Source organism: Hyperoodon ampullatus, assembly GCF_949752795.1.
Source record: "Hyperoodon ampullatus genome assembly, chromosome: 15".
Taxonomy (NCBI): domain Eukaryota; kingdom Metazoa; phylum Chordata; class Mammalia; order Artiodactyla; family Ziphiidae; genus Hyperoodon; species Hyperoodon ampullatus.
Window position 1 is genome coordinate 68,409,482 of NC_136928.1, and position 117,883 is coordinate 68,527,364.

General features: G+C 42.6%; 3 protein-coding genes across 3 annotated transcripts; 1 reads left to right on the plus strand and 2 right to left on the minus strand.

Moving 5' to 3' along the window:
• Positions 1 to 15,111: 15,111 nt before the first annotated feature.
• Positions 15,112 to 52,199, minus strand: HADHB (hydroxyacyl-CoA dehydrogenase trifunctional multienzyme complex subunit beta; the record flags this gene model as incomplete). The annotated part of the gene is made up of 18 exons (XM_079720792.1): positions 52,017 to 52,199; positions 51,449 to 51,516; positions 48,894 to 48,991; positions 46,088 to 46,162; positions 45,936 to 45,980; positions 37,282 to 37,381; positions 32,936 to 32,980; positions 28,777 to 28,876; positions 25,590 to 25,677; positions 24,288 to 24,475; positions 23,767 to 23,947; positions 22,451 to 22,572; positions 20,292 to 20,371; positions 20,165 to 20,212; positions 19,373 to 19,460; positions 18,976 to 19,050; positions 17,736 to 17,900; positions 15,112 to 15,147 (listed from the first exon to the last, which is right to left on the minus strand). Exons 4-18 carry the CDS (start codon positions 46,152 to 46,154, stop codon positions 15,112 to 15,114), a joined length of 1,428 nt encoding a protein of 475 aa, XP_079576918.1. The 5' UTR covers positions 46,155 to 46,162; positions 48,894 to 48,991; positions 51,449 to 51,516; positions 52,017 to 52,199.
• A 226-nt stretch (positions 52,200 to 52,425) lies between these two features.
• On the plus strand, positions 52,426 to 93,450 carry HADHA (hydroxyacyl-CoA dehydrogenase trifunctional multienzyme complex subunit alpha; the record flags this gene model as incomplete). The annotated part of the gene is made up of 20 exons (XM_079721134.1): positions 52,426 to 52,492; positions 57,533 to 57,574; positions 57,668 to 57,738; positions 59,463 to 59,596; positions 61,518 to 61,656; positions 62,646 to 62,765; positions 64,897 to 64,999; positions 72,670 to 72,792; positions 73,248 to 73,366; positions 75,328 to 75,384; positions 77,059 to 77,168; positions 81,032 to 81,166; positions 83,236 to 83,407; positions 86,610 to 86,696; positions 89,411 to 89,551; positions 89,966 to 90,034; positions 90,826 to 91,021; positions 91,727 to 91,841; positions 92,396 to 92,541; positions 92,626 to 93,450. 20 exons carry the CDS (start codon positions 52,426 to 52,428, stop codon positions 92,769 to 92,771), a joined length of 2,292 nt encoding a protein of 763 aa, XP_079577260.1. The 3' UTR covers positions 92,772 to 93,450.
• Positions 93,451 to 95,850: 2,400 nt separating this feature from the next.
• GAREM2 (GRB2 associated regulator of MAPK1 subtype 2) lies at positions 95,851 to 108,980 on the minus strand (the record flags this gene model as incomplete). The annotated part of the gene is made up of 6 exons (XM_079721286.1): positions 95,851 to 96,886; positions 97,402 to 97,571; positions 98,549 to 99,601; positions 100,323 to 100,453; positions 105,738 to 105,878; positions 108,869 to 108,980. The coding sequence occupies 6 exons, from the start codon at positions 108,978 to 108,980 to the stop codon at positions 95,851 to 95,853; spliced, it is 2,643 nt and encodes an 880-aa protein (XP_079577412.1).
• Positions 108,981 to 117,883: the final 8,903 nt, after the last annotated feature.

Genomic DNA, 117,883 nt, shown 5'->3' on the forward strand with positions numbered 1-117,883 from the left:
TACTTTCATATATATTTTTAAAATTTATTTATTATTTATTTTTGGCTGCGTTGGGTCTTTGTTGCTGTGCGCAGTCTTTCTCTAGTTGGGGCGAGCAGGGGCTACTCTTCGTTGTGGTGCGTGGGCTTCTCATTGCGGTGTCTCGTCTTTGTTGCAGAGCACGGGCTCTAGGCCCATGGGCTTCAGTAGTTTTGGCATGCAGGCTCAGTAGTTGTGGCTCATGGGCTCTAGAGCGCAGGCTCAGTAGTTGTGGTGCACAGTCTTAGTTGCTCCGCGGCATGTGGGATCTTCCTGGACCAGGGCTCGACCCCGTGTCTCCTGCATTGGCAGGTGGATTCTTAACCACTACGCCACCAGGGAAGCCCTACTTTCATATTTTTAATGTAGATATTCTGTTGTTGCCCAAACACAGTAGGCTCTTAATTGAATACAAAATCCTATTTGGTAGGATTTTTCTTGAGCTCTGAGATAAAGGTCCAAACTAATTCTACCCCAGATACAAGGAGAGAGAGTGGTACCCAACCTCACTTTTATTTGACTTGGGTATTGTGTGGTTAATTTACTTCCCACTGGCAACTGTGACCCATGAAGTGGCCTCCACCTATCTCATTAAACCAATTAGACTTGAGGAGGCTGGATTTTATCCTGTAAAGAATATTTTAAAAGGGAATAACTTGAGTGTTCTAAGAATACTTGAGAATATTCTTAAACTGCTCTGTGATGCATTTAGAGAAGTGCTTTTTAAAACTGTAATAATAATGGTTAATGAGTGCTACCCACATGCTACAAAGAGAACAGTGTTTTGTTTTTGGTTTTGTTTTTTGTTTTTGTTTTATTTTAACATCTTTATTGGAGTATTAGTGTGTTAGTTTCTGCTTTATAACAAAGTGATCAGTTATACATATACATATGTTCCCATATCTCTTCCCTCTTGCGCCTCCCTCCCTCCCACCCTCCCTATCCCACCCCTCTAGGTGGTCACAGACCACCGAGCTGATGTCCCTGTGCTATGCGGCTGCTTCCCACTAGCTATCTATTTTACGTTTGGTAGTGTGTATATGTCCATGTCACTCTCTCACTTTGCCACAGCTTACCCTTCCCCCTCCCCATATCCTCAAGTCCATTCTCTAGTAGGTCTGCGTCTTTATTCCCGTCTAACCCCTAGGTTCGAGAACAGTGTTTTGAAGGAATGGATGTGGTTGCCATTCTCTAATTCATTTAAAGAAATGTTTAAAAACACATGTAATAAAGATGGATATAAGTGTGTTATGTGCATGCTACTTTGACAAGAGTATTATTTCAAGGGAACTCGAGTAACTTGAGAGAGAAGGAATTCAGGAAGATGACTCATAGAGTTTTATGAAGTCCTGAGAGCTCTCCCAGTTGTACGTGCACAGATTTGACCTTAAACAGCATACCATAAACTTTGAGAACTGCACTAAGACGTAGACCATCACCCAGGTCCCAGACTGGCCACTGGGTGGCACATATATGCAGTAGATCTGAATAGCATCACAAGGCTTTGAAAAAAGAACTGGTATTGAAAATACAGTCCACAGTAGATTGGTCAGAACTTGTGACCTGAACAAAACTAGGTCAATTACTTGCTGCGTCCTCCCTCTTTTGGAGTGGCCAGTCCTCCAGACTCATTCTCAGCTCCCCCATCCCCACAAGGGAGACCTGCAGATGCCCGGCTATGTCAGTGACTGGGTAAGTAAATTCCGTTCAAGGAGGAGGTATTGGGAAGTGCATCTGGCTCACATCCAAACTACCATCTCCTACTCAGCTTTTCCAGTAATGAAGCTAATTTTGATCTCTAGTTGTCTGACTCCTATGTCTGCTTTTCCATTAGTTATCTCTTTGCAAACCTTAACATGTAGTTGTTCACTCAGAGAAAATTGTTCTTCTTTCATGGAGTAATATTACCATCTTGGAGCCTTTTGTGATTTATATAAGACACCTCATATTTTTCACATTCAAATTGGTCATCTTGTCCTATATGGTTTTAGGATTTCATTTCATGCTTAGGAAGGCCATCTATACCTCCAAGTTATAAAATGATGCTCATAGATGGGTCTAAATAGATAGGGCATGTGCTTAATAGATAGTTAAATTTATTAACATTTTGATATCCTGAATTATACATTAAAATCAGCAGGCTCCTGACTTAGAGGATTTGAAATTTTTTTATCTTTAGAAGAAAAATTCTGTTCCACTCCAATGTCATAGTCCTCCCCATAGGTTTCTTCACACACGCACACACACACACACACACACACACACACACACACGTCAGCATAAAACTTCTCAGAAGCCTTGTAGGGCTCAAAGGTAGCATCGGAAATGCCACGAGTTTCTTCAGCTTCTTTAAGTTGTGCCCTTGAGCAAATACTTTAACACAAATGCTGAAGCAGGGTTTTCTGAACTATCCCAGACAGCAAGTATGGGATCTCATTCTAGGATCTAAAGTTAGATGCTTAAATCATAGGAGATCTGAAGTTCTCACTACTCTTTCTGAATCACTTTATACCAACCACTTCTTAAAATTTTTTGACATCAGAAATATCCTTAGTTTTTATGAAGACATATATAGCACCTGGCTTTTTTGTTAAAATACTTCTTATTGTCATATATTTCACAGGTCATACATTTTATGGCATCAAACAATTTTAAACATACACTTTCTGTATTAGAGCTTTCTGCCTCAGCCAAGAATTAGCTGATTAGCTCTTACTGAAACTGTACTGCATCAAGATTTCCAATTGGGTAAATAGCTGTACATTTTCCCCTCTGCACACTGTCCCATGACATGCCCTGACACTGACCAAGGCTTGGTGGCAACCAGAAAAAATACTATATTCCATAATAACTGTCATAGTCTTTGTGCCCAAATCTTATTTTGGCAAATGCACCAAGACACATGTAGTCCACAACACCACTGAATCTCTAGGAACTCGCATAGCATCTGACATCAGTGCTTAGTAAGTATTCATTTAATGGACATATGAGCGAATGGATTCACAACAGAATTTCTTTAAATTTTCTGTACTCCTATGACATTGAAAATATAGTTTGATTTATTAAATGGGAGTTATACTATTTGTAAGGAACACATCCACAGACCCATAATCATGGCAGTTTCCCAAACTTAATTTCTGGACTACAAATTTGCCTCCAGACTAAGGTTTCAAATTCTTAATTGTGGTCTTCATGGCCCTTCACAATCTGACCCGTTCCTACCTTTCCAGCCTCATTGATCATTATATTCCTTCAAGAAACCTTCCCAGAAAAGCCAAGTTTAAATGTCCCTCTTGGTGCTTTGTATCACCATGTTGCATATCCCTTATATTAATAATGTAAAATTTGACTTTTTTGTGTATAGTTTGAGACGGGGCCAAACAGGTTTTTTTGCATGTGGATATCCGGTTGTGCTATTCTCCCATTAAATTGTCTTGGCACCATTGTCAAAAATCAATTGACCATAAATGTTAGAGTTTATGTCTGGACTCTCAGTTCTATTATATTGATCTACATTTCTATCCTTATACAAACACCATCTTCATTATTATAGCTTTGTAGTAAGTTTTGAAATTGGAAAGTCTAATTCCTCCAACTTCTTCATTTTCAATATTATTTTGGCTATTCTGAGTTCTTTGCATTTCCATATAAATTTTAGAATCAGCTTGTCAATTTCTGTGAAAAAAGCCAGCTGGGATTTTGATATGGAGATTGTGTTGAATTCATAGTTAATTGCGGGAGTATTGCCATCTTAACAGTATTAAGTCTTCTGTTCCACCAACATGCAATGTCTTTTCACATATTTAAATTTTCTTTAATGTCTTTCAACAATATTTTCTTTTTTAGTTTTCAGTGTACAAATCTTGCACTTTTGTGTAATTTATTCCTAAATATTTTATTCTTTTCGATGCTACTGTGAATTGTTTTCTTAATTTCATTTTCAGATTGTTCACTGCTCCTGTATAGAAATACAATTGATTTGTGTGTGTGTGTGTGTGGTACGCGGGCCTCTCACTGCTGTGGCCTCTCCCGTTGCGGAGCACAGGCTCCGGACGCGCAGGCTCAGCGGCCATGGCTCACGGGCCCAGCTGCTCCGCGGCATGTGGGATCCTCCCGGAACGGGGCACGAACCCGCGTGCCCTGCATCGGCAGGCGGACCCTCAACCACTGCGCCACCAGGGAAGCCCTACAATTGATTTTTGTATGTTGACCTTGTATCCTGCGACTTTGCCAAACTTGTTTAATTAGCTCTAATAGTTTTTTAGTGGATTCCTTAGGATTTTCTAGATATAGGATCATGCTCTCTGTGAATAAAGATAATTTTACTTTTCCTTTCCAATCTAGATGTCTTTTAGTTCTTCTCTTGCTAATGGCCCCAGCTAGAACCACCAGTACAATATCTCTATGATCTCTTTTGGCTGCTCATAGGCCTTCTTTAGTTCCTTGTAAATCTCAGCTGTGTTCCAAATGGTCACATTTGCTGAATTAAGGACCTCTAGATAAGTAAGGTAGTCATGAGCTGGCTTTCCAAAGGACTGCTTGATTCTTATGCACGTACTTTCCACAAACACCTATTTTCACGTTATATGCATTTCCTCTCCTCCTCAGGAAAAGAAACATCCTTGAAGAACTGTCTTCCTTGTGGAATCAAATTCTATCTTATATTATTTTTAATTTATTTTTTTAGGCAGAAGTTCCTATTATTCTATATTTAAATTGACCTATCTTTTCCTCTCTACCTAGATTCCCTAGATTCAGGGTCAGAAGACCTGGCTTTAAGCTTCAGCTCTGCCATCAACTACCTGTGTGATCTTTGGCAAATGATTTTCCCCTTTGGCTCCTTTTCCTCTTCTGTAAAGTGAGAGTTGAAGTGGATGATATATAAATTCAGGTCCCTTCCCATTCTAATAACCTACCATTTAATAGTTCTAATAATTTAGTGCCATGTCAGGTGGAAAGAGAACAAGAAATGAGGATTCAATTACTCAGCCATGAAAAGAAACTAAATTGAGCTATTTATAGTGAGGTGGATGGACCTAGGGTCTGTCATACAGAGTGAAGTAAGTCAGAAAGAGAAAAACATATACCGCATGCTAACATATATATATGGAATCTAAAAAAAAAAAAAGGTTCTGATGAACCTAGGGGCAGGACAGGAATAAAGACACATGTAGAGAATGGACTTGAGGACACGGGGAGGGGGAAGGGTAAGCTGGGATGAAGTGAGAGAGTGGCATGGACATATATACACTACCAAATGTAAAAAAGATAGCTAGTGGGAAGCAGCTGCATCACACAGCAGATCAGCTCGGTGATTTGTGATCACCTAGAGGGGTGGGATAGGGAGGGGGGAGGGAGGGAGACTCGAGGGAGGGGATATGGGGATATATGTATATATATAGCTGATTCACTTTGTCATACAGCAGAAACTAACACAACATTGTAAAGCAATTATACTCCAATAAAGATTTTAAAAAGGGCTTCCCTAAGACCTAAATAGACATTTCTCCAAAGAAGAGATACAGATGGCCAAGAAGCACATGAAAAGCTGCTCAACATCACTAATTATTAGAGAAATGCAAATCAAAACTACAATGAGGTATCACCTCACACTAGTTAGAATGGGCATCATCGGAAAATCTACAAACAACAGATGCTGGAGAGGGTGTGGAGAAAACGGAACCCTCTTGCACTGTTGGTGGGAATGTAAATTGATAGAGCCACTATGGAGAACAGTATGGAGGTTCCTTAAAAAACTAAAAATAGAATTACCATATGACCCAGCAATCCCAATATTGGGCATAAACCCAGAGAAAACCATAATTCAAAAAGACACATGCACCCCAATGTTCATTGCAGCACTATTTACAATAACCAGGTCATGGAAGCAACCTAAATGCCCACTGACAGACGAATGGATAAAGAAGATGTGATACATATATACAATGGAATATTACTCAGCCATGAAAAGGAATGAAATCGGGTCATTTGTAGAGACATGGGTGGATCTAGAGACTGTAATACAGAGTGAAGTAAGTCAGAAAGAGAAAAACAAATATCGTATATTAATGCATGTATGTGGAACCTAGAAAAATGGTACAGATGAACCAGTTTGCAGGGCAGAAATAGAGACACAGATGTAGAGAACAAACGTATGAACACCAAGGGGGGAAAGTGGCAGAGGTGGTGGTGGTGGTGTGATGAATTGGGAGATTGGGATTGACACGTATACACTAATATGTATAAAATGGATAACTAATAAGAACCTGCTGTATAAAATAAATAAAATTCCAAAAATTTTTTCAAAAATTCAGAAAAAAAAAAAGGGCTTCCCTGGTGGTGCAGCAGTTAAGAATCCACCTGCCGGGCTTCCCTGGTGGCGCAGTGATTGAGGGTCTGCCTGCCGATGCAGGGGACACGGGTTCGTGCCCCGGTCCGGGAAGATCCCACATGCCGCGCAGAGGCTGGGCCCGTGAGCCATGGCCGCTAAGCCTGCGCATCCGGAGCCTGTGCTCCACAACGGGAGAGGCCACAACAGTGAGAGGCCTGCGTACCGCAAAAAAAAAAAAAAAAAAAAAAAAAAGACAGGATCAAGCTAAGAGTAGATATAGAGAAGAAATATTTAAGAAAAGCCTTTAGAGGACACCAAGATATCTAGCTGAATTATCTTACGGAATCCACAAGAGGATGCTGACAGGACTCTGAAAAAATTTTAAACTAAATAAATGAAAAAAATCTGACGAATGTTTGTTAATTTAAAAATTCATGGATATTTTTATAAAGTGGAATGAGGATGTTTTCTTTTGAAATAAAAAAGTGATATGCTAACCACATGCCATTGAAAATATTTTTCTTACATACACTATATCTCCACTTAAGGATTTGTGTGAATATTTTAATTGTGTATAAACCAGCTCAAGTATTTCTCTAAATGGATTCAATCATTCTTTCAAATAGAACATACCAACTCACCAGGACAACTGCAATGTCTCTGTGCCTCATACTTGTTCCAGCCCTCACAGGAAGCAGCAGCTACTGGAATCCCGTGGGGGCTTTGCCTTACTAGTTTCCCTGGCAACAGAGTCAGGTCTCAATGCCACTTTCACTTTTTAAAATATTTATTTATTTTTAAATTAAATTAATTTTTTATACAGCAGGTTCTTATTATCTATTTTATACATATTAGTGTATATATACACTTTCACTTTATTAACAATTTACAGTCTTGTTTTAATTATAAAATTTTTTTTTGAAAAATTCAAGTAATATAGAATAGAAACAGCAGATTCCTTTCCTGAGTATGCTTCTGTAGATATATGTGTTCTCATTTTCCTTCTCAAATGATTGCACATACTCAGTGCATGCTCTGCTTAAAGAAGGCTTAAAGAAATAAGTAAATAAGAAATAAGTAAACAAGTGAACAGATAAATGTTCAAAGGGTGTGCACTCTAGCATGTTTACATCCTCAAAAAAGAGGCACTTGGTAAAACAAATTAGGATATATCCATACAAAGGAATGCTATGTGGTCATTAAAAATGATGACATATAGCTACACCCACTAATATGAAAAAATGCTACATAGCTAAGTAAAACAAAGGGGTTCCAGAACACCATTATACCAGGCAATTATGTTCTATATGTCCACATAAATATGTACACATTAAAAAGGAGAGATATCAAAATATAAACAGTGGGTATCTCTACTTGATTTTTCATTTTCTTCTTCTACTCTATATTGTTTGAATTTTTTACGATGAGCATGTATTTTTATATTGGAAAAAAATAGTTTTCAAAAAGTTTTCCTAGGGGCTTCCCTGGTGGCACAGTGGTTAAGAATCTGCCTGCCAACACAGGGGACACAGGTTCGAGCCCTGATCTAGGACGATTCCACATGCCACGGAGCAACTAAGCCCATGTGCCACAACTACTGAGCCTGCGAGCCACAACTACTGAGCCTGAGTGCCACAACTACTGAAGCCAGTGCACCTAGAGCCCGTGCTCCACAAGAGAAACTACCGCAATGAGAAGCCCATGCACCACAATGAAGAGTAGCCCCCGCTCGACGCAACTAGAGAAAGCCCATGCACAGCAATGAAGACCCAATGCAGCCAAAAATAAATTTACTAAAAAAAATGTTTTTTCCTAAACATTTTGCATATTTAAAAATAGAATCTTGACAAGCAAAATACGCCCTGGAATTTAAGTTTGTACAGAAGGATAGACTATATTAGGGGTTCCTGGGGAAGCTGTGAACTCCCTATTTGGAGTTCTGCTTTGGGAATCAGTTGATCACTGACGGTTCTTTAAGTGTGGAAGGGAAAAGGGCTCCAATTTGAGTATGACATTGAGTACAAACACTGCCAACATGTCTAAATGCTTCTTCTCTTTCACAATAATCTATTTATTTTCAGAATAATATGTCTACTCACTATTTTTGTCCTCCAATCCCCACATTCTCCCATTTCCTCTCCATCAATGATCCCTCTTCATTGAGGAAGCACAACAAACCAGTTCAGAGTCCCCCAAAACCACAGCAGATATAGGCAGAGGGACTCTGAGTCATCCAATAAAATCTGAGAAAGCCCGGGAGACCCTGCTACCGCCTTTTACTCCTCAAGAAAGACCGGAACTTCAGAGGCCTGGAGAAATAAGCAAAACTGAGAAAGGATGGAGGAGAAGACAGGCGGAGAAGCAAACAGCTAGGGGCAGGGAAGAGGTGGTGAGAGGGTGGGGAGAAGCTGGGGAGCTGACCTTCTGAAATTTGAATGAAAGAAGAGGGCAAATAAAGGCTCCACTCTCAATTGGTTATTTGGTGGAACAGAGGGTCTAATTAAAGTTTTACATGAAAAGAGAGACACTTTTAAGTTGGGATCTTTAAAAACATAATCAGTTTAAGATATTTAAGAACAAACATCAAGAAGGTGGCTATAATCACCACAGCCAAGGATGATCTTTTGTAGCAGTCACGGTAATGAAAATAACGTGGCTCTCTCTATACATATAAAATGTTTTGAAATAGTACATAACTTTAACCTGTGTGCTCCTCTCCAATCCAATTCCACTGCCCCCTACCTAGAGATAACTTCTGTTCTGAATGTTTTCCCTTACCTTAAAAAAATTTTTTTAATTGTGGTAAAATACACATAAAATGTTATCATTTTAATGATTTTTAAGTATACAGTTCAGTAGTGTTAAGTATATTCACATTGTAGTGCAACCAATCTTCAGAATTATTTTCATCTTCCAAAACAGAAATCCTATACCCATTAAACAACCCCTCATCCCCCCTCCCCCAAGCCCTGGCAACCACCATTCTACTGTCTTTATTAATTTGACTGTTTTAAATACCTGGGACAAGTAGAATCAGACAGTATTTGTCTTTTTGTGACTGGCTTGTTTTACTTAACGTAATATCCTCAAGCTTCATCCATGTTGTAGCATGTGACAGGATTGCCTTCCTTTTTAAGGCCACATAGTATTCTATTGCATGTATATACACATTTTGTTTATCCATTGGTCCATCAGTGAACACATGAGTTGTTTCCTAGTTATTGTGAATAATGCTGTTATGATCATTGGTGTATAAATATTTCTGAGACCCTGATTTCAATGCTTTTGTATATATACTAGACCTGGAATTGCTGGATCATATGGTAATTCTATTGGGTTGGCCAAAATGTGCCTTTGGTTTTTAAGTAAAAATAAAAGACACATTTTTCCTTTTCACCAAGAACTTTATTGAGCAATGTATTCACCCTTTTATTCCATTACCTTCTGCCATTTTTCAGGCAACTTCATAATTCCATCTCCCCAAAACTTTTTATGTTTTTGAGCAAAGAACTGTTCCAGGTGCCTTTTACAGTCTTCCAGGGAATTGAAATTTTTTCCATTAAGAGAATTTTGTAAAGACTGAAATAAACGGAAATCCGAAGGTTCAATGTCTGGTGAATACAGCGGATGAATCAGAACTTCCCAGCCAAGCTGTTAACAGTTTTCGCCTGGTCATCAAAGAAACATACGGTCTTGCATTACCCTGACGGATGATTATGCGTTTTCTGTTGACTAATTCTGGACGCTTTTTGTCAAGTGCTGTTTTCAGTTGGTCTAAATGGGAGAAGTACTTGTTGGAATTAATCGTTTGGTTTTCCGGAAGGAGCTCATAATAGAGGACTCTCTTCCAATCCCACCGTAAAAACAACATCTCATTCTTTGGATGAAGACTGGCCTTTGGTGTGGTTGGTGGTGGTTCATTTCGGTTACTCGACAATCTCTTCCGTTCCTTCTGTTCCATATTTTTGTACAGTATCCACTTTTCATAACTCGCCACAATTTGTTTTATTGATGAAAACAGAACGTTTTCATTACGTTAAGTAGAAAATCCCATGCGGAAATATGGTCAAGAAGGTCTTTCTCGCTTAACCTATGTGACACCCAAACATCAAAGTGATTAACATAATCGAGCTTGTGCAAATGATTTTCAACGCTTGATTTGGATATTTTGAGTATGTCGGCTATCTCCCGCGTGGTATTATGTTGATTGTTCTCAATTAATTTCTCGATTTAATTAATGTCTCAATTTGATCGCTATCAACTTCAACTGGTCTACCGACCATGGAGCATCATCCAGCAAGAAATCTCCCGCACGAAATTTCTCAAACCACTTTTGACATGTTTGATCAGTCACTGCACCTTCTCCATACACTGCACAAATCTTTTTTTTTTTTTTTTTTTTTTTTTTTTTTGCATTTCGGTTGTGTTTTTACCTTTCCTGAAATAAGCATAATATGCCGAAAATGTTGTTTTCTTCCATCTTCAATACTAAAATGGCTACACAAAAATTCACCAATTTTGATTTTTTTAAAAATGCATGCTGGGGGCCTCCCTGGTGGCGCAGTGGTTGGGAGTCCGCCTGCCGATGCAGGGGATGCGGGTTCGTGCCCCGGTCTGGGGGGATCCCATGTGCCGCGGAGCGGCTGGGCCCGTGAGCCGTGGCTGCTGGGCCTGCGCGTCCGGAGCCTGTGCTCCGCAGCGGGAGAGGCCACAACAGTGAGAGGCCCGCATACCACAAAAAAAAAAAAAAAAAAAAAAAAAAAAAAAAAAAAAAAAAAAAAAAAAAAAAAATGCATGCTGATGTGACAGCTGTCACGTACAATCTAATAAAATTGTTTTGAATGAAGTTAAAGACAACTAAGTGCTACTAGAGCCATCTTACAGAAAAAACCCAAACGAACCTTTTGGCCAACCCAATACCTTTAATTTTTTGAGGACCTGCTATACTATTTCCCATAGCATCTGCACAATTTTACATTCCCATCAACAGTGCACAAAGGTTTCAATTTCTCCATATCCTCACTGACACTTGTCATTTTCAGGTTTTGTAATAGCAGCCATCCTATTGGGTGTGAAGTAGCAGCTCATTGTAGTTTTGATTTACATTTCCTCAACAATCAGTGACGCTGAACATCTCTTCATGTACTCATTGTACATCTTCTTTAGAGAAATATCTATTCAAATTATTTGCTCATTTTTTAAATAAATTTATTTTATTGTTTCAGGCTGCGTTGGGTCTTAGGTTGCTGCGCGCAGGTGTTTCTCTGGTTGCGGCGAGTGGGGGCCACTCTTCGTTGTGGTTCACGGGCTTCTCATTGTGGCAGCTCCTCTCGTTGTGGAGCACGGGGTCTAGGCGTGTGGGCCTCAGCAGCTGTGGCACGCAAACTCAGTAGTTGTGGCTCGTGGGCCCTAGAGCACAGGCTCAGCAGTTGCAGCGCATGGGCCTAGCTGCTCTGCAGCACGCGGGATCCTCCCGGACCAGGGATTGAACCCGTGTCCCCTGCACTGGCAGGCGGACTCTCAACCACTGCGCCACCAGAGAAGCCCTTTTGCTCATTTTAAAATTGGGTTTTCTAGCTCTTGAGTTGTAGTTTTTTATATATTCTGGATATTAACCCCTTATCAGATATGATTTATATTTTCCCCCATTCCATAGGTTGCTTTTTCACTGTCCTTTGATGTACAGAAGTTTTTAATTTTTATGAACTCCAATTTTTTTCTCTTTCCTGTTCTTTTGGTGTCATATCCAAGAAATCATTGCCAAATCCAGTATCATGAAGCTTTCCGTTTCCTTCTAAGAGTTTTATAATTTTAGCTTTTATGTTTAGGTCTTTGATCTGTTTTGAGTTAGTTTCTGTATATGGTGTAATGCAGGGGTCCAACTTCATTATTTTGCAGGTGGATATACAATTTTCCCAACACCATTTGTTGAAAAGACTGTCCTTACCCCACTAAATAGTCTTGGCACTCTCCTAGAAAATAATTTCACTATATGTGAATTTATATCTGGGCTCCTTTTTAAACTATTAACTAAACCCCAGACTTCACCAGTTTTTTTTTTTTTTTTATTAGTGTCCTTATTGTTTTAGAATCCAACCCAGGATACTTTAGTTCTCATGTCTCTTTCGCCTCCTCTGGTCTGTGACAGTTTCTCAGTATTCTTTTATTTTTCATGACTTTGATAGTTTTGAGTACTGGTGAAAAATTTTGTAGAATGTGCCTCAATTAAGTTTTGTCTGACGTTTTCTCATGAATCGACTAGGTTATGAGTACTTGGAAAGAATACCACTAAGGTGAAGGGCCCTTTTGATTACCTCATACCAGGAGGTCTGTGATATCCACATGACAGCACCGATAACAACCTTGGTCATTTGGTTAAACTAGTGTTTGCCAGGTTTCTCCACTGTTAAGGTTGCCTTGTTTTCTGCCTTCACACTCTATTTACTGGAATTGAGTCACTAAGTCCAGCCCACACTCAAGAGGGGAAGGGCATGATCCACCTCCTGGAGCCTGGGTTCTACATATATTATTTGGCATTCTTCTGTAAGATTTCTCTTTTTTCTTAACTGTTTTGGAAAATATTTTCACCTTGTACATAGGCATCCTAGAAATGTACTTAGTTTTGCTTATTTTTAAAACTTTGCTGTGGATGAACATTCGTTATTTACAATATTTTGCTATTAAAGAGAGATGCTGCTATCAACACTCTTGTACATGTCTCCTGGTATTCATGTACAAGTTTCTCCAGGAAATATACCCAAGAGTGGGAAAGCTGGATTATAAACCACGTGTCATATTCAAATGTACAAGATAATGCCAGGCTGTTTCCCAAAGTGGTTGTATCAATCTACATTCTCACCAGCAGTGTATAAAAAGTTCCTACTGTTCTACATCCTCACTAACGCTTGGTATTCTCAGTCCTGTTCATTTTTGTCAGTCTAGTAGGTATAAAATAATACCTCATCATGATCTTGGTTTGGTTTTTCTTGATTACTAATGAGCATCTTTTCATGTTTATTCTGCATTTGTACATTATTTTCTAAAGAAATACCTGTTAATATCTTTTGCCATATTTTACCATGTTATCTTTCTTCTTTTTTTTTTTTTTTTGGCCTCACCGCATGGCATGTGGGAGGGATCCTAGTTCCCCGACCAGGAACTGAACCCGAGCCCCCTGCAGTGGAAGCCCAGAGTCTTAACCACTGGATCACCAGGGAAGTCCCTCTCTTTCTTCTTTTTGATTGACAGGAATTCTGTATACACCCTGGATCCTTTGTAAAATATATCTATATCATATATATCTTGTAAGGTATCTATCATATGTATGATATGATAGAGATATAAAAGATATATTTTTGATAAGATATATATATGTACATATATATAAAAGATATATATATATATATATATATATATATATATATGCACATCCTTTGTAAGTTATATCTGTATCTTCACCCCATTTGTGGCTTGTCTTTCCACTCTATCATATAAAGAACAAAGGTTCTTATTTCAACATAGGCCAATTTATAGATCTTTTCGTTTATGATAACACTTTAAATGTCTTATTTAAGAAATTCTCCCCGCCCCAACCTAGGGTATTAGTGGTATTTTTTTTCTAAATTTTAAAAAGTTTTTTATCTTTTATATTTAACTTATCTAGAGTTAATACTTGTGATATGTAAATATAATGGTCTGCAGTATTAAAAACTCACATTAGGTGGAATTCACCAATGAAATCATGGGGAAATAAAGCCGGGACTCTCAAATAACCTTTTAAGAGGTTAGCACTTGCTCCCTTGCCCAATCTGTCCCTAGAACTAGAGTATGGTTCTGATTGCCAGTAACTTTCATAGACCTAAATGAAATTCACATGAACAGTTGCAACTGAGACTTTTGCTTCTGCAATGCACTAGCATGTATGTTATTTAATGCAGTTTGGTTGTCAAAAAACTGAGAGAATTTTTAGTATGTTGACCAAATTTTTGAAATTTCTTTACATTTCATTAAACCCAGCAAACAGAAACATCTCCAAATGATAAAATAAATTTATTTCAATTGTGCACTGGGGAAAAAATGGTGTTATTCTAAAGCAGGACCTTCTTTATGTTCCTAGTGGCTTCATGGTTGACTAAAATGGTTAGAAGTTACAAATGAGTAATCCAAGGCAAAATCTGTCCCTAAGCCAAGAGAACCACCTTTTACCTCTAATAAAACAATGCAAATGGTTCTCTGATACTTCTCTACTTTATTAAGGTTAACCAACATGGTATTTATATATCTAAACATTTACTGTAAATTTTCAGTGATGTTTAGATTCTGAATTACCTTTCCATAATTAAGTTAAATTCAGGCACATTGGTTTGTATTTTATAGAAAACATTTATCTTTAGGTCACAAATAGGAATGAGCTATAATTTGCGAATGTTACAAAGGTGATTCCAAATCTCAGCTAAATTCTTTGCAAAACTGCAACCACTCATTCAGTCTTTCATAAAAATAGAGACCAAACACAATTGCTTAAACTTATCACTGTTGAGAGATTCTGGTAACTAAGAAATTCCTGAAAGAGTAATAAGCCATGATTATTGGAAAGCTCAGAACACTGGCAAGGCTTAACTGCAAAGTACTTAACAGAAGGCCACAAATTTTGTTTTCCTAAGAGGAGCTAGGAACTATAGATGTCACTGAGTAGTGCATTGAAATGGCATTGCCTAGGGTGAGTGTTGCACAGAAACTCCAGGTCACCTCTTCTTGATCTATTATTTTGGATAAGCTTCCACTATCATAGCATGGCCCTGTAAAGGAAAAAAAAGTTCAATTAGAGCAATCAAATGCAATGAATCCAGCCAGTACAGAGGCAGCATAGAACAATGGGAAAAATATAGGCTTTGGAACTTAATCCTGGCTCTGCCATTCAAACACTGTGCGATCTTGGGAAAGTTCTTAGCCATTCTGAACCTCAACTTCCTCTCTAAAATGGGGTTCATGGTGCCCACTTCAAAGTGTTTTTGTGAGCATTAAATTAGATAACATATAATGTATGTATACACACACACACATATACATGTATACACATGTGTATCAGAGTCTATCTAGAAGAGTCTGACTCCTAGTAGATGCTCCGTAAGTGGTTACTATTAAAATAAGCCAGAGGGGCTTTTTTAACTGTATAAAAATAAACACAATACAGTGAATCCAACAACAGGCTTCTCTCTCTCCTAGATAAGAAAACCGAGGCTTTGAGAGGTTAAGTTACTCATCCAAATCCACAAAGCTATTAAGTAACAGGGCCAGGACTTGAAACCAGATGATTCCAAAACCTGGTCTCTTCTTTACTACTCTATGCGGGTGAAGATGATGATTTGAGGTCCCACAAAGGTAAAAAGGTAGAAAATCCCTTTCCTAGTACTAGGCATAGTGCTATATCCAAGTTATCTCCCTAGTTTAAACCTAGTATAGAAACTAATGATTTCATGAGTCTAAATCCTATCTGATAATCATAGTCATTCTCTCTTTTGGACTGCTATCAAACTAGTTAATAGCCTAACTAATCTCCCTGCTTCTAGATTCAATTCAATCCCCACAAATATTTATTAAGCAACTATTATTTATAAGGCACCAAGCTGAACACTGCGTGGGTACAAAGTTTTGCTACATGGTCTGTATCCTCAATCTAATATACACTGTAGTTCAAAACAAACTGCTAAATACCTTGATACAGGCACAAGCAAACAAAAGAACATGGATGGGAAGGTTTGACTGACTTGGGGTTGTCCTAGAAGGGCCCATAATAAGGTAGAATATTCCTTCTCCTGTTTTATTTCAACTGTGTTGTTTTCATGTTCCAAATCTTTTATATTGCACTAGATGAGTGGTTCTCAACGGCAGTGATCTTGCTCCTTCCCCTCCCCAGAGGACATTTAGCAATGTCTGGAGATATTTCTGGTTGTCCCAACTGTGTGTGTATGGCGGTGGGGGGGGCGGTGGGGAGTGAGGGGGTGGTTTGCTACTGGTATCTAGTGGGTAGAGACCATGTTAAGCACCCTACAACACACAGCACAGTCCCCTCACCAGCAACAAAGAATTATCTGGCCCGAAATGTTACTAGTGCCAAAGCTGAGAAATCCTCATCCACAATGATGGATTCCTCCTTTGATCTAATCATGTTTGTAGCACTCATTTGGCTCTTGATGAAACAATGCCAAGTTTAATATAGTTTCTAAGATACATCATCTCCTTCTTCACTATACTGTAAACTTCTAGAGGTAAGTAATAATACTGGATATTATTCTTTGTTCATCCACAAAAGCATCTAGTATTGTGTTATTAATCCTCTATGTGCTAGATTAAAAAATTAGGGAACAAACACTCAAAACCAAAGGACATTCACCTATGTGGACTATGCACTATGTACAATGCTATGCACTAGTTACCTCCCTCATTTAAACTTGGCATAGAAAGATAAGAGGGAGGGCTCCAGTCCTGATTTACCATGGTTTTCTGTAAATGAAGTTACAACAGATTAGAAAATACTTCTGATTGTGAAGTCTAAAATATTCCAACCTAAAAATAACTGATCCCTTGCTTCTTCAAAGTCTCTGAGAAAAAGCCATAAATAAAGGCTTTTAAATGTAAGATGTTTATACTTTTACATATCTTATTCATCTTGGTCGGCAACAGATAGTTTCTGTTACCTGGAGAAAAATCAAATCTGTTTCCATCAGGGTTGGGAAAAAAAAAAGATTACAACCAGCCTTCCTTTTGGACTTTATTCCCCAGTTAAATGCTATAGCAGGTAGGAAGTTTCGTCAGTAACACAAGTAAAGCAGATAGAAAAAAATCTGTAGAAAAACATAATTTTCCTCAGCTAAATAGCAATAGGTTATCCAGAGGCAAATTAATTCTGCATTAAGGTATAGTTCAGTTCTCAAGAAAGACTTGGAGAGATTTTATGGATAAGGTCTCATGGTGACTAAATGAATAAAATTTTATTATTAAAGAAGAAAATAAATCAAAGTGTGAATAATGATAGTGTCTGATGAGGGGGTTATTAGTGATTATAATTTTATTTTCTAAATACTTTTGTATTTTCATAATTTCCAAAAGGAGCATATATAACTTTTATAAACAAAAAACATAAACATTATTTTAGGGAAAAAAAATAACTTGGATTTAAATAGATTTTTCCTTTCAAAGTACTATCAGAATTAAAGTTGTACTACCTCCCCACAAAAATGGGCTGCTTTTTTCCCGGTGGTCTGTCATCAGAAAAATCGCTCTAAGACTGTTTCAAATTAAGCTAAATCAAACATTCTTGGATGAATTTGTTTTGTTTCCAAGAAAATGACTTTCTGGAAGCTCCTATGAAGCTTCTGTGACATACCTGCCCTCCAGCTGCACAGGCGGCAACTAACCCATACTGGCCTCCTTCCTTCTGCAATCTGTTGGCAGTTGCCATGACCAACCGACAGCCAGTGGCTCCAAACGGGTGCCCCAGGGAGAGTGATCCACCCCAGATGTTAAACTTCTCCAAAGGAGGCGATCCAACCTGGCTCCCACAAAAACAGACACAAATATAAAGATGAGTTTACTTAAGAATCAGGCCAGGCTCGTAGTTAACAGGTAGTAATGGCAATAAAGGGAAGTAACTAACTTAAGACAAATCACAAGTTATTTTACTGCAAAAGAAATTCTAAATCAATTCTGAAAGCCAAGGGCCCATTTATTTTTCATCTAACATGAGAATGGATGAACAAAGACAACCTAAAATTTTGCTTTTATTTTTTAACATCTTTATTGGAGTATAATTGCTTTACAATGGTGTGTTAGTTTCTGCTGTATAACAAAGTGAGTCAGCTCTGTGTATACATGTATCCCCACATCTCCTCCCTCTTGCATCTCCCTCCTGTCCTCCCTATCCTACCCCTCTAGATGGTCACAAAGCACCGAGCTGATCTCCCTGTGCTATGCAGCTGTTTCCCACTAGCTATTTTACATTTGGTAGTGTATATATGTCAATGCCACTTTCTCACTTCGTCCCAGCTTACCCTTTCCCCTCCCTGTGTCCTCAAGTCCATTCTCTACGCCGGCATCTTTATTCCTGTCCTGCCCCTAGGTTCTTCAGAACCATTTTTTTTTTTAGATTCCATATGTATGTGTTAGCATATGATATTTGTTTTTCTCTTTCTGACTTACTTCACTCTGTATGGCAGACTCTAGGTCCATCCACCTCACTACAAATAACTCAATTTTGTTTCTTTTTATGGCTGAGTAATATTCCATTGTTATGTATGTGCCACATCTTCTTTATCCTTGCTTTTATTTTTTTCTAAAGAATTTCCAAGAGGTATTTTTCAACTAAGAAATAAATATATGTAATGAAACACAAAATTCTTCATAAGAAGCATCAGCTTTCCTCTTCATACTTTTATTAGCAGGTATTAAAGCTCCAAATATTAAAGTGCTTTGGAAATTCAAGCTTTTTTTGGCTATGCTGCATGGCATGCAGGATCTTAATTCCCCAATCAGGGATCGAACCTGTGCCCCCTGCAGTGCAAGCGCAGAGTCTTAACCACTGGACCGCCAGGGAAGTTCCTCGAGCATATTTTTAACCAGAAACTTACCTTGGCTTTTCTACCCATGTAGTTTTGTGCAAACCAGTCAGAATCCATGGCTTTCAAATTAGCCAAAATCTGACCCTAGAAAGGAAAATAACTCAGTAAGGACCTTGTTAGTAATGTCCCTCAAGGCGTTCTTTGAGTTGTCTAACTTTAAAGCTAAGCAAATCTTTAAATCAGTTTTCAGTGAATATTTCCTAAAGAAACAATCTGGTACTTTTGAGGGGCCTCAAAGTGATAGCTTCAAAAGGTATGTTTTTCAGCACTGTGTGTGTAGCCCTGGATTCCTCCCATCATGCCCTTCCCAGCAGTGTAAGTCAGTACTTCAAATATAAAGCTCCACTCTTGTTTTACTCATATTAAATGATTATAGTCCTTTGATATGTGCTTTAAAGTGACTTACTGAGAAAGCTTCATGAAATTCAAAAGCATCAATATCATTCATTGTTAATCCTGCCTTTTCTAAAACTTTTGGAGTAGCATATGTTGGTCTGAAAAGAAAAAAATAAGTGATACAATATTAAAACTTTAATTTTTAACCTAAGAGCTCCTTCATACTCCCCAAACTGAGTCCTACATAATTATCAGAGTGTCTTCCACTCACTCACTGATTCTACTATACAAATATTAAGTGTTGGTGATACAATATTAAACTGAACAGACATGGCCTCTGCCCTTTGCAGTTGATATTCTGGACTCAGAGAAATAGATAATAAGTAAACAACTAACGAGAAGGACAAATTAATAATGTGAAGAGCTAGAAGAACACAGAGTTCAAAGGGCAGAGCATCAGAAGGGGCGTGGCTAGTTAAAGGACATAATGGAGGCTAGTGAGGGTAGAGCCTCGTGAGGGAGGGAGAGGAGTCTAAACATTAGGAGGCTTTTATAAAAAGCTATTCTGAAGACTGTCACAGAGTGTGTGGCAATATGAAAAAAATGCTTCTGGCATCTTAATGTAAAACAAGAATACAAAATTGTATATATACTGTAATTATAAGTAGAAAAGTACAGGAAAAAGTGGAAAAGACTCCAAACTATAAAATGATAAAGCAACATAAAAGATTATTATTATTTAAAAAACCCAACTCACAAGCCAATTATGAACTCAGGGCTTAATGTACTTTAAAATCTATGTAAGAAACATTGGTAACCAAATATTTTTCATTATAATCCTAGGATATACACTGCTACCTACCCAAGTAAAAGCTGATCTTTTGGATCCTGAGACACGTACATGAAATCCCTAGGTAAAAAAATAGAGGAGTTAGCTCTAGTACTAAAATAAAGAAACCAGAGGCAATTTATTTGAACACTTACTTTACCTCAAATATGCCTTTGGCTTATAACCCATGGCCAGAGCCTTTTCCTCTGCCAAAATCAGCACTGCAGATGCACCATCGGTCTGAAATGTTGACCGGAACAAAAATGTTAAATTCTGCAGCCTCTCTGGTGGTCTTTCTTCAGCCACCTTCTATGCCCTGTTCCTAAATCTACCAACCAGTGACACTTATACAGTACCTCTATATAATAAAACCTTTTCATTTTATCCATCGTTAAGTCAATTCAAACATACACACCGACCCACTTTTGGAAGACGAGGGTACAAGAGCCTATTCAGAAAGTACCGTAATTATCAAAATGGATGAGGAGAATAGGTAACTCTAGAAATATGTGTTCACGATAAACTAAAAGTTTTTTGCTTTTAGTGCAGAATATGAGGAATTTTATGAATTAAAACAACCTCCAAAAAAATCTCTTATTTACTGATTTATTTTTACATTTTCTGGACTGTTTCCCAGCTGCTTCCTGCCTGTGGCTTCGAGGTGATTTTCTTCTATTTATAGACTATAACAATGGGAGAAGAAGAAATAGCTGAGAACATAAGAACCATGGCCTTCCCTCTCTGGACCTACCCCACATGCTTTTTTCCAACTGACAACTGAGAAGTTGGGGGACAAAGAAGTACCACTCACAAAAGCCCTTTACCATTGCTTCAAAAGAAAGAGCTCAAAAAAAAAAAAAAAAAAAGAAAAATCCAAAATTCCAAAGGAAAGGAAACTACTCTCTAGAATTTGCCAAATCAAAACAATTTCTACCACATCAGACCATATTTTTATAACTCAGTAACTGTGAAGAGGCTATGTAGCCACTACTGATAGGCAGGCATAAAGTCTGGAAACACAGGTGACTATACATAATGATATCACATCAATAATATATTCAATGTGCAGTTGTGCAAAATTGCAGTGAATGTGGTGCGTTAACAAACTCTCTGAAAATCCATGTATTTGTGATGCATTACCTCTGATGATTCGTGTTTCTGATTTTTGATGAATAAACCTGAACCTTTTGCACACCCCACAAGTAATCAAGGGGGTTCAGATCTGCCAAGAGTGTAACCCATACCATACGGCCCTATCATCCAACTTGGTTTTGGAAATAATCACCTAACCAGCCCTTCACCACTCAGGCTTTACAGAGTGGTACACCATCCTGTTGGAACCACTTCAGGCACCCTTGCCCGAGCTCAAGAGCAGGCATTAAATCATCACTTACCAAAGTCAAATATGTCAAACATTTGCCTATGTTTCTAGACTGTATATCTGGGTAGAGGAGTTACACTGTAAAAGAAACATTGACCAGATGAACTATATCCAGAAGACTACACCCACGGTAGTAGGAAAAGGGAAACCACATCTCCCAAGCAGAAGCAGAATCAGCAGGGACATTCAATTGAGAAGAAAAAAAACCCAAGCAAGGACATGAAGCTACCTGCATATAAGTAAAATAACAACAACAGAAAACGAGGGTAGATTTATTCCATGATGCTTATAGGAAAGTAATTTGGAGGCTGGCATAAAACATAATTTTCTAACAATCAGAGCTAGGAGAAGTACCTTGTCACTCTCTCTGCCTACTTTCCAAGTCTTATACGACTCCCTGAATTCATATCCTATGTTCCAACCAAGCTTTTCCCTAAAGAGGTCCTTGCTCTCTTAACTCCTGATTTTGCATTTGCTGTTCCTTTTGCCTAGAATGCCATTTATACACTACCTGAATTGGCTTGTACTCTTCCTTCAAGATTCTCTGAGCAAGGGTCACCTCCTCTAAGAAGCCTCTTTGACTCACCCATCTATGTATCTTCCCCAAGAGCCTATGCTTATAGTGTTCACAGCACTTTCTCACTACATTACAATAAACTGTTCTTTTTAGCTCCAGTGCCTAGCACAGGCAGTCAAAGTTTTTTGACTGCTGAAGTGCCTGAAGAGAACAGCTTTTTTGTATCAGAATGGTGACTGGGTCAGGAGACTTCTATGGCTTTAAAAACTATAATTCTATTTTAATATTATCTTTGTAATGAAGAAGTATACTTTTAAGTCTCTATTCATAATACACACAAATAACTCTATTTCAGGCTTTTCTATTGAGAGTACACAAATATAAAAGATCACTAGTAAACACATATAGCACACATAGTTACCAGAAAAGAAGAATTTGCAGCTGTCACTGTGCCATAGGGCTTGATGAATGCAGGTTTTAGTTTGGCCATTTGCTCCAGGGAGGAAGGACGAATGCCATTATCTTGAGTAACTGTATCTTTTCCTATAAAAATATGAAGTTTTTAACTCTAAGGCACAGCAAGCATTATATATCTTCTCCAGAGAAATACACTTTAAAAATTATAAGAACAGGGGCTTCCCTGGTGGCGCAGTGGTTGAGAGTCCGCCTGCTGATGCAGGGGACACGGGTTCGTGCCCTGGTCCAGGAAGATCCCACATGCCGCGGAACGGCTGGGCCCGTGAGCCATGGCTACTGAGCCTGCGCGTCCGGAGCCTGTGCTCCACGGCAGGAGAGGCCACAACAGTGAGAGGCCCGCGTACCACAAAAAAAAAAAAAAAAAAAAATTACAAGAACAAATAAAATGTAAACCACAGATATTCACTAAAAGGAAGCCTTTTATAGTTATCAAGATATTACCAAATTTGAAAATAAATTCTTAAGACTTTTGGGAAATAATCTAAATGATTTAACGTTAGAAAGGATACCCTATTTTCTTAAGATATTCATTCACATTTGGCTCTTCTATACAGAAGAGATATGAATGAAGAATTTTAAAAACAGACATGCACATAAGAACTAAAACATATCTGCAAGATCTAAAGGAGACATAAAATTTTCTCTTTTTAAAAGTTTTACCAGGGACTTCCCTGGTGGTCAAGTGGTAAAGAATCCACCTTCTAATGCAGGGGACGCGCGTTCCAGCCCTGGTCAGGGAACTAAGATCCCACGTGCCTTGGGGCAACTAAGCCTGCGCACCACTACTGAGCTCGCACGCCTCAACAAGAGAGCATGTGTGCCACAAACTACGGGGCCCACGCGCTCTGGAACCCGCGCACCACAACTACAGAGCCCACACACCCTGGAGCCCGTGCACTACAAATAGAGAGAAAAAACCCGCACGCCACAACTAGAGATAAGCCTGCGCACTGCAACAAGGAGCCCGCATGCCTCAACAAAGATCTCGCATGCTGCAACTAAGACCTGACAGAGCCAAAAATAAATACATAAATAATAAAATAAAATCTTTAAAAAAAAAGTTTACCTACTGTTACAACAAGGATTGAAACTTGAGGCCATGTTTAAGAATAAAGGCTGAGTGTTTTGGAAAGAGAACCATCATATTTACTGGAAAGTCACTCGGGGTCTTTGGAGTTTTAGAAGAAATTCAGAACTCCCTAACAAATATCAAGAGCATTAAGAGCATTCTCCTCTACAAAGTTAAGCAAACTGTTTTACCTGGTACTTTGAAGGGCACGACATCAGAAAGGAGTCCTTCATCCTGTGCCTTTTTGGCCAGGCTGTGTGAGCGCAGTGCATACTCATCCTGTTCCAGCCGAGAAATAGCAAAGGCGGCAGCCAGTCGGTCTGCAGAGTGGCCCATGGTCTCACTGGTGGAGAACTCGGCCACTGCTGGAAGCTGGGAAAGGAGATATTCAGGACCAGGCACACTGTTAAACAGGTACTATACCACACCTAGGGTTATTTGGGAAAGTTAAAGTCTACTATCAATCAAGACCAAGACAAGGGAAGTTCTTTCTGAACAGGGCATCTCTAAAAAGGGCTTACAAATTCAAATCTTCAAACCACTATTTTTTCTTTCTTTCCAACTTGACCAAATAATTAACCTTTCCCTGTAACTAACAGAATCTGCAACTGCTAGAGCATAACTGAACCCACGCTGTCTCCCCTAAGTCTAAATCTCTGCAATGGGATGCTTCGGCAACACAAGTCTTTCTGTAAGCGTTCACAAGTCTCACCTCGGGTGACAGGAAATTCAGTCTGAATTTAGAGATTAAAGACAGTCGCTGACCCAGAGTCTTGGCCCTACTGAGATCCAGCATCATCTTCCTCATTTTCCTTGAGTGGCGAATAGGGACGTCAGACATTAACTCTACACCGCCTGCCACAACCACGTCACACTGGCCAGAAGCAATCAAGCTGACAGCTGCAGGGCACAGGGCACAGGTACATGAGCATCTCTTGTATAGATAAACAGGCCATTGGTAATTTAAGCTGCTTTTCCTTTTTTTAAATTTAGGCTTCTTGATTTAAAAATGATAGTTACTAGCATTGTACAACATGTGTAATTAAGGTTTTTACCTCTTCAGAGGGATTAGGGTAAGTTTTTTAAATGACTAAAAATACATTCAACGCACTGGAGAAAAACAAGTTTCATTCAGGCTGTATGGACATCAACTTCCGGAAGTATCCACTGGACCAACCTCAAACAAATCGTATTCTAAACCAGAACTTCTGGCATATTTTATATGCTCCCACTTTAGTTTCCATAATGACTTTTTTCCTATAAAGAGAATTTCAGTTTCTACTAGAAGCTAGAGAAATTCTGGCTTTTAGATAGAAGGCAGCCCCTTTCCCTCTGTATGGCCACTGGCAAGTATTGTGTCGCTCTACCCAGAAGCGGTCCCATGCTGCGTGGAGTGGAGAACGCCCCCATCCCTGCCTCTGGCTTCACCCCCTGCACCCCTTAGGTGGCAACCTGGCCTTGATGTCACTAAGAGAGCACGATGACCATATCTTTCACGTTTCCTGTCTTTTCACAATAAGGGTTGATGCTACAAAATGTCCCACAGATTTGCTAAGTTTTTTAGGAGAATTTCTAACTAATTATAAAAATGCCTAGATGTGGGGAAAAAGTAGAGGAAAAGAGTTGTATCATCTAAAGCAGTGACTTATCACTGTGACAGTGGTAGAGGGAGGAAGGCCACAATCTTCGTGGGGGAGTATCATATTAGAATCATCTAACTAAAATCTAGCAGGTTATAAACTTCTCATGCCTTAAATCTAGAAGTATCCCTCCAATAAATAATCCCTGAGATAGCCAGCCACACTACTGATGGAGAAACTACAAGAATGGTTGTGGTCCTCAGGTACGGAGGGCAGGAAAAAGGGTTGAGAACTACTGTCAAAAATCAAAAAATTTAAACATTACCTTATTTTTTGAAACACACAGAGATCATTTATTTCTGTTAAGAGTAGTTTTTGTCTTATAAAAGACAAAGGAGAAACAACATGTACCTTCTGCAGTCAAAAAACCATACCTGTGGTCATGGCTTGGTTGGAAGAGATGCAAGCCATGGTGACAGTGTGAGCAGGAGTCCTGTCAGAGAAGCCAGCTCCAAGGGCAGCCTTCAGGAAACAGAGTGAATGAAAGGATCACTTATGAAGGCAGTGCTACATGTAAATGGTGCTTTAAGCAATACTTCACTGTATGGTAAATCAGGAAAGGATTTGAGTTCAATAATCCAGAGTAATATTTAAAATAAAACTAAGCACATCACAGAAATGGTTTACTAATTTTTTGTCTCGTCATTAACTGACAAGCACTCTGCCAAGTTCCTTGTAGCCATCTTCTAGTGTGGTATACAAGCCTACAACAGTCTTGCAGTTCACCTAATTTCTTAGCAATGCTTTTCTCAGAGCTTTAAGGACATTAATATGTAATTTGATTTTAACTTGTTTAAATTTGCAAGTAAACCTAAAGTAAACCTGCTACATATAGTTGAGGGAATGATGACCTATATCATGGTGTGGGGTTCTCATGATCTATGTTCCTGCAGTTATAAGGCTTAGTAGTAACGAAAGTCATCAAACATGAAAGTCATTTCTGAAGAACTGACTCCTCATGAACAGATTCCCACACAGGTCCCTGCCTGCTTACACGCGTCTCTACTTTCACTGACTGCCTGATATTTCAGACAGCACGCCGTGATCCAACGCAAAGAGGAATTGGAAAACACGCCAAACATGCAAGAGTTCAAGTTGATGAAAGAAATTTTGGAAAACTGCCTGAGCCTCAAATGAGCCTCTGACAAATAAGGGTTAGACCAGTTAACAACTGGAAATGAGAAAACTGGTCAGGATGATGACACAAGAGGTGCTTCAAAAGAGAGTAACTTGAGGGGCCTTGAGAAAAACTGAGGCCCTCTTTTAATCTAAAAATGGACATGAGGACATCTATTATTTTATTATACTATTTATTGAGTAAATTATGCTGCCAAAAAAACAATGAATGCCTGATTCCATTTTTGTTTATGTAAAAAACTAATGCATAGGTGCAAAAATAAAATACTTACTTTTATAATATTAAATTTTCACTTTAAAAACAAAGCTCTCAACAGCTCATCTCCCCCACCACCATCATTTACTATGAAATTCTGGTTCCTATTAAGGGAATTAATTTTTAGTGGCCTTTTTCTCAAACTATTTATCCTCAGAATACAAGAGTTTCTATAATTTGGTAAGGTTAACATGTTTCCAAAGCTGAGATTAAAGGGTTCTGTTTCTTAACTGATTTTTATCTTCATACTTATACTACCTATACTAGTTACCGCATTTACCACCATTCACCATAATCCACAGGGACAGACATGTGCTACAGTAGTGTACATGCAACAGGACCTTACTCTGGTCTTCCCAGTGAGGCCTGATACTAAGTGCCCAACACTCTGTTGAAAACTACCCGCTGGCAACTGCACCTCAGCCTCTCAGTGTAAACCAACCCAAAAGGAAGAGAGAGGCAAGTCTCCAAGGGGAAGGGGAGGAGAGCTTCCCAGTGGGGCAAGTGTAAAGGGCAGTGAGGTTGTAATGGCCTGATCCTCACGTGGTCCTTTCTAGCCTGTGTCACACCCTTGGCCCCAGATGACTCTCAAGACTGAAGGAACTTTAAATAGAAGTGGCTGCTGGTGAACCTTGTCTACATGTTTCTATTTAAAGTCTGAATAGCTCTCAAGGCAAGCTTAGGCTCTAGACAGTACAATGAGGGGAAAGGAGGAAAATGCCTCTTAGTTAAGCTGGAGAGCAGGGAAGTATGCTGAGGCCTTTCAGTGAAGTCAGGTTCATGGGAACTCAGCAGCAGAAGCCTTTCAGGATTTCATTATTACACTATTAATACAGACAACAGGTGCTTAAAGTTTTCTAGCTGGAAGTCACAGTAGCCTTTAGGTTACAAAACAACTATAGAGAGACATACTTATAAAATATCCCCTCAATTTAGCCTTTAGTATTAGTACAGGGCTGGGAGAGGGAATCTACCACATGTCAATCAATAGCTGAGATTTGCATATGGATATAAAATTTCCAGAAAAAAATTTAGAAAAGAAAGCATTATGGCTTTAATGTTGGGATAGAATAGAAATATAGAGAAAACTGAAACAGATTTAATATTTACTTTTTAAATGCTCTTATAAGAGTCACTTTGATTTTTTCAGAATATAGAAGTTGAAAATGTTGATATACTCATGAGGTTATCATATTTGATACATTTAGAAGTGTGAAGATCCAGGGAACAACAAAAAAATAAGGATGGGAAAAAAAAACCCTCTTCCTGTTCTTAATTCTTTCCTGCCTCCCTTACAATATACAGTAGCTGATTACGGCAGACTTCGGTAACACCAGGCCTTCAGCGGTCTTAACATATACTGATGAGTAAAAAGGGGGGACAAAACAAATACTTTCAGTCCTGCTCATTTCCCCTTCTCTTGGCTGACAGTGGTGAAAGTTACTGACCTTCCAACTATACTGAACACAATAATATGGCAAGCACAAACCAGAAATAAAGAAAATGCTTAGCACACTGAAATGTGCTTTGGAGCCAACTTTACCCAAATAGCCACTTTTGAATTGAAACAAAGCCCAGAAAATGTTTTTGGACTATTCATTATGAAATGCCTGTAGAACATGCTGCAGAAGTTCCAAGGCCTGTCATATCTCAGCTGCCCAATAAACACTACATGGAGCTGTGCCAACTAGGGTAAAAGTAAACACCTGTGAAATAGTTAAAAAAGAAACTGACCTATGTGTCATCTAGTCAAAGGCAACAAATGAATAAGCAAGGCTACCTCCAACAAAAACCGTGTTATGAAATAAGTTCTTTGTAAAATGTTGAAATTTTAAGTTAGAGGCCACAATATCTAGTATTACTAAAAGTCACATCAGCCATACTTTGCCATAATCTCTATTTTCCTAAGAGAAAACAAACTAAAATATCCCAAACCAGCTCAAATAATTGATTTGATGTATAGTATAAATATATTTTAGTATAGTGTATGTCATTTGATTTATACAATAATTCTTTTAAATATAAAATAATTCAAGTAGTAAAATCACATTTAAGTCAAATATAACTTTAATGAATTTTAAAAACTTTTAAAGAGTAAATTCTATTAATTAAAACTCAAATTGATTCTCCTATCAATCTTTAAACAATATAAAGTTTGTTTTACTCACCTCTCTAGCCACATTGCTTGTTTTCACTTCCTGTATAACTGTGCCGAAGATGATATAATCAACAACATCCTTTGGGACACTGGTCCGATGCAACAAACCCCTGCCAGCAGAAGTCCAAAGCAAAGAAACATTTCATACATTCAAGATAGTGCCATAGATCATCACATAAAGCACTACAGTTAACTTTGGTTAAAAGGGTAACTTTGGATTTAAGAGTAGAGACTGTATCTTTTCCTTAATTTGACAAGCATGTGGCACCTTATCAAAGAAATTAAAGTCTAATTTAAAAAGTCAACCTCTGGGGCTTCCCTGGTGGCGCAGTGGTTGAGAGTCCGCCTGCCGATGCAGGGGACACGGGTTCGTGCCCCGATCCGGGAAGATCCCACATGCCGCGGAGCGGCTGGGCCCGTGAGCCATGGCCGCTGAGCCTGCGCGTCCGGAGCCTGTGCTCCGCAACGGGAGAGGCCACAGCAGTGAGAGCCCCGCGTACCGCAAAAAAAAAAAAAAAAAAAAAAAAGTCAACCTCTGATGCTCAATTGGCAATGAGAAGTTAAATGGGAAGAATCATAAATAATTCGGAATATAATCTATAAAAATTTTAAATCACTATGTTGTATGCCTGAAACTAATAAAAGATTATAAATCAACTATACCCTAATAAAAAAATTTTAAAGAAATAATTTGAAATAGGATAAAACAGATACATAAACCAAAGTTTTCAGTCAAAAATCAACGAGGGGGCTTCCCTGGTGGTGCAGTGATTAGGACTCCGAGCTCCCAATGCAGTGGGCCCAGGGTTCGATCCTTGGTCAGGGAACTAGATCCCACATGTGTGCTGCAACCAAGAGTTCGCATGCAACAACTAAGGAGCCCACCTGCTGCAACTAAGACCTGGTGCAACCAAATAAATAAATAAATATTTTTTTTTAAAAAAGAAGAAAAGAGAAACAAATAGAAAATTAAAGAGTAAAATCCCAGTTATGTTAAATTTGAAGTATCAATATAAACACAATTTAAATAGCATATATTTTTCTAGTTCTGATCACTGATAGAGACTAGAAGCAATAACACTCCAGTAGGAATGAGCACATCTTGAACTCAGACTTGGTTTCTAAATGCCATTTACTAGCAAAGGTATTAACTTTTCTTTTTTAAATTAATTAATTAATTAATTAATTTTGGTTGCATTGGGTCTCCGTTGCTGTGTGCGGGCTTTCTCCAGTTGCGGCGAGCGGGGGCTACTCTTCGTTGCGGTGCGCAGGCTTCTCACTGCGGTGGCTTCTCTTGTTGCAGAGCACGGGCTCTAGGTGCGCGGGCTTCAGTAGTTGTGGCTCGCAGGCTCTAGAGTGCAGACTCAGTAGTTGTGGCCCACGAGCCTTGTTGCTCCACAGCATGTGGGATCTTCCCGGACCAGGGCTCGAACCCGTGTCCCCTGCATTGGCAGGCGGGTTCTTAACCACTGTGCCACCATGGAAGCCTTAAAGGTATTAACTTTTTAAAAAATGACTGAGGCCAGGTCTAAGGCAAGAAAAGTACAAAGTGAACCTCTCTGATCTTTTTTGTGCCAAAAATAAGAAAGCACTCAAAGATTAATGGGACCATAGCAAAAACAGGAACAAGGGTGTACACATTTGACAAAATTCATAAAACTATATACTTAAAAATATGTGCATTTTATTGTATGCAAATTACACTCAAAAAACAATATTATACTAAAAAACAAAAGGGCCATAGGAGCCAACCTGAAGGAACTCCCACAGATAAACTATGGGATAATCTGAGCTTCAAAAAGAACAGTGACCAAGCTTGGCTTTAACACAATTAATAAATAAAAATTTATAAGTCCACATCACTTAAAAAAAAAAAAAGAAAAGCTGTTCTTTACAGAAAAATACCAACCAATAAATATAGGAGGAATAAAAGAATGATCAAAGTCATAATTTTGTAATCTCTAATCTAATAACTAATCTAGGCAAAAATTATCAATGAATGCTAAGACCATTTGGTCAAAGGTTGGGGAACAAGATGTTTACATGGTGTTAAGATATCACTTTACAGGTGACTTACTAATTGCAAAGGAAAAAAATACACCTTTATAATCAAGAGATCTAGTGGTCTGATCACCATGACCGTGTGGTTAGATTTAACATTACACATCATGCGCCTCCTAACATGATGCAATACCCATGCACTTTACCTATGAAGCATTCTTACCAAAAAATGTTTAACCTGAATCTAATCAAGCTTAGAGATCTAACTTTCAGTTTATAGGAAATTCAGAGGAAAGTTAAATATTACTACGAAGAAACATCCAGAATGTGGGACATTCTACAGGCCAGCTGGCCTGGCCTTTTCAAAAAGTCACTCTCATGGGGGGTGGAGTGGAGGGATATCCTAAATTAAAAGAGACCAAAGAGACATGTTCATTTGTAATATGAACTTTGACCAGGTCCTGGTTTGGAAAAAAAAAAAATTAAAAGAAAGGACATTCTTGGAACAAGTGAGGGGGATTTGACTATGAACTGGATATTAGAAGTTATCATACAATCATTATCATCTTAGCTATGGTAATGGTATTGTGGATAACAGAGAAGGTCCTCATTCTTAGGAGTACTAGCTGAAGAATTTAAGGCTGAAGTTATCAAGATGCCTGAAACAATGTCAAATGCTTCAAACCATACAGCTGTAGAAAACATGGCAAAATAATAACACTTATTAATGCTAAGTGAGGGGTATTTAGGTGTTCACTTTCAATTTTATTGTATAGTTGACATTTTTTAAGACAGAAAGTTGAGGAAAACCCTGTAAATCTCCAGCCTGGGACCATAATCAGAAATAGCACCATTATCAGGAATGGGAAAGTAAGCTGGCTTCAGGGAAAAGATAATTTTTATTTTTTACATGCTGAGCTTGAGATACCTAAGAAAAGAGGTCAAGTTTAGAGATCTGGAAGTCCTCTACATAAAAAAATAAAGATTAAGTAGATGAAATTTTTAGGGAAAAGCATGCATACAGAGAAATGCAAAGTTCTAAGGACTAAAACTTACAAAATACCTTTAAAAAAGAGACAGAAGAAGGGATCCAGTTTTTTAAGAAGTAGAAAAGAATCAGTCAGAAAATGGAAGGAAAACCGTAATGGCGTAACATGAAGTCAAAGGAAGACAGTTTCAAGTACAGATGACAGTCAAATGCTATAGAAGACAAAGTCATTGAGGTCTGAGAAAAAATTGGTGCGCTTAGTGATTACACAGTCATTATTAAGAGACGCTTCCAAAGTATATTACTGTAGAGCAATGGGAATGGAAGCAGTTATGGGATTAAGCAGAATAAATGGATAGTAAGAAAAGAAAAGCAACTGCTGCTTTCATTTATGCTTAAAGGCTGGCAGGAAAAGAAAAAACAGAACAAGATGGGCAGAAAGGTGCAAAGAAGGGTTTTTTCAGACTATGAAAGACCTGTAGCTGCTTAAAGACACAAAGGCAGAGCATCAATGAATGATAATGCCTTACATGTTGACTCTCATCAAATTATTCTTCCATCTCAATCTCATGCAACCACATCTAATTTTACATTTTTATTTGGTTTGCACAGGAACCTTCAGGTCTCATTCTAGGCTTTTTTCTAGATAAATAACCACATCCCCATCCCACCAGGGATACCAAAATCTGAGGATGCTCATGTCCGTTAAATAAAATGGCATAGTACAGTTGGTCCTCTGTATACACAGGTTCTGCATCTGTATTTGCATTATTTGTTCAGCTATCCTCGTACAGTATGAAGTTTCTAAGATAATCATCAAATATATGTATTGTATTTAGCCTGATCAATGTAGGACTAGCCTGATCAATCTAGCCCTACATTGTTTACAACCGGCAGCTAGCTACAGTACTCATTAAGGAATATTATCATGCCAAGAAATAGTCACGCCTACAAAATAAAGGTCGCTGACATTCACCAGCTGCTTGAATTTGTGTAGCACATATGGCTAAAATGAAGAATAAATGAATCTTGTAAAATCTACTCAGTGTTTTTTCTCACCACATAAAAGTTAACGTATCTTAGATATGGAAATTCCATTAAACATGCTATTTCAAGTGTAAAAACTGGAGAAAAGTACTTTTAATGAAGTAAGAACTAAAATGAAACTGCATTTACTTACGAAAGCGCTGCTCTAGCCAAATCATGTGGCATCAGGTCTTTATATCTAGGGAAAGAAAATAATTTAAACCAAAAGCCTAGAGCTTTAATAAAAAATGTTTTTCACTCTGTCTGAAATACCTAAAGAAATAATCTAACATATGATGCTATAAATGCACTTAACATCATTCCAGATGAAGAAATACTGTGACTTATGTATTTGTCATCCTTAAAAATCTGGCAAGCCTCGACTCCTTTTGAGCTGGCTAAGAATCGAACAAGAATCTTGCCCGCTGTCTTACTGTTCAGCATGACACATGTTAAATATTTAACATTTAATATTTTATTTAATACAATATTTTTATTTAAACCCCACCTTTTAAGTTCTCCTTTATTTTATTTTTAAAAAATTCATTAGTTTGTGATGTCTCAAGGGACATGAGCAATATATTAGGACTTTTAAGAAAATTTTGTTTTGAAGTAATTTGAGGTTTACAAGGAATTGGAAAGATAGAACAGAGTTCCCGTATACCCTTTACCCTGCTTCCTCTAAAGCTAATCTTACATAACCACGATGTACTTGTCAAAACTAAGAAATTAATACTGGCACAATACAATTCACTAAGCTAACTTTATCTGGACCTCACCAGTTTTTCCACTAATGCCTTTTTACTGCTCTGTGCCAGTAAAAGGGCATTATGCATTTTGTTGTCATGCTTCCTTAATCTATGCATTTTGTTGTCATGCTTCCTTAATCTCCTCCCATCAGTGACAGTTTCTCAGTCTTTCCTTATCTTTCTGACCTTGACACTTGGAAGACTGGGGTTATGGATATGAGGGAAGTGTATCACAGAGGTAAAGTGCCCTTCCCACTGCTTCTTATCAGAGTGTACGTGATTGCAACATGACTTATTACTGGTAATGTTAACTTGATCACTTGGTTAAAGTATGGTTTTCTTTACTATTTTTCCCTTTCTGAATTCAATTTGTTAGAAATGAGTCACTACTCTGGCCCTTACTCAAGGGGAGAAGAACTAAGCTCTACTTCCTAGTGGAAAAAGTAACAAAGAAATTATGGACACATGTTAAAATCATCACAGTAGTTAATAAATACTTGAGGGGAGAGAGTTGAGGCTATGCAAATATCTTGTTTCTTCTTAACATTTCTCACCCACTAATTTTAGCATTCATTCGTAGATCCTGGTTGCAGCAATTATTCCTGTGGTGTTCTAATGTTGATTTATTTATTTTCCTCATTCCTTCTGTATTTATTAATTGAAATTCTTCTTTAAGAAAGACTTGTCCTTTCTCTTTTATTTTTTATTCAATCATTTATTTATATCAGATTGAACTCATAGATATCTGATGTATTCTTTGGGTTATGGTATAATACCATCATAACTTATTAATTAAATTGTTCCAGGTTTTGTCATTGAAAGGTATTTTAGGATGGTCCTGTCTCTTTTTTTTTTTTTTTTGGCAGAGCCGCATGGCTTGCAGGATCTTAGTTGCCTGACCAGGGATTGAACCTGGGCCCCTGGCAACGGAAGCACCAAGTCCTAACCACTGGACTGCCAGGGAATTCCCGGTCCTGTGTCCTATTGACATGCTCCATTTTTAAAAATTTATTTATTTATTTATATTTTTGGCTGTGTTGGGTCTTCGTTTCTGTGCGAGGGCTTTCTCTAGTTGTGGCAAGCGGGGGGCCACTCTTCATCGCGGTGCGCGGGCCTCTCACTATCGCGGCCTCTCTTGTTGCGGAGCACAGGCTCCGTAGTTGTGGCTCACGGGCCTAGCTGCTCCACGGCATGTGGGATCCTCCCAGACCAGGGCTCGAACCCGTGTCCCCTGCATTAGCAGGCAGACTCTCAACCACTGCGCCACCAGGGAAGCCCTATTTTTTTTAAGCACTTCTTTACTTTCTGGCACTCCAAACTGCTCCAGGTACATCTTGTATTTTTTTTTTTGGCCCAGACCTAGTCATTCTTCTAGGAAGCCTGGTTCCTTCTATTGAAGAAGGGGTATTTAGAAACCAAGATGTGGATGTGAACTCTGTCTATTTAAATTTAAAAAATAAATTCCCTTTATTTTTAAGCCAAAGATTTAACCATTGGATTAAATAAGAATATTCATTCTTTAAATTCCTAAAAATTAAAACCTAAAAAATCCAAAAATGTTTTTATTTTTACTCTGAATCACAGAAGAATCATCAGTAGTTTTAAAAATCTTTCATAGGTAAAACCAGTTCCCTCAAATTTAGAGCAGAATAACTTGGGAAAAAGTTGTGTGTCAATTTTAAAATATCTGAACCACAATTATTTAGCATTTTACAATCTTTATCCTCATGCTCCTATACCCCTCTCTACCGGGATGCCTGATAAGACTCCCAAATGTCACTGTTGCAGTGTACTCCTAGGGGTGATTCCAAAGTGCTTTCTACCTCTAAGAAAAACCTGGTCTTTCAAATATCACTCAAGTTGAAAGCAAAGCTTCTTCAAATTAAACAGAAAAAGATCTTTTTCTACCTAGAAAATGATCTTCTATTATAGAAGACTCATTTGTCACCTGAATCATAAGATTAATAATATGACTTAACTATTTGTCTTCTTTATAAGTTCTTCCTTCTATATTATTTTTTGGTCACTTTTGTTCTGTACATGAATATTACCTTAAAATTTTTATTCTTTCTTCTCTATTAACTATATTTTCTTACGTTACTCAGGGCTCTTCTCTGTGTCGCTAAATCACTCATGAACTTTATCTTCTTTCTCAATTAGGATCCTGAATTAAACTAAAACACAATAATAAAACACAACAAAAGGAATAAACCCTATGCTAATGTGCTGAATATCTCAAACTTCACACAAATACCAATTATCAAAGCAAATGTTTAAATAATGTAAGTAAATAATATAGTTGAGCGTGTTTGTATTTTTTTTAACAGCTAGTAAAACAGTTGGAATCAAAGTTCTACACAGTATACAAACAGCCCTTACAAAAAAATGGTCTTCCTAGCCAAGAACTTTCTTCTCTTGATGGAACTTTCTTTTCCTACCCTGTTACTGCTGAGTACAAGGAGGATCCCCTCTCATCACTTCCCTGTGGCTAAAGCTTCAGATTCTTACTCTTACTGCTGTTGTGTCAGTACACGAAAGTTATAATACTATATTGAGAGAAGAGGGTGAATGAAGAAACTTCACCAGCATTCACTTACATAAGAAAATACTCTCTAGGTTCTAAACCATCGTTTAAAAATGAACACTTATTGTTTGTGTATGTATGCGCGTGCACACACACACAGGTCTGTATCTTCCACAAATGGTGGCATTATACACACTGCTCTGAACCTTGCTTTTTACACCTAACATATCTTCAAGATCTTCCCACATTAGTACAGAAAGGTCTCGTTATTTTTAGCAGATGCCTGACATTCCCTATTTTTTGACATCTCCCTATTCCAATATTTTTAAGTTAGTAACTGCTAGTTCAAAATACAAACAATGAAACAATCTAAACAGAATAGAACCAATGTTTCATTTAGTTTGCACCTAGTTCCCAAAGTCCATCGTCAACTTTTGGACAGCCTGGGCCTCATTTGGGGACAAAAAAGGAGGAGAAAAGTCTACGGAGAACAGCAGTTTGGTTCTGGGGAACTTGGGGGCTGGTCTAGGATCATTCTTATTCCATATACTTGGGGTTGTGCTGTACCAGGGTTTGGACCAGTCCATCAACTCCAATTCTGATAATTTCCAGGAAACCAAAGCCACAGATTAAAGGCCCTTCAGAATGCCCATGGGCCCACATTCTCCATATTCAAACTTCTGAAGAGGCATAGAAACAACGCACAGTACTTATCTTCAGATGAGGAAAGGATATCTCTGTTAGAAGCAAACTATCTGGTCCCACACTAGGTTTTTAAAATATGACTGGTTCAATCTAACACTACATGAGGCTTACTCAGGAGAATGGATAAAAAACAAATTTTGTCACATTATTTCACCACTGGCTTGACTTATTCTGTATTAGTTTCATGAAAATGTTTTTCATATATTAGCCCACTAGCAATAGTATTACCTACTGGGTTACACTGACAAAGATCCCTTTTGAAAGTGCCTTAAAAAAAGGAATAAATAAAGTACATGGGGTGATGGATGTGTTAATTAACTCGACTGTGGTAATCATTTCACAATGTATATACACATATATATACATATATATAAAATCATCACATTGAATGCCTTAAAAAAATCACTGTGTACAACCTAAATATATACAGTTTTTATTTGTTAACCACACCTCAATACAGCTGGAGAGAAAAAAGAAAAAGACAGAAAGAAAGAACATGTAATAAAATCATTTCATACTTACGAAGTGCCTGACAGCAAAAATGGAGTGCGGACACCATCCACCACCACAACGTTCCTTATGTTGGGTTTGGCTAAGGTTTGCTTCGATTTTGTCTGGACAGCTTTAAGAGAAAGTTCAAAGAACAGTTAACTAAAATATATGAAGTCAGGGATTTCCCTGGCAGTCCAGTGGTTAAGATTTCACCTTCCAATGCAAGGGGTGCGGATTCGATCCCTGTCAGGGAGCTACGATCCCACATGCCTCAGGGACCAAAAACAAAACAAAAACATAAAACAGAAGCAGTATTGTAACAAATTTGCTAAACACTTTAAAAATGGTCCACATCAAAAAAATCTTAAAAAAAAAAATATATGAAGTCAAATGACTTTTTACATTTTTAAAGATAGACATTCAATGCCAAGTTGCATTTGTCATTTACCAAACCACTTCAACTAAAAAAAAAAAAAAAAGGATTAAGAAATTAACTAGCATTTACAAATTTCCAAAAAATATTTAAGGTAAACACAGAGATTATACCTAATGATAAGGTTGTTTATGCCATTAACAAATTGTTTTTTGGGTTTTTTTAAATCAAATGTTTGACAATCTATTCCACTGAAAGCAACCAATTAAGTCTGCCCTTAATATTAGAAGTTACAATGACTGATATCGTTTAGTCTTCATATAGCTTAATATTCTTGCTTTTCTATGTAGAAATAAAGGCATTTGGTTGGTGACTACTGCCATTCTACAAAAACCCAGAATGCTTCCTGAATTCTGGCTCAATTTGTCTAGTTATTTTCTAACATCAAAAGAGCAACCTTGGGGCTTCCCTGGTGGCACAGTGGTTAGGAATCCGCCTGCCAATGCAAGGGACACAGATTCGAGCCCTGGTCCGGGAAGATCCCACATGCCACAAAGCAACTAAGCCCGTGCACCACAACTACTGAGCCCGTGCACCTACAGCCCACGAGCCGCAACTACTGAAGTCCATGCTCTGCAATAAGAAGCCCGTGCACCACAACGAAGAGTAGCCCCCGCTCGTCACAACTAGAGAAAGCCTGTGTGCAGCAACAAAGACCCAACACAGCCAAAAATAAATATATAAAATAAATTAAAAAAAAAAAGAGAGCAACCTTTCTCTTAATGTTTTAATTAAAAAATAAAACATGAACATATCCTGGTGGTTAAAAGAAAAGAAAAATAAACATAACTAAAATATGGAGAGTAAAACTAAAGTTCCCTCTTTATGTCCTCTGCTGCCATGTAATTTCCTTCCCAGAGGTAGATACTGCTAATTTGGTGTATATACTTTACCACTTTTTTTCTTTTTATGCATGTACATGCACACACTTGTGTATTATGTTTACTTTTCTGACTTAACAATATAGCTGGAAGATCTCTGTGTTTGTGTTATCTACATGTGTCTCATTCTTTTCTTATTGCTGTTAATGTTGAAATTCATCTCCTATCACCACTACTTCATTACCAGAGATAGAGAAAAATCCTAAGAATTGGGAATAAAATTTTAACAATCACCTTACCACACCCACTTATGTCATAGAGAGCTGTTTATGATAAATATCTACAACCAACTTTAAGAAAATAGTAGTGAAAGCTAAGAGTCATGATAAAATGGGGTACAAAGATTCTCCTCGCAGCTCTAATTGGTTGGTGAAGGAGATAAAGGCACACGGAGATTATCAAGGAGACTGTAGCAAAAACAAGCATGTGGTGCTAACGGCCAAAATAAAGGCAGTATCATTGTGAATGGAAAGGAAGGGACCAATACAAGAGATTTTATAAAGGAAGACTATGTATTTTGGTGACCAATCAGATATGGAAAGAAAGGAAAACAGGATCATAAAGGAAGCTTAGAGACTAAGAAAACCTAGCTATTCTACACAGAGTAAGAACTGGTTTTGGAAGAAAAGTGACCTCAATTTTAAACATGCTAACTTTGAGGTGATGGAGAGACACCCAGGTGGATATGTACATTTGACAGTGAGCTAGAAATGCAAAACTAAAGCTCCAAAGAGAAGTGAGGTGTAGCTGGGAGAGCCATGATACATATGCATTTTAGAACACAGAAGAGGCAGATGCCCCCTTGGTCTTGCCTGGCACTCCCTTAGGTTGTACTCAATAAATCTCGCTTTCTACCCTCACTTCTGGCTTAGTAAATTCTTTTACCACCCGTGTTGCCAGCCCCATCGCCGCACTCTGTGGGCATTTTGATGGCCAGTACAGGGACCAGACCGCTCTCTCCTCTCTGCCTTTTCTCCATCTTCCAACAGGTAGCGATCGGCCTGCTGACTCGGGGCAAATGGCCATGTCTACTCCTTGGTGGGACCCAAAGGCCTCCAGGACGAGACTCCCAACTTGCTGTCGCCCTAAGGGGTACATTCTGGAAATGGTCTTTTCTCCTCTTCAACACTGCCGATGGTCTGAGGTCCCTGGAGACCGGGGACTGCGTATCCTGGCCAAGGCGACTCTTCAGCGGACCTAAAACCCAGTCCCATACCGACCAACCGTCCCTGCCTAATCGGGTGGCAGTGTCCTTTGGCCCTAGCCTTGGTACTCCTCACTTCCAACACCTGGTGCAGTCGGCAGCAGCGGCTTGGCGAATCCAGGCATGCTGCGAGATTCCCCTTCTCTTTCCATCCTCCCTTGAGGACCGTCCATCCTGATCCACCAACATTTCCAGGTACTTCAAGTGAGTCACTACAAAAATGATTTCATTTCATCAAGCTACAAATGGAGACAAGGATTCCAACCTCTAGAATCAATATAGCTGACTATTCTTGAAAAAGGCCTCCCCAAATTTCTATTCACACTATCCCACAGCCCCATAGCTGATCAGCAAAGCCAACCGGGACCCCACATCGCCCCTTCTCAGTAGAAGTAGCATGAGATGATGTTGTCACCCAGATGTTAGTGATTTGACTTTGCTGATCTGTTGGGGGGAAATGTGGAGCTTAACAATAGAACAGCCATCTTAGGCTGGGGAGGTCCTTTCAAGATAAGACAATCACACCCTCCCCCAATGGAAATTACCAATGGTCGCAAGCAGTTGGTATACCAGGAAGATTGAGCTATGACATACACAGCCCTAACCACCATATGGGTAGAACATTAACCCAAGGGTGATCAAAAGGGACCAAAAAGAAGCCCAGTTTCTCTTCCCCCAGGGAAGACCCCCTCTTGGTCTCGCCCGCTGCTCCCTTGCAGTGTACTCAATAAATCTTGCTTTCTACCCTCAAAAAAAAAAAAAAAAAAAAACCAGAAGAAAAGCAGAGACATATTTTGCAGTGCCTGCTCACCCATAGCCCCCTCTAAATGGAGCTGCCCTGCTTAGAGTCCCTGCAAAGGGGCAATCATAGACGTCATGTCCCTAAGCCCACACCCAAAGCTGGTTAGATTCAGGGTGGGTACTACCTGACTACCTGAAGTCAATCCATAGAGTGGCCAACCAGTAACCCATGTCATCTACCTACAAGTGATAAGCTGCATCTGATTCTCTCTCACAGGAATCTAAGCAAAGCATGGAGAAAAATACCAATTAGCTGAAGCTGAAAAATGCCATGAGGAAGAACCAGGGTGATAATAAACTGAAATTATTTTTAAGTCAGAGTTATGGGGCAGCAAAAACCCTGAGTGAGCAAAGAAGCCAGCAAGAGTGAAGAAGAATATAAAGAGACGCAGGAAGGCCAGGAAAGTGACACACCATGGGGCCAGGACTGAGACAAAGTGGCTGCCCCTAGAGCTGCTTGGCTCCTAATACCTCCCTAGCTGTAGTACTCAAGCCCTCTTATCCTTAACTTGCGTGGGCCCCTTACTCACAATAAAAGACACTTGGTTTTGTGATCTCCCCACATTTAGAGGGCAGAGAGAACATGTGGGACAGAGGGTAAACTTGAGAGGTAGTAGGAGACTGAGGAGAAAACAGTACATGAAAGCAAAGGCAGGAGAGTATCGAGGAGCAGAGGATGGTCAAATATTTCAACACTCAGGAGAATGGGGACTGAAGAAAGGCCACTAAGCTTGAAGATCTGCAGATTACTTGTGACTGACCTTAGAGAGAATAAAGTGATGAGAGGAAAAGTCAGATGACATACCTTCACATCATTCCACTTTTTAAGAACTGACCGCATGTTCCTTTTACACACTTTCAGATAAAATTCAAATTCCTAACTCTTCTAACAAATTCCTTGCTTTACTTGGTTCCAACTGAATGATCCAAAAACGTTCTCCACCACTGCTCAACATGTAGCAAGATGAGCAAGCCCCCAGGCCCTCACAGCCTTGACTTCATTTCACACCCCTTGCCTTCATTCATATACCCTCCCATCTGAGTGGCTCCTTTCTGTCCATCTAATCCTTACCTACCCTTAAGGCCTAGTTCACATTCCATCTCCTAAATAAAGCCTTCCCTGATAACTACAGCTACCTGTAGTTCCTGCCTCTGAACTTCTATGGCAACCTATGGGGCAAAAATTGGCCAAACAATTTAGCATATTATAAAGTAATTAAGGTAATACTAGAAGTCACATTTAAAAATAATATTCAGGGCTTCCCTGGTGGCGCAGTGGTTGAGAATCTGCCTGCCAATGCAGGGGACACGGGTTCGAGCCCTGGTCTGGGAAGATCCCACATGCCGCGGAGCAACTGGGCCCGTGAGCCGCAATTACTGAGCCTGCGCATCTGGAGCCTGTGCTCCGCAACAACAGAGGCGGCGATAGTGAGAGGCCTGTGCACCGCGATGAAGAGTGGCCCCCGCTTGCCACAACTAGAGAAAGCCCATACACAGAAACGAAGACCCAACACAGCCAGAAATAAATAAATAAATACATTTTGTAAAAAAAGAAGAAATATTAAATAATAATAGTAATAATAATAATATTCATTATATATTGAACAGTCAGCCAAGGACTCTAATTCTGTTTCATGTGCACACTGGCTCCTAATCACATCAGAATTTTCTCAAAGGCTTTTTTTAATATATTCCACAGTGCTATGGGCACTCAGTAGCAATGTAGTGTAAGAATCTGAACAGGGGGTTAAAATATCTGGGTTCTAGTCCCTGCTCTGCCAAAAATTTCTTATTTGCAAATATGGGAGCTAGATTAGATGACCTCAAGCACTCCTCCCAACTCCAAACCTAGTATTCTATGGCTGACATATACATTCTCTATTTCACATACACAATTAAAATCAAAGCAGAGGGCTTCCCTGGTGGCGCAGTGGTTAAGAATCTGCCTGCCAATGCAGGGGACACGGGTTTGATTGCTGGCCCAGGAAGATCCCACATGCCACGGAGTAACTAAGCCTGTATGCCACTACTGGGCCTGCGCTTAGAGCCCGTGAGCCACAACTGTTGAGCCCGCATGCCACAACTACTGAAGCCCACGTGCCTAGAGCCTGTGCTCCGCAACGAGAAGCCACCACAATGAGAAGCCTGCGCGCCGCAATGAAGAGTAGCCCCCACTCGCCACAACCAGAGAAAAGCCCGCGCACAGCAACGAAGACCCAACGCAGCTAAAAAAAAAAAATCAGGGCTTCCCTGGTGGCACAGTGGTTAAGAATCCGCCTGCTAATGCAGGGGACACGGGTTCGAGCCCTGGTACAGGAAGATCCCACATGCCGCGGAGCAACTAAGCCCGTGCGCCACAACTACTGAGCCTGCACTCTAGAGCCCATGAACCACAACTACTGAGCCCGTGTGCCACAACTACCAAAGCCCGCGTGCCTAGAGCCCGTGCTCCGCAACGAGAAGCCACTGCAATGAGAAGCCCGCGCACCGCAACGAAGAGCAGCCCCGCTCACCGCAACTAGAGAAAGCCTGCGCACAGTAACAAAGACCCAATGCAGCCAAAAATAAATAAATAAATAAACAAAAAAAACTTTCATTAAAAAAAAAAAATTAATCAAAGCAGAGAGAAAACATGCCATGTATTATACCATTGTTTTATATATATGTATGTCTGTGGATATAGATATATAGATAAACAGATGGTCCTTGACCTTCCATGGTTCAACTTATGAATTTTTAACTTTACGATGGTGCAAAAGCAATACACATCAGTAGAAACCATACTTTGAATTCTGAATTTTCATTTTTCTCCCAGGCTAGCAATAGTGGTATGGTATGATACTCTCTCATGATACTGGGCAGCAGTGAGCCATAGCTCCCAGTCAGTCACACAATCACAGGGGTAAACAACCAATGCATTTACAACCATTCTATACTCATACAACCATTCTGTTTTTCACTTTCAGTACAATATTCAATAAATTACATGACATTCAATACTTTATTATAAAATAGGCCTGTGTTAGATGATTTTGCCCAATGTGTTCTGAGCACATTTAAGGTAGGCTAGGCTAAGCTATGATGTTTGATAGATTAGATGTACTAAATGCATTTTTGACTTACAATATATTCTTTTTTTTTAAACAAACTTATTTATTTATTTATTTATTTATGGCTGCATTGGGTCATCATTGCTGAGCATGGGCGTTTCTCTAGTTGTGACAAGCGGGGGCTACTCTTTGTTGTGGTGCGCAGGCTTCTCATTGCAGTGGCTTCTCTTGTTGCAGAGCACAGGCTCTAGGTGCATGGGCTTCAGTAGTTGTGGCACATGGGCTCAGTAGTTGTGGTTTGCAGGCTCTAGAGTGCAGGCTCAGTAGTTGTGGCGCACAGGCTTAGTTGCTCCACGGCAGGTGGGATCTTCCCGGACCAAGGATCAAACCCGTGTCCCCTGCATTGGCAGGTGGATTCTTAACCACTGCGCCACCAAGGAAGTCCTGACTTACAATATTTTCAACTTATGATGGATTTGTCAGGATGTAACCTTATTGTAAGTCAAGGAAGATGCATAGTATATATAGCCATTGAATAAGTCAAAATTTCCATCAGACACATTTCCAGTCAATCTGATGCCTGGAAACATCAATAAACCTGTATCCCTCTATTCTAATTCCTTCATCCTAATAGCACTGTCAAGCATATTCACATGCAATTCAAGATGAATTAGTTACAAAATTATTGCAACCTAAAACCTGTTCAGCATGGGTACATTCCCACTCCCTCCCCTCAAATCAGCTGGTCACATTCCTTTGTCTTATCATGTGCCCTCTTGCACCACTATCACCATCAATGTTAACATAAATCGCTAGGACAGTGTTAGACACCAGGGACTCTAAAAGGCTTAAGTCTCAGAAGGGCTCACAATATAGTTGGGGAGACAGAAACACAAAACACTTTAAGAGCAATATGAAGAAGAATACTCTATATGCCAGAAAAATGCCTTCCCTCTGTTGGTATTCAATGTGACCTTCTGGTTGGCAAAGAATCAGATCTATCTGTCTGACTGCAAAGTCCTGGGTGAACATCAGAATTAGGGAAAAGGTGAAATGAGATAGAAAGGAATTATTCTTTGTGAGCCTATACAAATCTATATTCTAATTAGAATTTAGAGGCCACAGAAAATTTATTTGTGACATGACAACTTGAAACTTTTCTAGGTGAGATGAGGCAACAGACCCCTGATAATATACTTATGTAAAACAATATAAAAATATCGTCTTGTACACACACATATATATATATATATATATTTTTTTTTTTTTTTGGCCGAGCCACGTGATATGCGGGATCTTAATTCCCCAACCAGAGATCGAACCCACAGAGTCCTAACCACTGGAAGCACAGAGTCCTAACCACTGGACCTCCAGGGAATTCCCATCTTGTACTTATATTGAGTTTACAGTTTTCAAAGTGCTGTGAGATATCTTCATAGCTACTTGAGGTTAACAAGACTAAAATTATTATTCTTTTTTAGATAAAGAAACTAAAGCACAGGGAAGTAAAGTGATCGGTTCAAGGCCAAACTGTCCAGAAAGAAGTAGAACTGTAACAGAGCAGAGGTCTTCTGAATCTTAGTAAGGTGCTTTTTCTATTAAGCTATTATTCAAGTAGAAACACCATAATAAAACCAAAATCAGAAGTCATAGCCAATACAGGACCCAGGCAAGGAGAACCTGTCTGGGTATTTTTAGCACTGGCCAGTGAAGATACATACCTACAGTAGGTTCTGCAAAAGTATGTATTCAACAGTGAAGAAGTCTTTACCAAGGGTCTAAAAGACCATATAAAATCAACAAATTTCCTTCCTTTTTCATTTCATATTGACTAAACAACCTTCTGTTATTAACTGGTTCCACAGTCACACCTATTTCATGTATGCATCCTCCTGCACATGGACTAAGAAGATATTCATTAACAGAGAAGCCTGTCACTGAAAGTTTAAAAAGTTACCTTTTGGCTCCACAGCAGTCTCCAAACTGTTTGTAAGCTAATCATCTCTAGGACTGACAGCCAGTAGCTGATTAAACTGACCAGTAAGATTCATGGAACCTCCGTGACTCCATCAGGCTCCACATCCCAGAACCTCCTGTCAACATCCTTGAGCCCACCCTACACCATGTGCTATCGTTACTGATTGGTCCTATATTGTTTTAATTTAAAGGCAACAGTGATGTTCATGTTGCTCAATAAAAGGGAGAGTTAGCAAACTAGTTTTGGTTTTTATTCAAAATTCACAAATTTAGATTCTAGAATCTAACTCTAAATCAGACTATTTTTTTCTTTTTTTTTTTTTTACAAATTACTGTACCTGCGGCAGCTTGTAACTGGGAGGAACAGCTCAGAGGCCTCACAGCTGGAAGACAAAATAAAGTGTTTACAAAAAGCAGTACAATTCCATGTCTGTGCAAGATGCTTACACAACCAATCTAATCTTAAAAAGAAAGAACAAATGAAACTTACAAAATCTGAGGGCCCATTGTGATGTACTGGGAAGATTTTTTAAAGTGTAAGTCAAGAGGGAAGTCATTCTTAAATCTAAAAAGAGAAGAACAAAAGGACTTTCTGGGTTATTTGAACAATTTGTAGCTTATAGTGTAGTCTATGATCTCTGATATCTCATCCATGACTACTATAAAATACTTTAAAATTTACTCTGTTACCAACTACCCTTCCTCTATTAATATAATAGCTACACTGACATAGTATGCAAACCACTAATCTAAGCATTAACCCATCTAATCCTCACAAGGACCTATGAAGTACGCATGATTATTACACCCTTCTTAAGAGGTGAGAAACGGAGGCATACAGGGATTGAAGGACTAGTAAGAGGCGGAGCTGTGATGTGAAGCCAGATAGTCTAGCTCCAGAGTTTATGCTTTTCTCTAGGGCCAAAGGAGAAGAGCCTGCTGGACATGATCATGAAGCCACCAATGTGAACTTCCTGATTTTGATGGTTGTATTGTGATTATGCAGAATGCCTTATGGAATGTTTGTATTTGAAGGGGATACACACTGAAGTATTCAGAGGTAGTGCAGTATCACATCTTAACTGCTGTAAGAAAAAAAAGTTCGTACACTGCATTTGCTACTTTTTTATAAGCTTGATATTATTTCAAAATAATAAAAATATAAACCCCTCTATATTAAAAAATATATTAAATACTTCCCTAAATTCCCAAAAATGAGTTCCTACAAATCAGTAAGAAAAAAACTGGCAAAGGATATGAACAAACTGGTCACAGAAATAGAAATATCAATACAAATAGTTCTCAGATACATGAAAAGATGTTCAATCTCATTCATAAGGGAAATACAAATTAAAACTGCACAGAGGTATAATATTTGACTTAAAGGTCTGATATTCATTATGTGGTAGTCTGCACACACACAGACTCTCTCATGTACTGCTGCTGAGGGTGTAAACTGATGCACTTCCACAGATGCATCACTATGGAGGGCAATTTAGCAATTACTGTAACTGTCAAAAAACTGCAACTGCACCTAACTTTTGATCAGTAATTCCACTTCCCTGATTTTTATTTATATAGTTGGTCTGTGTAAACAAAAGAATACATCAGAAATGATGAGATGTCACTTTTGAGATTAGGCTGTTAAGGGATCCTGCAGCTCCCGTCTTGGTCTGTCTCTCAGATCACTCGGTCTAGGGGAAGCCAGCTGGCACCTCAGGAGCAGCCCGATGAAGAGGCTCTGGTGATGAGGAACTGACGCCTCCTGCCAACAGCCATGTGACTGAGCTTGGAAGTGAATCCTCTAGCACAGACAAGCTTTCAGATGACTACAGCCCCCTCCAGCATTCTGACTGCAACCTCATGAGAAAGTCAAAGTCAGAACGATCCAGCTAATTTGCCCCCAAATTCCTGACCATCAGAAACTGTATGAGATAATCAATTTTTACTGTTTTAATCTGCTAAATTTTGGAGTAATTTGTTACACAGCAACAGCCAATATAAAAGCCTTGTTTAACTTTTCTTAGGTCCTCATTGACTAAAAAGAGATGCCCTGTGGCTTCCGAAAAGAAAAAAAAATCACATTTACCAAATATATGGATTGGAAAGAGATGGAGGAGTCCAACCTCTAGGCTTACCAGTCTAGGTATACTCAAGGGACTCTGGCCAGGGAGACACAAATTGGCCCATGAGATGGGCACCACTTTACCAGAAGCTACATTTGATGCCACTTGAGTCTGGAATATAAATCCCCATAAGTAAAGTTCCTCTTGAAATAAAATTCATGAAACTAGTCAAGAAAATACTGATTGAAAAAAAGGGGGACCTTGCTCTAACAGATATCAAAATTTTCTATAAAGTACCAGTAATTAAACAGTTCAATTCTGGCACAGGAATAAATGAAACTAATCAACAGAACAGGATGTAGCAAGTTCAGAAGCATACTCATGTGTATGAGAATTTAGTATGTAATAAAGATAACATTTCAAATAAGTGGGAGAAAGATGAATTATTCAATAGATTTGTTGAGAAAATGGCTAACCATCTGAAAAAAATTAGATCCATAGCTCACACTATAAGTACAAATTACAGATGCATTAATCTAAATATATACTTTTCTAGCTTACTACAAGAATATATCAGAGAATATTTTTATAATCTTGGGGAAAGGCTTCCAACATACGGTATAAAACCCAGAGGCCATAATGGAAAAGAATAACAAAAAGAACTGATTAAATAAGCATGTAAAATATCTACATAGCAAAAGACACTAAAATAAAGTTAAAAGGCAAACAATAGATTCAGAGAAAATATGTGTAACATGGAAAATAAAGGGTTAAATCCCATACTCCATAAAGAACTTCTACAAATTACAGGAAAAAGAGAAACAATCTATAATGGAATCTGTGGTTTTCACCCCAATATCCATTTCACCCCATTATGTAGTTGCCACATGTGGTTTACATGGGACTGAATCCAGCTCAACTCCAGGGTTTAAACCAATCAGAATAATCTCATTCTCTTTGGTTCAGGCAACCAAGGCCTAAAATAATCGTGCATGGTATTGCCTTGACCACTGGTATCGATTTGGGGATGGTCTTAGTCAGTCTGACATTCAGGTCTTCTGCCTGGAATTCTGGAACATACATCTTTCCTTCTGAGGCTTGGCATGGCTACAGCAGTTTGCAAACATGATAAAAGCTAGTGTAAAGGTAGAGCTGGTCTCAAAGGAGGACAGAGCTGAAAATTCAGAAAAAAGAAACTAGAGCCTTGATTGAATCATATCTGAAACCCACCTTCCCACTGTGCTTTTCCGTTCTGTGAGTCAACAAATCCCCTTTATTAAGCCAATTTAAGTTTAATTTTCTGTTATTTGCAGCTGAAAGGCTCCTTCCTGAAACATGACCAAAAGGAAAAATGAGCAAATGAGCAATTCACAGAAGAAAAAAATGTCAAATAAATAAAAATTTAAATGTTCAACCTCACTAACAATAAAAATTTTTTTAAATTAAAACAAGGTCATTTTGGGGTTATTAAGTGGCAAAAATTAAAAATATGGTTAGCACACAATTCTAGTGAGAATGGATCTATTTAAGCACTTCCATATACAGTTGATAAAAGTATAACTGGTAAAGCCTTTTTGGAAGGCAATTTTTATCTCTCTCTCAGATTCTGAATTGTGAATTTCTGAGCCTAGTAATTCTTCTTATTGGTCTTTAAGCAACAGAAATATTCAAGTTGTATATGTAGCAATCATAGATCTCTAGCCAATAGAAATACTCAAGATGTAGATGCACATAGCAGGAAATGGTTAAATAAATTATAGTATTACAAACATACCATGGAATACTGTTCAGCAGTTTGTAAAGAAAAATGAAACATAACAACATACATGTATATACTGACATGGAAAGATGTCCACAACATATACTAAATGAAAAAGCAGGCTGCAGAATAATATATACATAGTAAGACTCCATTTTATGACAGAAAGAGATGAAAATCCATAAAGATGAATCTATATATGGAAGAGATAAAGAGGGACTTTCATTTTATATTCTTCTGTCTTCTTAAAATTTTTTTTACAATGAGCATCTTATTTTTAATGCACAGTATAATTCTAGTTTTATAGAAAATCTGCATATACTAATATCTTTATAGGTAGATAAAAACATAAAAATGCATTTAAAAAGTCCAGAAAAATACACAGCAAATTTTAACAGTAGTTATCTTTGGGTGGTGGAGTTATTGGTATATTTATTTTCTTTAGATTTCCTGTAGTTTCTGGGGAAAAAATTAAATAGAATATACATCCCATCAAAAATTAATAAAAAGTAGAGACAGATTTCAAAAGAAAGAAGGACTAAGCAAAATATGACCTAGTTATTGTCATCTGCTTTAAGCTTTAGGAAATACATTTTGACTCAAGGATTTGGGGAGCCTGGGTAGGCTTGAGTAGGGTGTGAAACTATAGAAAGATGCATGAAGTTGCAGGAACCTAGGAGCAAGTAACATGAAGAAGGGGCTAAACAAGTAATGAAAGCAAGATGGAGTGGCTCTAACAGCTCATTATTACAGTATCATTAAGACACAATCCACAATATCCTTAAGAGCACAAACACTAAAGGCAAACCGCCCAATCCAAATCCTGGCTGTACCCTAGTTGTATGACCTTAAGCAAGCTACTTAATTTGCAAAAAGGATTCTTGATGACCTCCAAAGGCCATTTTCTTTCTCTGTTTTAGGAGTAAGATGTAGATAATTCATCTGTAAGATGAACCTGTGAACTGTAGATAATTAAAGTACCTACTTCATAGGTTGTTGTGAGGTATATATATATATATGGCACTTAGAACAGTGCCTGATACATAGTAAGGGTTATACATGTGTTTGCTATTAATTTTAGTGGGTGATGGTATAAATGTATTTAGTTCCCCTTTATGTAAGACACAGTGAGAAGCATAACATTTCTGCCCTTGATGGAGCTTATGATTTTGCTCAGAATACAGGAAACAAAAAAATCAAGAGCCAAAAGGGAGACCTGAATCAGGGGATGGCAAACTTCAACCCATGGGCCTCTAGCTAACAACAGATTTTACATTTTTAAAAGGTTGTAGAGCAAAACAAAACAAAGAATATGTGACAGAGATCAATGTGGGTTGTGAAACCTAAACTATTTACTATCTGGCCCTTTACAGAAAAAGTTTGCCACTCTTGATCTAAACAGTAAGTGCTACACCGAATTAGATGCAGAAAGAGCATTATGTCAGCAGGAGGCAAGCTTTGAACTGTAAAAACCTTATGAGATGAAGGGCCTTTGGAGGTCATCAAGAATCCTTTCTGCAAATTAAGAGATCACTGCTCATGCAGTTTCTGCTTAAGGTGTTCACAGTGATGGGGGATTCACTATTTGACCTGAACTTTAAACAGAAACCTCTCTTCTTTCTTTCCATACTCCTCAATTCGGTCTCAACTTCCCTGCCATTTCCCCTTGCCTCTTCCTTCTCCCTCTCCTGCGGAACAGGCAATCTGGTGAACAGTGAGACTTAAATTTATGGCTGAATCCTGGCTCTGCCACCTACCAGAAAATTTACATAATCTCCGAGCCTCCCAAACTTCACCTACAAAATGTAAATAACAATTTTGGGATCGTGAAGATTAAATGAGATGGCGGTGAAAGGGCCTAGAGGGCCCTCAACATTACTTTTTGTAGTCAATCACTCGATTCCAAGACTCAAGCCTATCTTTCCAGCACAAAAACAGCTTTCAGGCAATGCAGAGCTCTTGACTAGAAGTTAGCAGACCTCTAGGCCTATTTCTACCACCTGTGGCCATGGGTAAACTCACTCACCCTGATTCATGGGCTTCACCCATAAAGTGAAGGAGATGATGAATTACCAGATGATCTCCGGGTCCCCTCTGGATTAGAAAATAATCTTGAGCCCTGGATCTCGGAGCGGGACACAGGCATGTCTCAGCTCCTCCCACATTCGAGTCCCGAAAAAGCCACACGACCGAGACCCACCCTCGGTAACATAAAAGGGGTAAACCCCGGGCCCTGTACCGAATCTCTATTGCCGCCGGCCTGGCTTCAGGCAAAGCAGGTGAAACAACAACACTGGAACACAGGCCAGCGCTTTAAACCGACACAAACACAAACCAACAGTTCGTTAACATACGGTGATAAATTAAAAGACACAGGCGACACCGCTGCTCTGAGCTACAGACAGAAGGCTAGGCCAAATTACTGCCCAAATTGCACTGGTACGGGAGACGCCCATTGAGAAACTTCCTTCCGCTCCCTCCAATTCCACTGCCCCAGGTAGAGGAGGCGGCCGCGGGCGTAGTAGGTGGGAAAGGAAGTGCGGACCTCGCCGGGGAAAGGCCAGGCGGAAAGCCGAGCACCCGCGCCTTCTCACCTTAGCTCTCGTGGGGTCAGACTCCTGCTGCCGGCAAAGTTTGGACCCGAGCAACGGGCCCCGACTGGACCAAGGGGCGGGCCCTGCCTAGAAAAGACCCTTCACCCTTCCCACAGGCTCCACGGGCTTCGCAGGCCTTCCGGGCTGCCCTCCGGCTGCCTGACTGGAAAATCCGGAACTCTGTCCCCCTCTTCCCTGACCTTCCTTCCTCCCCACGGAGAAGGTGTCCTTTCCGCCCGGTTAGCCAGAAGCAAAGGGCGGGGTTAAGGAACCGGCGGCAGTTCTCCATAGCGGTTTTAGTCAGGCAGTACATCGGGCGCCTGGCCAGAGCCAGGCTATGGAAAGAAAAGTCCTCTGCTTGGCTCCCCCGACTTGAAGCGCCTTCCACTTTCGTCCTTTGCTGCTCAAGATGGTGGCCTCCCGGGCAGTTGGCAGCCTCAGCCGCTTCATTGCCTCCAGGATGCTCCGCTGCCCAGGTGAGGCCTGGTTGAGGGCGCCCACCAGCCCCGGGCAGAACTCCTACGGAGACCCGAGCTTCCCCGGAGCCTCGTCTCCCCATCGCTGCCACCTCCCTGCCCCGGCCCAGGGTCCCAGCCCTGGATAAGGGGGAGGGATGCTGCTTTGGGATCTGGTCTCTTGTTCCCTGGCGCAGGGACTGACATTTCCTCTCTCATGAGTCCTGCAGCGATTTCGGGCTCCATAAGCCCTAACGTTTCTGAGCTCTGTCCACCCGGTCTGGCACTTTCCGCTGGTCTCCTCTTATTTCATTTAATGATGGCCTTGAGCCTGTTCTTACGAGATTGGGAGGACTAGGAGGACTAGGACAGTCCAGTCTGTCACATCTTTGTGGCTCCATTGCACCTTGCCTGTAACAAGAGGCGTCTTAAAACCTTGTATGAAATTAACCAGCCTTACAAATTACTGCCATTCCCTGCCCCTTTTCCCCAAAACCTTTTCTGTACCTATTACCACACTTCAGTAGGAAGCTCAACTCTTGCAGTTCCAATAATCCCAGTATGAACGTATAATATATTGATTTTCAAGCGGCAGATTCTGCAATTTGCTAGAAGAAGCATTTTTTTAAAAAAATACGCAGATACCCTCTTTCTTAAGGAGCAAGATGTTAGATAATTTTACAACTATTTCTACCCTTGTTTCTGACGATACCCAGTTAGCTTGCATTAGCTATATTGTCTTTTTGTCTTCAAACTGGCAATGAAAGAGTTAAAGTGGGTGACTGGAAAATCAAGCATTTTCCTTCCATCTCAAATCTTAAGGTGAAATGTGACTTTTTATTGCATGTTGTACTTAATATCGGTTACTTAATTAGAAATATAATTTATAATATGCCTTCCTCCTTCTGAACCCCTGGGGTAATACCGTATGTTGTTTTTGGAGGAGTGCCTGGAATCTCCCTTTACTGTAAGGGACTAATTTCGAATGATTGAATCTCTTCTGCTTTCTTATTTCGACCAGTGTTTTTAGTCTCCACAGGACTGCTTTGTGTGTGTGTGCGCGCGCATCAATCATAAGATTACAGAAAACTGAAATGCTGTGAAGACTGGGGAAAGGGATTAAGAAAAAAAGAATCACCCATTCCCTTACTACTCACATACGTACTGTTAGCATTTGGTCATGTGACCTGACAGTTTGTCTATTTTCCACATTTTTGGTTTAACACTTTTAAAAATATCAAATGTGGGCTCCCCTGGTGGTGCAGTGGTTGAGAGTCCACCTGCCGATGCAGGGGACACGGGTTCGTGCCCCGGTCCGGGAAGATCCCACATGCCGCGGAGCAGCTGGGCCCATGAGCCATGGCCGCTGAGCCTGTGCGTCCGGAGCCTGTGCTCCGCAACGGGAGAAGCCACAGCAGTGAGAGGCCCACATACCGAAAAAAAAAAAAATCAAATGTATATTTTTGAGCTTCCCCTCCATTGATTTTGAGGTAATGCAATTAAAAGCATTAAATTTGGAGTCTGACTTCTAGGTTTGAATCTAGCTCTGCCTTTTACCCTCTGGTGACCTTGGGCAAGTAATTTCTATGTCTGTTTTCTCATTTGTGAAATGGGGAATAATATCACCTTGTGAGCTTTAAAGGAGTTATTTTAGGTGTAAAGCAGTTTTTCGTGGAGTAAGTGCTACTATTAACGTTAATAAACGTTAGCTGTTATAACTCTTTCCTGCCCTGAAGAACTATGATTCTATTGATACAGATATGAGACTTTTTAAAAGTAATTTTTACATTTTACATGTGATAAAAGGTTACAAGCCTAGTTTTTCTATGTTTTTTAATAGAAATATATATACACACGTGTGTATATATTTTGCATTGTGTTTTAACCTATAAGAAAATATGGCTTGGGGAGGGAGGGATAAACTGGGAGATTGGGATTGACACATGCACACTACCATATATAAAATAGATAACTAATAAGGACCTACTGTATAGCACAGGGAAACTCAATACTCTGTAATGACCTATATGGGAATAGAATCTAAAAAAGAGTGGATATATGTATATGTATAGCTGATTCACTTTGCTGTACAGCAGAAACTAACACAACATGGTAAATCAACTATACTCCAATAAAAATTAATTTTAAAAATTAAAAAATATGGCTTATTCTAGCGATTGCTGCTTTAGTAGCAATGTATAAATTTTGAAAAAAAGTCTAGAAAGTGAATTTAAAATTACCTGCACACCTGGATTTCCATTTAGACTCAACAGACTAACCCTAACCCTAACCCTAACTGAAAGTCTGTGCCAAGGCATTGCCAAACATTTAATGAGATTATGACGTTTAATGATGGATGATTAAAATCTCTTGATGCTGCTTTGTATTTCTTGAAGTTTTAACCCATTCCTGCCTGAGTGCTATAATTCTGAGTATGTCTATCAAATGAAAATCACATCTTGACCAAAATATCTTGTTTAATTCCCACTCTTACTCTATCCAAATTCCTGATTACCTAAGTGGTAGAATAATTTCACAGGAAATGAATTGGAGGCAAATACTTCAGTAGACGGTGTATGTTTAAATTTGACTCTCACTTCCTTAATCCTGTCCCTTCCCCCAGTACTGAATAGTGAGAAAAGCTGTTGATTGTTACAACCAAAGTAACACTTTCATATTTGAAATTTGTGTTAGCATAATCCAGCTCTCTGCACTGCTGTAGTCTTCGATCTTGTAGGTGTCTTATCGAGTTAAATTATTTAAATGATTACAAAGTAGGCCAGAGGTTTCTCTCTCTTTTGCTGGCACAGGAAATATAGGCTAAAGTTCACCCAGCTGCTCTACAGCAGGGGTCCCCAACCCCCGGGGCTGCAGGCCGGTGCCACCTGAACCATCCCCCACCCCACTGCCCCACCGGTCCGTAGAAAAATTTTCTTCCATGAAACCTGTCCCTGGTGCCCAAAAGGTTGGGGACCGCTGCTCTAAAGTAAGCTCTCCTAATTAGGAAGTGAGGAAGGCTGGATTCCAAAAGCAAAGTTACCGAGTACTTCAACTTGATTTAGTTGACTGTGGTTTGAAATTGTTTTCCAGCATGTTTGTATATTTGCTGTTTTTCTCTTTGTTTCTTGTCTCTATTGATTTAGAGGAGGTTTTGTATATGTCTATATGGGGGGGGGGAAGGTAGGTTAGTGGATGAGAGTTTATGGTTTATAAGCTAATGAGCTCAAACCTGTTGTCTCAAATATTTGGTCTTCAGAATTACAACCCACGTCCAAGCCCCTTCACCTGCTCTGTTTTCTTTTTTCCTTAGGCACTTATCTTCTAACATATTTATTAACATATTTATGTTTCTTGTCTTTTATCTGTCTTTCCACCCCATCTTCTCCCACCCTGCATTCCTGATCAGTTCCTTCTCACTAGTTCAGTTTACCCTGTTCTAGCTAGAATTGCCTATTATCTGACTCCCCTCCCACAGAATTTCTACTTTATAGGGAAACTCCTTTCTATGCCAGGCCTGTTTTCACCTCCTCCACACAGACATGGATTTTTGTCTTTCTGTTCACTCTAGGCCACACTAGATTTTTGTTGTAGAATAAATGACTATGAGATGATGTTGGAGGAGATTACAGTTTAGTTGGGGGAAACACCTGCTACAGATGCAGTGATTAGAGAACAAAACAGTGAGTAATAAAGATAAAAATTTGGGCAGGGAAGGCAAAGACCGTTGTAGACAGAATCTCAAGATAAGGCTTTGTGGAGCCATGATACGGATATAAAGAAGGAAGAGTCACAAATACAGATGACACAGATCTCAAATGATGGAAAAGCAAAGGGAAGTATATCATTAGTGAAGTAGAGGCACTGGAGATTGAGGAGATGGCTGGCTTCTCTTATCTTAATTTACTTTGGTGTAGGACTTAGACTTATAGGTACTTTTATAATCATTACATCACTTTTACTCTGTCTTTATAAGAACACTGAAATGCTCTGAGAGACTTGTACATGGTCATACAACTAGTAAATAATAAACTTGATGGTCGAACCAAAGGCTTTGGACTCTCGGGTCCTTTGTCTTTGCACCATGAGGGCTCACTTGGATTGCTTAAAGAAAAAAAAATGCAGACAGAACCAGCGATCACCCCACTCTGGTTCTGGTGCCATCTACAGTTTTTTTTTTTAAATAGTATGTTGTTTTGCCTTTGAAAGCAGTATAAAGCAGCTTTTTTCTGTGCCTTCGCTTCCCCTCCCTTAAAGAACTGCAGGATAGAGAGAAACATGGAGCCTCTAAAGCCCCTTGATTTTATTTTTCATGACACTGGAAAGTCTGTCTCCATAGAAATGCAAGAGGACCTGGCTGGAGAACATGCTTGAGATATATTTGGAACAACATTATGGATTGCTTTGTAGATTACTTATTTCTTAGTGTATTTGTTTCCTATTGTGGCCCTAAATTTCCACAAACTTAGTGTCTGAAACAATAGAAATTTATTATCTTACAGTTATGGATGTCAGAAATGAGTCTCACTGGGTTAAAATCAAAGGTGTTGGTAGGGCTGTGTTCATTCAGGATGCTCTAAGGGAAAATCCATTTCATTGCCTTTTCTAGCTTCCAGAGGCTGCCTGCATTCCTTGACTTCTTCAAAGCCAGCAAAATGAGTTCTCATGCTGCCATCCCTGGTTCTTTTGCCTTTTCCCCTCCTCTGTAATTTCATGGGGTGTACCTGAATAATCCAGGCTAATCACCCTGTATTAAGGTCAGCTAATTAGCCACCTTAATTCCATTTGCAGCCTTTATTTCCCTTTGCCATATAAGCTAACATACTCCGTTTCTGGGGACATGGGCATCCTTGAGAGGCCATTCTTCCACCTACCACATTTAGTACCCAGATAATCATTTGACCTGATCATTGAAACAAAAAGATACAGCAGTGCTCACGGTAATGGCTTAGAACACTTTGTTTTGTTGTGGTTGTTATAAAGTCCAGCTTTGTTATGTATAGCAGGTACTATGGAAATTCTGTTTTGTAAAATAACTAATTTTGAAATACTTTTTTCTTACAGGTTATATTTGCCGCAACTTTACAAGGTCCTCTGCTTTGCTGAGTAAGTTTAATTTCTCGTTGACATGCTTACATTGCTTTTTATACTTATTTAGCAATAAACATGTTTACAAATAAATTTTCCTTCTCTTTTTAGCCAGAACCCATATTAACTATGGAGTCAAAGGGGACGTAGCAGTTATTCGAATTAACTCACCCAATTCAAAGGTACCTAATTTAACTTGCTGCAGTTTATTTCTACTCACTACATTCATTAATCCAGTCCTGAATGGCAAAGAAATAAATCCACCAATTTGGCAGTAATCTTATCACATGAACTTACAGTTTTGATAGTTGCCCAAGGAATGCAGTTTTCTGCAGCAGAGATCCTTGTTTAAGAATTCCTCCTGGGCTTCCCTGGTGGCGCAGTGGTTGAGAGTCCGCCTGCAGATGCAGGGGACACGGGTTCGTGCCCCGGTCTGGGAAGATCCCACATGCCGCGGAGCGGCTGGGCCCGTGAGCCATGGCCGCTGAGCCTGCACGTCCGGAGCCTGTGCTCCGCAACGGGAGAGGCCACAGCAGTGAGAGGCCCGCGTACCGCAAAAAAAAAAAAAAGAATTCCTCCTAGTTGACTTTAGGTGTCAGATGAACATCAAGGATTAATAAAACTAGCCTTTTGTTACACTGTAGAATGATAAGGTGGTTTATTAGATAAGCAAAGTATAAACTTTGTTTATAAGAATTAAAACTGACCTACCCATCTTAACTATGAGGTTATTAAATCGGCTTCCTTAACCTGCCTGACATAAGTCATTCATAGTAAGTTGGCTGGGTTAAATGTTGTTAAGTTTCCTACGGGACCTGAATGACTCGGTGCAGTTCATATATTAGAAATCAAGTTCTGTTCAAAGTGGAGCTTCATTTGTTTTTGGCAACTTCAAAAAAGCATGCAGCATTAATCCAGTCTTTTGCCAAGAAGAGCTTTATTGCAGGAGCTCATGCTTTTCCCTCACCTAAAGTTGGTGTAACGATTTCATATTTCAGAAATCTTATTACCAGAGGCCTCAGTGAAGTAGGAGGACCTAGATGTAAGCAATTAACAACTATCACAAATTAAGGAAAGTAAGAGCCAGTCCCCCTCACTAGAGTAAATCTTAGCATTTACTGAGCAGTGATTCAAACTTAAGATATTTTTTGTAAGTTGACCATTTTTCCTGAACACAAGAATAACACATGCCTATAGTAGGACATTTTAAAGCAATAAAGAGGAGAATAACAATCATTCATACTCCAAACCCAAAGATAACCGCTTTTAACATTTAATCCAGTTTCAGCAAATAATATTCTAAAAATTAAGATCACATTATATGTCTAATTTTTTTTTTTTTTTTTTGCGGTACGTGGGCCTCTCATTGTTGTGGCCTCTGCCATTGCAGAGCACGGGCTCCGGACGCGCAAGCTCCATGGCCATGGCTCACAGGCCCAGCCGCTCCGCGGCATGTGGGATCTTCCCGGACCAGGACACGAACCCGTGTCACCTGCATCGGCAGGCGGACTCTCAACCACTGTGCCACCAGGGAAGCCCTATATGTCTAATCTTGATTTCTTTTTTTCCTTAACATTATACAAATTTTTTCCATGCTGATAAATGTTTGTACACTTAATTATAGCCTACATATGATTGAAACTTAGGAATATGACCTCCTCAGGAATACGAGTTCCTCCTTTAAGTAGAACTATTTTTAGAGGGAGGGGTGCTTACAGTTGGCCAAGGCACCTGAATAGACAGCTGCTGGGTTGTTTGTTTGTTTGTTTCCCTGTCTCTTTCTTTTAACAGTATATTTCTCCTGGATAAACGTATTTCCTATAATCAAAATAGCATTTGATGGTGATTTGCACATCTGTTACTTTGAATTTAAACCCTTAGATTTATATGTATTTCCCTTTGGTAGGTGAATACTCTGGGTCAAGAACTGCATTCAGAGTTCATAGAAGTAATGAATGAAGTCTGGTCTAGCAATCAAATCAGAAGCGTTGTCCTTATCTCATCAAAGCCAGGGTGCTTCATTGCAGGTGCCGATCTCAAGTAAGTTTTAGGAAATTTGAAGTAGTCTTTCATCTTGGCTAATGGTATATTTTTTTAGGCCTAATCATTTCTCATTTTAAAAGAAGGTAGAAGTAAATTTTCTCTGCAAGTTTTTTTAAAGTTATTTTCATGAGTATAATAAAGTTAATAAAAAAGAGGGACTTGTTGCTTAAACCTTATAAGACTGAATACAGCCTTTCTTTAAAGAAGTTGAAGTAGTAGTTCAAGGATCAATATTTGAGTAGAATGAAAATAAACCAGCAATGAGATGCCCTTTTTTTTCATCCACCAGACCAGCAAACACTTAAAAGTTTGAAAACATATTAGCAAGGACTTGAGAAAATGAGAAAGTTAAATATTCCTAGTAAGAATGCAAATTGGTATAGCCACTTTGTAGAGTAATTTGATAAAATTTAGTAAAACTGAAAATGCACGTATCATATAATCACGTGATACCTCTTCTAGGTATATATGCTAGAGAAATCCCACTCTGGTTTTAAGGACCCATGCATGCATAGGGATGTTCAGTCCTGTGTAGTTTAAAATAGTGAAGAATTTGACACAAGCTAAACGTCAGTCATGAGGGAAATAGGTAAGTAAATATGGAATATTCACAAGATAAAATACTACAAAAACAGTTCAAAGGAACTAACTAGATCTACAACATAATGTTAGAACTCAAAAACATAATGTTAAAAAAACAGCAAGTTACAGAATGTTTGATACTGTATATAGTTTATATAAACATTTTAAAACCATACATGAAATACTTCTCTGTATTATTTATGGATACAAATATGTAGTTGGTTTGAAGAATACACTACAAACATATGAAAATGGTTGTTTCAGAGTAAATGAATTGGCTGGTAGAACTTCAGGGGTCAAAGGCTACTTTACCAATACAGCTAATATTTTCTTTTTTTTTTTTCAATGATATAACGTATGTATATATAACTTCTTTAGAATTCTTTAAAGCAAAAGTAAGGAGGAGAGATGATACCTTAATATTAGTTTACTGTGTTAAAATGTTAACGGTTGTTAATTCTGTCAAAATATGGGTATTTGTTATATTTGTTGTATTATTCTTTGCAGTTTAGGCAATGATAGCCAGCATTATTAGCTTAATAATTTGTATTTATGGTGTTTGTATATTTTTAAACTTTGTTCAATATTGTATACCCTTCTTTTTTATGTATAGTAATTAGAACTTCATAAATATTCTGTTTGTTTATGTTTAGTTTTTAGAAAAAGCAGAGTTATCTCCATCAAGTGCTTTTTCTTCTAGCTTGGTTATTTAAGCCTAGTAAGACATGATGTACCTGGTAGTAGCTACCTAAATCCATAGAAAAATATTGTAGCTTGTGTGAGGCTAGCTGAACAACTCCCAGCATATAAAATGACAGAAAATTAGTTATCTTTGGTCAAAAGTAAAAAACCCACAGCTTAAATGTGTTCAGAAACAGTAAGTAGCAAATGAAACAAACTGAAATTAAAGGACATTGAGGACAACATTATTGTAATAGAAGCCTTTTTTTCTGTCATTCTGATGGATATTTAATCCGAAAGCTACCTGATAGTGAAAATGTTTAAGTTGCTTGTGAAAATATTTACCAGAAGATGATTTTCTCATGTACAGAGCTTTGTAATCTAATGATTTGTTACCAAAACAAACAAATTATTCAACATGTTTTGTTTCATATTCTCTGAATCCAGAAATTTAACACTCTTTATGAGAGATAATGTCACTGATATTAGTGCTTTCTGAGGCAAAATCATTCTTAAACTTCTGAGTGTTTGAAGATTCACTACCAAATATTGATATATGATAGGATAAGGATATGGTGGATGAAGTATTGAACAAAATAGATTATGGTTTTATCTTTGGTTTTTTTTTGGTTCTCTTCTCTCATGTTTACTGCAGCATGTTAACTGCTTGCACGACCTCTCAAGAGGTAACACAGATATCACAGGAAGCACAGAGAATGTTTGAGAAAGTTGAGAAGTCCACAAAGCCTATTGTGGCTGCCATCAATGGATCCTGCTTAGGAGGAGGACTTGAGGTACATATTTATTCCAAAGTCATTGAGACAACTGTCCAGCTCATTGTTGGGATTCACCAGCTGCAAACCTTTAGGCTACTATTTTGCCTTAAAAAAAGTTGTTGAGGGAGAATCAGCTTTGTTTTTAGTTATCAAATTTCTGGATAGGTTTTTATCCTTATTCTCATGGCACAATGCAAGTGAACCAAAGTGTCATTTTCATTTACAAACTGAGAAGATTTTGAACTAGATCTCTAAGGTCCCTATCAATTCTAAAAAAAACCTTGTTCAAGTTTGCAAGGCAAAGATTCAGAAGTGTGATTCATGCTGTTGAGCTACTGAAGTCTAGTTGAGACACATAACGCATAATGTACGTCAAGTGTTTTGTGAGTAGTAAAGATGGTAAATAACACAAGATTTGAGAGAAGAGATGCTTACCAAACTGGAGCATGTAAGAAAGAAGGAGGGGAAAAAAAATAACATTTATTGAACATTTATCACATGCTGGGTTCTATACTAGACACTTTCACATGTATTAATTAAGGAAACCTGTGTCTGGTCCTAAAAGATAGGCAGAATTTGATTAACCAGAAAGTAGTGGGAAAACATTCCACATGTGGCATGGTGTGAGCAAAGACAAGGATAAACAAAGCCTAATTAGGGCACCATAAGTAGGCCTGCTTGATTGAAGAGTCTTTACATCGTACGGGGCTTCTTAGCCTGGGGTGCATATATAATTGTGTGTGCATTTTTCTGTTGAGAGCTTCCATACCTTTCAGCAGATTTTCAAGGAGATCTGCAACCCAAAAAGAGGTTGATAACTTAGGGGAAAGGTATGAAGTAAGGCCAGAAACGTAAATTATAGAAAGCATCAAATGCCAACCTAAGTAATTTCAGTTTATTCTGGGGGCACATTCCTGCTTTATGAGTAATCTTTAGACCCTCACATATCCTAAGATGTTACAAAGTTGCATTTTTTAACACTCTGATTTTCTTTCATTTGTTTGAAGCTTGCCATTTCATGCCAATACAGAATAGCAACAAAAGATAAGAAAACAGTACTGGGTTCCCCTGAAGTCTTGCTGGGAATCCTACCAGGAGCGGGAGGCACACAAAGGCTACCCAAAATGGTGAGTTTAAGATACCCATGTGAACTTGAGAACCTCGGTCCTATGTGCCCCTTTAGATCTATTTCCTCTGTACAAAAGGTATAATGTGGGTATTCATTGTAAAATTTAGAAACTGAACTTCCCTGGTGGCACAGTGGTTAAGAATCCGCCTGCCAATGCAGGGGACACAGGTTCAAGCCCTGGTGCCGGAAGATCCCACATGCCACGGAGCAACTAATAAGCCCGTGCGCCACAACTACTGAGCCTGCGCTCTAGAGCCTGTGAGTCACAGTCACAACTACTAAGCCTGCATGCCACAACTACTGAGCCTGTGCTCTAGAGCCCGTGAGCCACAACTACTGAGCCCACATGCCACAACTACTGAAACCCGTGCACCTAGAGCCCATGCTCCGCAACAAGAGAAGCCACCGCAGTGAGAAGCCTGCGCTCGCCACAACTAGAGAAAGCCGGTGCTCAGCAACAAAGTACCAACGCAGCCAAAAATAAATAAATAAACAAATAAATTTAAAAAAAAGAAATTTAGGGCTTCCCTCGTGGCGCAGTGGTTGAGAGTCCACCTGCTGATGCAGGGGACATGGGTTCGCGCCCCAGTCCGGGAAGATCCCACATGCCGCGGAGCGGCTAGGCCCGTGAGCCATGGCCGCTGAGCCTGCGCGTCCGGAGCCTGTGCTCCGCAATGGGAGAGGCCACAACAGTGAGAGGCCCGCGTACCACACACACACACACACACACACACACACACACACACACACACACACAAAATTAGAAACCAAATACAATGTGAATATATGAGATCAATAACATTTTATTCCTGATATTTATTTTTTCAATTCTACTTTTTATTTATTTTTTCAATTCCTTGATAAAAATGATTGATCAGGGTCCTTCCCTGAGGAAGAGAAGAGATAAACATGTCTTGCCTTCTGGAACTTACAGTTTAATTTGTTCCTTCTCTGCACAGTATGATCTTACCAGTTTTTCAAATCCCTGGGTCTTATTTCATGATAACTGTTAAGAGGCAGACCTTTCCACTGATTTGGATGATCTCACTGTTGTATCTATAGACCCAAAAGAGGCCCATCAGGCTTTTGAATTCTTAAGAAGAAAGGAAGGACAGTCAGACCTGGAGGCTGCAGAACAATCTTAACATCAAACTTGAGGGCCCCCTGAACCTCATAGCCTCTGGCACTGTGGATTCTTCAGGGAAAACAACACTCCGCAGAAATACTCTTTGCAGAGAAGTTGGTATGAGTTGGACATAGAAAAATGGGAAAGTTTATGGTATTTGTTTTCTGATAATAAATAGTGTGCATTCCTTCATAGGAATTGCCAAGAGGATTTACTGAAAGAATGAATAAGCCTATATGTGTATAGAAAATATTGCTGTTTCTTTTGTTTTGTTATAGTTGGTTCTTGAATGTTGTTAGAAGCTGTTCTTCTGGCACCTACATACAAAGCCCTAGTTGAGTTCTCTTTTTGTTAAGTCTAAGATCCTTTCTAAAGACATTGTCAAAACTATGAGATTTCTCATTCTCTACTAATTCCAGTATAGGAATTTTAAATATTATACAAATAATAGAGAAGAAACTCAGAATGACATAAATGTACAATTGTAGGAAACATGACATTTTTCTCCACTTTATCAATCCATAAGACAGAAATCCTACATATTGAATTAAGAGATATAAATACATTTTTAACTTCAGGCGGAGGTTTCTAAAACTAAACTTTACCTAAATGTGTATCAGTATATAAAATTTCGTTGATGGATATATAACATAAAAATCTGGTTTGAGGGCTTCCCTGGTGGTGCAGTGGTTGAGAGTCCGCCTGTCGATGCAGGGGACACAGGTTCGTGCCCCGGTCCGGGAGGATCCCACGTGCCGTGGAGTGGCTGGGCCCATGAGCCATGGCCGCTGGGCCTGCGCGTCCGGAGCCTGTGCTCCGCGGCGGGAGAGACCACAGCAGTGGGAGGCCCGCGTACCGCAAATAAAAACAAACAAACAAACAAAAAAATCTGGTTTGACTTTTCTCATTTTAATATTTATTTTGCTCAGTTGGATGATTTGTAAATTGTAATTGTCACTCTGATTTTTTTCTACCTTTGCTCTAATCCTTGCTGGCTTGTTAGGTGGGTGTGCCTGCTGCTTTTGACATGATGCTGACTGGTAGAGGCATTCGTGCAGACAGAGCGAAGAAAATGGGACTGGTTGACCAACTGGTGGAACCGCTGGGTAAGTGCTAACATGCTTCAGAATTGAGCCTTATGAAGTTATTTATTTTTTTAAAGAGTTAATATCTTGAATATTGGTTATAGTGAAACCCAAACACTTAAGAAATGAGTCATTATTCTGAAGAGTGAAGTTTTCTAAAAATAACTAATACTAAATCATTTTCAACATCACCCCAATTTCTATTTTACGTTATTTATAATTGGGACATCAGGAGTACAGAATTGAATCGAGTCATTAGTTTTGGTTCTTAAATTACCTGTATCATTATCCATGATAACTATTCTTCAGGTTTTTGTGTCTGTTTTAATAATACAGTAAACATGTATGAAACAACCAACCTAAGGATATTAATAATTGACATCTACTAATGTGCTGCTTCCTCCCATACAATTTCCTTGCCTCTTCTCATCCAAGGAAACCACTATTCCAGATTGTATGTTCATCACCCTCTTACATTTCTTAAAAATCAGCATTATTGAGATGTTATTTACATGATAATAAATTTACCAGTGTTTAATGTACAGTTTGTATTTTGACAAACGTATATAGCTATGTAAACACCACCACAATCATACAATAGAACATTTCTAGTATGTATCTTTTTGTGTCTTTCATTTAGCATACTGCTTTTGAGATTCATCTATGTTGTTATATGTCAGCAATGTATTCCTTCTTATTGCTGAATGTCATTCCATTGTATAGGTAAACCATAATTTGTTTATCCGTTCACCAAATGATAGACATTTGAGGTGTTTCCAATTTGGGGCGATTCTGAATAAAGCTGCTATGAACATTCATTGACAAGTCTTTATGTGGACAAATATTTCATTTCTTTTGGACAAATACTGAAAAGTGGATTGGCTGGACCATATGATAGATGTGCTTAGCTTTCAAGAACCTGTCAAACTGTTTTTCCAAAGTGGTTATACCATTTTACATTCTTACCAGCAGTGTATGAGAGTTCTAGTTACAACCACTTTGCACGCTCAGTCTTTTTAATTTTAAACATTTCAATAGGAATGTAGTAATATGTCATTGGGGTTTACTTTGTATTTCCCTAAAGACCAAAGATACCGAACTTATGTCATGTATTTATTTGCCTTCTGTATATCATCTGATAAAGTGTTCAAATGTTTTGCCCATTTTGTTTGATTTAGCTGTTTTTCTTATTACTGAGTTTTCAGAGTTCTTTATATCAGGATATAAGTCCGTTATGAGACTTGTAATTTGCAAATATTTTCTCCCTGTCTGTGGCTTGTCTTTTCATTATCTAAGAGTAGAAATTCTTAATTTTGATGAAGTCCAATGTATCAAAGTCTTCTTTTATGGATCATGGTATTGGTGTTTTAGAAATCTTTTCCTAACAAGATTACAAAGATTTTCTCCTATGTTTTCTTCTGAAAGTTTTGTAGTTTAGCTCTTACATTTTGGTCTGTGCTACTTCAAGTTAATGTTTATGTATGGTGTGAGGTAAAGATTGAGTTGTTGTTGTTGTTGTTGTTGTTGTTGTGTGACTATGAATATCCAAAATGCCCTGGCACAATTTGTTGAGAAGACTCTTCTTTCCCATTGACACCTTGACACCTTGGTGGAAAATTAGTTGACCTTCTGTGTTTGGATCTATATCTAGGTTTCATATTTCCAATTATTTATATGTCTTTACTTAAGACAGTATCACACTGTCTTGATTATTGTGTTTTGTAGTAAATCTTGATATCTGATAGTGTAACCCCACCCTCCACCTTGCTTCTCTTCTTTCAATATCATTTTGCCTATTCTAGTTTCTTTGCATTTACATATGAATTTTAAATCATCTCATCCATATCTACAAAAACATCTGCTAGCATCTTGATTGGAATTCCATTGAATCAATGTATCAATTTGGGGAGAATTGACATTTTAAAAATACTGAGTGTTTTCATTATGAACATAATAGAACTTTCTGTTTACTTAGGTCATCTTTAATTTCTCTCAGTAGTGTTTTATACTTTTCGTTGAACATATCTTGCACACATTTTGTTAAATTTGTACCTAAGTATTTCATACTTTTGTGCCATTATACTTTTTTAACTTTAATTTCTCATTAATTACTAACATATATAAATACAAATGATTTTCGTATGTGGACCTTGTATTCTGTGATTTTGCTAAATTTATTTATTAGTTCTACTAGCTTTTTCTGTAGATTACTAAGGATTTTCTACATAAATAATCATGTTATCTACAAATAAAGAGAGTTTGGCTTCTTCCTTTCCCATCTGGTTGGTGTTTCTTTTTCTTGACTTACTGCAGTGGCTAAGATCTTTAGTACAATATTGATTTGAAGTGAAAGCAGATATTATTAACTTGTTCCAATCTTAAGAGAGATATTCACCCTGATGCTGTAAGGTGTATAATGTTATGTAGATTTTTCATATATACTCTTTATCAGATTGCAGATGTACCTTATTTATAGTTTGCTGAGAACTATATTGCTTTTTCTGCATCTAATGAGATGATTGTTTGGGTTCGTCCTTTTAGTTTATTAAGTAAAGTCATTTACATTGATTTTTGACTATTGAATTCATTCCTGGAATAAACTTCACTTGGTTGTGATGTATCATCCTTTTTATAAAGTGCCGGCTGAATCAGATAAAATTTTGTGAAGGATTTTTATGTCTGGTCATGAGAGATAATGGTCTCAGGAATAATTTTTTTTTTCTTGTGATATTTTTGCCTGGTGTTGATATCTGGGTAATTCTGACTTCATAAAATGAGTTGGAAATATTTCTTCCTCTTCAGTTTTCTGGAAGATTTTGTGTAGAATTGGTATTATATTTTCCTTAAATCCTTGATAAAATTCACCAGTGAAGTTATATGGACTTGGAGTTTTGCTTCTTGGGAAGGTTATAACCTGTGAATTCAATTTCCTTAGTAGATACGGGGCTATTCAGGTTGACTCTTTCTTTTTTCTCTTTTTTTTGGCCTTGCCACATGGCTTGCAGGATCTTAGTCCCCTCACCAGGGATTGAACCCAGGCCCCTGGCCATGAAAGCACTGAGTCCTAACCACTGGACCGCCAGGGAATTCCCAGGTTCACTATTTCTTTTTTCTTTCTTTCCTTTTTTTTTTTTTTTTTAAATTGGAGTGTAGTTGATTTACAATGTTGTGTTAGCTTTGGGTGCACAGCAAAGCAAATCACCATACATTTACTTACATCCACTCTTTTTTAGATTCTCTTCCCATACAGGTCACCACAGAGCAATGAGTAGAGTTCCCTGTGCTACACAGCAGCAGGTCCTTATTAGCTATCCATTCTATACATAGTAGTGCAGGTTCACCATTTCTTTTCTTTTTTTTTTAATTTAAAAAAAAATTTTATTTATTAATTTTTTTGCTGTGTTGGGTCTTCATTGCTGTGCATGGGCTTTCTCTGTTTGCAGTGAGTGGGGGCTACTCTTCGTTGAGGTGCGCAGGCCTCTCATTGTGGTGGTGTCTCTTGTTGCGGATCACGGGCTCTAGGTGTGCAGGCTTCAGTAGTTGTGGCGTGTGGGTTCAGTAGTTGTGGCTCACAGGCCCAGTAGTTGTGGCACATGGGCTTAGTTGCTCTGCGGCATGTGGGATCTTCCCAGACCAGGGCTTGAACCCGTGTCCCCTGCATTGGCAGGTGGATTCTTAACCACTGCACCACCAGGGAAGCCCCGGGTTCACCATTTCTTGAGTGAGCTGTAGTTGTTTATTTTGCAAAGATTTTGTCCATTTCATTTGACAAATTTATTTCAGTAAAGTTGTTCAGGGACTTCCCTGGTGACGCAGTGGATAAGACTCCACACTCCCAATGCAGGGGGCCTGGGTTCGATCCCTAGTCAGGGAACTAGATCCCACATGCATGCTGCAACTAAGAGTAGGCATGCCACAACTAAGGAGCCTGCCTGCTGCAACTAAGACCCAGCACAACCAAATAAATAAATAAATAATTTTTTAAAAGTTAAAAAAAATAAAGTTGTTCATAATACTTTATTATTATTCTTTTCATATCTTTACACTCTATAATGATACTCCTCTTTCATTCCTGATATTGCTAATTTGTGTCTTCTCTTTTTTCCCTGATGAGCCTGGCTAGAAATTTATCAGTTTTATTGATCTTTTCTAAGAATCAGCTTTTAATTCCATTGATTTTGTTTGCTGTTTTATTGATTTCAGCTGTCTTATTATTTATTTCTTTCTGCTTGCTTTTGGATGTAATTTGCTCTTCTTTTTCTAGTTTCTTACTAGAAACTAGTTTCTGGTTTCTTTCATTGATTTTAGGCCTTTCTTCTTTTCTAACATAAGCATTAAAGCTATACATTGAGCAAGGTTCCCTGTGCTATACAGTAGGTCCTTGTTGGTTATCTATTTTAAATATAGCAGTGTGTACATGTCAATCCCAAACTCCCCATCTATCCCTCCCACCCTCCCATTCCCCCTGGTAACCATAAGTTCATTCTCTACATCTGTGAGTCTGTTTCTGTTTTGTAAATAAGTTCATTTGTATCAATTTTTTTTTAGATTCTGAATACAAGCAATATCATATGATATTTGTCTTTCCCTGATTTACTTCATTTAGTGTGATAATCTCCAGGTCCACCCATGTTGTTGCAAATGACATTATTTCCTTCTTTTTAATGGCTAAGTAATATTCCATTGTATATATGTACCACATCTTCTTTATCCATTCATCTGTCAGTGGACATTTAGGCTGCTTCCATGTCTTGGCTATTATAAACAGTGCTGTGGTGAACATTGGGGGTGCATGTATCTTTTGAACCATGTTTTTCTCTGGATATATGCCTAGGAATGGGATTGCTGGATCATATGGTAACTCTATTTTTAGTTTTTTAAGGAACCTCCATACTGTTCTCCATAGTGGCTGTACCAATTTATGTTCCCACCAACAGTGTAGGAGGGTTCCCTTTTCTCCACACCCTCTCCAGCATTTATTGTTTGTAGATTTTTTGATGATGGCCATTCTGCTTGGTGTGAGATGATATTTCATTGCAGTCATGATTTGCATTTCTCTAATAATTAGCTATGTTGAGCATCTTTTCATGTGCCTCTTGGCCATCTGTATGTCTTCTTTGGGGAATGTCTGTTTAGGTCTTCTGCCCATTTTTTGATTGGGTTGTTTGGTTTTTTGATATTGAGCCGCATGAGCTGTTAGTAAATTTTGGAGATTAATCCCTTGTCGGTCACATCGTTTGCAAATATTTTCTCCCATTCTGTGGGTTTTTTCGTTTTGTTTATGGTTTCTTTTGCTGTGCAAAAGTTTTTGAGTTTAATTAGGTCCCATCTGTTTATTTTTGTTTTTATTTCCATTAGTCTAGGAGGTGCATCGCAAAAGATATTACTGTGATTTATGTAAAAGAGTGTTCTCCCTAAGTTTTACTCTAAGTTTTATAGTATCCAGTCTTACATTTGGGTCTTTTATCCATTTTGAGTTTATTTTTGTGTATGGTGTTAAAGAATGTTCTAATTTCATTTTTTTTACATGTAGCTGTCCAGTTTTCCCAGCACCATTTGTTGAAGAGACTGTCTTTCCACCATTGTATAGTCTTGCATCCTTCGTAGTACATTAATTGACCATGGGTGCGTGGGTTTATTTCTGGGCTTTCTATCCTGTTCTATTGATCTATATTTCTATTTTTGTGCCAGAACCATACTATTTGGATGATTATAGCTTTGTAGTATGGTCTGAAGTTAGGGAGCCTGATTCCTCCAGCTCTGTTTTCCTTTCTAAAGATTGCTTTGACTATTTGGGGTCTTTTGTTTCTCCATACAAATTGTAAGATTTTTTGTTGTAGTTCTGTGAAAATTTGATAGGAATTGCATTGAATCTGTAGATTGCCTTGGGTAGTATAGTCATTTTGACAGTACTGATTCTTCCTATCCAAGAACATGGTATATCTTCCCATCTGTTTGTGTCATCTTCGATTTCTTTCATTAGTGTCTTATAGTTTTCAGAGTACAAGTCTTTTGTCTCCTTAGTCCCCTACCCCTTTCCTGAGACTTCAGTCTCACATAGTTTAGATCACTTGATATTGTCCCAAAATGAAGCTCTGTTTCTTTTTTTCAGTCTGTTTATATTTCTCTTGCCATGTATTCAAGTTTCCTGATCTTTTCTTCTTCACAGTATAATTTGCTATTAATCCAATTGCCTATATTTTTTGTTTCAGGTATTGTTTTTTCTCATATTTAGAAATAATATTTGATTCATTGTTACATCTTCAATTTCTCTTCATTATGTTTCTGTTTTCCTCTGCCTTCTTTAACATATGGCATGAATTTACAGTAACCTTTCTAACATTGTGTCTGCTTATCCTATCTTTTCAATTCTGCATCTGTTTCTATCAGTCAGTTTGTCTCCTAGCTGTAGACCATGTTTTTTCTTGCTTCTTTTCATGCCTTTATGTTGGTTCTTTCCCTGGCCTCAGTTAGTTTCCTCTCATGCATGTGCAGAATGATACTTCGCCTGAGTTTCAAGGGGCCTCTCTGTAGATCTCTGGAGCTCTCCTTTTGTGTAGCAACTGCTCTCCAGTATTCTTCCATAATTCCAGCATTACATTATGAGTTTTGTGGACCCTGTGCACTTTTGTCATTCAGAAGTTTGGGGCTTAGTTCATTTTCTTCCTTGTCCATGGAGGCTGAAAGTAGGGCGGATGTCTTAAGGGGGAGAATGGTTGCATATTGTTGTAGGCTTCTCCCTCTACTGGGATTTTATTCCCTATACACCATAAGAAGGCACAAGATCGGCTTTTCAACCTCAGCCACCTCTCGCTCCAGTGTGGCTCTTACAAGCTTTTGATTGAGAGCCTGGTAGGTGTCTGTTTTCATAGTTGTGTGAAAACAGCCTTTGGCTTTTTTGAGTCTTTGTCTCCTGCCTCCAGCAAGTTTGGTATCAGGCTCTGCCTCAAGCGAAAAATCAGGTGCATGTTTTTCGCATGTCCCTCTTTCTATACAAGTACTGCGTGTGCTAAACATTATGACACTATAAGAGATTTCACTCTAGCTTCCAGCCTCTTGCACCACCTTAGAACTTCACAGATGTTCCATGCGGGAAAGCTAGCTTTGCGTTTGGTTTCTTCTAGTACTGACATGTTGTGTGTGACCACCAAAAACTCTGATCATTTCACTTTCCCTCAGTAGCATCCTTGCTTGAGCCAAGTCCAGTCTTCAGCCCACGCCCAAAAGCATCATGTACCCCCAGGCAAGACAATGTCCAGCAATCATCAGTTCACATTGGACAGGCTCTTCCCTCTCTGGAATTCTGTTCATATAACCTTTGTTGCTTCCACAGCTCTCCAGTGTCTTTACAAATGTGATTTTGCAATTGATTTTTTTTGTTTTCCAGTTTTGCAGCAAGAAAACAGGCCTCATGAGACATAATACATCCTACTCAGAAGTGGAGGCCAGACTTAAATAGGGCTTAAGACTTGTTTTCTACCAGGAGGAGGTTGTTGCACCTTCGCTCAGTGTGACTTCTCTTTTTGAGTCCATAGTTCATGACATTGCCACCTACCAGTCTCTAGTCAGACTTAGAAAGCTGTGCTGAAAGTGGGTGCTGGAGCCTTCGGCTTTGGCCTGCCTGGGTTTTGCCCACCTGGGACTGATCCAAGCCTGATTTACATTCCAGTCTGTTGTGTTCATCTTTACAGGACCAGGAATAAAACCTCCAGAGGAACGGACAATTGAATACCTAGAAGAAGTTGCAATTACTTTTGCTAAAGGACTAGCTGATAAAAAGATCTCTCCAAAGAGAGACAAGGGATTGGTAGAAAGTGAGTGTCATTATTCAAGAACTAAGGCAAAGCTTCTTTCCAGGGAATTTAATTTTATTTTCTATAAATCCGAAATGAGGGAAGAGGTAAGTGCATTGTTTACTCTGAAGTGTAAAGTCAGCCTTAAAGGATGCAATAACTCTGCTCAAGTCCTGGACCTTACACTGGTTAAAGACATTTTTTTAAAACTTTTTATTTTGGATAATTTTAAATAATACCAAAATAGAATAATGTAACAGTGTAATAAATACCCATGTACCCAACACCAAGCTTTAATGTTTATCAACTAATGTTTAAAGAAGTGCTTAGGTTGAAATTTAGATTGTTTATATCAGAGTAAAGAGCAGTTCTTTCAGATAGCTAGAATCACTGCATTTTTATGGAGTTTACAGAACAAACTAACAAGGGAGGCTGGGCTCTTTCCAGTAAGGATCTAAAAGCATTTTACCTTACAGAATTGACATCGTATGCCATGAGTATTCCATTTGTCAGGAAACAGATTTACAAAAAGGTGGAAGAAAAAGTACGAAAGCAGACCAAGGGCCTTTATCCTGCACCTCTGGAAATAATTGATGTGAGTCTTTACCCCATACTCCCACGTTTCTCATGTTTCTTCCCTTTGTCTAGAGCAGTACTCTTTATTGCCATTCTGCACCATGTGTGCCAGTACTAAAGTTCTTCATGCTGCTATCAAAGTACTTACCAAAAATAACACAAGAGCATAGCAAGCTATGAGGATTTATATAAATGGATATTTGGGGAAAATTAGTGCCAGGCATACTTTTTAGTTGATGAGCTTAAAATTACCAGTTACAAACCAGGAAAGGAACCTATGTCATATCAGTATAACAAAGCCAGTAACATATTGGACATTGATTAAGAGGTAGTTGAAACAAAATTAATGGCTGTATTCTGTCCTTGGTCAAAACCATTGTCATTACCTAAAATGTCTCATTGACTTTCCATTGCCATAATTATGAAAAAGATGTAATGATATAGAGAAGTTCTGGAAAAGCTCAAGGAGGATAATTAAAATGATCACAGAGTTGAAGTAACATCTGTCTAAAGGTAGACTTTAAAACTTATAAAATCTTCAATCTGGAAAGTCCAAGATCAAAAGAGCAATAATTGAAGACAAGATCAATAATCAAAGATTTCAGAATTGGAGAATGAACTAGTCAACTAGTATATTTTGAGCCGAGGACACCAAAATATATAAAATAGGAAACGTGGTCCCCTACTTCCGTTCACCTCACACAGTCTGGGTTGGGGAGATTAAACACATATATGTGGTAAGGCAGATGGCAGGATGGGGGCAGTATGCAGCTGCATAGGGTTAACGCCAGCTAACTGGGACAGAGGAAGATTGCTAAATTCACTGAGGAGGGAACGATCCCTGAAATTGTTAGAGAATACATGATGAGAAAGCCAGGTAGGATGGGCATTTTGAGCAAAGTTACAGAAGCTGGAAAGCATGAGGCTCTTCAAGGAACATCAAATCAGATCAGTTTTTGTAGGAGGATAATGCAATGTCTTCAGGAAGGAAGACCAAAGGTAGATTTTAAAAGGTAGACAGTAATTAATTGAGAAATTTGATCTTTGTCCTATACAGATCATAGAGAACCGTTTTCATGGCAGTGAGTAAAAATGGATTAGAAAGAGAGACAAAGTAGAGCAATGAACTAGGAAACTACTCTGGTAATTCAGACTTGAAGTTTGAATAAGACCCCGAAATAGAATAGTAAAAGCAAAAATATGAAGGTAGTAAGAGACTTGCCAAAGAGAGTTAGGAGTTAAGGTTTAGAAGTGTTGAGATTAGGTATTCAGGAAATTCAAGCAACAGTAGTTTAGACAGAGAAGTCAATTAAGAATATAGATTGATATATTTGGGGTTTTTTTAATCACCATTAAATTATGGTGATTGAATACAGGGTTATTTCTTTTATACTTGCTATTGTACTTAGGTTAGTGCTTACCCCAAATGTTAAATTGAATTTCATGGAGTTCATGATTAATGTGATAAACTAAATGATGTTCCTGAGGAAGAATAAATAGAGGGAGAAATGTGCTGCAAGTGGAACTTTGGGGACCTGCCCACATTTGGAGAACAGGAGAGGAGCTGGAAGAATAATTCAAGCAGGAGGGAAGGGAGTTAAGAGGAAAAGGTAGACCTATTATTGGACTCAGAAAGGGGTGATGGCAGCTCTTTCTCTGACAAAATAACAGGATTCAAAGGATAAGGAGGTGGAGTTTGAGCTGTGGAACCTCTGTGTTCTTTTCCTATTCTGACTTCTTAATTCCCTTTCCTTCTGTTTTATTTCCTTCCATTTTATGCTAGGTTGAGCAGTAGCCTCAGAGATGGAGAATTAAGTCAGTCTTAAGCAGTAAGGCCCTCAGTCCTCTTCTCTTTCTCACTCCAGTCTAGACTTTTGACTTACTCTTTGAAGACTAACAACACTAGCAATTTTTTTCAGCATTACTGTATATCTTGCCGATCCATTCCAACAAGGAACAAGTACTTTATATGTTTTTTAGGTAGTGAAGACTGGGATTGAGCAAGGGAGTGATGCTGGCTATCTCTCTGAATCTCAGGTAAAGTTATTTCCTTTCAGTGTTTTATTATTAGAGACAGAAAAAGCGAGATCCACAATGCTGTGTAAAACTGAAAAAAGGTAAAGTATTCAAAGCCTAGTAAAAAAAAGTTTTCTTCCACTGGTTGTCGTTTCTTACGATTAATCTCAGTGAGCAAGTAGGTGCTAAGAAAACCATAGTAGTCCCCAGATATTTGAACTTGCTCTCAATAATGAGGGTATAACTAGGAAAAGCAGGAGCAGAGTTAGAATCCGTTCAAAAGGAATCATTTGGACTTTTTGTTCTGTAGTTGGGCTGGTTTTGTTGTGATAAAGTGAGTACATTGATACAAAAATATGGTTCTTACTTGTTAGAGCCTGGAGATAAACCTGTGAAGCGCAGCCTCCCTTTGATGAATTAGGAAGTGAAGGGAAATGTTTTGCACCCACTAAGACAAGAAAACAGAGCAACACATGAACCAGCCTCAGCCCTTCCACTTCCTAACAAGTTGGTGGTATTGTAGATTTTAGTTGTTTGGGTTGTTTTGAAGTTTTAGGCAATCATTGAAGGATGATTGCTCTTCAATAATAGAATAAAAGGTATCTGAAGAGCTCAGGACAAGTTCCAGAGAAAACATTTCTTATACTGGGTTGCTTACTGCAGTGCACTCTGATTAATTCTTTTACATTATCACTAGATATACATACACATATGTACAGAAAGATTGAAGCATATTTCCCAAAATAATTAGCCTGTACACTGTACTCAGTATTTTCTATCTGTTCTACTTATCACAACCTCCTAAATTCATGACCACTGATAGATTTCACCCATGGTTTGAAAATCACTGGTTTATTGAATAGAACCTACTTTGCCAAGATTAGTAGAACATTGTTTCATGTTCTATTCACATATGAAGGCAACATTATTAGAGGGATTCCTTCTCTTAAGTGCTGTTTGCAACCATGTAATCGTACCAGTAAATTCTAATAATATTGATGATGGTAATAGCTAACATTGAGGCCCAGTCATTTTACTAGTGTTTTCATTTACTTCCCACAACAATACTGTAAAATAGGTATTGTTTTTCCCATTTTAAGGATGAAGAAAGGTTCACAACTGGGAAATGGCAGGGCCAGTCGTTAAACTCAGTTCTTTCAAATACAGACTCTAAATCTCATGCTGTTTCCCACTAAGTTGAGACTTGTTCTCTGTAAGTGTTAAGGTCCTTTTAAAGTGGTAGATATCACATGGGGCAGCCTGCTACCCTGGAAGGAGAACTGGAGTTGGGAGTCATACTGCCTGGGTTCAAGTTCTGTTTCTGCCCCTTTGAGGCAGTGTGGCTTTGAGCAAGGTCAAGTTCTGAGCCTCCTCTTCCCAGTCTTTAAAATGAGGGCGGTGGTTGAGATGATTGGTCCATTTTGGCTCTGACACTCTAATTCCATGAAAAAAGTTACCACAACCTCTGATGTAGAGAATCTGAGAGCTCAGTTATATCCAGAACCTTTCAAAGCAGTAGTTGGAAGTGGTACAGATGAGGGGAGTGAAAGAAAGACGCTCAGCAGAAGACCAACTTCAGCAGCTCAGGATCTGAGGCTTTGCATATGTTACCTCTGCTCTGCAGAGAAACTGACCCCAAAGAATCCACGTCTCCAAGATTGAGAAGTTCTACCTTTTCTTCTTCCCTTTTTCCAGAAATTTGGAGAGCTCGCAATGACCAAAGAATCAAAAGCCTTGATAGGACTTTACCGTGGTCAGACCCTATGCAAGAAGAATAAATTTGGAGCTTCGCAGAAGGAGGTTAAGTAAGTCAGCTCTGTATAGGAAGCCCCTGTGGATTTCAGCACATGCTATGCTTGTCAATGTCTCTGAAGATCCATAGAGCTAGATTTATGCCTTCAGTCTTGCCCTAAACCTCTTCTGTCCTGAGCACTTTAGATCCCTATTCCTACGAAGGATTTTTTTGGCTTTCAGAGTTCTGCCTGTGCTGAGTTTTCTCCTGATCTCTCTAATGTCTCCTGTAGAGGCATTTTTGTCTCACTGTTGATGTCCCCTAGAAATATGGTTTAGGTTTCCCCTTCCTAAACCAAATACACACACTATGTGCTGTTTAATGACCTTGTCTCTCTCTCTGTGACTTGAGATACCATCTCTGGGAACTCACACTTCTCCCTCATTAAAAAAAGTAAAGCCTCATTCTAGTCATTAAAGTCTTGTCCTTCGTTTAGCTTACAGCCTAAGCGTTCGAAAGTCTACTTACCTGTTTCATATCTATTCTCTTCAGCGAGCCTTTCAGTGTTATGCTGCCTAAATAGCTCTTCAGCATCTTAAGTTTAGTAATGCCCCTAAACTCACCCCCTTGCTCAGTGGTTCTTAACCTGGGCAACGTTGCCACCAGAGGACACTTGCCAGTCTCTGGAAACATTTTTAGTTGTCACAGCTGGGGAGGGAGGGATGGTACTGGCATCTGGTGGCCAGAGGCCCGGAATGCTGCTAAACATCCTACAGCGCACAGGACAGCCCCACAACAAAGAAGTATCCAGTCCAAAATGTCAGCAGTGCTGAGGTTGAGGAACACTGTCTACGTGAATTACAGAGAGGGATTTGTGAAAGCAGCTAATGTTACTACCTTCTCCAGCCGCTCACCTTTAATGAGATTGCAATCCAAAGCAGAAGAGAAAATCAATAAGAAGCCTAGGTGAGACAGACAAGATTCTTGCCAAGAGGGCTGATTTCCAAATTAGAATATGAAACACAACCGTAACTGCTTCTCCAGCATACGTGGTGATCAGTATCGGTCGGGTTGTCTGTGTACCACCTAATGTTGACAATATCTCGCATTCAGTGGGTGAGATAAATTACTTCCATGCTGCAGTGGAGTGATGATATGGCCACTTAAATCTGCATCTCTTTACACATCCTACAAAAATTACTCTTAAATTTTAAATTGGACTTCCCTGGTGGCCCAGTGGTTGAGAGTCCGCCTTCCAACGCAGGTTACACGGGTTCGAGCCCTGGTCCAGGAAGATCCCACATGCCGCGGAGCGACTAAGCCCGTGCGCCACAACTACTGAGCCCACAGGCCACAACTACTGAAGCCCGCATGCCTAAAGCCCGTCCTCCACAACAAAAGAAGTCACCGCAATGAGAAGCCTGTGCACTGCAACGAAGAGTAGCCACTGCTCACTGCAACTAGAGAAAGCCCGTGTGCAGCAACGAAGACCCAACGCAGCCATAAATTAATTAATTAATTAAAAAAATTTTTTAATTATAAAATGTTTACTCCTAAGCTAATTAGCCACTCCTGACTCCTACTCTGGTCTGCATGTAACTCTTACTGTTATATGCAGATAGCATATAATACCACCTGGAGAAGCTGTTATTGTGTACCAGTACACAGAAAAGACAGGCAGCATGCATGTGAATCTCCTGTAAGAAGAAATAAGAAAATGAGAATCAAAATACTTAAGCTTACAAAAATTCTCCCCCCAAAACAACCACAATGCAAAAGAAAACTATAGCAGGATGCTTCCAAACTTGAATTATATATCCTTAAATAAATATTTACAGATAAGAAAAGAATCACTTTGAATCAGAAGTTCAAAAACTCAGAATTAAATGGGCAGAAAAACAGGATGATATAAGAGCTGACCTAACTTGGGAAATAAATTGAAGAAAAGGTAACCTCATCTTAGAAATGAAGAATAAATTATAAGGTACGCAAGGCAGAATAGGTTGAACCGAAAATCTAATAAAGAACATTGAAGGAAGGGCATCCCCCTTCCTGCTTTCCCCCTTCCTGCTTTCCCAGTTGTCAGTAATAGTTCCACTTCTGTCTCTCTAGGCCTCTTCTCCCTTGCCTCGCATAATAATTTGAATTCCTTATGTATTTTCTCTTTTTATAAATTAATTTTTTATGCAAAGGATGCATTCTTAATCTCCTTTTTAAAAAAACTATTATAAGGAAGTTTGAATACTAGATGAATGTTTTGTGTTTATGGTTTGAATGTTTTAATATAAAAGGGATCCTTCAGTATGAATCCTATAATAATCCTTTTTAGTCAGTGGTACGACTTGGAGACTATGTATGTGGGTACATACCAGTTAACTTGTTCCTCTTCATCTTCTACTGAAAGATTGATGACTTCCAACTTTTCATTATCGTAAACATTGTATGACTGTTCATCACAGCATATTCATCTTGTGCATAAGTGCATTTCTCTAGAGTAGATAGTAGAATTACTGGGTCGTAGAAGATGCCATTTTTGGTTTTAATACATTTGACCTCCTATATAGGGCAAACTATATACTTCCTTCAACCATGCATGAAAGAACAAAATTTTTTATATCCTCACTGTTACTTTTAAAATTTTTGCCAATCTGATGGGGAGAGAATACATTCGTTTTAATTTGCATTTCCCAGATTATTAGGGAAATTGGGCATTTTATTGGCAATTTGTTTTCTTTTTCTGTGAATTGCTTTATATAAACCCCTGCCCATTTTATTGGGTTATCTTTTTTAATTGATATGTGTGTTCTTTATATTTCCCCAGTAGTAATCCTTTGTCTGCTATACCTGTTACAAATTTCTTCCTCTTCTATGGTTGTCTTAATTTTTGCGGGGTCATTTGTCAAGCAAATTTTAATTTTGATGCAGTAAATACATGAATAATTTTTTCAGCTCCTATTCTTTATGTTTTTCTACCCTATTTTCTCATGTTCTCCAGTTACTTAACACTCACCATATAAAAATGTGTATTATCACAAAGCTGCATTTGAAAGATACTCCCAGGAGTTGAAGTTAGGGTGCCTTTTCAGGTCTTGAATATGATTTTTGAACATTATAATCAGAATTGTTATGAATGAAACAACTCTAATTTAGGTCTACGGTGTTGTAAACTCGGGCTTCTTTTATGAAGGAAGTTCTGAAAATTTTTTTTAGTTACTTATGGAAAAATGGCATATTGTTCCAAAACTATGGAAAACTAAAAAGAGTCATCAGACATGATCTCTATCCCTTCAAAAGCTTAGAATTTAGTTGAGGAGACAAAAATGATATACATGAAGCTGTTCCAAAATACTGTGGGGTAAGCCAAATGGTCCTGATAAGTTCAAGAGGAATTCAGGGGTGGAAAAGGCAGTAATGTGCATGTATGGAGGTGTTTGAGGGAGGGGTAAGGTCTGGAAGCAAAGAAACCATCCAAGAGTCTTTTGAACCAATCCAGGTAAGGGGTGAGAAAGGCACAGATTTCAAGAGAAATGAAAGATGACTGGAAAATGGCAAAATCACTAGCAAGTAAGTAGTTGGAAGAAGAGAGATTAGTCTTTAGGCCTATCACTGCAAGTTGGCTTTTGTTTGAAGAAAAATACTCGTTAATTTAAGCGTAATCCATGTTGTTTTGTTTTCAGTGATCTCAGGTATGATTGAAGATCAGTATAATTCTGTCTCCTTGGGTAGACCAATTCTTTTAGACCTAACGGATTTTTGCATTTAACTTTGAAAACCAGTCATTTATGAAAGATGTCTTTTTGTAGGTAAAAATTATTTTAAATACCTTATTGTTGTCCCTGCTTTAGTTGGTTTATTGGATAACGACCTGGGCAATCTCCCACTTTTACTGAATTAATTAAGATTTATACCAAAAGTCATTTCATCCTTTCCTTTCAGGCAGCTCGCCGTTCTTGGCGCAGGGCTAATGGGGGCCGGCATTGCCCAGGTCTCCGTGGATAAGGGCCTACAGACTATACTGAAGGATGCTACGCTAGCCGCGCTGGGGCGAGGACAGCAACAAGTGTTCAAAGGGTAAGCCTGCTCTCTGCCTTTGCTGGGAGAGTAGCGTGTGTTTTGGTTTTTGCCGTCACAGTTTCCTTTCTCCTGAACATGATCTGTATTGGATACTCCATAGTTAAGTCTCATGTCCTTTGCTTTTTAGACATGCTAATTCCTTCTTTCACTTTTTTTCTTTTTTGCTGTTGTTGCAGACAATGTTATTATAAATCATTAACATCACTGGAGTCTGTAGTCTTTGAGTGCAGAAGAGAAAACCTTATCTATTAGACGTTTTTAAATGCCATATAGTTTATACTTTGGTATCAGACTAGAAAGTCTCATGTTTGTGAATTTTAATTGCTGTATTGTTATAGAATATTGAAACAGCATGACTGTGTCTAGAGAGAACTGAGATAAGGATATGAGGAAATGTGTAACTGCATCTTGAAGGTGGGGCTGGGATCAGAACTCATGAACCTCGTATTTCTTGACCGGTGTTACCATAGAGAAGCAGTTAACTGATTTGGTTCCACAATATCTGGATCTTATGGACTGTGTCTCCATCTTACTTCTGAATTAATAAACGGGGAATATTATTCTCCCTCCTGCCCGTCCCTCCCTCCTCTCCCCGACCCCACACACATACTGCCTGGTTTGCAGAGGGGAAAAATGGAGCAGCAACTTGGCCAAACTGGGAATTTGTTTCAGCTCATTTCTCTGCTCCAATGTAATAGGCTGTCTAAGGCTGGCTGAACTTTGATGTCTTGCATGTGACTTTTAGTTGAGTTAGTTTTTTGTTTCTTAAATGGATTACGTAGCTTAAGTGTGTTTTTACCCCTTTTCTGCTCATATATTGCTACCATAATACTGTGCAGGACCTGGCAGGTTTAATCATGTTGGCAGATAGCAACTATCTTAATGTAAGATAGCAAGGCATTGTAGTAAAAGATTCTGACCCCCCAAAATGGCTGTGCTCGATAACACCATTGCCCTGAGGCCAGCACGTGAGTGTTCCCAGAGTTTCATACAGCCACCAAAATGAGAAATTGCTCTAAAATAGCTTTTCCCCCTCGACCTCTTTTGGATCCAGCTGTCCCGGGTTTCCCTTTTTGCATTAGAAACATCGGGCTCTGGTGAGTGCCCCTGACTGTACTGCTGACTTGGGACATACATATTTCTTGTCCTCTCAGGAATAGTTTCATTAGGCATTAGAATTAGAGCAACTAATAATGTTTTGAACTCTCACAAGAATCTTGCTTGCTGACTGCTGACATGGTTGTCAGAAACCAAGATATTTGAATCCATACTTTTGAGACTTAAACTGACTACTTCTTTGAACTTACCTTGTGGCTTTAATTTTTCTTTTGGTTAAGGAAACTAGTGAATGGGGTGTAGCTTCATTCTTCTTTCAGAGGAAAACTCTAGGTCTTTTATTCTGAAAGTGCGGTCAGATTAAAACCTAAGAGAGCCTATTTTCCTTGGCAATAAAAAACTATCAGTTAAGTGTCTGAGTAGCAGGAATCCTTTTTAGTTCTCTGTGGGGAAGAAGAAACCTTGAGTTAATATTTTATGTAATCAATATGATGTGCTACTAGGTACTGACCAGGAAATGGATTAAGAATATATGACATAATGCTTGGTCTCTGTCCTCCGGTAGATCACAATTACAGAATAACAAAATGATATGTAAGCAAGTATACACTCGTGGTCTAGGGCCCGTGTTGGCTGTTTCCCCTATTGTAGGTAGAGAATTACTAGAGCTGCTCTCTTGTTTGCCATTTTAGTGTTCGTGTATACTCCTCTTGGCAAATTTAACTCTTTTATTAGTGATACCATTCATGCAGGTTGGGCATGTAGAGGCATCTTTTAGTAGAAAGAATATGGATGTGGGGGTCAGCCTGTTTGAACCCTAGGACCCTCCCTTAACTCGCTGTTGGACCACAGGTTCCTCTGAGTCTCCTTGAGCAGCTCAGCTCCCTCAAAGTGGGAGCTACCTCACTGAGTTGGTGAAAAACACACAGCACACTGTCTGGCCCATGGACACTCAATAAATGTTAGTTTCCTGTTCTCCTCCTCTGACTAGGAATGTGTTTTTTTCCTAGACTGAATGATAAAGTGAAGAAGAAAGCACTAACATCGTTTGAAAGGGACGCCTTTTTCAGCAACTTGACTGGGCAACTCGATTACCAGGGTTTTGAAAAGGCTGACATGGTGATTGAGGCTGTTTTTGAGGACCTCAGTCTTAAGCACAAAGTGCTCAAGGAAGTAGAAGCGGTAAGTAAGGGGCCTGCTGTACTGAATCCTGGGTTGTGAGTGGAGAACACAGAGACAGGGTTTTTTAAAGGAACTCTAGGAAACTTGCGGTTCTTTTTATGGGGCCATTCATTCCCAGATGTAAGGGGTTTTGTATGTTTGTTTGTTTGTTGGAGGGGTGAAGTAGAAAAGAACAGCTTTATTGCTTTGCCAGGCAAAAGGGGACACAGCAGGCTTGCGCCCCTCAAAACTGTGTCCCCCAAATGCAAGTTTTTATGTGAACCCATGCACACTGTGTATAAAGGTCAAATCAAAGTCCTAAGGAAAGACAAACAAGTAGCTTATTAACTTAAATTAAGCACAGGGTTCATTAGCCTTATATGGGAGTTCAGTCACCCAAACATACAAATAACCTCATGGACTGTAGCCAGACGTCTTGACATTATTGGTTGGCTGCAAGCTATAACTAAACTAATTCAGGTCTAGGCAGCAGAGGAAATAGGGAGAAACAGTTTCTCCAGGCAGGATTCAGATGCTCATTTTGTGGAAATGCTACTCTGGTCTTGAGCCCAAATGCTGTGCATAGTCAGCTCTTGAGATGGGATAATATGAACAAAACAAGTACTTGAACTGGGTGGTGTGAAGAAAGAGGAAAGGAGGAAAGAAGAGATGGCAGTAATCCAGGCAGGAGGTAGAACTGGGGCCCCGACTAGCCTACAGTTAAATAAACAGAGTGTAGGTTAGTAAATGGTGAAAATAAAATGGCACTGACTCTGCAGCATTCTGGGGTGTCTTGAGTAGTGGGCTGTACTCCTAAGACGCCCTTCCATGGGAGGACAATCTCTGCTCTACTAAAGAGGGTTTAGAAACTAAAGACAAGCAGCTCAGTTTGGGATGGATTCCACTTGTGAAACACACATTCCAAAATCTATTCTTTAGGCAGAGTGTAATGTAGATTCAGCTGAGGGAGTGAATTCAGAAGAGCTGGGTAGGTGTGTGTGCTCTCTGTGCAAGGTGGCACTGCAGCAGAGAAAGGGACACAACGTTCCCGGGGCTTTGGGGGTCCTGCTGGGCCAATGGAAGGTAGACTGAGGGGCGGCAAAAACAGACAGATTCGTTTACCACTAAAAGAGCATTTGCCACCTGACTGGGTGATGGTATTTGCTTTTGGAAAATCAGGATTTGGGAGTATCTGAGTGTAGAAAAGTTTGTTAGTTTTAGCAGTTGGGAAGCCAGTGATCAAGGAAAAGAAAGAGAAAGAAGAGGGATCAGATCAAGAGAAGTGCAGACTATGAACAAATCAATACAGTAGTTCCCATTGAAACATAAAGGTTAAGGGAGAAGAGAAGGGAAAGAAAGAAAAGAAAAGGGGTTTTATATGTCCGTGAAGTCCACGGACTGGGGGAAAGGGAGGATATTCGGGGAATCATGAATTTTTAGCAGATAGTAAGAAAAGAATAAGATTATTGCTAAAGGTAAAATCCAAAGTGTTACGTATGTTGTAGTTATTTATGTAACATGTCACAGGCCTTTACCTTTTTAGAGAAGCTAGTGAAATCATCTAAGGTGGGAGATACTCAAAGAAGTTTTTCAGAAAGGGTGGAAAAGAGCAAGGTCCAGAACAGATCTGTATTTGGAAAATCAAAGAATTTCAAGTAAAGGATCTTTAGGAGGCCATCAATTCCATCCTCTTACCTGGCCTCTCCTTTCTTTACAGGAAAATGTATCTACATGTGGTATTCCTCAGGGATTTAAAACTTCTCTTCCTCTCCACAGAACTAAAGAAACTTACTCCTTTGATATCTTCATAATTCTTGTCTCCAGACCCCTCACTGTCTTGCTTGTCGCCTTTGCTGTCTTCACCATGTCTCAGTGTTCTCTTGGCGTGTGACAAACCACCACAAAAACAATGACCTTTTCACAGTTCTGCAGTTAGGGCAGGGCTCTGAGAGGCGGCTGGCCCTTAATTCCACGTGGCTTCCCAGTGGGGGCACTCGTGGGACTGCATTCAGCTGAAAGCTTGGTTGGGGCGCCTCCCTCTCCCTGTGGCCTGTCCTCGCTTAGTGGTCGAGCCAGAGCTTCTCTGCAGCATGGCTGCTGGCTTCTAAGAAAGCAAGGCAGAAGCCAGTGGACTTCATAAGGCAAGGCCTGGAACTGGCAGAGTCATTTCTGCTACTTTCCATGGGTAAAAGCAAGTCATAGGCCAGCCCAGATTTAAGAGGAGGGGAAAGAGACTGTGCCTCTGGATGGGAGGAGAGACACACATGTACAAGAGGGGAAGGATTGTTGCCAGCCATCTTTGGAGACATTGGTTTGCTCTTCATAGAGAATTTTACCACCAACATTAGACACCATACCATTAATAATGCAGCTTGAGACTATGTTAGCTTTCTGATCATCAGGCTCTACTTTTGACTCACATTATACTTTTTTTTTTTTTTTTTCCGTACGCGGGCCTCTCACTGTTGTGGCCTCTCCCGTTGCAGAGCACAGGCTCCAGACGTGCAGGCTCAGTGGCCATGGCTCACGGGCCCAGCTGCTCTGCGGCATGTGGGATCCTCCCAGACCGGGGCACGAACCCATGTCCCCTGCATCGGCAGGTGGACTGTCAACCACTGTGCCACCAAGGAAGCCCCTATACTTTTGATTAAATAAAATCATGGGCTCTTTAACACAAGTTTACTGCCAAGCCCAGGTCTTGCCCATTAGGTGTCTACTCATTTATTTCTCTTTCTTCTCTTTCATAAAATCTTAATGCAGTACTTTACTTTTATCCTCATTATAATCTTATTTTGCACTCAGTTTTTCAGCATGTTGAATGTATCTTGAATCTTGATTCTTATCTCTGATGTTAGGATTCTGCCTGCCCAGATTTGCACAAATTTGACAGATGTGCCTTCTTTGTTTTTCATCCAAGCATCTGAATAAAAATATGAATAAGCTGAGATTGTGGGCAGAATGCTGAGAGAATCTCCATTAGACACTATTCTGCAGGTTGATAAAGCTAATAGTTAATATAGTATTCATGCACTGTAGATATAATTATAGTGGTGTACCATTTCTTAGTAACACGTGTGTAACATGAAATAGGCATGCACATTATGGTTTGTTCTCTCAAAGGTGAAGGGTGGGCAGAGCCCAAGTGTCCCTCATTGGCTTTGCTTTGGACTCCAGTCATCTCCCAGGCCTACATGACACATTCTTAAATGCTTTTCTCCTGCAGGTGATTCCAGATCACTGTGTCTTTGCCAGCAACACATCTGCTCTCCCAATCAGCGAAATTGCTGCTGTCAGTAAAAGACCTGAGAAGGTAAATTCTGAACAGAGGAAAACCCTGAAGTGTTTTACTGCTTCAGGCTCATTGATGAAGGCTTAGAATATGAGAAGGGACTGGTATGGATTATGAAGTGGATGAGGGTGATGATGTAGTCCCAGAAACTGGGCACAAAAAAGCTAGTACCGTGACCAGTGTGAGATGCAGGAACAAGGGAACTACAACTAAAATATACCTTTATAGGTGATTTGCATCCCTAATGGGTATTATTTTTCAGGTTCAGACTATAAAACCTACGTTTATTACATTTGGGTATTGAAAGATAGACCCTAAAATAAGAAGAGATGTTCCAAAATAATACTTGAGCTACAGAGCAGACTGTGGTGACTGTCTGGGATGGGTTTGGTTCCAACTCCAGATCCAGGAATGGAAGGTCTGGGGCTGTGGTGGGATGTGTCCACCCCGGTTTGCTTAGAGCTTCTGCCCAGGACATGAGAGGGGTGGATGTAGAAGCACTTACAGTGAGTATCTGGAATGATGCCTAGAAATCTATCTTTGGGCTTCTGCCCTCTACCAGGGAAATCAAGTGAAATCATTCAAGGAGAAATAAAACAGTTCGCCTCTCTGGAGGATACCAGTTAGCCTCAGCGAAGCAGAGCCAGCCAAAAGTAGGCAGGAAATATAAAAGGCCTTTAAGCAACTGAAACTGTTAATACAAAGTCCACGTACTAAAACCACGAAAGTCTTTTTATTCCCATTCTAATAGCTTGCTAACTCAAGGTCATCTTGTTCCCTAGCACGCAGCAGATTAGAAGTGGTGTGGGCCTGATAGAGGCAGGTTCAGTGATGGCAGGAGGAGGTTATGGGGAGAAGTGGCAGCTGGGGGAAGACACAGACGCGGAGTAATGGCAGATAGAGAGTCTGGCCACGTCGTGATCACTCACAGCAGCTCCTCAGCACTGGAGGGCAGCAGAGGAGACCCTGTTGCTGTGCCTTTGAGCAGAACAAGCATCACACTTAGCAGTCCTCGCCCCCAGGGATCTTGAGCAGCTTTTAGCACCTGCTTGCCTAGGTCATTCATGTAAGAGTAAGGCCACAGGGGCACAAGTAGGGCGACCAACCCTCTCGGTTTGCCCAGGACACAGGCCCTCCAGTGCTACAACTGAGAAAGTCCCAGCAGTCCAGGACACAGCTGGCCACCTTTTGGCACAGCTTTTTTGAACGATGTCAATAGGTTTTGCTTGGGGTAGTGATTACGTGGGTAGATACACAGTTGTCAGAACTCATCAAACTGAACACTTTAAGATCTTTGCATTTTATTGTATATAAATTATACATGGTAAAGGCTAATTCCTTTTGCTCAGGAGTACAGTCTGAATCAGGTCCTGTCTTTTAAAGTATTTTAGACATAAGTAGGATAATTTAGAGGTTAGAAGCAACTTTTGGATTGATAAGTTGATGTAACATGCAAGTGACCTGTGTGTTACACAACGGGAAGTGGGCAGGCTGTGGAGACAGGCCGACCTTGATGGCATCCCACTCTGCCATTTACTGACTGACCCTGAGCTACTAATTTTAACCTCCTGATGTCTTTCTTCCTCATCTAGGTAATTTGACTGACTAGTTCACAGAGTTGTAGTGGATTAAATGTGAAGGATAAATGACAAATGTGTTAATGAATAGTGGATAGTAAGCAGTGGCAGATAGTAGTTAATACCTTATAGCTAAAGTGGGGAGTGGAGGCAAAACTATAAATTAATGGATAGACTCCTTTCACAGTTCAGTTGTGAAGACTATCTAATTGTTAGCTTAATGAGGCTGTTCTCAAACTTTAGCATGTATCAGAATCACCTGGAGGGCTTCTTAAACACAGATCTGGGCCCTGCCCCTGGAGTTCCTCATTCAGTAGGTCTGGGGAGGCCCTGAGAATTTGCAGTTCTGACATTCCCAGGTGATGCTAGTGCGGCTGGTCCGGGTACTTGACTTTGAGAGTCACTGGTTTAATGAGGCTTGAGGGAATTTGAGTGTTGAGAAATGTTATTTAAACCCAGTAAGGTCGTCCCTGGGTATCCGTGGGGGATTAGTTCCAGGACCACCAGGAGATACCAAAATCCACAGAAGCTCAAGTCCCTTATATAAAATAGTGTAGAACAGTGAACACGGGCAGCCCTCTGTATCCTCAGGTTTCAGATCCAAGGAGTCAGACCAGTTGAATCTGATTCAGCCAGTTGGATCTGCGGTTGGTTGAACCTGTGTATGCGAAATCTGTGGATATGAAGGGCTGACAGTATCCTGGTGGTGAGATGCATGGACGTAAAATCCAAATATATCTCTGACAGTCCAGCATAGTAAGTAATTCTTCTGCCTGTCTCCCCCCACACCCCATAAAAAGTGGACCTTCTCACCCAAACCATCAGCATCATTAATATAAATGGAACCCTCATTCATTCTTCCCCAGTAAATCTAATTTGGCCTTTAGCTGCGATTTTGGCATTAACTGTTCATAGGATCCATTGCCCTTAGTGAAAAGCCCTAGAAGCAGATGGAAGAGAATTCCAGTTAGCTCTCCCCTGAACATACTGGACTTTTAATCAAAGAGCCATGGAACCAAACCACTTGACGGTACCAAGCAGTATTCCTATATTACAACCGCCTTTCTCTGCAGTGCTTTCCTAGCAAAAAAAAAGAATGCTGTTAGTTTCCCCTCTCAGAGTTCTTAAATCTGCCGGTGTTTTGTCCCCCTTTGCCAGGTGATTGGCATGCACTACTTCTCTCCTGTGGACAAGATGCAGCTGCTGGAGATTATCACAACTCAAAAAACTTCTAAGGACACAACTGCTTCTGCTGTAGAAGTTGGTCTCAAACAGGGGAAGGTCATCATTGTGGTTAAGGTAAGGAGCTGTGTGTCAGAGCAGCAGATTCAGAAAAGTTCTATGAAGACTCCTTATATTTCCAGGTTTGTTTGTAACTCTTCAGTTTAAATATACCAGCTTTTGATATGATTTCCCCTTGGTGGTCTATGGTATGGACAGTGGTGGACCACTGAGTCAGGGTCTGGGACATGGCGGGTTCTCCCAGCCATTCCAGACCTTTCAGATGACGGTGAGACTGTCTGCTGTGCTCCTGGATTCAAGCCAGGCTGCCCCTGGCTATGGCTTCCCCTGCAGTTTAATATTAAGGATTCTGATGGAGCTTATAAATCACCTTGAGTTTTGAAGTGGCTTCCGGGGTAGAGAGACCGCTTTCAGACCTGGGAAGTGCCCACAACTGAGGGGCCCATGAGCTCATATTCTCTCCCTTGGCAGGACGGACCTGGCTTCTATACCACCAGGTGCCTCGCACCCATGATGTCTGAAGTCATCAGAATTCTCCAGGTTGGTATCGATCTCAGAATGTTTGAGGCATCGTCCACTCTTTAAACTAGTTTTCCAAACTGGTAATGTTAAGGTGAGAAGCAGGCTTCCTTCTAAGACACTGACTCCTGGCTCTTCTCCAAGAAGGCCCTTTGGTGCCCTCTCTTTCCACACAGGGCTGGGAAGTCATAGGCTAACACTGCACTAAAATGGGCAGAATTTTAGCTCTGCTTCCTTAGCGTCCTCCCTGCTCCAATAAGCCAAAGGCCTCCGACACGCTCTGTGCGCGGTTTCTGCCTCCCCGTCCAGAACAGGGCCCATTTGGTCGGATTGGTGCTACACCCGCTTCTGCTGCACGCAGACCCCTCCAGTGGCCCTACAGGTCGGTCACTGGAGGGAAGGGCGTGGCCACTCCTCGCTGGGCTCTTTATCAGACGTGGGCATCACAGGACCCTACAGTACTGCTGCTCGGTAATGTCTCTTCTCTCAGCCTCGGGAAACTTAGCCCTGTCTGGCGTGGAATCTCGTTATTCTTGAGATCCAGGATTGCAAACAAGAAGGAAGTGAATAATTTGTTCATCTCTAGACTTCCTTAAAATTCTATAGGTTAGGAAAGGCTCAGACTTTCCCCTTGTGGCTCCCAAGCCTCTTTGTGCTTCCCTGAGTGAAACAGTCCCAGTCCTGGGCCTGGCCAGGCAGCACCCAGAAGAGAAGTGGGTGCTGCACAAGGCCATTTGTGAGGGCAGCACAAGGAGCCCTTAGGGTAATCTGGGACGGCCTTCCCCTGAGGTCCAGCTTTACTTCCCATCCAGGAAGGAGTTGGCCCTAAGAAGCTGGATTCCCTGACCACAAGCTTTGGCTTTCCTGTGGGCGCTGCTACACTGGTGGATGAAGTTGGCGTGGATGTAGCAAAACACGTAGCAGAAAATCTAGGCAAAGTGTTTGGGGAGCGGTTTGCAGGTGGAAGCCTAGAAGTGCTGAAGCAGATGATATCCAAGGGCTTCCTGGGTGAGTAGCCGCAAAGAAACATAACTAGCATCATTCGTGACAGAGTTCCTGAGACCAAAGAGTTGCAGAAGGCCCGCGTGGAAGAGTGTGTTTTCTAAACATAGAGCCCACTGTCATAGGGAATTTAAAAATGATTTCATGGCCAGCTCTTTTTAGGCTGGACCTGTAGATTATGGACAAAAGGCAGAACTCTGGCCTCCTGAGGCTCTGCCATTGCCCAAGCTACGCAAGATTGACAGGCATTTCATCCTGCCCAAGGCCTCTACTACACCTGTGATACTGCGGGAGCGTTGCGTCCAGGCTTTCCATGTTGTCTGACCACCTTTGTGGAGGAAGTAAACCTCTAAGTAGAGAATATAATTGAGGCCCACCAGAGAGGGGGCTTTCTCTCTCGGCAAAGTGGCAACAAAATCAACACTAGGACCTGGGCATCCTAGGGCCTGGTGTTGCATACCTGGACATTAAAACTCACCCACCTGGCCTTTCCTACCCAGATACACAGATTTCCAAGCTCCAGGACACACAAGCTCTTTTTTCCTTCACTGTCAACTCTTCTGACAAACACCAATTTCTAGAGTAGGCTAGATCTACAAATTCGGGAATACGGAAAAGAGGCTAGAGCTTTATAACAGACTAGCAGAGAAGAGAACTCTCAGGCCTGGGCTCTGAGAATTTGTTAACTCTCCCTTTTCTTGCTTCTTTTAGGTCGCAAGTCCGGGAAGGGCTTTTACATCTACCAGGAGGGTGTGAAGAATAAGAATTTGAATTCTGACATAGACAGTATTTTGGCAAGTCTGAAGATGGCTTCTCAGCCTGATGTGTAAGTTCATTTGAGGGGCTATTGGTGCAGAAGCGTGTTTCTCACCAGCCCGAAGCTTCTTGGACCCTCTGCCATCATTTTTGTTATGATCACCATATGTGACCAGAGAGAACATTCCTGATGCTTAACACTTTTTGCCCTTCCACATTCCACCTCGTCCTCTACCAGGCCTCAGGGTAAGGACTGCAGCCCAGCCTTGGGAAGACCCCTTGGGAAGCCTTCCCTCTGAGGGTCCCAGAGAGCAACTAGAAAGACGGTTCTCCTAGGCCTGCTCACTCTCCACCCTGTTTATTATCATTTGTAATCAGCAGCTGCTGATGTCAAGAGATGCCATCTACCCCGCCAGACCCTGTTCTCAGTGCCCAGCTTCGGGTTAATTAGGGCAAGTAGCCCTCTGCTGGCTTTTGCCAAGGGCAGCACCTTCTCTAGCACTGGAGGTTCACTAGGGCTGGCCTGGAGCTCCAGCAGCACCAGCCCTCACTCCCGTTCAGCACTGGGGCGCCTGTGTCCTCCCCTTTTACCCTCCCCCTCCCTGAATGTCCCTCTGTTGGCAGCTCCTCGGACGAAGACATCCAGTACCGCCTGATGACCAGATTTGTGAACGAGGCTGTCCTGTGCCTGCAGGAAGGGGTCTTGGCCACGCCCACAGAGGGAGACATCGGCGCCGTCTTCGGGCTTGGCTTCCCCCCCTGTCTTGGAGGTCGGTCTTGCAAGTCAGGAAGGTAGCTCGCTTCATCCCGGAGCTCGTTTCACTTCTTCAACAATGTCCTATTTCTCCCTTTAGGGCCCTTCCGCTTTGTGGATCTGTACGGTGCTCAGAAGGTAGTGGACCGGCTCCGGAAGTATGAGGCTGCCTATGGGAAACAGTTCACCCCGTGCCAGCTGCTTATGGACCACGCCAGCAGCCCTAACAAGAAGTTCTACCAGTGAGCAGGCCCTGACCCTGCTCACTCACCCACTAACGCCAATCGCGGCAGCGCTGGTTCTCGACAGAGTGGCATCTAGGTTTATCAGAGTGACCAGAAGGAAAACAAATTCTGGCATTGGGTGTGTGCCTTGATTAAAGTGCCTTCAGCTGTGAGCATCTCTCCCTCCCAGGGAAGTCTGGCTGTGAAGTCGTTTGTACTTCATGATGGAAGGTGGAACCCTCTGTGCTCACGAATTTGTAAGCCCCGAGGCCCCGAGAGGCGGCGTCTCTGGAGCCATCCTTTGCTGCCTGTTTCTCCCGGGAGACCAGTGGTGGCCAAGGGTGGTGAGGGCAATTCTGCACCCAGCCAAATACTTAACGATAAAAATCAAACACTTTGCCAGCTTCTCTGCCTGCCTACTGCTTTCTCTTCTGTCTTTGCCCTTGTGGTTTAACCCCCTTTCCTTCAGGGGGTGAGCTGGAATAAAGCCCTGTGCTTCGCGGTAGGAATGTACTGGAGCAGCACCTTAAGAGAGAAACTGCGTTGATGGAAAGTGGGATTTTATGAGCCTAAAGCCTTTTAAACCAACTGTATTTAAATGCTTTGGCTGGGCTTCTGCTTACAGTGGGGAAGAGGCCCTGGCTAAGCAGAACAGTGGGAGAGGTGTGGAGGGCCAGCATATAAAAGACTCCTTTCCGTTGCACAGTTTTACCCAGTTATTTTCTTGGTGTGACTCATTCATGTGTGCACCTCAGGATGTTTGCGGAACGTTGGCATTAAGCAGAGGAGGTGACGTTTTCCTGGCCAGTGTATCCTGCACGTCTTGGCTGCCCCAGAGCACAGAAGGTGGACGATGCCTGCACAGTGATCACAGGCATCCCGTGTGACCCACCGCCGCCTCCCCTCTGCTAGAGCCTCCACTCTTCCCCTCCCCCTGCCCTCTGTGTGGAAAGTTCCTACACTTGTGTTCTGGCAGAAGCATTGCCCAGTCCAGGTAAACAGCTTTGGGCTCCTCACTGGGTCTGGAAGGAGGATCCACGCCGTGTGCGTGCGGAATAATAATTCAAGTCCCCTCACACTGCGCAGTCTCATCTTGAGATGTCACCAGTTCCTCCCGCCTCTGCTCCAGCTGTGAGTACTTCAGATATCCCCCTGGATAGCTCTGCTGTGGGGACTGGCAGGCGGGAAGCTCAGCTCCAGTTCTACTCAACACTCACAGTTGGTTGCTAGGAAGCCAGACTCTAAAACCAAGGCGTCTCCGAGTTGGGAGTTTTCAGGTGATCCATAGAAGGTAGAGAACCGCTCCTCCACACCAAGGCCATTAACAGGCTTCCGGGGGGTGTGGGGGTGGGGGGTGTCTGAGCAGCCTCAAGGCAGGTATTTGGACAGGGCAGGAAGTTAAACCTGGGTAATGGCTTGGAGCTTTGAAGTATGACCTTTCCACTTAGCAGCACTAGGTAGGTGTGAATTATGTTGAAACATCAGTGGGAGTTGAGGGTTCTTGTAGTTGAGGGGCTGGTGAGGGCTTTTCAGAAGGGAATGAGGGCCGCTCCACCAGCTGCCTCTGAGGAACAAGTGGGCCGTGTACCCACACAGTTTCCGAAGTCCTCTCCTGCCTGCAGGCATATACATTGTGCCCGTCGGTCCCCACGGCCCTCTGAACACAGTTGACGCCCAGAATTCCACCTGCACTACTCTTCAGTGGTCTAGCATTTATTTCACTAGCCCTAGAGGATTCACTGAGTGATCGGCAAGGAAACCCAACGTCTCAGCATCCCAGTGTCTGTGCTCTAGTTCCTGACTCGACTCCCCTCAGCGCTGAGGCAGCCTGCTTGGGGCATGAGCAACAGCACGGCTTCGATCCTCTTAAGATAGAAAAACAGAGGAGATAAATATCTCGGTAAGGCAGACGAGAAGGCCGATAACCCCTGGGCCTGACACCAGGAGAATTAGTGCTTCTGGTAGGTGAGACGGGGACGAGCACGGTGGCAGGGGGTGGGGGGTCGGACACGACAGCCAACCTGCTCTGATCTGGCAGATCAGCGTGCTCGACATACAGGGCACAAAGACCTGCTTTGAAGCAGGCGAACAAGTGCGAGAGGACTGAGCTCCGGGAGGACAAAGGCAGGTTCTCCCAAGCCATCGTGCTTTCTCTTTCCTCCCCATCCCACCTGTGCCGGTGACAGAAAACCAGGAAGGGACACCGTGTGTTTGCCAGGCTCAAGTGATGGGGCAGGAGACCGCTGGGAGTGATGGGAGGCCACTTGCCTCGAGAATCAGGGAGCAGCTGCCCTCAATCCACCCGCTCCTGCACAGAGCCAGAGTCTTCGTGGACCAGACCCAATAGGCAGGATGGAGGGCTAGCTGCGGTGAGCTCGCGGCAGAAGCCAGTGCGCTGGAGACGTGGGGGAGCACCTGCCTCCCTAACTAGATAAGCAGGTCAAGAGCAGAGCTGTGCTCTTCCAAAGCCATCACCCAGGAACCAGAACCCACAGGGAGAGCCTCTGAGGTGTGGTGGCACAGGCTTGTACTTGATACACCTGTGTTCAGGGCCAGGGGCCCAACACACAGCGGAGCGGAGGGGAAAGGAGGGCACCCCCGACTCTGGGGCAGCTCGGCCAAAAGCCCACAGAGCACAGAGGAGAGCGGGCACTTGGGGAATTTGTGCTTAGATCATGGACCATCTTCTTCCCTTGTCTCCAGCCTGCACCTACAAGCTATGAAGTGCGAGCTGTCAGTGGAGCTCTACAGCAAGACAGAGGGGGCTGTTAGGTCACCATGAAGGCCTGCTTTTGAACCCCCGTGGGAATCGCAGCAGTGTGTCACCAGGCCCGGGTGTGCACTGGTGCCTCCAGCCCCTTCCCCACGTACTCTGCACACTGAAAGGCAAGATGCATGCAGGGCTCTGGCCCAGAGGACCCCATTTCCAAGTGTGTCTCCCCTGGATTCACTCTCCGTGGCTGCTTAGCAGCCTCAGTCTTGGCATAGATTCTTCCTGCAGGCAGGCCCCACTCTGGGAGTGCCGTCACCCTGCAGACCCAGGGCTGGCCCCCCAGGGCCTCCGGGCTAAAATTCCAGTTGTGCAGCCCCGAGCTGGGAAGTCAGATCTTGGGCCGCCAGCCTTTGATGAACTGCATGATCTTCTTGACCTGCAGCTTGGTGAGGTGAAAGTCATCTGCCAAGATGTCCTCACTGAGCTGCACGAAGATGCTGCCATCAATGCGCTCTCGGGCAAAGCAGCTCACCACGTCCTCCGAGAGCCCGATGAAACGCAGACTTCGCGAGACCTCCTCCAGGGAGAGTGCAGACAGGTCAGCGGGGGGCTGCCAGGAGGAGGCATCCCGGCCGCCCCAGCCTGTGGCCCCATCCCGGGGACTGGCCGGAGGCCCTTCTAGGCGCCCCTGGCTGAGAAGGAGTCGTGCTCTGCCTGCTTCGGGCCCCTGCAGGGCCACGGGGGACAGGGGGGCGGGGACCTGCCGCAGCACCACACCTTCAGGCTCAAAGGCCTTGGGGGGTCCAAGTGGCAGAAGGCCAGGCCCAGGCCCAGGCCCAGGAGCCCTCCCAGCTCTGGGCTCCTGACAGCGCAGCACCTCCGGCTCTGGAGAACTGCCCCGGCCCAGCTCAAAGGGATCAGAGGGCTCCAGGGCGGGTGTCTGCCGCTCAGAGGAAGAGGAGGAGGAGGTGGGACAGCAGGAGGAGGCAGCAGCCGAACAGGCCTGGCCTGGAGGGCCCGGGCCTGGGGAATGAGCGGGGCTGGAGGTAGCCAGGGGACCTGAGCTGGCTGTGGGCCCAGAAGAGGAGGCGGCTGAAGGGCCTGTGGGGTAGGCAGGCCCGGAAAAGGGGTTCAGAGCTCCAAGGGGAGCGAAGCGTTTCTGGGGGTGGGAGGGCTTGAATGGAGGCGGGCAGCTGTGGTAGGTCTTGACTGAGGTGTCGGCCCCCCAGAGAGAGGCAGCTCCGCTGCTCAGGGGCTCTACAAGGGCCCGGGAGGCCTGGCTGGGCTGCGTAGTCGAGGGCAGGGGTCCCGGGGGTGGGCGGCTGGGGGACTCGCCCACCTTGCAGTCTCCCCAGGTGCATGGGTAGCAATAGAGGGAGTAGGTATCCGGTGACGGAGAGCCACTGCCACTGCGGGAGCCCGCCCTGTGGGCAAAGAGACCGACACAGATGGAAGGGTAAGCACAGCAAGAGGGAAACGCCACAGGGCCACACACACGACACAGCAAACCACTGCTCCACCAGGTCCCAGAGGCCGCTGCTCCGATCTCAGCAGCGCTGGCCCACACCCCAGCCCCCGAGGCCTGAGGCCCTCTGAGATTGCTCTATTCTTTCTCCCGGCACCCCCCTCCCCAGGAAAAATTAAACTAAACTGAATTGCATAGAAAATTTTCAATAGCAAGGAGCACTCCACCCTGTGGCAGAGCCCACTCTGGAGGGAAACAGAGCAACACTCCCAACCAACTGTCATCATTTAGGAGAGGAGCGAACTGAAGCAGGAAGCCCCCAGGGCCCCCTCCCTCAGGTACTGCTCAGAACCTCAGAACCCCTGAACCCCGGGCCTGAAGTCTTCCTCTTCCTCAGCACTGGCGCCCCTCCCCACCCTCCCCTGCTTCAGTCCACCTGAGGAGGCCCAGGACCAAGAGGAGGAAGGGGCTCACCCATCCCGGAGGCCACAGGAGTAGTAGGAGAGGCTGGAGCCGGGGCAGTGGACAGGCTGCAGCTTGGGGAAGCGCGGGGGCACCGGGGGACTGCCCGAGAGCCGGCCACTGGCACTGCCACCTCGGGGGGGCACAGGAGGGGCATTGAGCAGGCGGCACTCCTCCTTCACCTGCAAGCACAGGGCCATGACGCCACCCCCGGTCCCCAGGCAGCTGGGCCAGCGCGGCGTGTGGGACTGACACTGCCCCACTTTGCCAAGAGCCTGCCCTGCCTTACACCCCGGCTCCTCACCCACCCCTTCTCGTCTCTCCAGCCCGTTTCCCTCATCGAGAGCCGACAACACATACACTGTCTCCTGTGGCCTTGGAAATCCATCTTGAATGTAAGAAAAAATAGAGAAGTAGATAAAAAACAATCAGTTAAGTAGACATATTCCCTCCTCAAGGAAAAGGAGAGAAATAAGAAGAAAAACGTGTAATGAGGAGAAGAAAGGGAAGGAAAAGTATCTGCCATCTGGCTCCCTGCCTTATAGGTCAGACACTCAAAAGTGGACTCCATGGGATGTTCATAGGTGTTGTCCATAGTCTGTGGACAAGCTCGGTTGGAAAATTCTGTGTTAAACACAGATAAACGGGCTACCTTCGTGCAGGACTTCTCAGAGCCTTTATTATACCAATACTCTGCAGCTCCAAAGTGAGGAGGGGGAAGGCTGGGCATCACAGGCTACTTCTTCTAGACTTACGTCACCATAGAAACTTCTTTACCCTGGACAACTTAAAGGACTCCTTGTTCCACTCCTTGTGGAACCTTCTGGGTAACACTGTTCTAGGCTCATCCCCAATTCTCTGAGGCTGGGGACCTGCTGGCATCTTTGTCCCCACAACTCCCAATGCCACCGTCCCTGGTATCCCTTACTACAAATGCTCCTGCGTTTCTTTCCTCCTTGTTTTCTCCCCTTTCCCCACCTCGGCCACCCTCTGTCATACACTCCGGGGGCTGGAGACCGAGATGCCAAGGCTGGGGGCCAGGAGAACGAGCTTTTCAAGCCCAAACCCTGACCCCTGGCTGGCCACCTCCCTGGAGGATGGGGCCCACAGAGCTCAGAGCCCGGCCTCCCCCCTCCTCGCCTCCACGGCGTCCACTCACCGCCTCGGATTTGGGAGGCACTGGAGGCGGGGCCGCCTCGGACTCCAGGCGGGGCGGCCCGGCGGCCCCGAAGGAGATGAGGTCGGGCCCCGGGAGCGGCCGGGTCCTGCCCTCGGCGAGGCCCTCGGCCGCCTGGTGCGTCCACAGCTCCTCGTAGGGGATCTCGGCGGGCGGCGCGGCGGGCTCGGGCGCGCTGGCCCAGTCGGGACTCACGTACTCCTGGTCGCCGTCGCCGGGCGGGCCGGGGCCGGAGGCGGGGGCGCGGGCGGGCCGGAGGGCGCGCGGGGGCGCGGGCAGGCAGAGGCGCGCACGGCGCGGGCTGGCGCAGTCTTCGGCCAGCTCGGCGGGCGCTTCGCGCACGGCGGTCGAGTACTCGTCGGGGTCGAAGCGCTCGCGGCAGTAGGAGGCGCTGTCGCGCACCAGGCGTTCGACACGCGGGTCCCCCGCCAGCAGGCCCTGCGGTAGCGCGAAGCGCGGCGTGTCGGTGAGCAGCAGGAAGTGCAGCGGCGCCGGGCCCTCGCGGCGCAGCGCCAGCCCCAGCACCACCGTCTTGGAGATGATGCTGACCAGCTTGTAGCAGTGGCCCTCCCGCACCGGGTGCAGGTCGTAGGGGTTGCGCGGCGGCCGGCTGGGCACCAGCACGTTCACCGGGAGCCGCACGCGCTCGATGATGGCGCGCACCGTGTGCTCGCCCTCCTGCATCTGCAGCTCCAGCGGGCTGCGCGTGCTGAAGCGGCCCTGGCACTGGAAGGGCAGGCTCAGGCTCTCATTGGTGCGGTGGTTCATGCAGATGAGGCAGGGCATCTTGCCTTTGATGGGCCTGGCGCCCCCGCTGCCACCCGCGGCCCCCGTGCCCCCCGGGCCGCCGCCGCCGCCCACCCCGGCGAGCGCCCCGGCCCGGCCCAGCTTGCGCAGCAGGGTGGTGAAGCGTGAGCGCTCCTTGGTGGTCTTGGCGCACAGGATCTCCGCCTGGCCCATGAGAGTGAGCTCGTCGCCGGCGTGCAGCGTGAAGTTGTACACCTCGCTGTCCTCACTGAACTCGCCTGACACCACCTGGGGATCCCAGAAACGGCGGGAGGCCTTAGCCAGAGCGCCGGGAAAGCCACCGGGACGGGACCCAGGAGGACAGCGCTCCTCTTGGGCCTTTCCCAGGGCTAAGACCAGATCAAGAGCAGTGGACTGAGGACATTCCATCCTGGAGGGGCCACGTGGTGGCTGTGCAGCCTTCAGTGAGTTACCTCTCGGGGACCTTAGTTACTCTTACTTGGAAGAATTGCTGTAAGGATTAAATAGACTATATGTACAATGAAATACTTTGAAAATACTCAGTATATGGCAACTTTTGTTATCATTTTTTACAATTAGGGCGATAACAATCCTCCACCTATTCAACAAGACTACTCTGAAAAGAAATGAATTGATGGATAAGCAGAGGGTTTATAAACAGGCAAGAACCGCCTGTACATAAGTGGGGGACCGTGTGCACTGTGTGCCCCACAGCTACACTACCACCACCAGTGGCTGAGGACGGCTGCCCTGAAAGACCTCCCAGTCAGGCCGTGACCCTCCACACACACTTCCTGCTTCCCCACCTTTTGCAGGAAGCTCCAGGAAGTTCATACACCTAGCCAGAGGCTTTCAAGGGGCTGCCAGAAGCCACAGTGTGATACTTTTACCTCTTAGAGCTCAAAGGCCACCCTCCAACCAGGGTCAGGCTTGCCCCCGAGGATAATGGAAACCTGGGGGCACCGTGCCTGGTGCAGAAAGGACTAACCTTGACACTGAAGGTGATGGCTTCCATCACAAAGATGCGATCAGGGAAGACGCTGGCCACCTCCTCCACGCTGCTGAAGTACCTCACTGGCTCCCGAACATCCCGGGCCTGCTCCAGGAGCTTGAACTTCCCTGCACAGGAAGGAATGCAGGCTGCTGCTAGGGTGGGCCTGCTCGCTGGGAGCCTAGCCTGTATCCGGAGAGGCCTCATTGTCCCCACCCCTTGTTCCCCTCATCTCAGCCAGCCTCTCTGGAACTCAGGTGGTCAGAAGGGCAGGTTTGCACCAGTGGAAGGAGCTGGTCAGCTGATTCAAGCCTCAGCAGGGAGGGGAGCACAGATTCCTAGCAACTAGAGCCCAGCCCTCACCCAGTGGACAGCTTGTGGGTGTGTGATAAGGCTAGCAGCTGCCTGCCCAGAGAAACCCAAGTGCAAACCCAAACACTTGGACACAGAGCTATCCTCGGACCAAGCGTTAGTGTGGCATTGGGGGTGCTGATTCCTAGCTTGGTCCCAGCCCCACTCTGATTTGCTATGACCCTAGACAAATCCCTTCCCTTCTCTGGGGCTTTGAGTCCTCAGCTGAGGAAGCTGGAGCAGATGCTCTTGGGCCCCACCTGGATCTGGCATTCTATGTATCTGCGTTGGATTGCTAACCCACACTGATGCAATGGGCAGACCAGGGGCCCAGCCCCAGTCTTTGGAGATCCAGGGAGAGCAACTCTGACCCCTAATCTGTTCCCAAATCCTCCTCTGATCCAACATCCAGCCCCATTGTCCCAGAGGCCTCTGATCTGAGCCCAGCAAAGCCTCCTCCCTTGGATGAGGTCTTCCCAACCTACAGTCCAGGGCTATGTTTTGGCTGGCTCAGCAGATGCCCCCAGCAGACACAGACTTTAAAGAATGATGATAATCCGTAAAGCTGACACCCCTCTGTGTAAACTGTCTAACCTCACTGGCCACACATCTTTTATGTGCCCACCTATGTGAGCACAAAGACAGGCTGTGAACCATGCTGGCATCTGGACAGATGGCCTCTTTTTAGCCCTTACACAAAAGGAAGAGAGTCTTGTATAAGCTGAGAGAAGACAAGGTGACTCTAGCTTCTGTAGTGTTTCTGGTGGTTGCTGCAGTCACAGTCCATTCATTTATTCATTCCACAAACATTTGTGGAGCACCCACTATGTGCCAGACACTAGCCTTGCCCCAACAGGGTGTGCAAACCTGGGTAAGAGAGTCTGCCCACAAGGAAATCCAGATGTAGTGTGTGATGGCAGGATGTGACAAATGCTACACCAGACTCATGACAAAAGAGTGAGAAGACCACTGAGTTGGGGGAAATCTGCCTGGCAGTCTGAGGGGATCATAAGAATGAAAAGAGTTTTACAGAATGGACATTCCACATGGAAGAAATAGCATGAGCAAAGACAGAGTCACGGAAGCAGACTGCCTGCCCCAAGTGGTGAGTGCCTGGAGGGTAGGACTTGAGAGGGGTGATGACAGGGGTGAAGCAGACAGCAACTGGGTTATGAAAGGCTCTGAATGCCACATGGTAGGACTTTATTCCGTAAGAATGAAACTCCCTGGAGTGTTCTGAGCAAGGGAAGATCAAGATCAAAGTTGAACTCTATAAAGATAACAGGGACACCATTCAGGTAAATAACTCAGTAACGAGTTCTGGAAAAGAGCCAGGGCAGCAACTGAGGGAATAACAAAAATGAGCAGAACAAGAGGTACTGTCGAGGTAGGGAGCCGCATCAGACGGTGGTGAGAAACTCAACAGACTGACGAGTAGGTGGTGGAGGAGGAAGGGACTCGGGTCACCAGCCTGGTCAGAAATGGAGACGGCAGAGCTGTTAACCAAAACTGAAACCCTGGAAGGAACGAGTTGTGGAGCACCGGCCAAACTGGGGAGGCCAAGTGAGGCCCTGCAGGGGGTGTTCCTAGGGCAGGCGAGCGTGTGGGTGCAGCGCTTGAGGCTGCCTAGTCAGAAGTAACAGACAGAAGGTCACCAGCCCACAGGAGGCAGCGTCAGCTGTGGGGCAGGCAAGATAGCTCAGGAAAGAGGAAGAACAGAGGATCTTGACCCTTTGGGGACCCTCTTCCCAGAGAAATCCCACAGTGTACCCCTAGCAGGAACACACAAAAAAGCGTTTTGTATATAGTACAGGGGGGCGGTTCTTGGAGCCCCCAAAGCCCAACCAGAAACCCGGATAGAGACACCCACTCCCTAATGCAGAGTATGAAGAGCAGAGGGCCAGGGGCAGAGCCTGCAGCATCAACATCTATGAGCAGGAAAAGTGACAACCCAGAAAGAGGGGGAAGTGCCCAGGAGAAAGCTGGAGGGAACATACCCCACGTCCCATCCCCCAGCCTTCCCCAACCACTCTGAGACCCTGGTAGGAAGAGGCCTCGGATGAGCCACAGCCCTAGAGGGCAGCAGGGATAAACTGGGGAGGGGACCTAGCAAGGAACAGTGATCTGCAGGTCAGAAAGCAGGAGTCACAGATCTGCTACCATCCAAGAAAAGTAGCCCCCGTCCCTCACCCAGTCGCCTCCCCAATATCCACACACAAACCCCCCAACCCCAAGCAGCCAGGCAGGGAGAAGTGCCCACTGCCCCCTGTGGGGAGAGCTGGAGCCAAGTCAGGGCTAGAGCCGGGGGGGAGGATGTGGCAGGGAAGATCGATGTAACCATGGTAGCCGGCACCACCCCCTCCGCCGCAGCCTGAGCCCAGCACCGGTCATCGCTGCCGGGAGGAAGGAAGGTAGACCTCCCGGGGGTGATGCTCTGGCCCCTGGAAGCCTTTTCCTCCCTCTGCAGCCCCACTGGGGGCAGCTTCCTCTCCTGCCTCCCCCTACATAAGACCCGAGGTCCCCTGCGGTTCTAGGGACCTGCCCCACCCTGGCCTGCCCCTCCCCCCTGTCCGTGACTCCCAGAGCACGTTTACGCAGCCCCGACAGGACGGGGTCTTCCAGCCTGAAGCAGGGTCTTGTTTGTCACCCCTCCCTGCCAGCACCTGACCCATACCAGACGCTCCATAAAGAATGGTGGGTAAATGCACGGACTTGGGAGTCGGACAGACCTGGCTGAATCCCAGCTCTGCCACCTACCACCTGTGTGGCCTTGAGCAAATATTTAATCCCCACGGGCTTCTGTTTTCCCATCTGTAAAGTGGAAGCATACTACTTGGCTCAAGGGACGCATCTGCCCGGTGCTCCGCAGGGTCTGCGGCCCGCGCGGGGAGAGGCACCGCGCAGAGGGCAAGGCGGGGAGCTGGCGGGGAGCTGGCGGGGTGGGGGTCGTCCCGGAGGAGTCCGGTCTCCCCGCCTCCCCGGGCGGTGGGCCTTGGCCTGGAGACCCGGCTCTCCAGCAGCGGCCCCCACGCCACTCGCCGCAGGGCATCGCCCTGAGCCCTCCTTCCCTCTCCCTCCACCGCCTCCCGCGGCTCTCTCCGCGGTCCGCCCCGCCCGCCTGCCCGCGCAATTATTAATTCATTAGGAGGAATCAGCTCGGAGCTGTGCGCTCAGAGCTTCCTCATTAACCCGCCGGCGGCCCAGCCCCTCCCCCTCCTGGGGGGCCTCGGCCACCCAGCCCCCATCCCGGCGGGGCCCGAGCGGCCCACCGGAAAGATGGAGCTGGGGATGCGACACCCCAGCTGTCACCCGCCTTACACAAGGGCACCGAAAGAGATGGGGGGAAAGGGCCAGGAGCCCCGTGAACGCGGAGTGCCCCAGGAGGCTCTGTACCTTGGTTTCCCGGATTTTTAATGACATAACCGAAATGATGCAGTAAGTCATATTTCTGTCAGTGAAGGCTTTTTCCAATCTTTGGTTTTTTTTTTTTTTTTTTGCATCGAACCTGTGCCCCCAGCAGTGCAAGCGCCGAGTCTTCACCACTGGACCGCCAGGGAAGTCCCCCAATCTTTGCTTTTTTTATCCCAAGAAGAAGACCTGGGACCTCTCCCTGGACCAAGGCCAGATACCCAGGCTGGGAAGTTTCTAGCTTGGGCAGGTCTCCCCAAGGGCTCCAGTCCAGGTCAGAAAGACACTTGAGACAGTTTCCTCATGTTTAAAATGGGCTGTGGGGCTACAGGAGTACAAGGTGCACAGGGCGCTGTAAAGAGCAGAAGCCCCGTAAAGGGTTTAGTCCTGTCCCACTGACTCCGGGGAGACCCAGGCAGCACCAGAAGGGGAACAACATACCTGTGAGGAAGGGACCGTGAGCCTTCCCAGCTCAAAGTATTCCAACCTTTGTTGGGGGGTGGGCAGCAGTTAAATACAGAACTGAGCTAACTACTAACTCCTGGAGCAGTTAGTAGTTAAACACAGAACTGGTCTAACTACTAACTCCTGGAGCAGTTAGTAGTTAAACACAGAACTGGGCTAACTACTAACTCCTGGAGCTTGATAAAACTCCCTCACAGGGCTGCTGTGAGGACGCAACGGCAACAACGCTCTGCCCAGTGTCTGAAACGCAGCACATGTTTAATGTGCAGGAGCTGTGGGATTCTGGGCTCACGTGGGGGCGTCTCCAGGATGGGGCCACCAGACTCACATCCCTCCCACACAGGGGACAACAACCCTGCATTCCTGATGTGGCAGCAAGCAAGAGCCCAGGAGTCAAGACACCTGGGTGCTAGCCCTTGCTCTGCTGCTTTCTAGCTGTGTGACCCTGGGCAAGTCACTTCCCTTCTTAGGCCCTCTGTTTCATTGTGTGTAAAATGAAAGGGCTGTACTTTCTTTTTTCAGCAGCAGAATCCTTTCTTCAAACAAAATCTTTAGGACATCAGCATCATATATATAACAGATAAAAGTAGAAATTCATTGCAGAATCTTATTAAAAGCCTAAAATGTTAACATTCACTTAGGTCAATCAGTGAAAACAATAAGTTTAACACAAAAATTGGGAAAAACAGGATTAGAGCAGGCAGATGCAGCCACATAATCAGCCTGAGCATCCCTTTGTTTCTGAAGTCTTTGGGTTGCACAGTACTGAGAGGATCCTAGCAGGAGATACTCTCTTTGAGGGTCTGTGCAAAAAGTGTTAATGAGGCAGAGATACCACCTGTATGTAATGGTACATACTGAAGGTCTCTAGTCAGGGTTAAGGTTTGATTTGTAGCAGTCGGAGGGTGTGGGTACTTTTTTTTTTTTAACATTAGTTTCAAGTCTATTTTAAAACAAAATGGGAATCAAAGGTTTGCAACCAGAAACCCAGGGCTCCACAAAACAGTATGAAAACCACTGGGCCCTAACTCTAACCCTAATCACCACCCTGCCAGCCATGACCTTGCTCACCCCTGTGGCTCTAAGGAAAAGCCAGTCACCAACAGTTTCCTCCAAGACCTCCCCACCCCTACCCCCCTGCCTACACCTCCCACCGGCTCTGTGCCATCTGTCCCTGGCTGGGCACACCTGGGTACTGCAGGGGGATGTCAATCTTGGGCCCGATGACATAGTGACCCTCCTCCAGGGTGTGGGCTGTCACCGTTGTCCACTGGCGGCAGGAGTGGATGAGCAGGATGTCTCGCTCGCTGACGCCCTCGGCGTACTCCCCTGAGAGGGGAGAGGGAGACAGAGGAGGAAGGACAGAAAAGAGAACATTACGGGGGCAGAAAGGACGGGCAGGCGGCCTGCTCACCTCCTCACCGAGACGCCACCGGGGACGGCTCCCCGTGACCCCTGCCCAGACCAGCAGCGCTCAAGGGACAGGCAGGCTGCCAGCTGTGACCTCGGGGCTGAATCAGGCCCCCTCTCTCAGGGCTCAGGCTCCCCGATGGGGCCCCAGCAACCGGCCCAGCCTCCGTCCTGCATTCATCATTCGACTGGACCGCCTGCTGTCCCAGGCCCTGTGCTGGGGCCAGGGGCTCCCAGCGGATGAGCCCAGCCTCTGCCCTCCAGGAGCCCTTAGGCCCAGGGGGAGGTGGGAAGAGATGTGAACAGAGAACACAGGCCAAGTTTGAGGCGCTGAATGGAGGCTGTCCGGGTTCTCACAGAAGGGGCAGTACACTAGCCGAGGGGGAGTGTGGGGCAGGACGGAGGATGGGAGACAGTGCCGAGCAGCAGACACCTGAGCTGGGCCTCAGAACCACCTGAACTGAGACCAGCAGAATTCTCAGCCCCCGAGTCGGCTCCTAGGCCAGGAAAGGAGGGCCTTGGTGAGGCACAGAGAGGGCCGGGAAGGGGCCGTCCACGGTGAACCCCAGGGCTCTGGGTCACTCGGCAGGGCTCACAGGAGCTGACTCCTGGCTCTCTTTTCACCCACTGCCACAGACAGTCTCCTGCCCACGAGGGACCTCAAAGGAGAGAGGAGAAAGTCTCAGATACCCCCTGATGCCACCTCAGAGAAGCTGCTTCTTGGCTCTCCCTCCCTCGGCCCTTCATCCCCCCCAGTCTTTGGAACACAGTGATGAGGGCCAGAGGGAGGGGTGGGTTTAGAAGAGTGCTGGGGGCTAGCCCTGGGGGAAGCTGCATGGGGGCCAAGCCGTCGGGAGGGGCCTGGGCCCCAGAGGCTCCAACCCCAGCACCGGTTTCCAGGAGAGCAGAAGGGCTGGCCCAGCTTCCAGGAGGCCTTTGAGCCGTCTCCTGGTTGCAGCTGGTGAGTAGGGTGGGTGAGGGATGCCTCCTTCCCAGCCCGCTCAGACGCAACTTAATAAATATCTGCCACCCAACCAAATGGGAAATGGTTTACTCTGATGGCTGGGGACTCCCTGAAGTGTGTGCATTTGGTCGGGGGAGGGGAGGATGTGTTCAGGACCTGCAGGAAGGGCCTGGCTTCCACCCTGTGTATGGGGGGGGGGGGAGGGGGGAGCCTTTCTCCTCAATTCCTCACCTGAGGCACAGGAGGCTTTCCTACTCTGTAACCTCCTCTTAGAGCTCTCCTAAGCCCCAGGCTGCCCTTCCAAGGGATGCAGGCCACAGTCACACAGGACACACACCAACAACCATGGGTCATGGTCACCAGTAGTTGAGCCAGCACAGCCACCTGGCCCACAGTGATAGGGGCTTGCTTATTACCCCAATGACACAACTCAGTCCCATGGTCCCACTAAGGGGCCCCTCCCAAATGCACAGGCACACAGGGACCTTCAACACTTCAAGACGTACTTTTGATCACATATTCACACTCACAGTTTTGATCACATAAGGTGACCACAGCCATAGCCACCATTGTCACAGAGAGACACCAGGCAACTGGGCCGTCACACCAGTTGCTCATTCCCTCATTCATTTACTCCTTCCATAATCTTTGTTAGGCAGGATGCCCTACCTCAAGGAGCCTGCAGCCCAGTAGAAGGACAATAAACTGACCATTACAACGGGTTACAGTAGGAGACAAGACAAGGGTGCCAGAGGTGTCAAGGGAGCCCAAAGGAGGCCTGCCAGATTGAGGAGCTCAAAAAGGACCCCCCGGGGGTGGGGGAGATGCCAAAGAGGATGTGTGGGAAGTGGCCAGGCACAACCTAGGGCCAGCATATTCCATTCACACGCAGACACACACAGCCTTGCTGTTGACATGGGCAGTCTCGGCATCACACGCCGACGATCCAGAAAACAAGACGTTGGACTGCCGGGCAACCCTGCCCCACGGCCCAGGCATAGACGTTCTCACCGAGCCCGCTCCTGGGACACGGTGACGCTCACTGTGCCCACTCCTCGCCGCCGCGGGTCGGAGGAGTGGCTGCTGGCCCCGCGGAGGGGAGAGGAGAGGAGCCTGTGGCCGCGGGCTCCATTAGCATTCAGGGAAGCGAGTGTGCCAACGCGGGCCAAACCCCTATTCTTCTCACACACAAAACCCCCGGCCTGGCTGCCAGCCCCGGCTCCTGCCCCTCCCCCAGCCAAGCAGCCCCTCTTCCCCCAAACGGTCCACTTGCTCGGCGCAGCCTCCAGGCGCCCCTCTCGGGCCCGCAAGCATCAGCAGAGCAGCCCGGGCCCCCGGGCACCAAGGAGAAGTGGGGCAAGATGTGGGGAGGTCCGGGGGCTCGGGGGCCCGCCCGGCGGGAGGACTCGCGCTCACTCAGGCCCAGAGGTAGTCTGCCGGCCCCCGGGGACCGGAGGCTGCTCCCCAGGCCGCGAAAGGAGGGTGCGAGAAGGGTCCCAAGAGGGACAGAGCGGGGCTGGGGGGCGGCGGCGGCGGTGGGAAGACAGAGTCCGAGGCCCAAGGGATACGGGAGGATCGAGGTGAGAGGCCGGAGACAAAAGGATGGAGGGGGGCGCGGCCCGGGCGGGGGTCTGAGGGCGGCGAGGGAAGGGGGTACACCGACGGCGCGGACTTGGCGGCTCCGCCGCGCTCCGGGCTCCAGCTGGGCCGAAGAACTCTGTCCCGGGCCCGGCCCCAGTCCCTGTCCCAGGTTTCTGTCCCTGTGCCCGTCCGTGGGGCCCAGAAGGAGGCGGCCCCTCGGTTCGTGGGCCCCGGCTCTCCGGGGAGGCGCTCCGGGAGCAGCGCGGGGCCCGCGCCGAGGAGCGGGAGGGCAGGGGTCGCATCCTCACGGCCCCGGGAGAGTCCCCGATGGCCCCCCAGTCGCCCTTCCCAACACCCCCGGTACCTGGCCCGAGGCAGGCAAGTGTGGGCAAGCGGCAGCGGCTGACGATGAGGTCGAGCGGGAAGGCGCCCATGCTCCAGCGCAGGCCCGCCAGCCCGGCCGCCAACTTCTCCATGGCATGGGCGTCCCCGGGGCCGCCGTCCCGGGGCCCCGACGGCCAGTCCCGCGCGGCCCGGGCTTCAGCGCTCGCCGCCACCTCCTGGGGCCGCCGCGGCGCTCCCCGCCTGGCGGCCCAGCCGGTGCTGCGGGCGTCACGTGGCCGGCCTCCCAGCGGGGCGCCGGCCCCCGCCCCCAGCCCCTCGCCCCACCCCCCGGCCCGCGCCCGCAGCCGCCGCCAAGGCCCGCCTCCCCGCCCGCCCGGCTCGCCCGCCCCATTCCCGAGCGTCCAGGTGACAGCCGGGGACCGAGACCCCCGGCGGGCGCCAGGAGGAAAAACGTGGACGCGAAGCGGCATCCCCAGGGTCGGTGGTGCGGGTCGGCCTCCCCTTCCCCGCCGAGTGTGTTCGGATCCCCCTTTCCTCGCCCGCTGGTGCCCCGGCCTCCGGGAATCGCCTCCGGTCCCGCTCGGGGTCCTGCTTCACTTCCCAAAGCTTCTGCTGCCGCGATCCCGGCAGCGGTTGCTGCCTCTAGGACGTATATCACCTCCAGCTTCACACATCCTGGCAACGCCGCCTAATTAACCCCATTTTACTGATGAGCAAACAGACTCAGAGAGGTCAAGTAGCAGCTTGATTTGAAGCTAGGTTTAACTTCAAATCCCACTGCCTTCCCAGCTTGTCGCCGAAGCCTAATACCGCCCCCATCTGCCCCCACTTTCCAAGTTCCCGGCGCCTTCTCACCGATTGCCATCAGTCCGTGAGCCAGACAGCTCCAGCATAGACATAGGCTGGTGCTGAAAGGGCTCCACGGACTCTCGTCCTCAGCCTCGGTACCCCAGAGAGATCCCTCCTCAACACACACACACAAGCGCTCTCTTCGGAGGTGACTGACATCCCACATCAGGTGACCTGAACCCCAAGAGAAATGGCACCAGATAAGATGGACACAACTTCTCAGAGGAAGAGAAATTTCAGATCACTGTTCAATCTCCATCTTTTGCAGAGGAAAGAAACGGAGACTCCAAGAGCAGAAATGTTTTGCTCCAAGGTCACACAGCGGGAAAGAAGCAGAGCTGTGACTGGAAGGCAGTTTGTCATCCAAACTGGGACACTTTTGAGAGTGCAGGAGGTGCTAACAGGGATAGGTTTATAGGCATAAACCAGGACAGAGGGTGTAAACCAGGACCAGACCATTCGTTCACCCTATCTCTGAGAGAGGCCTCTGAGCCCTGATGTAGATGCCACGCCTGCAGCTTCTAGTCCTCAGTATTGCTGGTTCACCTCAGCTCTAGACCTCAGTTTCCAGCTAAGCCCCTCTATCCCCACCGAGGCATTCACAGGCATTCCATTTCAACAATCACACTTGAACCCAGTCCTCTTTCCTTTTCTATCCCAGCTAAGGACATCACCTTTCACCTGGTCCCCCAACCTGGAACTCTTCTTAATCCTTACATGCAACTGGTCACCAAGTCCTGGCAATTCTGCTTCTGCCGTTTGTCATGTGGCCCTTCCTCCTCTCCAACCCTGCTGTCCCAGCCGGACTTCAGTTCCTCCTCTGATCTTTCCTCCAGGCCACACTTCATATTTCATGCCAAAACCCGTGTAACTCTGGATTTTGGCTGAGTCAGGGACCACACAGGTGTGAGAAATCAAGCAGAGCTACCTAACTGGTTGGACCCACCCCCTAATTGTTGTAGAATGTTCCAGAGCCTTTCTAGGGCTTTTTAACTGGTGGCAAATCTCCAGGGACCTCTATGTGCACATACATACATCCCTTGATTTGTTCAGGGCTCAAGAGCCATGTAGGAAGGAAGTCAGCTTCACTTTGAGTCAGAACTGCTTAGATCTTTCCTTGGGCTGAGATTGCTGGAAGAGAGCTGGCAGCACAGAGAGCACAGGAAGCAGCCGGAGGGAGGAGGATGCTTAACAGAGAGGCCAGAGGGAGCATCACCTGGGGGCCTAGGTGATGTGTGAAACTGTGCCTGAGCTTCACCCTCTGGGAGAGTCTGTGTGGGGGACAGAGAGGGCTGAGGGGTGGAGGCAAGAGCTGGGTCACTGGGATCCCAGCTGCTCTGCTGTGGCTTCCCCCTCTGACAGGGCTGGTGGTGACAAGTAGAAGGGAAGACATACAAGAGGTCAGTGGTCTGAAGGAGGAGGCAGGGAGGGGGGCACGGCCCTGGCAGAGGCCCACTGTTGGTCCAGAGACCAGGCTGTGGCAGAGGTTGGCCAAGCTGCCCGTGAGTGGGCAGAGTGGTCAATGGAGTAGAAAGATGGTGGAAGTGGCCAGCAGCAGCTCAGGTTATGTGTAAAACAAACCCACTCCACCCCACCTAGAAGGACGGATGGCCTTCTCCAAGCCCATGAACTGGAGGAGGCCAGAAAACATTTGGAAAGCACCTCTGAAAATTCTAGGAAATGTTGTATCCAATTTTTCTTTCAGAAAATTCTAAATGTAAACTAGAGGTAATAGTATTATGAATCCCCCTGTACTCATCTCCCAGCTTTAGCACTTACCAGCCTACAGCTGATCTTATTTCTGTTTATTTCCCCTCCTTATAGAATTTTTTAAAACAGCTTTATTGAGTTATAATTCACATACTATACAATCCATCCATTTAAATGTACAATTTCAGTGTTTTTAGTATACTCACCATATTGTGCAATCATCATCATGATCTAATTTTCAAACATGTTCATCTTTCCTTTAAAAGAAACCCCTACCCATTAGCAGTCAGTCCTTTCCCCAGCCCTCCTCCTATCTGTAAACAATCACCAGTCTACTTCCTGTCTATATAAATTTGTTGATTCCATACATTTTCATACAAATAATAAAATGTGTGGTCTTCTGTGACTGGCTTCTCTCATTTAGCAGAAGTTTCAAGATTCACCCATGTTGCAGCATGTATCAGTACTTCATTATTTTTATGGCTGAATAATATTCCAGTGTATGGATAACCACATTTTATTTATTCATTAATAAGTTGATGGACATTTGGGTTATTTTTGGCCTCATGAATAATGCTGCTATGAACGTTTGTGTACAAGTTTTTGTGTGGACATATGTTTTCACTTCTCTTCCTTGTGGTGGAATTGCTGAGTCAGATGGTAACTCTATGTTTAACATTTTGAGGAACTGCCAAACTGTTTTTCAAAGTGACTGCACCATTTAACATTACCACCAGAAATATATTGGGTTGGCCAAAAAGTTCGTTTGGATTTTTCCATTAACATCTTACGGAAAAACCCAAACGAACTTTTTAGCCAACCCAATATGAGAGTTCCAATTTCTCCACATCCTTGCCAAAGTGTATTGTCTGTCTTTTTAAGTCTAGCCATTCTAGTGGATATGAAGTGGTATTTCATTGTCGGTTGTTTTTGTTTTTTTTTATTTGCGGTACGCGGGCCTCTCACTGCTGTGGCCTCTCCCGTTGCGGAGCACAGGTTCCGGACGCGCAGGCTCAGCGGCCATGGCTCACGGGCCCAGCCGCTCCGCGGCATGTGGGATCTTCCCGGACCGGGGCACGAACCCGTATCCCCTGCATCGGCAGGTGGACTCTCAACCACTGCGCCACCAGGGAAGCCCTTCATTGTGGTTTTGATTTACATTTTCCTTAATGACTAATGGTTCTGGTTAACTTCTCATGTGCTTAATGGATATTTGCATTTTCTTTGGAGAAATGACTATTCAAATCCTTTGCCTTTATTTGTCTTTTTATTGTTGAGTTGCAAACATTCTTTTTATATTCTGGATGTAAGTCCTTTTTCAGAGATATGATGTGTGAATATTTTCTCCCATTTGATGGGTTGTCTTTTCACTTGATGATACTGTGTGCATCACAAAAGTCTTTGCTTTTGATGAAGTCCAATTTATCCATTTTTTTCTTTTGTTGCTTGTGCTTTTGGTGTCATATCTATGAAAACATTGTCTAACTCAAGGCCACAGAGATTTACTCCTGTATTTCTTCTAAGAATTTTATAGTTTTAGCTCTTACATTTAGGTCTATGATCTACTTTGAGTTAAGTCTTGTGTACAGTGCGAGGTAGGAGTCCAACTTCATTCTTTTGCATATGGATATCCAGGTATCCCAACGCCATTTGTTGAAAAGGTTATTCTTTATTCCATTTAATTGTCTTGGCACCCTTGTTAAAGACCAATTGAACATACATGTCCTCATAGAACTTTGAAAAGATCTTAGATATCATTTCCTCTATAAATATTTCAATATGTATATCTAAAGATAGGAACCTTTTTTTTTTTTTTTACAAAATTTAACTGCAGTGATATTATACAACTAACAAACTAACAATATTTTCTTAGTATCACAAAATATGTAGTCGGTGTTCATATTTTCCCAACTGTCTTGTTGGAGAATTTATTTACAATTTATTTAAATCAAGTTCCCAGTAGGATCCATACATTTTTTCCTTGCAATTTATTTGTAGAAGAAATTGGACTCTTTATCCTATAGTGTTTCTCACAGTCTAGATTTTGTTGATTCAGTCCCTGTAGGGTAATTTCATTTGTTACTTTGTCTTTTGATTTTCTCTAAATTGGTAGTAGACTGTAGGTAGTAAATCAAATTCAGAAGGTTTGAGTTTTGCTTTCTTGGCATTACTATGTTATAGGAGGTGGTGGTCCTTCTGTCAGGAGGCACACAGTGTCAGGTTTTCTCTGTTTTGTGATGTCAGCAGCCATTGTTGATAGTTGCCTAAGTGTCACCTTCCCTTTAAAACACCTAATTTCCCACGATAGGACTGACTCATCTTTTCTCAGTGTGCACACCACACCACCCCATAGAATGTATTGTGTTGTACTATTAAATACACCTCCCGCATTTTATCTATTCACATGTGATTCTCCACAGGGACTAATATGTATCTGGCTTACAGCAGGCATCAACAGATAAGGCAAAATGGTCCTAGAGCTGAGAGGATGACATTTGAAGTCCAATGGCTGTACAAGTGACTTAATCTCTTTTCAGTGGTGGCAAGAGCCAACTGTCAAAATTTCAAGAATTTCACAAGTGGGTTATTAAACAGAGCTATTATCAAAAATTAAATTATAAAAAGTTACAAATAAACATCTTATATTAAACCATAATAAATAATTAAAACTCATTACTTCCTCATTTTATTACATTTTACTATTTTCTATGCTCTAAAGGTTATTTTTGTCTATTGTTTCTGTATGGTGGCAAAACTATATAATGGTGTGCTACTCTTCATCTCTTCCCAACTCTGTGTTTGGTGATGTCATGCTGATAGCTCGAAATTGGCCATAGTGGGATTATTTACACCATGGAAATTGGTAAATGCTATGAATCAGGTTTTTTTCCCTAGAGAGTGGTTATAAAACATTTACCAGTACACCACTGCCTCTCATTGTTAAATGGGGATAAAAATAGTACCCACTTCATGTAAGATGTACATAAAGCACTTGGCACAGTTTCAGATACACATTTTAATAAATGGTAGTCATAAATTTTATTACTGGTATCTCATCTCATCTCTGGACTGGGGAGCTAAGGGAAGCTGTACTTTCATTAGGCATTTCTAAGGCAAATATACCATGGAGTACTACACACTCATTAAAAATTGTGCTATGAAAGTTAATAAACAGAAACCTCATTTAAAATGGAGTCGGGAAGCCAGAGGGGTAAGCTCTCACGCCCTACCGTTCCACTGTCAACTGCAGACCCAACAGGAAGAGACTGTACCTTTGTATCTCTAATGGGAAGAAGGTTACCACTTTATTACCTAGCAGAAGGAAGAATTTCTCCCTGCCAGGAAATAGCCTAGCCATTGAGAGACTGTCACAACTCAGCTAATGAAAAGCCACTACACTCTGAATTTCCAGTTTCCTCCAATGGACTCTTTATTTATAATAGCTCCTCCCAACTCCCCCTTCTCCTCTATAAAAGAGTTTTCTCTCCTTTGTTCTCCAGACTTGCCTGTGGTTCCCTGTAGATTGCATGTCCCAAATTGCAATTCTCTTTTTTCTTTTATAAATTTATTTATTTATTTATTTATTTTTGGCTGCGTTGGGTCTTCATTGCTGCTCACGGGCTTTCTTTTGTTGCCGCGAGCGGGGGCTACTCTTCCTTGCGGTGTGCAGACTTCTCATTGCATTGGCTTCTCTTGTTGCAGAGCATGGGCTCTAGGCACGCAGGCTTCAGTAGTTGTGTCTCCCCGACTCTAGAGCACAGGCTCAGTCGTTGTGGTGCACAGGCTTAGTTGCTCCGCAGCATGTGGAATCTTCCCAGACCAGGGATTGAACCCATGTCCCCTGCAATGGCAGGCAGATTCTTAACCACTGCACCACCAGGGAAGTCCCCAAATTGCAATTCTTGCCAATTCCTGAATAAACCCATTTTGCAATGAAACAGATGAATTTAATAAGGTTGAAGGTCAATATATAAAAATCAACTGCATATTCTGTTCTTAAATTCATCTATTAGTTATTATAGCTGTTTTGTAGATTCCTTGGGATTTTCTGTGTGCCAGATCATGTTGTCTACAAATAAAGACAGCTTTATTTGATCCTGTCCAATCTGTAGGCCTTTTATTTTGCATCTAACTGCATTGGCTAGGACCTCCATTCCTATGTTGAATAGGAGAAGTGGAAGTGGACATCTTTGCCTTGTCTCTGATCTTAGAAGGAAAGTCTTTGGCCTTTCACTATTGAGGACGGTGTTAGTTGTAGGTTTTTTGTAGATGACCTTTATCAGGTTGAGAAGTTCCTTTCTTACCTACTATTTTATTGTTTTCTGTTCACTTCCTCCATTTTTTGTTCTTCTGGTTCTTCCTTCCTTGCCTCTTAAAGAAGTCTATTTCATTTTTTTCTATTGGCTTTTCAGCTATACTTTTTTTTTCCACTTTTTTTTTTGGTGGTTTTTCCAGGGATTACATTATTCATTCTTAAATTTTCACAGTCTATATAGAGTTAGCAGTATACTAAATATAGAAAACTTGTAACATATAGATCCATTTATCCCTTCTCCAATATACATAGCACTGTATGTATACATTGTATGTATACATTGTATGTATGTACACACATTTACATGTATTTCATTAACCCCACAAGACAATGTTGTCATTTTTAGGTGTAAAGAGTCATACATATTATAATAAAATGAAGAAGAAAACACAGACCTTTATATTTACCCACATATTTACTTACTGATGCTCTTTATTCCTCTCTGAGGACCCAAGTTTCCATCTGTTATCATACACCTTCAGCGTGTAGGAGTTCCTTTAGCATTTATTGTACTGCAAATCTGCTGGCAATGAATTCTCTTTTTTTTTGTTTTCCCTCTTTTATCTGAGAATGTCTATTTTCCCTTTTTTCTGAAGGATGTGTTCATGGGATATAAAATTCTGGGTTGACTTTCTTTTTCTTTCAGCCTTTAGAGATATTGTTTCACTTTTATTTGGTAACAAAATAGTTCACTCTCTAGGGGCTTTATTTAGTTGATTTTTTGTATAAAGTCCAGAGTTTATCTTTTTTTAATTTTTCCCCCTGTGGAGGTTGCTTTCATAGGATTTACTCAACCATTACCAGAAGCGGAAGTGCCCCAACCTTATTTTTCTATTAAACTTTTTATTTTGAAAAGAGCTAGACCTATAGAAAGGTTGTAAAAATACTATAACAAACTCCCATGTGTCTTTCACCTCGATTCACAATATAATACATATTATTCTTTTCTCTTCTGAGCCATTTGAAAGCAAGTTCAAGATATCATGCTCCTTTGCCCATGAATACTTCAGTATGTGTTTCCTAAGAAGTAGGACATTCTCTTACACAGCCACAGTTCAATTATTAAATTCAGGAAATTTAATATTGATACATAATATTCAGTCAACATTCAATTTTTTATCCCAGTATTGTCCTTTATAGCATCTTTTCCCAAGATTTAATCTAGAATCATGCACTGTATTTAGTTACCGTCTCTAAGCTAGAACATTTTCTCAGCCTTTTCGTTTTTGTTTGCTTGTTTTTTTGCTTTTAAGACATTGGTATTTTGAAGAATATAGACCATTTGTTCTGTAGAATGACCAGTTTTGCCTGATGCATCACTGTCAGGAATACTCAGTGCATCATACCAGGAGGCAAGTGATGTCAGTTTGTCCCACTTTTTGTGATGCTAACTTGGATCACTTGGTTCAGGTTGTGTTTGCCAGGTGTCCGCACTATAAAGGCACCTTTTTTCCCTTTGTGATTAACAGAGAATTGGTGGGAAGATGTTTGTGACTGTTCACAACATCCTGTTCCCCAGCACACTTGCACCCAATGATAGCATCCATTGCTGATTCTTGCCTGAGTCAATTATTACTGTGATGTTTACTAAATGGTGATTTTCTAACTCTGTCATTCCTTAAACATGTATTAGTTGGCATTCCACTACAAAGAGGAGCTTGCCCTCAGCCCCTTATTTATTATCAATTCATGAATTCTTTTAAATTATTTAGTTTGATGCTCAAACTGTCCTATATTTGACCAAAGGGAGCATCTTTCAGCTAGTTCCTGTGTGCCATTGGCATGCAGCCATAATTCTTTGGAATTTTCCTTACTTTCTGAAACAACAGGATGTTCCAGGGTCATTCTGCCCTTTGCCTGCCCAGCTCTGGATTCAGCCATTTCTTCAAGGACTGCTTCCTTTTAGTGATTTGGGGACTGTACTCCCGGCAGCACCATCTGTAGAGTCCAGGTGATAGAGGCTTTTCAGAGTTGAAAACAACTAAGAAGTCTGTGTTGTCCTCTGAGGGAAATATGTCCACGATTCTGTCCACTTGCTACATAGCTCTGTGGTTGGAACACCATAATCACTTCCCCCTCTGCTAGCAGGCTGGATAGACCAAAGAACAGTCTGGAAGTCTTCCTGTTGATGTTTGAAGCACCATATGGATATTGTCACCG